General features: G+C 34.5%; 4 protein-coding genes and 1 long non-coding RNA gene across 15 annotated transcripts; 2 read left to right on the top strand and 3 right to left on the bottom strand.

Annotated features, from left to right (window-relative positions):
- Positions 1-3,566: 3,566 nt before the first annotated feature.
- LOC138309481 (uncharacterized) lies at positions 3,567-37,697 on the bottom strand. Its single transcript, XR_011206286.1, has 2 exons — positions 37,548-37,697; positions 3,567-5,214 (listed from the first exon to the last, which is right to left on the bottom strand). It is a non-coding gene; the product is annotated as an uncharacterized lncRNA (long non-coding RNA).
- Positions 37,698-45,007: 7,310 nt separating this feature from the next.
- LOC138308836 (uncharacterized) lies at positions 45,008-74,066 on the bottom strand. Of its 4 annotated transcripts, none has more exons than XM_069249860.1 (5): positions 73,908-74,066; positions 56,762-56,930; positions 51,256-51,453; positions 49,940-50,176; positions 45,008-46,319 (listed from the first exon to the last, which is right to left on the bottom strand). In XM_069249860.1, exons 2-5 carry the CDS (start codon positions 56,811-56,813, stop codon positions 45,745-45,747), a joined length of 1,062 nt encoding a protein of 353 aa, XP_069105961.1. In that variant the 5' UTR covers positions 56,814-56,930; positions 73,908-74,066; the 3' UTR covers positions 45,008-45,744. The 4 variants fall into 4 exon arrangements, with proteins under 4 accessions (XP_069105961.1, XP_069105960.1, XP_069105962.1 ...); XM_069249859.1 differs by lacking the exon at positions 73,908-74,066 and adding an exon at positions 66,758-66,851; XM_069249861.1 differs by lacking the exon at positions 73,908-74,066 and adding an exon at positions 57,486-57,608.
- Positions 74,067-81,007: 6,941 nt separating this feature from the next.
- LOC138309262 (serine/threonine-protein kinase 3-like) lies at positions 81,008-103,965 on the bottom strand. Of its 5 annotated transcripts, none has more exons than XM_069250421.1 (14): positions 103,820-103,965; positions 102,157-102,237; positions 95,435-95,615; positions 91,465-91,527; positions 90,918-91,082; positions 90,426-90,531; positions 89,723-89,784; positions 88,312-88,449; positions 87,579-87,689; positions 86,432-86,510; positions 84,919-85,044; positions 84,506-84,553; positions 83,239-83,438; positions 81,008-82,014 (listed from the first exon to the last, which is right to left on the bottom strand). In XM_069250421.1, exons 1-14 carry the CDS (start codon positions 103,831-103,833, stop codon positions 81,856-81,858), a joined length of 1,533 nt encoding a protein of 510 aa, XP_069106522.1. In that variant the 5' UTR covers positions 103,834-103,965; the 3' UTR covers positions 81,008-81,855. The 5 variants fall into 5 exon arrangements, with proteins under 5 accessions (XP_069106522.1, XP_069106521.1, XP_069106525.1 ...); XM_069250420.1 differs by lacking the exon at positions 102,157-102,237 and adding an exon at positions 99,147-99,230; XM_069250424.1 differs by lacking the exon at positions 84,506-84,553.
- Positions 103,966-104,047: 82 nt separating this feature from the next.
- On the top strand, positions 104,048-115,142 carry LOC138308520 (endoribonuclease LACTB2-like). 3 transcript variants are annotated; one of them, XR_011206142.1, is made up of 8 exons: positions 104,048-104,211; positions 106,899-107,062; positions 108,526-108,646; positions 109,229-109,331; positions 111,382-111,606; positions 112,494-112,575; positions 112,924-113,051; positions 113,424-115,142. XR_011206142.1 is itself a non-coding variant. In XM_069249534.1 (7 exons), the coding sequence occupies exons 1-7, from the start codon at positions 104,072-104,074 to the stop codon at positions 112,980-112,982; spliced, it is 894 nt and encodes a 297-aa protein (XP_069105635.1). In that variant the 5' UTR covers positions 104,048-104,071; the 3' UTR covers positions 112,983-115,142. The 3 variants fall into 3 exon arrangements, 1 of the variants encoding a protein (XP_069105635.1); XR_011206141.1 differs by having other exon boundaries at positions 113,310-115,142; XM_069249534.1 differs by having other exon boundaries at positions 112,924-115,142.
- A 3,389-nt stretch (positions 115,143-118,531) lies between these two features.
- Positions 118,532-134,537, top strand: LOC138309218 (protocadherin-11 X-linked-like). 2 transcript variants are annotated; one of them, XM_069250374.1, is made up of 12 exons: positions 118,532-118,807; positions 119,999-120,055; positions 120,901-121,037; positions 121,783-121,839; positions 122,208-122,294; positions 123,481-123,591; positions 124,385-124,525; positions 128,724-128,891; positions 130,387-130,462; positions 131,004-131,137; positions 131,503-132,029; positions 132,498-132,632. In XM_069250374.1, exons 1-11 carry the CDS (start codon positions 118,714-118,716, stop codon positions 131,995-131,997), a joined length of 1,557 nt encoding a protein of 518 aa, XP_069106475.1. In that variant the 5' UTR covers positions 118,532-118,713; the 3' UTR covers positions 131,998-132,029; positions 132,498-132,632. The 2 variants fall into 2 exon arrangements, with proteins under 2 accessions (XP_069106475.1, XP_069106474.1); XM_069250373.1 differs by lacking the exon at positions 131,503-132,029 and having other exon boundaries at positions 118,537-118,807; positions 132,494-134,537.
- The last annotated feature ends 9,642 nt before the right edge of the window (positions 134,538-144,179 follow it).

Raw genomic sequence — 144,179 nt, 5'->3', positions numbered from 1 at the left:
TGTGGATCTGAACAACTGGTAAACATTTGGAACAACGACCATGTAGTAGGTACAATTTTAAGTGTGTTTTGTGTCTACGGTCATGGTGCTATTCATGTGGTCTATATCTTGTGATAGATTAATAACAATGTGTATCACCTGGGCATTCTTTTGATATCAACTTCCAAGGGTAGTATATAATTTACTATATACTGAGTAGTTGGAAATATTCGCGGGGTTTTAATTTCGCTAAATTTGCGGATCCACCAAAAATCGCGAAATTCAATACCTCGCGAAATTAATCAAATTTACAGTTTTACATAAAGCCTGTCGAATGGTACAAAGGTAATTCATTAAAATAAGCACCCACGAAAACATTAAAAACAATAAATCGCGAAATATTATACCCGCGAAACTCTACAGTAGTTTGTCTGATTTGGATACCGCATAGATGGGCATTTGAGCGGATGTGATATTTTTGGGATGTCATTGCACTTTGCTATGATCGCAAAAATTGACCTGCGAAATGAATGAATTGTACATACCCTTATAACAACATTGATATGGACAATATTGTATATTGTGTCTGCGAAATAATGTTTGTGTGAACGTTGTTGTATTTTGTGTTAGCAAAAAATGTTTGTGAATTAACGTTGTTGTATTTTGTGTGAACGAAATAATGTTTGTGTGAACGTTGTTGTATTTTGTGTGAGCCAAATAATGTTTGTGAATTAACGTTGTTGTATTTTGTGTGAACGAAATAATGTTTGTGTGAACGTTGTTGTATTTTGTGTGAACGAAATAATGTTTGTGTGAACGTTGTTGCATTTTGTGTCAGCCAAATAATGTTTGTGAATTAACATTGTTGTATTTTGTGTAAGCGAAATAATGTTGTAAAATCACGTGAATGTATTTTGTGTGAGCGAAATAATGTTTATGTGAACGTTGTTGGATTTTATGTGAGTGAAATAATGTTTGTGTGAACGTCGTTGTATTTTGGGTGAGCGAAATAATGTTTATGTGAACGTTGTTGGATTTTATGTGAGTGAAATAATGTTTGTGTGAACGTTGTTGTATTTTGGGTGAGCTAAATGATGTTTATGTGAACGTTGTTGTATTTTGTGTGAGCTAAATAATGTTTATGTGAACGTTGTTGTATTTTGGGTGAGCTAAATAATGTTGGTGTGAACATTGTGATATTTTATGTGAGCGATATGGTATTGTGTGCGAACGCAATGCATTCGCACGAAATAAATATTGCGTTTGCGCAAAAACATTGCGTTCCATCTCCATTCTTAGCCACCGTCTGTTTTACACAACTGCTCATTTCCTTCACCTATACCATCAGCTTTGAACAATGTCCATTTGTCTGATCGCAACGATCTAGTGTTTCTCGATCCATTTTATACCGCTTTTATGTATGTTTACCTTCAATGTGATTCTGTCTTTGGTGCAGAAGATTGGCTATTAACCCCGATGCATTACCAATGATTCCGTTACTAATCCCACCAACAATGTCCAGTTTCATGTAGATCGACTATAGAGTTTTTAACCTTATCCATATTTTTCTAGATTATTTTTTACTTTGTTTCATGACCGACAATTAAGTAATTACTAATCCATCCCCCATTGTATAGGTAGTATTTTTCTCGCGTAATTTATAATCCATCTAACGATAGATTAGTACGTTATTGTATTGTCTATGTTAAGCCCCTTCTAAATAAGGTCATTGTTTCTTACAATATTATGTTTGGTGCGCTGCTGATATGCGTCAGGCTAATCAATATGGCGGTCCAGCGCAGAACACTATCCTAATCCATAATCAATTTGCATATTTCTGATTTCGGATAATTCAGCTCCGTCCGCTAATATCCAAATCCTAATGGTATGAAGGTTGCCTTCCGCCAACAATCTGATCGGAGCCATCTTACACGTGCAGGACATTTACAAATGGAGAGACAGACATCAAACATTGACATTTCCAAATCATCAGTTGGCGATAAACATTGTGATTTTAGGTTAGTTTACATCAAGATTTGAAAGATGCTCTTACGCCGCGAGAGCGTCAACAGTATTTATTATTTGGATTTCATGTTTAATACAGTATAAATGTATGTCTGATTAGTACGAAAATACATAGTACTTATTTGTTTTGCTTTTATTGTCTGTTGATTTTGTTTCGGAATGCAATTAATTATTTTATTCTGAAATATGAAATATATGATAAGCTAAATCTTTTCAATAGTCTAAAGTAAATAACTAGTCTGCTACTGTTTTGATGTAATGGCCATTCGTCTGCGGTGTAGCACCTTTAATCAATCAGTTTGATAGACATAACTAAACGAATGTTTCCAGGCAAGACTAATGTATTCAGGAGTCAAAAAACAAAAAAGTTCACGACTTTCGTAAAAAAAAAATCCAATGCGTTTAGTTCAAAGGTTCGCCCCTTTTGTCCTTTCCCTGGCGAAGACACAGGCTATATTTAACACTGATCATATATTCTCAAAACACTACACAAACAAAAGAAATTAAAGTAATTGCTGATACAGATGTCAGTGGTCCACTGATCGAAACATACATTAAACTGATACCGTTTGAACACCTGATGAGATTATTGTTTGTATGGGCTCTTAGTTCTGAATACATACTGCTCTCTTTGATATTACCGGCGCTGAGATTTATCCTCTATCACGAGTCAAAATACTATCAGATTACGTGTACCCTGTACGTGTAAAAGCTGGCTGGTGATTTGCCGAAATATGTACTATTTGCTTCGGCCATATAGTATGGCTTCAGCAAAAAATAAATTTCACCAACAACATTTGTCACATTGTCTACACGAATGTATTTTCAGTTTGCACTGACATTATCTCAGGACCATACGTTTTGAAAAATATCGTGACCATTATGTAAAATTATGAATACATACGGAAATATTGTGTGGCGTGATACCAATAATGGCGGGTGATGAAATGACCTGACCGCAATAATGGCGACAATGAATCGCGACTCAACTGTATCGGAACACACCAGCCTCGTTAACAGACGAGGAGTTCCGATTGAACTAGCTGTTGAATCCAAGATATTGACAATGACAATATACCAGAAAAACCCACGTTCTAGTGTTTGGTAGATATAAAGAATTTCTGACAAAAGGAAAAAACTGTAAATATGAAATACTTTTAGATTTTGTTACAAGGTAAGATTACTTTGCCTTAATTTTCACTTGTTCATTAACATTACCCTCTCATCATTTTAACAAAATCCAGAAGATTTTTACAATATAGGTATATATCACATCCATTCTTTTCAATATCAGAAAATCAGTCCTTTCATCACACTTTGATCTCAAATTCAAAGCAATAAAGAAGTTACTTACTACTAAGAGTGTATATGTAGTAAAGCTTTGCTGCATAAGGTGATGAATTATTAAGATTTAAAATTATTGTTTCACTAGAGAACGACATTATCAGATTATATAGAAATCGATAACTTGATATCGATTCATCCTAAAATATTATTTGTATAATCCTTACGGGGAAGTAAAGATTTGATGATCTTTGAAAATAAATGAAATAAAAATGAAAGCCGATGTGCTGGGATTTTTATTTGGTAAAAAAAACATGCTGCGACAAATTCATCAAGATATGTCACATACACACATTTCAAACATTTGTGTTTTTTTGTCTTGTAAATTATTCAAAAAAATTTCATTTGTGAAATCTTTCCATAGATTTAGCCAGATATGGTTAAGTTGTTCAAGGCCATACATGTTACCATCCAGCTGAGAGGCTCCTATCCCTACATGAGTAAACATGATGGTGATTCAATGCTTTGACCTTCTAAAATTGTACAATATTAGTAACTGTATTCCTCTATAGAATTAAACCCTTTCTATAACATCCATGTTTTATACTTGTCAACGACATTTGCTCCTTGAAACACGAAATCGTAAGGCTTGCCATTTTTCTAGACTAATTCATTGGTTTAGATATCGAAAGATCTAAGATAGAAAATCAAAAGTTTTCCATACATTTATTGATGCCTAAACATCTTTAGAAATAGAATACATACGTCAACCCGTGTCTAACCTATGGCCATTATTTAGACACTGTGTGCTGTGTGAAATTTAATACAAATCAACTGTGATACTGAATATATACAGATATCGTTTTCCAAATAAATAAAAAGATAAATAAATAAACACAATAATTGGTCAATTCATTGAAACTTTCTTTTAAACTGTAAACTCTAGATTTTTTTCGACTCTGAAGCGTGGTGAAAAAATAGTGTATAGGACACATTTTTGTACGATTTCACATATAACATAGCACTCGTAAAAGTCTTATTCGTTTATAAAGGTGGTAAATCATACATGCCCTGAAGTATGATTAAATTCAAGGTCATTTTACATTTTTAGCTAATTTCGCAAAGTCTTGAACAAAGCAATTTGCCAGTATTATATTAGAGTTTAGAATAGAATAAGTATCAAATTCTATAAATGTTGTCCGAATTTAGAAATAAATTCCGTTGTTTGTTCGGGTGGAATGGAGGGAAATGTTTGTGAATAAGAACGTAAACCAGCACAAAAATCCCATCACTACGTTTGCATTTTCCCATTCAGAGACAATGGTTCACGAATAGACCATTAGCCTATTGATAATATTTTCTTCAATAGAAGGTCTGTATCACCTCCACCTCCGTGTCTTCTCGCATTCGATTGGAGCATCCCAGCCAGTGACGTCATCGCACCATTTATAGAAAGCCGTGAACGTTTCCGATTGGATGAATTTGATTTCAATTCATTTAATTTCGTTTCAGATGAAAATGGCGATGTTTCAATACCCCGTCGATTGCGCATGTGTGAAACTTCCGGCACTGTCAAACATATAAAGAACTTTCCATTTAATCCGTTGACAGATACTAAGATTGGCTGTTCCTCTGGACAACTGCTGTCATCTTCATTAAAAGACATCCGCCAAAGTAGTGTGTTCATTAGTTGTGGGGGAAACCTGAGTGGTGCAGGCACACCACCCTCGGCCACGTTGTAATGGGGCGCCACCTCGGAGTGGCGGCCGTAACCTGCATCTCCTAGAAACTCGTCACCATAGTTACCTAAGTTATTTCTGTTCAAAACTTCAGCCTCGTTTACTGGAAGTCCGTTTACAGAAGCCAACAATATCAGCGCTAGGAGGAATGTCAGTAAATGTTCCGCTGTTATCATCGTGTAGAATCCTAAAAACAGAAGATCATAATTAATTAAAGGAGAATCTCTTAATAATGTAGGAAAATTAATTAGACTAGCCCAAAGCTAAAAAATCGAATTGTAATAAATACCGGTCTTCTGTTTACCAAAGGAATAATTCATATCCAGAAATTGGGGAAACTAAGGAAAATGTCAATACGTGAAAGCTAGGGTGGGATGGGATAAGAAGCTTGTAAAACAGGAAATACGGATAAATACTAGATAAAGCAGCGGAGAATGAGAAATTTAGAAGAGAAGAGAGAGAGAGAGAGAGAGAGAGAGAGAGAGAGAGAGAGAGAGAGAGAGAGAGAGAGAGAGAGAGAGAGGGAGGAAAACTAATAAATTATTAAAAAACATCCCAAAGTGGTCTATTATTAAATTTTAGTAATTATGTCATAAAATTAGCCTGGCGTAATATTGCCAGATACAGTTTGTGTCATTAACACAGACTCGTGTAAAACACCACGAACTGCATTCCTATAATATAATATGGTTTCCACGTTGATTATCTAAAGCCAAACGCTCATTTCTTCAATCTAATAACGACATTATAACCATATTTATAGCGCCATTTATGATGGTTTAAAATTTCTCATCTATTGCTAGAAAAAAGTTTTAATGACAAGGGCAGGGGGGCATTAATTATGTGGTTGTTAAATATGTACAAGGATGAAGGAAGTGTATCAAGTTCAATGCAATATAAAATATTATCTCCATAGAAACTAAAAATTTCAATCATAAATATCAAAAAAGAAATCTCAGTTTGATGGGTTATTAATGCATAGGCGAAGGACAACTCCATAATGTTATATGGACGATAAAAAAGATTACAATCTAATTAGTAAATATGTTCCCGAATTTAGTCCTACGTTCTAACGAGTTTTTACAGGTAAGATTAAGACATTGTGGTAGCTATGACAATGATCGGACAAAAGTTTTAAAAAATATCTTCATAATAATGAATATCCGTGTAAGCTTTAATAATGTAAACAGCAATGACAATTTCTCGATGAGGAAAGGTTTTTAAAAATATATTTACAATGAAATTCCGTGTTGACTCCGTCAAGTAATACTGAGGACACCTCCTAAGTAAATTGTATTTAATGCGTTCCTATTTTGATCTCGTATATTACATTAGTTATGAAATAAACAGAGCTAGCACATCCCATAAACATCTAAATGGAAGGCTCCACACGACGTCGAGTTATTGTTGCGAAATCCCGCGGTGAATCCATGTCTTAAAAAACCCATTTCCTTCAATGGAACAGCGCTGCGGATTTTATTTGCAGTTTTTGTCCTTCATGGGCTTAACTTCACGCGTAAATATTGACAAGTGATACAATAACGTGCTTGTAGATGATCGAAAATGATTTTCACAGCGTGCATCAACATGTCTTCCTTGAAATTTTCAATAATTGAAAATATTTCAGTCTGAAGATACAAAAATGGAATTCTCAAAAAATATTAAAATAATGATTTAAATCTTTCTTATCTATTTTTTTAATGTTTCTATCACATTTTTTTCAAATAATATACAATTTTGGTGACATATTCAATCAAACAACTCTCAACACAATATTACAGTATGGTTTGGTGACAAACTCATTTATATAAGTGAATATAAAACACACGTAAAAGCATGTCCACAACTCCTCATGGTCCTTTCCAAACCTTGTTATTGTACATAGTCTCGTGGCGCTGACCTAGATCTGAGTCAATACCTGTCGCCCGCTGGAACCATGCGTATAAAAATATCATTACAAAATAGGGGCTTTACAAAAAACGTAATCGTCATGCTTTCACAATTATATTGAATTATATTTTCGGTCAAGACCTCACAAACTAGGAGGGACATGTAGTACTAACTGACCTTCTAACTGATCAGCATGTGTCTCAAGGTTAGCGCTATGCATGGATATTTTTATGGGTTTTTAAGTTTGCCCTAGGTGATTGTTTAATGGCGTTTAATGTTTCGGGTTGTTTTTTCATTGGCATTTTACACTTTTTCATAGCAATATGTGACAGATGTAAACATAATGTAACACTTGCTATATTTCATATTTCAAAATTTCCCCGCAGTGTAGCTATACCTGTTCAGACTTTTCCTGCTTGGTTCCTTTATTTCATACAATACTAAACACTTCTAATCACGAATTTTAATTAAATCATACACAATATTATTCACAGCGTTTGAGAAGTAATGCCAGTGGTCTTTTTGCAAACTATTCACGTGGCGTAATTTCCGGTCTGACCTAAATGTATTAAATGACCATTTAGTCTTGGCGTGTTCTCATCAACCGGGGTATTGAAATTAAGGACCACACCTTACGAAATGTACAATATAAAGGAGGTCACTTTACCGTTATACAAATGAGCAAATTAGGGTAAATATCGTAATTATTAGTCACAACCTACATTGTATATTACAATTGCAATCAGTCGGGTCATAGGACGCTTTAGATGCGATTTTCAAGAGTGATATAAAAGAGTCAGAACAATGACCAAGCGTACGTCACAGGAACTGGTAACTTGGATGACTATGGACACTCCTCCACACGGTAGTGTATGGGAAAGGAAAGCATTAGCACATGTTATAGGTATCACGGAATAATACTTCCGGTAAAATTCAAGGTGAAGGACGATCATCGCGCATGCGCAACATGAGGAATGTTTAGTATCAGCTAACAGCATTAAACTACGGAGAAACACATTAAGACTCAATTACATCTATAAACTAGAAATCCGTTTATATTTGTATTTACTCAACGCAAATAAACATAGAAATAAATGAAAACAAAAATGAACAGAAACATTAATCATATCCTTCAAACAATGTGCCTATTAAACATCTCTCTCTATAATTACTTCACAAATGCATTGTTATTCAAAAGTATAAGTTCAATATACTATGGAAGATTTATTTTCATTCAGATTATGAACGATATGTTTGACTTACAAATATCAATTGATAAATCAGATTGACTGTAGTTTATCACGCTATCACCTACGCTCAAAACAATGCTGAGATAAGTCATGAAGCTTCTCTTCTGTTGGAGAGACGAAAATGTCAGCCCAAATCGGAACCAAGGTGGGGTAATTCACTTGTAATTAAAACTAAATTAAAGTAGATTCAGGGAAGAGTGAATGGATGTTACAATTAGATATTTCCAAAACGAGACACTATCCCCGTGGTGGACTATTGATTGTTTGTGAGGAATGACATTATCACACATTAGAGCATCAGTCACTGTGATTCATTCACATTTATGGGATTCACCTTCGAAACATCCTTAGATAACATCATATAATTCAAAGTGAAAGAAATATGTCATATTCGGAATAGCTTCTGATATTTGTACGTTTTGTCTATATTGTCATATAATCTATCACCTCAGAATCTAATGAAAATTTACTGAAGATAGTATTTTTGGGATATTCACGGATATGTCCTGTTAACATTAACACGTAAAAAACGACTGGCATATCGTTACTCTAGAATTACTTTTAATATAAGTAATAACTATATACTCGGATACAGGTATGAATGCAATGTCAATCAAAATATGCCTTCCCAATTAGTCCGAATACTGGACTGAATAGTGATTAAGCATTTAGAAAACATATTGGTAAGATGTTCGTATAGCGTTATACGCGAACTAGCACAGTCGTCCCAGGAAAACCTAAGTACAGTATATAAATAATATGGATTTGGCTGTTACACGTCGAATGAGTCGTTACTGAACATAACATCAGAGGAGTTCCGAGTGGTTGTTACTGAGTACGACACGTGATTGACCTTTACAACGCCTGTTTATCAAAGATCCTTGAAACGTTTGATTCGTTTAGCTTTTAACAATACTGACCGATACATTCTTTTGGTTGTGACGCAGATTCGCGAACTTTTCGACATATAATGATTATAAGGTGTATCGCCTTGCCTTTGTAATATTGAATTTCAATTTGTTTTGTTAATATCCAGTAGAATTTTATTGACAATACTGAAATTAATTGTCGCAATTTCTTGTAATTAAATCGGAATCTGGTCATCAATCAGTGTTTGATGATAGGGTGCTAGCTCTCTGATTGCAGGTCTGTCGCTGATCAGATTTGTTCACCTTAAGCAGCCCACGCTTAACAAATTCTCTTGGTATTGTCTCTCAGTCAAACGTTTGTTAATTTTGTGTAACGTCCCATTAACAGAAAGGTTAATGTAAGGACGTGATAAGTTAAGGTAAGGTTAAGTAAAGCCACATTACTAAAAGACACTGCAGCTGACAACTGATCTGTATATGTTTTATGACTCGCAATCGAGACCGATAGTAGTACATGTAGATTGGATGGTTGGTTGGTTACGTACTATTAACAGTCAGGGTCATTGAAGGACGGCCTCCAATATATGTAGTGAGCAGTGTGTATTGATGTGTATGTTTTGAGAGGCTGTGGTATATTTGAAATGTATTTTTCCTTGTAAAAGAGGAACTATAACAATTCTATGACGCAATCTCATTTCCACATGTTTCCAAACACACTATGGTAACAATTTAAACACTCACATACGTGTACATTTCTGTTCCAACCATCAACACATTTTCTAGATTGATTGTTTAACTCTGTTTGTATGAAATGAGGACCTTGCAATACGAAACATGTCTAGCTATGAAAATTAAAGGAGTCTTGTTTTTACAATCTTACACAAGATATCATATAATAATAGAAAACGAACCAGGAACAGTGGAAGAGTGAGCGTTCTCAGTGTATCTAGAGGAGGTCAATAATATGGCTGATTGTGGTTACAATGGAATTTAACTGTGGCTAGGTGATGACGGCTGTGGGTTCTTTCAGTGTTTTGGAAGAATGTCATGTTTGTGTACGGATCTTTAGTCATTCTAGACCAAGAACTACTTTTGTTATTTTCATTAATATATGTGGTTTTTTATTCGAAATCTCTTACTTGTCATAAAGAATCGTGTCAAAATTCCTAATTAATGGTTTGTTTATTCCTGTATTCATCTGTCTGTATGTATAAAAAATGGACTATGTATTAGTCTCCTCAGCATTAGAAAAGACAGTTTTCTATGTTGTTTAACTCGAAGCCTATTTCAAAATATTGACAAAACTACAATGTGTCAAGTTAAATGAACAACACGCACCAAAGCACATTGGAAGATATTGTGGAATCATTTTTATATGTTTTATTTAACACTGAATCCAGTTTTTTGTTGGTCAAACAATTGCTTTTAAGATCTGACAAAATAAAATGAAAGAAGAATTAAAATCAATATAATATCAAATGCATTTTCTATTAATTGGAAATCTAATACTTTGCTGGTCAGATTTTACAGATTGTCGACACATTAATACGTCAATAGGAGAGTTGTATTAGATTTGTTTGTAGAGGGTGTTATCGGATTTAAGATGCATGTCCCTATCTGTTAAGTTAACAATGGCACAAGTAATTGTCTATTTGTCACGCCATGCTGCGCAAATCCGCTAACTACACAGCGAAAATTCAATATTGAAAACATCAGTACATTTAGTGCACGGTCGATGTAAAACTTTGAAATCTCATATTTTCTTGATTCCGAACGTTAATATTTAGTTTGTTTTTGTGTATTTAATATTTACACTTTCTACTTGAATCAGGACGCCAAATGATTGCGAGAACATTTCATGGCATGATTGGTTCATGCCTCAGAGGTTTATTATGCTGGTTTAGCGTTTGGCACCCAAAATCACTGATTGATTATTTTCAATCCAAAATGACACGAACAAACCAGGCAGTTGTCTGTTAAAGCTATGAAAGAAATTAATTTTTAGATAAAATCTACATGTATTACATAATATTTGACAAATAAACGTCGACCAAATTAGCAAAACAATATCAATTTGAATAACTTAGCATTGCAGTTAGTACAGTGCGTCTTTCAGTTGCATCGTCAACTGAAGGTAAAGGCTGCTAACCGAATTTAAACTGGAATTTGTTACAGTAAAATAGTTTCATTTCAATTAATTTCGTTTTTTTTTATCTAATTAATGAATTTACGCCCCTAGGTAATTTGATTTTTCTTATAACTATATTCATGTATGCATTGTTTTACAAAAATGGCATATTCAATCCAAATGAGTTGATGTCAATCAGCATAAAACCTTAGGCTAAACAACCCTTCCCTTGTCAACATGCATTCATAATGTGTACATTTCAACACAAACAAACAATAATTATAGCCGTTAGCATAACACAAACTCCATTTCTCAAAAGTATCCATCAATCTTGGTTGTCTCTGCTCATTTGGTGAATTCTAATTTAATTGCTGCCAATAAAATTAAAGTAACCAATTCGTTTCTATTGCTTTAGATATAGATAGAGAGGCACTAGTTTGTTGTCTGCCTCCACTTCTTTACTTATCACTATTTACTAATGAAATATCATATATAAGGTCTTTTCCACGAGTGTAAGTGTTAACGTAATAATAACAATATATCTTCACGGAAATTGAGCTCAACGAAAATTAATTATTTATCTATATATGGAAATATTTACAATAGTAGCAATAGAGAGCGCTCAATATCATTAACTAATTGATTCTACAGAATGTTTGTATCTTACTTTTATGAATGTCTATGCATATATTATTATATTTGAAGTCACCTACATGTGATCAACGTCGGTGATCTGGAGGTTAAAAGTACGACTGAAGTATTTGCTTTTTTTAAGAACATGTTTACTATTATAGAAGGTAAGGACAATGGTCTCGGTTAATTTTACGAGGAAAATCACAGTAGCACTGACGCATACTGCCCACCGACATCAGACAAATAGCACTTCCCAGCCGGTCGTTCAAAAAAACCTATTTCCCTCCCTTGGATTCGACAATGCCATTTCTGCTGTCAATTAAGACACGTTATTTACTGAAAGTGACCTTGATAGTCAAACGATCAAAGTATCTCAGTATCTAACCAGTGAACGGTGAGATCGAAACCCATGGAAATTCCATTTGAATCCGTTTGGAAATTCCCAATGAAAAGGGAAACGTCACTGACTGCTTCATAGATAAAGGAAGTCAGCATATGTTCAACTTGTGGTAGTCTCTATTCCATAGAAATCCGTCCTGCAACGACATTTGATTATGACAGAAATAAACCCATATATAATCAAACATGGCGATAGGTTGTCTACTGCCTTCATTGTGTACATACTGTGTGTGTTGGGGCTAGAGACGAACGTCCCACGCCGGGTCTGTGAAATTAGCATTTCATTTATATACCTCCTTTATATTACATAATGTCTACATTCAATCGCTCCTTTAGCAGAAAATCAAATGTTTTTAATTGTCTGGACTACACATCAATTCTTTATGTATATGCTATAAATAATAATCTAATCGGAAAGAAGTCTGTCAAGTTCTATTAGGCGACTCATAGAAAAGGTCATACTTCTTTTATTAAACGCAACATGCTATTCCAAGGCTAACAGTATAACGGCTGTGAAGTTGTGATTATTAAACCGTATGTTCCGGTCAGTGGTCGTGTAATAGGTTGCAGGGGTAATTCGTCGACAAATGTCAAGGAGACAGATTCGACAAATGTCAAGGAGACAGATTTTGTTTGCGCCTAGTTCACTCATCATCAATTGTTGTCATATATACCATTGTAATCCTGATTATATATGTAAACCAACTAAATTTCGCGTTTCCATGCCTCACTTCTTTTTCTCAGCGATGCGTGATATTGAAAATACTACAACGCTGACAAATGATATTTTTTTCTCAAAAACAAGAGCAGACGAAGAAGTATTTATTTACTTTACACCATTACCACCGTTGAAAGTTTGAGCTTCTTATTTTACTTCAATATAGGAATATTAAAAATAATTAATTGCATCCCGAAAAAATTCCGTGGCACTATGTCCTATATGGAATGAAGTAATGATTGTGCATGCACTAAAATCAAAATAAATTATTTTATGATATTTTTGTGTTAATTAGACTATATACACTACACACGATTAAATCATTGTTAAACTGATGAGTATCGTTTATGCACTGTCGGCGACTTTAATCGCACTCAAAAATAAGTTAGTGTACATTACTAGCTACATCTCGGCTACAGAACACTTTTTTAGCCCGATAGTTCGAGTTTCTGACTAATAAGCCAGAGGATCCGCGTTCGACCCCTAGCTAAGAAAGTGATCATGTTTATGTAAAATCATGTTGTCTGTTGTTACTCTATTGCATCACCTCAAGTGGGCATACCTATGTGATTTCGTAGGCGTTTTACAGTGATATTTGCGACACCATCTTTACGATACAATGCTTCGTATCAAAAAATCAAATCCATGTACTTCTGCATATTCAGAGCTAATTGCAGACTTTCTTCTATATCAAATAACTTATAGCTATGATGATGCGCCCATGCGTACTTGCTTTAATGAGAGCAGAACCCCACAGACGGCTTATTACCAGTACCCATAGAATGCCGGAAACCCTTCAACGAGGACGTTACATCGCCTCTATCCATCAGGACAGAGATTTAGGAAGCACTCCTTGGAAGAGCTCAAACCACCATACATTGACAGCATCCTAATGATTTGTCAGGTATCAAAACGTCATTTGGGCTGACGACACTTTTTGGTGATTCTGTATCTAGATAGGAAATCATTGTGCATTTTAATTGTTGATGTGAATTCATGGTGATAAGATGTCATAGTTCAGACTGGCACAGTCAGAAGGTTGAACTTATCAACAAAACTTTCATGGTGATAAGATGTCATAGTTCAGACTGGCACAGTCAGAAGGTTGAACTTATCATCAAAACTATGACAACTAGGGACTGATGTACCAGAAGTAACAAATATGGGAAAAACAATCGTCTAGTTCACAAACAAAATAACCCTTTCACCATAAGTGAAGGTTATATGGCCAATTCGTTATTGATTACAATGGTGGAAGAGAAATGAATTTGGTCGTTGTCACCCAAATAGATTGGTAATTCGTAAATGTCTTTGTTGATACTAACAGCTATACCTTAGTATTGTAGAGTTAATTGATGTTGAGTACCTTACACATCCTGCGTATAGTGTGAGTGGATTTTGGTTGGCTTAATGTAATAACGGCATTTCCTATATGGAATATGTGATATTGTTTCTTCCTGGGAGTCTGCAGTATCAACGTGTTGTGTTTTCTTTTAGAAGTGTAACCTCATCAAAGCATGCCGCCAACGATACCGCACAGCATACACCTCCCGGTCATTTTTACAACAGGCAAACCAGTCGTCTTACCATTTGTTTGTTTGATTATTTTAACGTGTTTTTAACAGCCAGGGTCATGTAAAGACAGCCTCCCATTGATGCAGTGTGTAGCGTGTGTGAAGTGCGAGGTGCGTGTTTTAGGAGACTGTGGTATGTTCATGTTGTGCTTCTTCTATAGTGGAACTGTTGCCCTTTTTATTGTGCCATGCCGCCGAAGACACAATGCAACGCACCCCACACGGTCACATTATACTGACAACGGGCGAACCAGTCATCCCAATCCCTGTATGCTGAGCGCTAAACAGGAGCAGAAACTACCACTTTTAAAGACTTTGGTGTGTCTCGGTCAGGGAACAGAGCCCAGAGCCTTCCTCACAGGGGCGAACACTCAACTCAAGGCCAAAAGTGAGGCGGTGCAAAGGGAGGTATTAGGAAAGATAAAGTCAGAAAGGAATAAGAGAAAAAATAAGATCCTAAATTTAGTCGCCTTTTACGATTATGCAATAGGGGCAGCAGGTACCATTCTAACGCCCTACCTGCAGGGCCATCGTCTTACCCGGAGCATAAACTACATCCTGTATTGTCTATGGTGTTTCGGGTATCATTTGCATTTGTTTTGTTTGTTGGTTGTTTGTTTGTTGACTAGGTGTGAGGTCATCTAAGGACGGTTTCCCTTTATGTAATGTATTTTGATATCAGTATATTGGGAGGATTTTTTGTCGTTTTTTGTGTTCTAAATCATTTTTGCAGTACTATCTCACTGACGCATACCCCTAAAGTCACCGATCAACATATTACATCCGGTCACATAGCTGCAATATTGTAGCCCAAAAAAACTTTTAAACAGATAATAATGTTGTCTTTAGAAAGGCCAAAACGGCCGAAAGGTACAGTATAGTAGGCCGGGTACGTATATTCGTTCTACCGGTCACAATGTACTGGCAACAGGCAAATCAGTCGTCCCACTCCCTTTATATTCTGAGCGCTAAGCCTTTATACTACCACCTTTATAGACAATAGTATGCCTCGAATCATTTGGATTATAAATTGTAGATGTGGCCCAAAGGGGTACTGCACAAGATGTATGCGGCAGTTGGTTGTCGCTGTACATCATTCTCTCGTTCCTTGCGGAACACTAAAACCTGGTGACAACTCCTTAAATAACCGAAACACAGTCCTAAGGTCATGGAAACGTCATATCAGTAAAACATTCATTCTTTGATACATTTGAACATTGAATCTGTGAATAGAGGAACAAACAACGAAGTAATCATCCTTAAGGGTATTTTTGGGAAAGGTCGTATATTTTAGGCGAAGATTGATCAAACTCAGATTGATTTCGTGTGTTAACCTTGAAGATCCTGAGACAAATCTAAATTTGTATGTTTTACATAATTACACTAAAGATAGCATTTGGCTTGATAGATTCAGCTTAAAATAGTCGGTAAAATACCTCAGTAACAATCAAATTATTGATATATTGTTTACTTTAGCTGAATTACTTAGATTACAGTAACGTTAAAATAGAATATTTGAAAAACACAAACAATTTAAAGCGAATGAAAAATACTTGAAATTTTTCAAAATGACGTCAACACAACTCGTTTTGGGCTTTTATCGCGACCGAGAGCCTTTTCACGGTTACAAATGATCGTTCTGTCTGGATGCTAACATTTTAAGGAAATAAAGTAATAATTCAATTTTTAAAAAGGAATATCTGTTGTTATCCAATATTTGCATTGCTATTGTCGAGTAAATTAACACCCTAATGGGCAGCCGGCTACAATATTTGGTTAGGTTTTTTAATTGGAAAGAAAAAACATACTATGCATTTTTTTTAAAAGATGCCCATTTTTGTAATTTAGAGTTTATTAATGTTTCAACTTGAATAAAATAAAAATTATTACAAAAAGAATACTTCTACTGTTTTTGTATATCAAGTTTACAAATAGTCTATTTTAACTACCACGTCTTTTGGGAAATCAATGGTGTCATTTTTTACTTATTTTTTCATATATTTTTTTTTCATTTCATTATTTATAAACTGAGGAAATACCATTTTTCAAACTTGATGGCATGATGACAAAGACCTATCGCTGTCTATTGGCTAAACCAACAAATTAGCTAATTAAGTAAATATCCTTGTATTCCTGAATAATCAGCGTCTCCAGGGAAACCCTTGTTACATTAGACCCAGAGGGATATGGTGGTGATAAAAACCAGAGAACATGTACTATTTCTGAGCACATTGATATGTGCTACATAATATATAAAAAGCACATTATACCGTACGTCTGCTTATTTACGCGAATGAACATTACATATCAGCGGGTGTAAAATATCACGCGACACCAAGAAAATGTCTTCGTTGTACAAATAACCAAAATTTAGTTACAATGATAATATTGTCATTTTGTCCGTTTTTATTTTTGTTTCATTTTATTTCCAGTAATATCCGCCTTAAGGGAATTAGGAATAATCGCCTCAGGGTGTACGAGGAGATGGAATTAGAGAAAAAGTTTTTAAAGAAGGAAAACCAACACTCAACGCATTTAATCTCAAACTGGAGGTTCGGGATAAAGTAAATGTGGTACAAACATCAAACTGGATGTTCGGGATAAAGTATTTCTGATACAAACATCAAACTGGAGTTTCGGTATAAAGTATTTCTGGTACAAACATCAAACTGGAATTTCGGGTTAAAGTATATCTGGTACAAACATCAAACTTGAACATCAAACTGGAAGTTCGGGATAAAGTATATCTGGTACAAACATCAAAATTGGAGGTTCGAGTTATAGTATATCTGATACAAACATCAACCTGGAGGTTCGAGATCAAGTATATCTTGTACAAACATCAAACTTGAACATATAAACTGGAAGTTCGGGATAAAGTATATCTGGTACAAACATCAATATTGGAGGTTCGAGTTATAGTATATCTGATACAAACATCAACCTGGAGGTTCGAGATAAAGTATACCTTGTACAAACATCAAACTTGAACATATAAACTGGAAGTTCGGGATAAAGTTTATCTGGTACAAACATCGCTCTGGAGGTTCGGGTTATAGTATATCTGATCCAAACATCAAACTGGAGGTTCGAGATAAAGTATATTTGGTACAAACATTAAACTAGAGGTTCGAGATAAAGTATAATAGGTACAAAAATCAAAATGGAGGTTCGAGATAAAGTGTATCTAGTACAAACATCATACTGGAGGTTCGGGATGAAGTCATTTTGGTACAAACATTAAACTAGAGGTTCGAGATAAAGTATAATAGGTACAAACATTAAACTAGAGGTTCGAGATAAAGTATAATAGGTACAAACATCAAACTTGAGATGCGAGATAAAATGTATCTGGTACAAACAGCAAACTTGAACATCAAACTGGAATTTCGGGATAAAGTTTATCTGGTGCAAAACATCAAACTGGAGTTTCGGGTTAAAGTATATCTCGTACAAACATCAAACTGGAGGTTCGGGATAAAGTATATATGGTACAAACATCAAACTAGAAGTTCGGGATAAAGTATATCTGATACAAATATCAACTGGATGTTCGGGATAAAGTATATCTAGCACAAACATCAAACTGGAGGTTCGGGATAAAATATATCTGGTACAAACATCAAACTGGAGGTTCCTGATAAAGTATATCTGGTACAAACATCAAATTGAAGTTTCAGGATAAAGTATATCTGGTACAAACATCAAATTGAAGTTTCGGGAAAAAGTATATCTGGTACAAACATCAAATTGAAGTTTCGGCTATATAAGTATATCTGGTACAAACATTAAACTAGAGGTTCGAGATAGAGTATAACAGGTACAAACATCAAACTTGAGATGCGGGATAAAATATATCTGGTACAAACATCAAACTGGAGGTTCCGGATAAAGTATATCTGGTACAAACATCAAATTGAAGTTTCAGGATAAAGTATATCTGGTACAAACATCAAATTGAAGTTTCGGGAAAAAGTATATCTGGTACAAACATCAAATTGAAGTTTCGGCTATATAAGTATATCTGGTACAAACATTAAACTAGAGGTTCGAGATAGAGTATAACAGGTACAAACATCAAACTTGAGATGCGGGATAAAATGTATCTGGTACAAACATCAAACTGGAGGTTCCGGATAAAGTATATCTGGTACAAACATAAAACTTGAGATGCGGGATAAAGTATATCTGGTACAAACATCAAATTGAAGTTTCGGCTATATAAGTATATCTGGTACAAACATTAAACTAGAGGTTCGAGATAGAGTATAACAGGTACAAACATCAAACTTGAGATGCGGGATAAAATGTATCTGGTACAAACATCAAACTTGAGATGCGGGATAAAATGTATCTGGTACAAACATTAAACTTGAGATGCGGGATAAAATGTATCTGGTACAAACAGCAAACTTGAGATGCGGGATAAAATGTATCTGGTACAAACATCAAACTTGAGATGCGGGATAAAGTATATCTGGTACAAACATCAAACTTGAGATGCGGGATAAAATATATCTGGTACAAACATCAAAAACTCCAAGGAAATACTGCCATAACTGATCCAAACTTGCCCTACCCTGTCTACTCATTAAAAATTGTATTAACGTTCTTAATTAATAGTAACTATAAGACCTTATAATTTTGACACCAGGATATACAGTCAAATCTTTTGGTCCAGGTAGCATTCTGTTTAGACAGGTTACACTCTAATTTTTAGCTATATATAATTGTATTGGACAAAAACGTTGATTAATAAAATAGTTTAATTCGATGTCATCCATTCTAGTAAGGAATACATTTTACCGTGTATTGTTTGTCATTAATGCGAACAATAAAATAGACTACTAGTGGCAACTTATTTTGGACATCGATGATACATAATACGTCACGAGACATTTTATCTGAAGTATATTTTAGCTCAAGCAAGAGCGGTGCGTGGCTTAGGTTTTGGCAAGCTTACCTCTTTAAAGTCGACTGTTAGACACTATATGAAATCGCTCGAAATAGATATCACGGGTGAAATTTGAGGGATATGAATGGTACTGGATTGATGAAAGGATTGCTCACAATAGAACATTGATTATGGGGAGTGTTGGTGCTGAAATGGTTCATAATTTGAATACATTTAGCATGTCGTGCAAAAGAATGGTAGTGTTGATATTATGAAAATAGGAATAGTATAATAAATACATTAGGTGACTTTATAGTTGGGTTATGGTGTGATATGACGCTTACATATAAATCATGCACAATACGACTAATTGACACGAACATAATCATTGAGTGCATGTAGCGATCTGGCGTCAATATACCATAGATATGTTTCAAAAGGTGTTTGCTTGTACCAACGTTTATATAGCTACGATGATTCAATAGAATGCGATAAAAAGAAATTTTGACACATCTTTAATGCCGAACTTCTCTGTCTCGCTATCATAATGTTACATATACAAAAAGTGAGACCGGGGTCGACCTCTTTACGTGTCCAGAACACCATTACCAATGGCTTCCACCACTGGGTAGCAGATCGAAATCCACAAAGGCGTGCCTGGAAATCAGCTTTATCAATGTTGTTATTTATTTATTTTTATTTATCTATCTATTTATTTATTTCAAATTCAACTGAGTCAACTTACAAAACTGATAATAAATATACATTTTATATTTTAACACGAACAGAAATATCGCATATTAGTAGATAAAAACGTTAACATTTACCTATTTTCTCTTGGTTCTCCATCTTTCATCCTCCCCCGTAAAATGATTCGTCCTTGAACTATACTGGCTGTTTTAACATTTAACCTGAGAGTTGGTATTTCTCTTTACGGATATGAGTTATTGATTTGGCCTTGAATCAGCATGATTTACTTCTAGGCCGGTAATTAATAAAACAACACATAAAGTAGCCAGAAAGCTGATAAAGTTATTTGTGTTGTTAATCATCGTGTATTTTTGCTGTCTTGGTAAAATATTTATGGGTTTAAGTTCAGTTATACCAAATTCAAAACCGACCGAACGAGGGGGAAGTTATTTCATAATTAAAATAAAGGTCATTTTTAGTTCTTTAACGAGTGGGAAAATAACTCGGTCATTAAAAACAGACCGAGTTCACTTCAAACTTCGATCTGAGTTGAGTGACGTACAATTCTATTTATAGACCCTACTTCGAGAGTCGTGAACAAAACGCGTTACTCTCAAGAGAAAAACTCCGTTCCCTGAATTTGAGCTAGACACGGGTAGAGTTCAAAGTTCAAATTACGTAACTCGAGTTAAAACGCCGCTCATTTTAACTCTAGTGTCTCACGTGAACGCGCCCATAGTGTCGTCTAAATATCAGATAAAAGATGTTTGATAAATTAATATAATTAAAATATTATAATGTAAGCTAATTCCCAATCGGTGATATACATGTAGATCCAAACTGTTTTGCGACCATCGAAAAAAAAAAGATTTATCAGTCAATATAAGTTTCTTAGTTATTTAAAATTTCACACCGACGAATTGGGGGAAATGTAATTTTGATTCTATAGTCAAAATCTAAGTAATTTTTTCAATGTTTTAAAAGAGTGGGAAAATAATTCGGTCATTAGATGCAAGTATCGTCCTAAAGTAAGGTAAAAGATAGTTCAAAGAATAAAATGTTATAATGTCGACTTAATTCCCAAACTTTCATATGGTTTCAAAAACCTTTGCGACCATTGAGGAAAAATCAAGCGATTTATCATGCAATATTAAATTCCTAGTTGTCAAAAATTGCACGATGGGGAATATATAATTCCTAATGAAAATTGAGTGAACAACTATAGATCAAACTTAATATAATGTATAACACGTGTTGTTGACAGCGGGGCACCTGTATCATATTGTTATGTTGTAGAATTTAATGCCACAGATCCATCATTCTATACAAAGGATAACGAGTGAAACAGACTACTATTTTCTTCCTATTGTGTTAAAACATTCCCTTAATGGAAGTCAACACAACGATGGATTTTAAAGTGCTTTAATCCCGTATTATTCTCTAATTATATATGATAGATTATCTACAATGTATTTAGATGCAGGTAGGATATTTACACAACCTCGCAGGACATTTGGTACATTATGTCAATTTTATCCGTGAAATTATAAGTAATGGATAATTTATATATAATGTACATGTAATCGATTCGTTGGTAATCTTGTATTTACATATTGTTTCGTTTTTATTTTGAAGTTCGAAATATTAGATCTACAAAAAACATCTGTACGATAATGACCATTTTAGTTGCATTGGTATAAACGAAAAATATTGAAATCAATATGGCATTTGTGAAAATTAATTTTCACATTAAGTTTAACACTAATTTCGTTCAGTGCATACTTTCTTTTTAATTTCACAGATCTAGCGGTCCTTGAATTGGCATATGCAAGTCAACAATGTAATTTTTATTACCATTTACGATGCTAATATCAAAATGATATTTGTCATATCAGCTCTATATCTTTTGGCTTGGCGGAGATAAGAAAGTCCTGCCACATCGGAACAATACAATGCCACAGTCTAAGTTTCCCAGTTTCCCCGTTTCCCCTTGTTCTCGACGGAACATAAATACTCTACATTTGATGGTCGTTTCTAGATCATAATGTTCTACATCTTTTGTTTGGTACAGTTGAACCCCGTTCACATATATTACTCAAACGCCCGGATTGATATAAATTGAAGTATTTTGTGTGTCCCAACTTCAGTGAAAATCGAATGTAAAGATCTCAGTTTGTAGTCATGGTTACCGCCGGCCTCCAATCAACGACGTTTAACAATGTATTTTCTATAAATATGTTTTTAATTGGTGGAATATTGCTAACGGTTTTTTAAGGTTTTAACTTGCTTGAACTTGATTTCGGTTGGTTAAGAATTCACGATATCTTATAATGTTACTCGAGTATAAAATCTTTTGTTTTATTGGAACATTTTCTCGCTGTACCCAACATTTTGCTGATTTTATACTCTTTTGACAATTTGGAGCGTTAAATGCCTACGAGTTTCGTTACGAGAAGTAGAGCAATGATCTAAAGAACCCGTATAGGAGTGTCAGTAGCTAAGTAATTATATATATCTTATGTGTGTTGGTAATCAAAATCCCGTCAAGTGCGAATATCACATTGTACAGATGGATAGGAATGGTTATCTAGTGTCTGGGTTAAGTGGATTGGTGTCCTAGTTTATAGCATCAAGAGTCTTCAAGAATGATCCCACGCATGATTGAGTCATTGTCTGAACACGAAGACATTTATACTGAAATATCTACTATTGTGGTTTAGTGATAAAGATGATTGTAAGTCAATCAATGGTATTGACATTTCACAAACATAACATTCGTTGACAATTGTTTTAACAATAACACGAATCCTTATGCTATTGGTATTGAGGCCAATATCATACTACAGTCGATATGATATGTTTTAGGATGTGATGCCTACAGATGCCTTCGCCTTTGATACTTGGATAAGACAAAAGAAGGTCATCCAAACGATTTTTGATATCAATTTTGTTGTTTTTCGTTGAAATACAAATTGCATGCATTTAACATTCATTACCAGCTTTAAATAAGTATGGTGACCTGGAAATGGGACATTGGAATAGACATCGGGTCCAGTTAGCCACTACATATTGCATTGCATAGAACATATGAAACAAGAACCGTCTGCCTTCGTTTCAGTTCTGTTCCAATACGTCAATAAGACGCAGTGAGATGCTGCCATCACCACGTTCATATTGTCGCCTACTTACTTATGCTGTCCTGTCATAGTTGTCTAGAAAAAGGACAAATCCGGTAATTAACTGGAAGCTCGGTCAAAAGGATGGACCACACCAGGCGGTCTCTTGTAACAGGTAAAAACTCGGCTCTAGTGACAGCCTGTCCCGGACTGTGGTCGTCACATGCTCACTATGGCGACAAATTAAACATATAAAACAATGCGGCGTTACCATGGTTACGTGGTCTGCTGTCGGCCTTTTGTCATTAAAACATAATATATATCTTAGATTTTGCAGAGGAGAATACATCGGTAGACTGATATATTCTATGTTATTAAATATTATATTTCAGTAGAAATGATACAGTTTTTTAGGAAGAGTTGTTTTATGACATATTTAATTCGGTTTTATTGAATGATTACGACCTTATTAGTCGACGAGGTGATGTTATCCAGTTTTATTATACTAACCTGGACGTATATATGACTAAACATGATAAAGGCGACGTAACTGCGTTTGCGTGACGAATTAAGGAAATTACAAAAGGGAGATAATCAATGATATATGGATGATTTCCGGTATTTTATGCTCATTATTATACCACTTTGTCCGGACCAATGATTACGTGAAGAGCTCTAAGGTAGGAGTGTCACTGCGATCTGTCATGTCATTAGTGCGTAATGATATGACATTGTAAACAATTCCTCTCAAATAATTTGATTTAAATAAATGCCCTCATACACTGAGCGATCGAATCGTAAGCAGCTGGCTATAATGATAATGATACCATGATTTCATAAAATTTGAATGGTCCTGAACTCATATACAAAATGAATGTCAGCCTAAGGACTGTCCTTATACATTTTGTTTGAATGGTCTTGAACTCACAACTACGAGATATATGGTTTTACCCTATAGTGACAGATAAGCCCACTATGGTAAAATGTGTGTGAATTTCACATTGTCGTCTTGTATGCCAAACTGACCCTTGCTAGTGGAGCAAAACAGTTTTTGTCTAAAACTACTCAAATCGCTTTTGCAGTGGTGTGATTACCGTATTATAAGCATGTCCCTATCTAAAAACAATTCCATCAACTCTTCGGTGGTTATGTATTGCACCTGTTTAACTAATGTGGCATTTGCTCGGGTATGAGAACAGCATACATATTGTACCTGCTGTATTGTATCGTAATACGACCTGGAATTTGAATGGTTTCAATTTAAATGCGTCATGATGTTGGTCATGTTTTCAATATCTGTTGTTTATATGTTTCATAGGAAAGGTCAAGCAATACATTCATGCCATATGTTACAATTATGTAACAGCCTCACTTAATTATCCCTCTAACGAACAGAGCTAATGCGTCATATAATTGTGAGATGCATAAATGATTTTCATCATTTGAAAAATAATTTGTGTTTCAACGTGTACATACATATATGTCTAATCATCACAAAAATAATATCAAATCATTTATTTTTTGCCTTACGAACATGCGCAGTCAGTACATTCATCCCATATAGAATATAGTGCCACGGAATTGTGGTAATGGTGGTAATAGTGTAAAGTAAGTAGCTTTCGTAACTGAAGAAAAATACCAAATCGTCTGCTCCTGTTTTTTGATAGTAAAAAAATACAATTTGTCAGTAGAAGAGCTTTGTTAATAAGCTTGTTTAGATCAACAATAGACACGGTTGTTGATGGCTATATCAAGTATATATATGAGTGATGGATATAAGATGAGGGCATTGAGTACAATCCGTATGACGTCACTATGTCTGTTCCTCTACGTGGACTTTCTCACGTTCCTGGAAACCTTAGGAGGTTCAAGTGAAGCCAGACAGCACCATATAGGAACATAAAGGACGCTTAATACCTTGTAAGCTCCGACTATCAATTCTGAGAAGTATTGAAATCAGTCAATGTCACTTTTGTACAGTTATCATGCTTAAGCATTTAAAACATTTTGTTGTTGTTTGAAGGCCAACAAAAGCGTAAGAAATAAATGAAGAATATCGAAATGAAATACCACAAGCCCCCAACTCCGGGTTTCGGTACGTCTTTCAATGACCCTGGAGGTTAATAGGACGGAATCAAAACCAAGATATACTATTTAACATAATAAGATTTAAATTTAAATAATTGATAGTACACGTAAAATGAAAAAAAAGATTAACGTTAGAAATTTATTGTTAAATGATAAAAATGTATTTTATCATAAAAGCGCGTGTTTGACCAATCAAAGTAATTTTCTAAACGAAAGCAGATATATGTTATCAAAATAAAAGTTCGTATGGATTAAGAATTCACATGTTAATGAGGAAGCCATAATTGAAATTACAAATGTATTTTATAAAGTTAATGCTTAGCAACATACATTCTAGTATGATTTATTTCTATAAACGGTAATGGATCAAACGAAATGGGTTTCAACATTGACGTGGATAAAAAGCACGTGTCGTAGGATATCAAATATTTCTGGCTTCATACATCACACACGAGGGTAAGTAATTCTCTATGGGAGAATGGCTTAATCTGAGATTTGCTGTTTTTCTGAGACATTGAGTTGAATTTGTCATCAGTTATAAAGATGTATCACGTTGTCAAATTTAATGGGAACAAAATATTTAGAAGGAGCAAGTCATATAAGTGCAGAAATAGTACTACATGCATCAAGAAACGGTAAAGATATCTATCGATATAAGAAAGCAATTATTCCCATACCGTTATAACGATTTACGTAGATGCTTCACAAGCATACCTCGAAGGCTTAATTTCTAAAGCTAAGCTGGTATATCGATTACAACAATTGTTATAATTTACTTAATTTATAATTTTCACTGATAATTTGTAACAACATTCGAAACGATATAGCAAATCAACCCATTTAAAAAAAATCCGTGTCAAAGACTTGTTATTACTACTATAAACTACTATTTTGTCATCCTTAGCTTTCCAAAATCATATTCATTTAGAGACAAATCCTATATATGTGCTATTTTGGCTCATTATGTTGTTATTCAGAAAGGAGACACTGCGGTAGGCTTTGAATTCCGCCTACCAACCATATTTTTAAGAATGTTTATCGACGCGGGGGATTCTCATCATTTACATCTAGACAATTAGGATAAGGTGTTCACAACAATAAAATATCAGGATAATTTTATTTAAATGTTTAACCGCTGACCATTGGTATTAATGGCGTTATTGAAAAGTCAAAACATCAAACATAAGAACATTCAATTTCATTATACATATTTTTGGCGAGGAAATCTTGGTCAGAAGCATGGTAAAAAGTGGTATTTGTAGATCTGAATAATGAATCACGTTTACATATGCATGATGCCTGATTACTCTCTCTATAATTTAATCATGAACGATGCCGTTTTATATGATGTTTTGTCTGGAACTTCGATCCATAACAACTCGGTTTTGATTTTGATATTTATTATTATTTAGCATTCCTCGATTTATACAATAAATTCGATAAATAGCGTTTAGACAACGAGTGGTTTTTGCAAATAATCAGCTTGTTGAATTGAGTAAAATCAAAAACCTTCGGCACTTCCCGTAACCGAGACGTTCATGGCTCAATACAAATGTTTGTACAAAACTGATTTTAAACAGGTTTGCGCATTGAAAAATTCTCGCTTCCGCACTTCCTGCAATAAAACGATATTGACCAAATGCAATTAGCACAATGATAGTTTATCGCCATGGTTTAATACCGCGATCAGATCTACAAAGGACACTTCGAATTCCCTATTAATATTTAGGTCGTTTTCGTACAGTGCATTCCTACATGTGGTGTGGTAAGTGAGGCAACACTTGTATTTCCGTAATTGCCATAATATAGCTTTATATTAGAATTTTAGAAAAAAAAGGAATGAAATTTCATCATTTTATTTGTAGGTTCCTTTTCGTAAGCATACATTATATGTATTGCCTTTTTAGAAATTATTCACTTGTTATTCGCTCAAGTGACGTTGTTGATAAGCTCAGACTAGCTGACTATCATAGCTTGGTTTTGTACTATAGAAATCGTGTTACCTTACAGTTATTTTCTTCTTGCTTATTTGTTATAAAGACTTATGCTCCATTGGCATCATATGAACCTTATTTAGCTTACATATTAAAACCTTACAAATAGGACAGTAAAGGTCAATCCCAATGACTTAGATCATCAGATATGGTGACAAACAATGCAATAGATTTGATAACCGAAAATGTTGATTTATCACTGCGTGCCTGTGACCCCGATTTCCTCAACTAACAACAGTATCCAATGTCATTTATTGGTATTAACACTGCATCTCTGTGACCTTGACTATCAACTACAGAAGGTTACCATCACTACTTCCTCCCTGTGACATCGACTATAAAACGTTACCATTTCTACTCCCTCCCTAGGGATTGCTAGGTTCTGTTAAGCGAGTTCCGCGCGGGAGTACATTCGAGGTCGAATCAAATAAAATCTTTTACGATCTTAAAACCAAACTAAAAATTCAGCGATGTAGAAGCATTTGACACATCGTTACATGTCGTTTCCATGCTGCGATTAATTACATCGTTACTTAATTGGTGAGAACAGAAAGAGAACAAGTTGTTTTATTTTGATCATCGACGTGTCATGTGTTTTAATTTGTCTTATTAACCATGCCATGTTAAACATTAAAACATGCTGTTTAGATTCAACAGAAGAACACATGACGTTAAGGACATTGGTGGAAATGACAGACGTGGCTATCATGTGTTTTAAACTACAGTCATGCGAGAACGTATTTAAATTAAAAATCAGTGATGCTTTCAAGTCATTTTCGCTGATGAACAACAATTTTCTGGTTTTGTCTCATCTCTTTAACATTTTGTTTTTGTGACAACAGCACTTTTAAAGACGCTACGCCGTGGTGAAGTTATCCACTAAGGAACAACCATAGCGGCAATCAGTCAAGGTAATCATGAGGCATTACCACAAGTTACTACTAGCTTCCTTTGATGGGAATTTAGCCAACGTTCAGCCAAATTTAACAAATGGTATATTTCCATATAAAACAGTTGCAATGTAGTATTTTAATACGAATAAGTACTGTACTTCAGTTGCAAAAGATTTTTACACTATAACCAATATCAAAAAGTTTGAGGTTCTTACTTTTCTTCAAGATAAATATATTAAAAAAGTTTATTACGTCTCAAAATAATACATGGCACTTTGCCCTATACGGAATAAAATACTGATTGTGCAGCCATCGAAGGCGATTTATCAAAAGTTATTTTTATATTATTTTTTGTATTAATCAGACATTCATTTACATGAATACATACCAATTATCGTTCAAACATTTTAAATTCCACTGCGTAAAATTATGTTATAAGGAATAACTTGACAATATCGTCATGCTATAGAGTTATTATTTTCAAACATCAGACTGGGTTCATTGGGGATTATTTTACTACACTCATATTTTATTTAATATGCCTATTAAAACCTATTCAAACTTATTCTTTAGTGTAAATAAATTGACACAAAACTGCAGGATAATTTAGAAAGTCTTTAATGTAACAATTAAAATTTCACAAGAGAAATGTTATCATTAATGCATTGTTTACCCAATTTAAAATATCAAAATATGTTATGGATATAAAATTCTCATCTATGGGAACATATGAGAGCGCAAAGCATTCAGAACTAAGCACTTAATAGTTAGCATCATCTGACTTTGTCTAGAAATTATAAAGATGGAAATGAACATAAAAAAGTCATTTTTTAAACTATTTTTATTTGTTGTAGATTTAGCGTAATGATGATTTAAACTGTCTGTTAAATATAAAATTGTCGACAAGTTGTCTTCCTATAGAAACTTAACTACTAGTACGACCGTGTGTGTATTAACGTTTCATAGTGTATTGATTCTGGGTTTTCCCTTTGATATAATCTAAAGGTTCTATCGATTTTGATTTACATTACCGAGATCCTTCATGGACATTTCGATGCTTATCAAATCTATAGCACTGTTGTCATCATATCGAATTACAGTGTAACAAACAGCGTTACCACCGGCAATGAAACTAAAACTTTGTACTGTACAGCAACATGTGCGATCAAAGTTTGGGAATGATGATAAGAGATCGCTGAAACATTTCATTCAAAAGTACGGTAATATTTCTAACATTAAATCGCGAGATAAATTTGCCATGAAAAACTCACTATGGAATTAAAACGGGAATGTATGTCGAAAACAAATTCACAACTTTACAGTATTTCATTTTCATATGAATATTTTCATATTTGATGAGTAAACTTAATTTATAATACAGATATTTTGCATCTACTTTTAAGAATACATAGCAATACACAACGGGGTATTTCTTCACATCAAACCCTATACACATATTCAATTTTATATAAATTCGGACATTGGCGAAAATATTGCCAGATATCATGGTTGATACAATCTGTAGCCTGTCTTAGGCAGAGTTCTGCATGGTTCCGACAATTCTAGTAACGTATGGATGACCGAGATGTGCGTCAACAAAGAGCTTTCAGAAAGTCTGGTTGGAATGGTAAGAGTTAAGTAAAGAAAGTATTTTGATATAAGGTTTCCTGTGATAATTAATATTTTATTCCTCTTTGACAACACACAAACAAAAGAACGCGGAAATAATTAGGTTTTTAATTTTACCTTGTGCTATTTATAATATAGGATCCTTGACACTGGTCGTAAAATACACTTGATGTGTCTCCGGATAGTAAAACAATCTTTTCTTTGTGTCATCCTTAGGTTATGTTTGTTGCTCTTTATCTAGCCCTTATGACCTTTATTTAGCTACTTACGCCGTAACAATATCAGGTTTACAGTGTAATGCCGTACAAAGTCATCAACCAACTGTGAAGGATAGAGATATCAGTGAGGCTGAAGTCACAGTAGGGAATACACTAATTCACATTCTGAAGACTTGACACTATTTTGTAATTGACTGTTAAGTCAAATTAAGAACTAGAGCAACTAGACGTAACCTATTTTGAGGAAATTTTTTTTAAAAAAGGGGGAAAAAAGAAGAAAAAAACAACTAGATCTGACTTCAGTTCCAAGTAAAGGACTGACGCTTTGATAACAAGACCTTAGTTTCCAATGAAAATTGAATCTAGATTTAAACTCCTTAACACACGTTTGTTGTGTCATTGTTATAAGGGGCCGCACATGCCCGAGTGGTTGAGACATATTACCACAAGCCCTCCACCCCTGGGTCGCGAATTCGAATCCCATGTTGGACAGTTGCCACTGGTCGATAGTTTGTCTCCGGGTACTCAGGCTTTTCTTCGCCAACAAACCTGGCACTTCCTTACATGACCCTGGCTGTTAATAAGACGTTAAACTTACTAATCGAACCGCAAAATATGGAGATCATTGGCTGGGAACCGTTCACAACACCAAATGAATAATTCTGCTAGAATGTGTTATTGTTAACGTTAAATGTCAGAGCTGATTAAATTATTCGTATGGAAAAGCTATGGTGATAATAAACTCGCTAGATCAGTGGGTTATATAATCCAACAGAAGACATTTAATCTATTACTTTACCATGTAGTTTTTTTTTAATTAGATTTGAAAGAGATCTGGGTGTAATGATAAAGTATTTCCATATGGCTGAGGGTTAAAGCATTTTAATTAATCTTTTAATTAACAATGTGTTTATTTCATGTTTTTTTATGTAATGTTTTAACAAAAAATTATGAAATTAACTGAAGCATTTTAATTAATGTTTTATTAACTATGTTTTTATTTCATATATATTTTGAGAAATATTACAGAAAATTTTGATACAATTAACTGAATCTAATTGTTTTGTAATTGACGTAATAAGATAACTGGAATTTAAGTTTCGTCATTAATTATGCCAACACATAATGAATCAGCGGTCAGTTTCAAATATGTCAATCAGATACTATCAAAGCGTCATTTTATTTCTGAATATTTCATTTGTTTCTTTACATATGTCAGCCTTTTGTGGCCGCAAATCTCTCACAACTTATGAGTATATGTGACAGGTGACAAACAATTAGAACTGGAAAATGAAAGGAAATGTTTCCAGCTTCATGTCCATTCCACAATTTTTTCCCTAGTTTTGGAATCTTGTTTCCATTTAATACTCCGGCTAAAGATTCATTAAATACCTTATTACTGGGGTTGCAAACGACGTTTGCAAAGTACAAATTGCCGTCTTCTTGTCTCATCTTACGGTTAGAGTAACGTCACAAAACATAAAAATCGAAATAAACATGACGTCATAATCACCGAAAGATTGGACTGCACGGTAGTAAATTACTTTACAGACATCAGTTTGATATCTCGAAAATGGCATATTGGAAAATAACTTTGACTCCTCAGATAAAGCAAACAGTGAGTTTTTTTGGGTTTTTTGTTGTTGTTTTTTGTTGTTGTTGTTTTTTGTTTGTTTTTTGTTTATCAAATGACAGAGTAACATCGAAGATACAGTGTAACTACAATGATATGAACATTGTATTACAAACACGTAGATTCTGTGTTTCGACAGAATAAATGATCAATAGGTGCGTCACGGAGTAACATCAAAGCTACACTTAGTCCCGTGAGTACACACTAACAAGTCACTAGCAGATATTTACCGTATACCATCACTCACCTCTTTCAAAACCTACAACTGTTAAAGGGTTAAATTTCCTTTTAGTTAAGTTCCACATTGTGCAATATGATGGTTCATGATTAATTCATTCGCTTTCTGTTTCTCTTTCATATATATTTGAACACTTTTCGTTACAATGCACAGTGAAAACTGACTATAAGATCACACAAGAGACAGAGGAAAAGTGGCCTTTATAGTCTGGGGTCACTACACAGGTTCAATTGTGTTGAAATTTGTAATTTGGGATTTTCAAAGAGTGGTCTTATTAAACGAGTAGTCATGTATGTAGAGGTGGCCATGTAAATTATTTGCCACATTCAAATTGTTATATATCTTTGTTGTTTTTTTTATTTTCGTCATGTCGATAACGCACCTATTGGTAAATAAGTTCAATATTGTTTTGATTGATGCCAACTATAGTCATATGCTTTCAAAAATGGTCCGGCTACTTTGATAGGGTCAAGTTCGTGTCACGCGCATTAGGAGACATGTTCGTTATTCTACTTTGATTCAGTGCATTCCATTGCCACGTGCGTATGAGGGCGTGACCTCCATTCGTTTGATTTGATGTGTCTAGTGTGACATCATCTAATGGACACACTTCATTGATTGTCTTACACTCTCACACTAGGATAGTCATTGGCAAGCATCTGTAAAGTATTACACGGAACAATATTAACCTAGTTAATCGTTATAAAAAAATTATCGCTTTGGCTATCACTAATTATTCTGTATAGCAACTGTCTTTCGTGTGCTATTCACTTTCGCAAATTTCACCATCCAGGGGAATTCACGAAATTTTATCTCCGCGAGTTAACATCTGCATCATCTATATTGATAGAAAATTATATTTAATTTTCAACTTCACAAATATTGATTTTTGCGAACTTTTGAAATGGAAATCGTGAAATTTAATAGCGGCTAAGGAACGTTGGTTTACAATACTATTGTCGTGTTACAGTATCGAGACTCTTTAACATAATTCTGTGTTTGCATATAACAGAGTTGTCTGTCCTTGCTTGTAGGTTTTGATTGTGACGTCATGTGTTTGCGAGCGTAAAGTCACAATTTTCCGAGAAAACGACGTGATATGCGAACACAAAATAATGACGTCACAATGGATAGCTACCCGCAAGGGAGTTAACTCTATAATATGACGGAGTGAGCCTACGCTGATCAAGTGACATGCGAGTATTTTTGTCGCTCATTGATTCAATGAGTATTTTGGTAAGCTGATTGCTCTAGTAACGGTGTCATGTTTATGAGATTGGAAATAGGTGAACCCTGTGAAAGATCATCGACCTGCGGCAAGTCCGTGGCACCTGTAAAACGCGGTTTTGAACACCCAAAGGTTATTTGTAATATATCGGATACCTTAACTATTTTCACATCGTCTACTACTTATTGAAAACAGCAATGACATTTCGAAACAGAGTAAGCATAATGTGCATTAGCGTTAAAACATTCCAAACTGCTGCGATGCACACGTGCCTGATCCGCTGTTATTATCAAAGTGAAAGTGTAAAAGTTTAACATTATACCTGTTATCAAAATATTGTTATAATGGTAAGTGAATGATAAAAAATAAGACGAAGATAATAAAGGTCGAGATTATAAATCTGTGGTAAAACATGGGAAATGCTACAAAATAAAGAATTGTACAGAAATGTCTGAAAACTTAAAAGCTGAAGAGGAGGAACGTTCGAATTAATCAACAGAAACGGTATACAAACAATAGGGAAGATTAATGTAACACAATAAACAATCTATACGTCATATTGAAATGAGAAATATTATACATGTGTCTAAATACAATCTTAAAATCAACCGTGAAATTGCTCCAAGTCTCTATTAGCTTTATAGACATTAAATATCAGATTCCCTGATAACTGATGATATGGATGAAGGTTTCGAAACATGAAAATATCTGCGTTTCATTAAATTAAACAAAAACAGATATGAGATATAAAACAACTGCACCAAATGTATTTTAAGTACATCTTGTTAGATATTCTAAAGGCTAAAACAATAATAACAACTGACATAATCATACCTTACAAAAATGGTTTCTAAAGTTCAGTAATACACCGGATACGTGTGTTATATTGTTATTGTTTTGTTGGTGTTTTCCCTTTTTATTGCTGTTGTTATTTTTTCCTAATATTTGCTTAAGTATGTATATATCTGAGAAGTCAAAATGTTCTTGCATTAGACTGTTCCTCTTAGACGTTATACCATAACCAAACGTCAGAGGCCAACCAGTCCGTATAAGTTCTCTTTTTAAATATTTCTGAGAGAATTTCTTAGGAAGTCCTATTTCCATTTGATAAATTTAAGTTATCCAAAATTGTGTAATTGTAAATCCTATATGATCAGGAACACAAACATGATATTTTGAATAAATGTGTAAAACATTTTTATGTTATGGGGAAAATGACTCTCAAACGAACAAACCCTTTTTAAAATGATATTGAGTATGAAACATCACGGAACCAATGTATTGTTTAAATAAGGGAGCCGGTATATGATGCAGGTAATCATGACGTAGTAACACCAAGACACTGTTCAATCTGAATTATCGATTGTCAACGTCGACGAATTCCCAAATAATAATTTAAACATAAAACCAAAATCAATTAAACCAGAACCGCAGATTTACAAAGGTACTCAATGAGAGCACAAGTAGAAATCAAACCAGATGCTCTGATAGATTTAATACAATCTGACAAGGGTCTGTTAATTCAATCCGAGAGAAAGATTTCGGCTGAGTATTATAAGGCTTGCCGAGTTCTAAACATTTTTTTCACCAGACACATATTTCATTTTATTTTCGCGAATTTCGCGATCAAGACAAAGTCGTGAAAGTATTCCTCCGCGAATTGATTTCTTAGAGAATTATTGCACAATTAAAGTCAGTGATATCTTCATTCAATTTTAAATCCGCGAAACCTAATCTCCGCGAATATATTTTGAAATGAAAATCGCGAAATTGAGTAGCCACAAAATAAAGTTGGCCTACAGTATTACACTTCAGAATTGCCCCCTTCATCGTTGAAATCGCCATGATAAATCAATTAAATCTAATTTACGTAACACTAATGAAAATCAAGTGATGACAAAGGTGTCCAAATACCTTGATATCACGACACTTCAATGTTTACTAATCCCTCCCATGATACCAAAATCCACACGCTTGAAACGAGCATGAAGCGCCCAAATGATAAAGATTCAATAGCGTTAATAATGCTGTTGTTCGATTAATATAATTCTGTCCTGGTATAACTGAATTGGTTATGTGTTAATAGTGACAAAAGCATACTGATAACAATTGAATTATCACCTTATTGTTAATCGTATTGACAACGGATTCACCCAAATGGGCATTTCAAATCACTGTCAAATCAGTGGTATTACTGCTTAAGTGACACAATGACAGTTCTTAGTGAATCATCTGCGCATTACAGTAATAAGTCATGTTAATAAAATCCCACTTCCTTTCCTCAAAGTGGAAGGGACTTTAGTATCCGAGTGATCTTAGAATTCAAGTTTTTAACAAAATCAATTCTAACAATACATCGTGCATAGCATGGCATACGTGTTTAGGTTACATACATTAGATTGACAATCTTTTAAAAAATATTCCCATTCTCACAGACTTTATTTGTTAATTTCTTCGAATTAACGGTTCATTTTCCCATGACTAGGCTATGGTTTGAAAAATCGATCGAGACAAACAAAATACCTCGAAACCAACATAGTTTTCGAATTATTCGTGTTCGACTTAACAGAGTTGCTATGACATTTCATACCAATTAAAGAGTACTAGCGCCGATTTCTCGAAACAAAAGTGCAGACTTAAGTCAAAACTTAAGTTGTTCTCCTTATGTAACTAATATGATTTATGACTTAAGTCAGTTTTTGGGAAATCGGGGCCCGATTTCAATGATACTTCCGCTTTCGCTTACATATAGCAAAACGGAATGAGACAAAGTTGAGTGGGATGGACATGGGATAATACGGGTAATACCACATGCGCCCATTTAAAGGCAGGACAAGCAACGTTTTGGGTCCAATTTTAACATCAGAAGGTACATTGTATGGACGGACACGTTTTTTGGGACCCGCAAATGATTCTTTCAAAAAATGACTCTGCCAATGAAGGTATTATGATAATGTTTTTATTCTCTCGTGTGGCTGATGTCTGCTATGATTACCTTCCAGAAGTGAACAACGTATGAGGGCGTCCAGTTTCTAGTTAGTTTTACAGGATACTGCCATTTACGCGGTATAAGACATTGTACCTTGACCAGTCGGCGTGAGAAACTGATATTTCTTTCGCTAGTAGAATTTTTTTTTTTTAAGTTACATATCAAAGGTATTGTCGTACGTACGGATAACGGATTACACGTTTTATTGTATTATAAATGTCTGATCCCGCATTGCATTGCAAGAACATCAATATGGTGTCCTCATTGTCATATTTCCAAAGTTACCATTTCAGTGATGTGAAATGTGCCTAATTCTCTTAGTATTCATGTGAATTTGATAGAAGTTACAACGCCAGTGACGTGTTATCGTTCGAGAGAATTATATCTAAATTAGGGATTTACGCCTGTGTTACTACATTCCATAAAATATTCTGGAGATATAATGTATTGGACACTAGTTTACCGTACGATACATTATATATATATTTTTATAGTTGGAAAAATGTACAGTGCAAAATGCATTTGCATTGTTGGAATGTTTTTAAATGGCGAAAAAATTAATAAGTTACAAAAAAGTATTTTGAAAAATTTACTTTGATAGTATCAAGGAAAACCTTTTTTACTTTGACATATACTTGAACTGTAATACTGAGGAAAGCCATGCTATAACAGCATTAAATAAATATCGACATATACATTAAATATACTAAATTAGGTTAGTTAATCGCAAAATAACCTATATATGTTTTTACAAAGTTTGTTGGGAAGCATTTTTGCAGGCAGAAGGAAATTGCGAAAAAACATGTTTTCAATGAGGTTGATTTGAAGTTGTAAATGTAATCCTTCTAGAGATTAAATTTGGCTATATTCGTGGTCAAGGAAATGTCCGCCAACTTCAACATAAGCCAATGATAGAGACAGAATGATAAAAATGTAACCTGTATTAACAGTATTAATGTCATGTGGAATGGCAGGATGTTTCAAGGACTCATCAAAGATATCAAAGAAAAAAAATGTTTTCATGAAGTGGACGACTGAAATTACTGCATAACAAAATCGTTAACGTTTTAAGAATTGGAAGAAACGTTTAAAATGCAAAGGTATGATGAATGTATAAAATGTGTATACAAATTAACATTATATCTCAATGTAGTATAAACCAACTTTCTTTCACGTGCGATTTACTTTCGCGAATAAAGCGATCTAAACATAAGTTTATATCAGCGAATTAATAATGATACCAATTAAATTGGCATTAAATATTAAAGAACGTAAGGAAGTGGTTTGTCGCATAAGTCATAGTGTCCACCTCTGCGAGTAAAAATATTAATATAAATTTCTGTTCTTTTTTTTAAAACTGCGAATGTTATCTTCGCGAACTTGTTTTGAAATGGAAATTGCGAAAATTAGCAGCCGCGAAAGAATGTTGGTTTGCAGTAATAGACTTACTTTTAAATGGTAGGCACGTCGGTCGTCGGAGGTAGTTATAACACGTCGCTAGGTAACTCACAGAAGTAGAGCGTCATTCGTTGGCCTGCTCGGGTTTATGTGACAGTCACAAGGAATACTTGACTGTAATACTGAGCACGTGCGGCGGAGGGCTGAGAACTTCTTAACCGGACCGCGCATGCGCTATCAGGTGGATCAATAAGTTCCACCTACATGGAGTTTAGCGAAACAATGCATTATTAGGACCATAACAGAACAGACTTTTGTTCATAAAAAATAATCAGATTAGTACGTTATTGCTGTCGAATATTTTGGAGAAAAAACCCCACGTTATATACTTTGTTTTCTTTCCAGCATATGATTGAAAAACGTGTTCGCAAATTCATTCAAAAAATATCGTTGCGACTTAGTAAAAAATGCTGTAAATATGGTCAAATTTCAAATACAGGTAGCAAATCTTTATTCCTCTGGATCAATATCTACAATTGACAATACATACCTATGGAAAATTGCTGTATGTACGATTTAAAACAAAGCAATTTGTTCAGATTAAAGATTCTTTAAATGCAAAATATTAATTTTCTTGTGGTCAATACATTTTTCGGATTAACTTACATTAAATAGTTCTTGTATTAATTGTTAAACAATTGTCGTTATTATGAACCAGTTAAGATACCAGTAACAAACGTCTGATATCTTTAGAAAACAAGTCACGGACACATTTTTATTTCTAGCGCTTTGTGGATTAATTCAATTTCTCAACTTTCACATTTCACTATTTTACTTAAATCATTGTTGCTGGCATATTTTTAATGTTGTAGTTGTATATATAGTTATTGTTTGTTTTACTTCTTTTTTATCATGATTAAGAAAATAATACAAGCGGACCGTAGCCTATAATGCAATTACAATATGTCTTTCATCGTTATTCGGAGAGAAATACAGACAGAAATATCTACGAAAGATAACTTATAACATATACGTTTTTTTCTTTCATGTTCTATTACGATATGGTCTACATGAGAAAGAAAATGAAGAATAGGAAATATTTGAGTTCGTAGAAGTGCACATCCTTGATGGGTTCGAGCATGTGTTGGGTGATGATATGTATCAGTGGTAATTACCTCCTACGATGTGAAGTTAGATTGGTTTGGTGCCTGTTACTGTTCTTATGGTACAGAAGCCTAGCTTGAGTAGGTTAATGTCCTTTTAACAGTCGGGGTCAATTAAGGACGAGTCACGATTAGGAGGTGACGTACAGCTGGAGTACCCGGGGAAAACCACCTCCCTACAGAAGGTATATTGGCACCGCCTCGGGTACTGAATCACCAGTATCAAACAGGTTGATACTGCGACGGATAACATTCGTTAATCATTGATCATAATGAGGGAAATGGGGGGTAGATACGTACAGCTTGTATATTTAACATACAGAGGATCTTACATGAGTGACTATGTAAGATGAAATTTATTAAATATTCATATTAGATAGTCACGAGTGTAAGATTTTATTTATCACATAACTGTTATTAATGGAAATGTAAGTAAAATGTTTAATTTTGTCTCTATATAAAACAGTAGAAATACGGCTTGGATGTGATGTTTCCGTCTACTGAGACAAACATGCGACGTCATATATAGATTATGACGTCAAAACTTCCTGTGACGTCATAACAGTGTTAGTAAACTATTAAGCTTCCTATGGAATCTATGGTCTATATAGATGCATGAGCTTTGCAGACATCATGACATGATTGTCTGCAAATCTCGGGCATGTATATAGACCATAGATGCCATAGGAAAATAGTTTTATGCTTATATTTACATTATCGACTCATTTTAGGGTCTCTGCTTTAACATTGTTTAAGCTAGACCAGAAAAACCGTTTATCAACAAAGATTTAATCCACAAGATGGAACAGCCATTTTGATGGTGATCAGTTGACGTCATAATGGTCACTCACGTTTTGGGTGTCAGTTATACCGTCATATACTTCACTTTGCCTTGGTTAGTTTATATAGTAGAAGTGCAAGGAAATGTAAATATTAACATGTACATGTATGTCTTATGATATTTAAGACATGGCTGGATGGCCAGTTATGGGATAAATATGATTATCAGATACTACATAAAAGTACAAGACATGCATTTCCTATAACAAAAGCATTTAGAAAACTCACTAAACAGAATTAAAGATACTATAACGTTGACAAAAATGACAACAGATTTTCAAATGCGAACCTTGCTGTAAAAGTCATCTTCATTGTGAATGCATTAAAAGATGAAATTTTGTATCATGAACTGTTTTTCATTACAGCCCACCTGTAACACAGATGATGATACATAATATACATACAAATATTGCAATGACATTTAAGATATATTAAAGTAATTTGAAACATATACATGTACCTATGACCTTTGCGTTTATGCCTTATTGTGATATAAGTTTTAATAATAACTTGTTTTCAAGTTACCTGATAGGCTTACATGTGAAATTACACAACTCCTAACTTATACAACACAAAGAAATATCCAAAAACAAAATAAAATACGTTGGTTGAGAACGCTGTCTTGGGATTCCAGACATTTCACTAGCCAGATAGTGCTAATACCTTGAACATAACTAGTCCCTACAGACAACATTAAGTAAGCCACATAAAAACAGAGTCAGCTTTTACTAAAATTCCAGATATTAATTTTGTTATGAAGTCATGATTTCGGGTTAAGAATGGAACTTCTATTTTGATCCCGGCATTTCATCTGCAGTTCCGTATCAGATAAAACACTACAATTATCTGTAATACTTTATTTTTTGTTGTTGATGTTGTTTCTTTGTTGTTTTGGTGATAACGTCTGTTTTGTTATTGTTTTCTCTGTCATTAAGTTATCTAAATGTCGTTTAGGAAGAAGGGGAAGAAGACTAGAATTTATTTATCTAAACCACAAATGGTACATGGAACTACAATTGGACACAAGGTATCCTTGAATAAACAACTATATTTATAAGGGAGATGGACGACTGGTTTGTCCGGTGTCAGTATAATGCCACCGTGTGAGACTTACTTAGTCTGTGTCTCTGGCAGCATTACCCAATATTACAAAGAGAAAGACACAACAATGAAATGTTGCTGTCTGTCAATCATTCTATTCATTTTGTTTAGCTTCAAATGGAAGCGTATGACGAATTACAACAAATAGTTATATTCATTGTATACAAAATGTGCGAATTATGTTCGTTCAGATTTCATTACATATGTATGTGTTGTCATTAGGTTTATGAAGCATGGGTTGTAAGAACATCTTAAAACTTAATATATAAAAGCCCTGAAAATACAATAAATCACTAATTTGGCCATTATTAGTTATGGAACGCCTATTATTCAGTCCTTTATCAATTTATTATTGAAATGAAATGTTGTTGAGATTACCTGATATTTCTGCCTGTGCGGTTATTACGTATGATGAAACATGAGTTATATATGACACAAGGCTGTCTGGTGAAGGAGTGACCGTCGGTCAGTCGAGGTGTCGTGATACCGGTCAGTGACAGTGTGACATTACAATAGCAGTGAGAAGGGCCGGACTGCTGTTATAAATGTTACATTATGACATTTCAATAGCAGTGAGAAGGGCTGGATTCCTGCTTATAAATGTTACATTGTGTAATGATTAAACCCGATAACTAGATTAACTCGATGACGTCTGCATCAGGTGTTAGATCGTAGCTATACGCCAACACAGAACCTAGATATTCTTTCATGTATATATCATGTCATTATCAGATGTCCATTTAAAACATTCGATTTTTGTTGCGTATGTGACAAGATAGGGGATGTATTAATTCATATTTATATTTTTCTTCTTTGTCTTTGTAAAGTCGGATTGTGTATGTAGTATATGTTGTCAATTTAGACTTAGTCACCACGGCGACTGTAGTTTTCCTCTGTACATAACCTAAACTACTTGGATATCTTATTCAGACTAAGGCCAAATGATGCAACAACTTAGTTGTCATCTTCATCAAGCTAAGGCTAAAAAATATATTTGTTACCTCTTTCTCTACCGACCTTTTCAAACATTGCTAACTAAGACTCTTTTTCACGTGTTTTTAAGAAATTCTGGATCCGTGAAACAATCTTAAATTTGGACTAAACCAATTAGAAATTACGTAAGTTTTTGTAATGTCATCTTCGATTGGCTAAGTCTAAACTAAAGACAGTTCATGACTCTAAAGTCTGATATCTGTATAAATCCTTACCTGTGAGTAAATAAATACAAATGTATATAAAACCCCACATAATACAGATTTTATGAATTAAATTGTACTGTATTTAAATGGTTTTGCTTATATGTAATAGTCCATGTTTGGTTGAGTAATAAGATTTGTAGAAACTGCTGTTCGTTTAATTAACAGCTTTCTAACTACCCAACCCATTTGAAGAGGGCCGGGGAAACGGAAAAAAAACACTATGATAGTGTCTACCCTATTCCGAATTTGCCTATTACAGAGTTATCTGCACTTGCGGGTAGGTATTGATTGTGACGTCATATGTTTTCGAGCGTAACGTCATACGTTTAGGAGAAAACGGCGTGAATTGCGCTCACAAAATAATGACGTAACAATCGATACCTACCCGCAAGGGAACTAACTCTGTGAAATGCAAACACGGAAAAACCTGAGAACGGACCAAAATAGGGGTTAATGTGTAACATAATTCGACTGGTATCCAGAAACTTCGCTTATGTAATATTTTTTTGCATGTGTCACTAGTTAAGCATTACTCTGAATATCTTGGGGTTATGAAGTTATTGACAAACACGGAAGGATATTTTTCGGTTTTTTTTTTTTGTCTATGACTTCATAACCCCAAAAGATATTGAGAATAATGTTTATAATAATGCAGATAACTCAATCAGGTACTTATTGGGCATTAATTTTCATGATTTCACTTACTCTTACAATAAAACAAATGGAGTTTAGGCGCATTGATATCTTATCCAATTATTTAATTTGCCCAATGACTGTGCCGCTTTTAAATTTTCTCGCGAAACCGTTCTGTATATATGACGTCATAATACTTGACGTATCAGTCTTTCGGTCAATGGAAAAATAACATCAAAGATCTCACCAATAGACATGAGTGTAACATATGAAATTAAATTATTGAAATATAACCTGAAACGTTTTTCTTTGACCTGTAATCCATTATGACGTCATGACTCGACGTCAGTTAAGAATAACATGACGCCAAGATCCGAGGAAATAAAGTCATTACAAACTGACGGCCTCTATTGAACTTTTATAACACATTTTGACATGGAGATTCTTCGAAATGAAGGTTGCTGTTGTAATGTGATAAAAACACAGGCACGCAAAAACAAAAAATTGCAGACTCGTAATACCAAACACATACGAAAGGAACATTCATTGGATATCCAATATGTATATTGTTACACACCAATCTTACGTTACTTGTTTGTTTCAAGGAGACAAATGATACATTTTAGTTTTACTGCACAGTCATTATCATATTGTACATGGAATATTACCAGTACGTAGCTTATTAAAGTACTTTTCGTGCATTCATAGTGAATGATTGAGCGTGCTGAAGTGATGAAGCAAGAATCAAGGGTATACAAGTGTCACGTGATGTATACGTCACCGGTGCATGTCACGTTAATCAATTTGATTTGTAAACAAAGATAATCCGGAATTGTGTAAAATTTCATGAACATCAACACGGGTTTACGGGGGCGGCGTAGGCTGAGTATTTATTGAATCTGAAACAATACAACCTGTCCAACAACTTTATGTAATGGCATTAAGTTTTCAGATAACATGTAAAGTCATTGATTGATTTGTTTTATTTATATAATTTATTATTTATCATTTATGAATTCTATTTATTTTTTTTATTTCTTTTACATTTCAATGATATATTTTCCTTTGTTTTCATACTAAATCTGGCTTTCTGATTGGCCGATTTTTTTTATACTACGAATCTGAGAATGGCGCGATGTACGTTATCTCGTCGCCACAATGGAGACACTGACTGTGTTTATAGATATGAATAAAATCACCTGAAAATCAATTTAATCGTACCTAAATACGTGTTCTTTCTGACCAAAAATTAATTATAAGCATTAATATAACAAATATAACATTTGTTTTTAAATTTTCATCGAGTTATGAAAACCAATATTTGCACACTTTCTTTAACACAGTGTGCAAATACTTTTTCAACGAATTTTCAATGAATTCTGATATAATAGAATAATGGAACCCGAGTTGAATATGTATTTAAAAAACTGAAAGTGTTCCTGTGTTATCTAACAAAAAGAACAAACTATATTATATTCAAGGAAAGTAGTCTCATTAGTGGACGGAATTCTTATTACTTGATTACTATGTAATACGGAGTTTACGCAGTAGATAATGAATTTCGAATTTTTATTAGCTTGCTTTCGCGTGTAATCTTAATTTTTCGCAAAATTTCGCGAATATCAATGTTCGCGTTTTTTCCGAATCAGAAATCGCGAATTTTAGTATCCGCGAAAGAAAGTTATAAATAATTTGCATAATGCTGATTGGCTTGTGTTCGTTCATGTTGTTGAAACCAGACGAATATGCTTTGACAACTAAAGCAAAGAAAGGAGTTTCAGCAGATACCCTTCATATTGAGAAATATCTATCAAATATTGATATGGTTTATCGAAAAAAAAAACTGTTTGATTACAATAAATTAATGAACCAAACTTTACATCCCTATTTTAGATGGTATGTAATATGTGAGTAAAAATGGCTGTCATGCTTTTTTATTTATTGATCAGTAGGTTGGTTTGCGGACTGTACGTCCTCTCAGCAGCTAAGACCTCCCGTGTAACCTGTATGTGAATGTCTGTATATTTTGGAGGCTGCGGTATCTCCTTGGTATAGCGGAACTCCATTTTTATACTGCTATTTCACTGAAGCATGCCACCAAAGACACGAAACAGCACACACTGGTCACATTATACTGCCATAGTACATCGTTGATACCTTACCTATTCATGGAATGACATAAGATTAAAGGTGGTGATCTATTAGTAGTACGTTCTACTCTGTCACAAGCTCGGTATCAGTACAGCTGTGATACTGTTACATTATTACATTTGCCTTGATATGTTAACCAGATATAAAGCATTACACCTCGATGGTTTCGATGTTTTGTCACTGATAATATCGTTGACGTTACAGCATATTTACATAAGCACCGTTGCTGTGGTTCTCTCTTTTTGACGTAAAACAATAATATCTCTATTTGGAATCTTAATGCAAACTCCATTTGGATTTTTAGGCAATGCCATTTTAAATTTGCATTTTCTATTGTCCAGCAGGTTGTTGACAATATTGAGGTTGTTAACTATTCAGTTTTTTATAAAGCTACTAAAATGTTGTAAACAAACTCAAACTCATGTTTATTTATTGTTTGTTATGTTTAATTATTTAAAAACACGAAAGTATAAGTATTAATGATAATTACTCGATACACTATACCATAGACTAGAGGACAACATCAATATATACTAAATATAACTAATTACAAGGTCATTACATCTATAATAAAGTACAAAAAAATAAATTTATCTACCTAATCCATAGGTCAAAACATTAGTCTGTATTTGCATGTTACAAATTTATCGGCCCTTGCGGGTAGATAATGATTGCGATTGCTGAGTTTTCAGCCAAAAAGAGCTTCGCTCACAAAATAATGACGTCACATTTGAGACCTATTCGCAAGGGAGATAACTCAGTAATAGGGACGAAAGGAATAAAGAAGATACACACGGTAATGTATCCTTGACATATGTATGAATGATTCATTATGCAAAAACGACCCGCTTTAGGACAAAGTAAAAAGTAAAAATTGCTGAACAACGTCCCAGCGAAGGCAGAAAGTTAGAGCAAGAAATTCTAGACTAATAAAATTGCATAAAGTGTTTCTAGGTTAGTCCTGTTTACTCATTGACATTTGGAATGTCTTCTTTTGTATGAATGCTAAATAATATGATGCCCACATTCTGACATATATCAGAGTTGCATTCCTTCTGTTCACTCCATGACTAAGTAGAACGAAGGGAAATAACTCTGACAAAACAGTATAGGATATGCGCAACTGAATATTGCTTAGATACACGTATCAAGATAAACTGATTATTTGTAAACTTGACTTGGATAATCCAGTAGATACTCGTCCAGCATGAAGCTGCAGTCCATAACAGCTCCGCACGTGAGCGGAATAACACATATGAGTCCGCGATATAGGTCCTGTTCACGTTGTAATACTTTCTTCTGCCAATCTTTGTGTGATACCTGTGTAAGATCTACATCCGGTTTGAGTAGAGCTTGCGCCTCCCTGCACGTTTCACGTATCTTTAGTTTCAGTTCTTGTTGTTTCTGATTCTCGCATAGCTTATGTATCTGTAACATCGGGTTACACACGCTAGCCTCGATATCGTTAAAAGTCGTCCTCAGCTGTTTGAGGGTGTTTGAAAATAGATCTAACGACCCCGTTTTCTTGTTGGCTCCTTTTGCCACTTTGTGGTACGTCTCATACTCCTTCAGCGTTTTTATTGCTGTTACATTCTGTGGGAGTATTTGTTTCATAGTTAACAGGAACTCCCCGAGTTTGTGCTCTACGTCACTCTCAATGTCCCGGATGTCCTGTGCGTCTTGACTTAGTTTCTCCTGGTATTTCTTTATACACTTTAAAACAGCGATATCAGATGCTGAAAAAACATGAAAGGAAAAGATTTGTGAGATACTCAAAGCTAGAGATGGATATTTGTTTTATTTATACAACGTCTTTTTCCATAGACTTCATTTCAAGTTTTCAGACATAAAAACCATTGTGTAACAATATCAGTATTTGTACAAGCCATAGTCACATGTGGCTCCACTGCATCTGCATTTGAAACCTTGCCAGTGCAATAGGATTTGTTTGCATGCATAAAAAAATTGGTTTAACATTGATAAGACGTTTAATTATAAAAACTACAGCAACTGAAATTGATAAGTTTCCTACTGATCCATTGGTCGAAAAATATAAAAAAAAAAAAACCAAGAACAAAGTAAATCTGCTAACGGAAAGACGAGATGCTGACTCGTGCCATCTTCCTACAGAGTAGTTCGTTTTTACACTTTGTATACTTACGGAGAGACGAGATACTGACTCGTGCCATCTTCCTACAGAGCAGTTCGTTTTTTTTGTACATTTTTTACAATTTGTATACTTACGGAGAGACGAGATACTGACTCGTGCCATCTTCCTACAGAGGAGTTCGTTTTTACAATTTGTATACTTACGGAGAGACGAGATACTGACTCGTGCCATCTTCCTACAGAGGAGTTCGTTTTTACAATTTGTATACTTACGGAGAGACGAGATACTGACTCGTGCCATCTTCCTACAGAGGAGTTCGTTTTTACACTTTGTGTACTTACGGAGAGACGAGATACTGACTCGTGCCATCTTCCTACAGAGGAGTTCGTTTTTACACTTTGTATACTTACGGAGAGACGAGATACTGACTCGTGCCATCTTCCTACAGAGGAGTTCGTTTTTACACTTTGTGTACTTACGGAGAGACGAGATACTGGACTCGACTGCCATCTTCCTACAGAGGAGTTCGTTTTTACACTTTGTGTACTTACGGAGAGACGAGATACTGACTCGTGCCATCTTCCTACAGAGGAGTTCGTTTTTACACTTTGTATACTTACGGAGAGACGAGATACTGACTCGTGCCATCTTCCTACAGAGGAGTTCGTTTTTACACTTTGTGTACTTACGGAGAGACGAGATACTGACTCGTGCCATCTTCCTACAGAGGAGTTCGTTTTTACACTTTGTGTACTTACGGAGAGACGAGATGCTGACTCGTGCCATCTTCCTACAGAGGAGTTCGTTTTTACACTTTGTGTACTTACGGAGAGACGAGATACTGACTCGTGCCATCTTCCTACAGAGGAGTTCGTTTTTACAATTTGTATACTTACGGAGAGACGAGATACTGACTCGTGCCATCTTCCTACAGAGGAGTTCGTTTTTTACACTTTGTGTACTTACGGAGAGACGAGATACTGACTCGTGCCATCTTCCTACAGAGGAGTTCGTTTTTACACTTTGTGTACTTACGGAGAGACGAGATACTGACTCGTGCCATCTTCCTACAGAGGAGTTCGTTTTTACACTTTGTGTACTTACGGAGAGACGAGATACTGACTCGTGCCATCTTCCTACAGAGGAGTTCGTTTTTACACTTTGTGTACTTACGGAGAGACGAGATACTGACTCGTGCCATCTTCCTACAGAGAGTTCGTTTTTACACTTTGTGTACTTACGGAGAGACGAAATACTGACTCGTGCCATCTTCCTACAGAGGAGTTCGTTTTTACACTTTGTGTACTTACGGAGAGACGAGATACTGACTCGTGCCATCTTCCTACAGAGAGTTCTTTTTACATTTGTATACTTACGGAGAGACGAGATACTGACTCGTGCCATCTTCCTACAGAGGAGTTCGTTTTTACACTTTGTATACTTACGGAGAGACGAGATACTGACTCGTGCCATCTTCCTACAGAGGAGTTCGTTTTTACACTTTGTGTACTTACGGAGAGACGAGATACTGACTCGTGCCATCTTCCTACAGAGGAGTTCGTTTTTACAATTTGTATACTTACGGAGAGACGAGATACTGACTCGTGCCATCTTCCTACAGAGGAGTTCGTTTTTACACTTTGTATACTTACGGAGAGACGAGATACTGACTCGTGCCATCTTCCTACAGAGGAGTTCGTTTTTACACTTTGTGTACTTACGGAGAGACGAGATACTGACTCGTGCCATCTTCCTACAGAGGAGTTCGTTTTTACACTTTGTATACTTACGGAGAGACGAGATACTGACTCGTGCCATCTTCCTACAGAGGAGTTCGTTTTTACACTTTGTATACTTACGGAGAGACGAGATCTGAGTGCCATACTGTTTTACTCTTCGTGACCGTGCCATCTTCCTACAGAGGAGTTCGTTTTTACACTTTGTGTACTTACGGAGAGACGAGATGCTGACTCGTGCCATCTTCCTACAGACGGACTACGAAGCAGATTCTGACTCGTGCCATCTTCCTACAGGGAGTTCGTTTTTACACTTTTTACTTACGGAGAGACGAGATACTTCGAGATGACTCGTGCCATCTTCCTACAGAGGAGTTCGTTTTTACACTTTGTGTACTTACGGAGAGACGAGATACTGACTCGTGCCATCTTCCTACAGAGGAGTTCGTTTTTACACTTTGTGTACTTACGGAGAGACGAGATACTGACTCGTGCCATCTTCCTACAGAGGAGTTCGTTTTTACACTTTGTATACTTACGGAGAGACGAGATACTGACTCGTGCCATCTTCCTACAGAGGAGTTCGTTTTTACACTTTGTATACTTACGGAGAGACGAGATACTGACTCGTGCCATCTTCCTACAGAGGAGTTCGTTTTTTACACTTTGTGTACTTACGGAGAGACGAGATACTGACTCGTGCCATCTTCCTACAAGAGGTAGTTCGTTTTTACACTTTGTGTACTTACGGAGAGACGAGATACTGACTCGTGCCATCTTCCTACAGAGGAGTTCGTTTTTTACAATTTGTATACTTACGGAGAGACGAGATACTGACTCGTGCCATCTTCCTACAGAGGAGTTCGTTTTTACACTTTGTATACTTACGGAGAGACGAGATACTGACTCGTGCCATCTTCCTACAGAGGAGTTCGTTTTTACACTTTGTGTACTTACGGAGAGACGAGATGCTGACTCGTGCCATCTTCCTACAGAGGAGTTCGTTTTTACACTTTGTGTACTTACGGAGAGACGAGATGCTGACTCGTGCCATCTTCCTACAGAGGAGTTCGTTTTTACAATTTGTGTACTTACGGAGAGACGAGATACTGACTCGTGCCATCTTCCTACAGAGGAGTTCGTTTTTACACTTTGTATACTTACGGAGAGACGAGATGTTGACTCGTGCCATCTTCCTACAGAGGAGTTCGTTTTTACACTTTGTATACTTACGGAGAGACGAGATACTGACTCGTGCCATCTTCCTACAGAGGAGTTTCGTTTTTACACTTTGTATACTTACGGAGAGACGAGATGCTGACTCGTGCCATCTTCCTACAGAGGAGTTCGTTTTTACAATTTGTGTACTTACGGAGAGACGAGATACTGACTCGTGCCATCTTCCTACAGAGGAGTTCGTTTTTACACTTTGTATACTTACGGAGAGACGAGATGTTGACTCGTGCCATCTTCCTACAGAGGAGTTCGTTTTTACACTTTGTGTACTTACGGAGAGACGAGATACTGACTCGTGCCATCTTCCTACAGAGGAGTTCGTTTTTACAATTTGTATACTCGTCCTCCATCATTTTTATCCAGAGCGTAATGTTGCTGGCTCCTATTGAGTTGAGTATCGACGACGTCATCAAGATATCCTGGAGCGCCCTCTGGAGTTTATCCTCCTTGTGAAGTTTCCAAACATTCTCCAAGGCATCAACGTCATCAAAACCAACAGCAAGGATGATACCTGATATGTACGACGAATCATTCGTTAATGGTGCCGACATTTGAACGGTCTATAAAATATATTATAATTAGATATCAAGACATTCACAATGGGACGTTGGCACAGAGGTAACACGCAATTGTTTAATATAGGACGAATTTAAAAGGAAAAAGAGGATTGGCTGAGCTATGATGTATACTTGTAAATGAACGAAAATCAATCCTATCATAAATAGGTCTTGTCTCACAGAATATGTTTGATGTGAATGCATAATAAGTTATATGCGTGAAAACGGTAAAAACCACCATTCATAAAATAGCATATGTGTCGTCCTACATTAAAAAATACTTTTCGTGTCACCTCAGTGCCGCCGTATAATACCTTTGAAAAAATACTAAATTACAAATTTCATAAGGCATCACATTGATAGTTTAATTGCACGGTCCCACGTTATGACGTCAGTATCAAAATGTATCTGTTACGTCATTAACAGTTCAACTTCTTCATATGTTTGGTGTACATATATCAAAACATCAGACATGTGCATATGGCCATAGTTATACCGGGTCCAAATAATATTCATGCCAACAATTTGGAATTTATTCATATTGAATTATACATATGGAATCTAAAGCAATTTCAACTGCCTATATATTTATCAATAATATCCACATGCTCTGATATTAACGTTGAAAGTCGATGACAAAAGTCATACATGTTATAACGGATTTCTTTATCAACATTTGAAAAAAATAACAAATTTGTAATTCTGTTTACTTGTTTCAAGGTCTTTCTGGAAGGCCCACTCAAACAGGCCAACGCTTTCTAACCGGTAAGAGTTACTCCCCCTGAAACAATAGTCAACTACTTCTATTTAATACTAACCTTTCTCGAACCGTTCTAAGTATGCCCTTGAAATAATTTTTTGCGGTCGAGAGCAGCTTTCATTTTGACTGTATCTGCCGCTTGGTATAACAAATAACAAATTTGTTATTCGTGTTTACTTGTTTCAAGGTCTTTCTGGTACAAGCCAACACTTTCTAACCGGTACGAGTTACTCCCCCTGAAACATTAGTCAACTACTAGTATTCAATACTAACCTTTCTCGAACCGTTCTAAGTATGCCCCTTGAAACAGATTTTTGCGGTCGAGAGCAGCTTTCATTTTGACTGTATCTGCCGCTTGGTATATTTCAAACAGCTTGTCCATTAGATCCATGCGGAAGTACTGGTCAGAGCCTATAGCGTGGACATTCTCAGCTTTGGCGTCGTATATCTTCACATATATACCCACTTCCCCTGAAACAAAGGAGCATTTATAATCCTGACAGCCACATAAAGACCATCATAATATCAGAAAAAAAACCATACAGAAGACAAGTGTTTATCAGACAAAGTCGATTTGAACCCAGAACTAGTAGAACAAGATGTTTTGAAAAAGAAAACCAGGGCCCAGGATCATGTCTTAGGCCGAAGGTTGTGGTTACTATGTCAAAAATGACTTTTTGTAACGTCATCTATAATAATTTGATTTATAAGTCTAAACTCAAGACTCTTTTAGACTTACACGGTTTCATATTTTTGGGGTCTGAACATTCCACCATACAAACATATGTCTTATATGAATTGCTATTGTGTATCGGGTAGCAATGTGTCAACTGTTGATATTAAATAGCCTACGATTCCTAACATTTTTAGGGCGCTACTTAGTATTCTCTATATGAAATCGACAAAGGAAAAATAGAAATAGTGTTTCAAATATCAAATGTATTATTATGGATTTGGAACAGTACGGCTAACAAACATATGTAGCTCGCTGTTAAGCGGCCTCTCTCGTTTTTTCCCCATCATGTCCAAAAAAATATTTTCACTAACTTAGATTTTCTGGGTACATTTCTGTGACACATCGTTGATGATGGTTATACATGATATCTGTGACACATCGTTTATATTGTGATGAATTTGATTTGTAGTGTATATGAGTCATCAGACTTGCTTGTTGCTTTAAATAAAAGTTTCTGGATACATTTAGCGATCTAATATTGATGACAGTAATATATAATATTCCAAGTATATGGCAGACGGAATTTGTAGTCTAGGAGTCAACCAACCTACTTGCTGCTTTAAGAATAATACAAAATAATGATAATTAACGAAAATGTACTTAACAACCCATTGGAGTGACACGGCTTACATATAGCAGTTGAAATACCCCTGTAACAACTATTATATTCTGTATTGATTTATCTCACAATCCTCAATACACTTATCATTCATTTTCAAAATCAAACACAAAGGTAAATGTAATAGCTAAAGTCCCGCTGGTCCGTGAGGCGTGGTGGGATGGCTGTATGGAGAACGAATCGTTAGGTATGGGTACTGACAATAGATAAACCGAAGTCAAGCTGTTTAGGGAAGAATGTACTCAAAAAGTACAGCAAAATCGTGGTGAGTGTCATTTTTATGACTTTTTATAAACAACAATGGAGGTTTTATAAAAGTCACATTATATAAAACACTTTTAAATATCTAAAGTAAATATAGGTTTTAAAGTGCCATGTGAAATTATAAGCACTGTAATCGTAGATTTGTATGTATATATACATTTTAAAAGTCTTTTGTAACAAACATCATTTATTTTTTAAGTTTGTCTTCTTTCGATTTAAGTCATCATTCACAAAAATCTTTTTTAAATCCGATCTACAAATAAGAAGAATCGTGTTCATATCATAATGTTTTAATTTATCATTTTGATTCATGACAGTGAAAGTCAACTGAACACCCCATAACATATTGTTAAGCTGTACAATATGTATTGAGGTAAATCGGAGCTATGTACACACAACGTCAGATATATATATATATTGTTACAGGACCGATCCTAACAGATGGTAGGTACGTCTTACATGGGAAACTTGATATTTCCATGATTCCTAAAGATGGGTTGGGCTAGAAGGTTTCTATATGGACCAAAATTACCTTTTCAATAAGTTGCATTTACTAAAAGTGCAAACACAAAACATTTGTCTATTCTATTAGTAATCGTATTGTACAAATTCACCTTTCGTTCCGCAAACTTAAACACCATTCTTCATGAGAGTGATAACTAAACTTCCATTTAATGTAATAATAGTGTTTAGTTTTAATGTCTCTGAAAGGAAATATGAAGTAGTGTTACCGTCATCGTCTAAAAGGCTTTAATGTAATATTTCATATAAATACTCCAATATTTTACTGACATGTACCAATCTTGCACTGATAAAAACATAAAATGTCGTATTGTTTTAGCAACAGAATCCATCCATTAAAGAGATGCGAAGTATTATATAGGGTTATTATAACAATTACTTAAATGGACTTTGCAATAATTTTTGAAAAGTAAGAGAATGCGAATGTGTCTTAGTTTCGTTATACAACAAAGGTTTTGGTTATTCCACCTGTATAACATGTGTCTTAGTTCCGTTATACAACAAAGGTGTTGGTTATTCACCTGTATAACATGTGTCTTAGTTCCGTTATACAACAAAGGTGTTGGTTATTCCACCTGTATAACATGTGTCTTAGTTCCGTTATACAACAAAGGTGTTGGTTATTCCACCTGTATAACATGTGTCTTAGTTCCGTTATACAACAAAGGTGTTGGTTATTCCACCTGTATAACATGTGTCTTAGTTCCGTTATACAACAAAGGTGTTGGTTATTCCACCTGTATAACATGTGTCTTAGTTCCGTTATACAACAAAGGTGTTGGTTATTCCACCTGTATAACATGTGTCTTAGTTCCGTTATACAACAAAGGTTTTGGTTATTCCACCTGTATAACATGTGTCTTAGTTCCGTTATACAACAAAGGTTTTGGTTATTCCACCTGTATAACATGTGTCTTAGTTCTTAGTTCCGTTATACAACAAAGGTTTTGGTTATTCCACCTGTATAACATGTGTCTTAGTTTCGTTATACAACAAAGGTGTTGGTTATTCCACCTGTATAACATGTGTCTTAGTTTCGTTATACAACAAAGGTTTTGGTTATTCCACCTGTATAACATGTGTCTTAGTTTCCGTTTTACAACAAAGGTTTTGGTTATTCCACCTGTATAACATGTGTCTTAGTTTCGTTATACAACAAAGGTTTTGGTTATTCCACCTGTATAACATGTGTCTTAGTTCCGTATACAACAAAGGTGTTGTTATCCACCTGTATAACATGTGTCTTAGTTTCGTTATACAACAAAGGTTTTGGTTATTCCACCTGTATAACATGTGTCTTAGTTTCGTTATACAACAAAGGTTTTGGTTATTCCACCTGTATAACATGTGTCTTAGTTTCGTTATACAACAAAGGTTTTGGTTATTCCACCTGTATAACATGTGTCTTAGTTTCGTTATACAACAAAGGTTTTGGTTATTCCACCTGTATAACATGTGTCTTAGTTTCGTTATACAACAAAGGTTTTGGTTATTCCACCTGTATAACATGTGTCCACCTGTATAACATGTGTCTTAGTTCCGTTATACAACAAAGGTGTTGGTTATTCCACCTGTATAACATGTGTCTTAGTTCCGTTATACAACAAAGGTTTTGGTTATTCCACCTGTATAACATGTGTCTTAGTTCCGTTATACAACAAAGGTTTTGGTTATTCCACCTGTATAACATGTGTCTTAGTTCCGTTATACAACAAAGGTGTTGGTTAGTTCACCTGTATAACATGTGTCTTAGTTCCGTTATACAACAAAGGTGTTGGTTATTCCACCTGTATAACATGTGTCTTAGTTCCGTTAAACAACAAAGGTGTTGGTTAGTTCACCTGTATAACATGTGTCTTAGTTCTGTTATACAACAAAGGTGTTGGTTATTCCACCTGTATAACATGTGTCTTAGTTCCGTTAAACAAAGGTGTTGGTTAGTTCACCTGTATAACATGTGTCTTAGTTCCGTTATACAACAAAGGTGTTGGTTAGTTCACCTGTATAACATGTGTCTTAGTTCTGTTATACAACAAAGGTGTTGGTTATTCCACCTGTATAACATGTGTCTTAGTTCCGTTAAACAAAGGTGTTGGTTAGGTCACCTGTATAACATGTGTCTAAGTTCCGTTATACAACAAAGGTGTTGGTTAGTCCACCTGCATAACATGTGTCTTAGTTCCATTATACAACACACCTGCCCAATATACTAATTTAGTAAAGTGCCTTACAGTCTTCAGAACTGTTGTAACAAAATAATTCTAAACATTGTAACAAAAGCCAACATTCTGAGGAAAGATAGGCGATATTATGATAAATGTGATTGTCCCTTGTAATCGTTATAGAAATGTACAAAAGAAAACTTATTTCACAATGAAACTGTTTAAAGGTCATTACCAGACATCTGTGCGTTTGTGCTGACGTAAATATCCTTTTGAAATGTTGTTATAATCAGATGCTCGTGAATCATAAGTAGAGCAAATTTTGTTTTGTTAAGGCGCGTGTGTTTTATCTCAATGATCGAGCTGTCCTTCTGATAACATTATACTCCCAGTGTACGAATGTAAGGTCCACATGAGTTGGTAAACTCTGGTCCCTAAATGGCAGGAAGAGGCAAACCGTATTTTGGACATCGTCAATACATATATTTATCATTCACGAAAGTATGTACTGTACGCATGGTGCATCAAGTGGATATTCTTATGTAGTTTTCTTGTGCTTATATTTCAGCATGACCTTTGACATTATTCTATTTGATCTCACCAGTCCCAACATCAATAGAAAGCCTATTGGCGTGGTTAGATTTATAGTAATAATGTAGTTATATTGTCGTGGACTATAGTTGTATAAATGGTGTCGTAGTGACCTTGATTTGTATGGAGGGTGTCGCTGTGACCTTTGTATTTGTATGGAGGGTGTCGTATGAGTGACCTTGATTTGTATGGAGAGTGTCGCTGTGACCTTGATTTGTATGGAGGGTGTCGCTGTGACCTTGATTTGTATGGAGGGTGTCGCTGTGACCTTGATTTGTATGGAGGGTGTCGCTGTGACCTTGATTTGTATGGAGGGTGTCGCTGTGACCTTGATTTGTATGGAGGCTGACGAAGTGACCAAGATTGGTATGGAGGGTGTCGATGTGACCTAGATTTGTATGGAGGGTGTCGATGTGACTTAGATTTGTATAGAGAGTGTCGCTGTGACATAAATTTATATATTGAGGATTGGGTGTCCTGGATGAAACACATGACTCTTAATACGCCGAAACATCCTTTTTCTATCAGTGTATTTATGTATCTGTAAAGAAATCCATACTGTGATTATATATTTTTTTCTTTTATAACAGATTGAATGTTTGAATGATTTTTTTTGTAAGTTATAAAATCTGTTGATTCTAACACTAATTTTAAAGTACGTCGATCGGAAATATCAGATTCTACCAAATAGTTAAAATTTTACTGATATTAGCAAACATCTTCTTTAAAAATGTTATACCTTCATTAAAAATAAATTATGCACATTTCTTCACCAATGAATATGCAAAGTGTGTATTTTGTACATGCCAGCAAGGATTAATGTACAAAAGAAGATGTGGACAAACTGTGTTTATGATTTCTCTTTAACAGAACAAGGTTACATACCCTCCTGTCTATGGAAAAAGGGTCGAGACGCATCCACTGTTTTCTGAGACATAGTTGTAGACCTAGATAATTGTCCGCTAGTGTGTGTTATCTTGGATGTCGTAGTGATGGTGGCCGTGGTTCCGATCTTTATTTCTAGCCCGTCCCTTGGTACGCTCGTGTGGTCTTCCTATAATGAACAATCAAACGACTTGAAATAAAACATATTATCACATACTTTTGTAAATTCATCATAACTTTGAAACAGTCTTAATCATACATCGCTAAATCGAAATTGACATTTCCAGGTTAATACTTTGTATAATGCAAGTAACGTGAAATATAATATAGAGTGAAGAGCTTGAATAATTCTTTCAATACCAATCTACAATTTTGTTTACAAATTTTTTCCCTAGAAAAAACTCTAGAGGCTGAAAGAAAGTATCCATGAATATCCCACGCTATTTAGTAGCAAAATCTGTTCCAACCAGTTTAAGTAAAACTGTTATCATGCACCTCTCTTAAAGTTGTATTTAGTCTATCATACAAACATAGTAAAAGTCTGTTTAAATTGCACAGGTGCCTTTTACGTGCTGTGTTCTCTACACACTTATCTTTGAATCGGACATGGACGAAAATTGTTCATCATTGATATCCCAAAAATATTACTGAAATTTCAACACTTAATCACCGGTGTCTAAATGTATTGGTTTCACCACAATACCACTAGACAAATAAGGAATACCTGATCACGTGAAAGCCAGATATTCCCGTCGTCACTGTACCTCTGTACTGACAAATCAAATGCATACCTGTTTCCTACCTTTCCGCCTCCGTTATCCTACTGATACCTCACGTCTACCTGTCTTATTTAAAACAGGTAGCCTTTCATTGTATCATAACATTAATGCCGGTGTAATCGATATCCTATATCGACATGCCTTTAAAACATTGTCAACAAATTAACCGTACAATACGATGCCTTAAACTGTATTGACTATCGCGACAATTAACAACATGTGTAGACTAAATAGAAATCGGGCCCCGGTATCAACACAATAGAAAACTTAAATATAACTTTCATTATTTCCCATCCATCTGTTTGGTTACTTTATAACAACATCAAACACAGTAAGATCTGCTCTATCGTATCAGTTTGTGTTCCGCAAACAATTCATCTGTAGCAATAAATTGATCAGTATATTTATAAATGTAGCTTAATGGACTACCAAAGAATAACGAACGAAGTAATGCATTCACAGGAACGGAGTATTGTTGACTTTCATATACCGGAAATAAAAAGTAGGAATACAAGAATCGATCATTATATTATTGCTCTGTAATACTGTGAGGCTTTGGTGAGTCCGGCAAATGAATATAGTAGGGGTTATATGACCAATGCATTAATATACAGTTAATTAGAAAAGGTTAATAGAAGTAATATCAACGGTCCTATTCCGTGTGGCACTGGATCCGTACAAACGTATGTGTGTAGGAGAAAACTAATTGTTGTAGTAAATAGGGGACAAAGAAGTGCTTCCAACTGCGTGAACAAAAAGTATTGTCAAAAAGGCAGTCCTACCTCTTATCATAATTACAAAAGAGCTTAGTTTCAGCTAGCATTCAATATATTTTCCAAATATCAGATAAAACTATATAGTGAAGAACTCACAATGAAGCCATAAACGATGTATTGTCGATACTCCGGTGTTCGTCTGATAACAAGAAATTACCAAGCTTTAAACCTAATAACGTCGCTGAATTAACATTTTACTAATTATTAAACCTTTTTTAAGCATCTTAAATTACAGATTTGAAATATGAAACGTCATTTCCCTACCACACATTTAGAGCATGTGAAATTGAAAGATTTTACCCACCGCCTACTCACAATGCCGAAATCATTCCGCATTGTCTAACAATGATCAACGTTTATTATATCTTCGTGTTAACTTATTGTTTACTTTCTTTGTCAGTTGTTACATATATTTTACCACTCCAGGTAAACTATTTTTCAAAAATCCTCTATAACTGTTTATTTTACCTCCCCGAAACGACTATTGGTGTTGTCTTCCGCATACCTATGTATGATTGGTAGTCTGTATAGTTAGACACCGAATACGTCATAGACATACCTCTACAGTTACACTCCTTCTGTTTTTATATTATGTGTGATATGTACATCTGTTTAAGATATTAATATCTATGCGGCTTTTATCCCGAACACAGCAACCTTGTCAATCTATTTACTAATTCAATTTAACCGATAATATTTCACTTACAAAAATGTATTTTCAGTTTCTTAGACTGCCTTATATATAACAGTTCGGTTGTGTACGTGTAAATAGTCAATCTACCACATCAGCTATCCATCATCATTCCTTTATTCCCTCGAATTGGAAGAGTTACAAAGAATAGTAACATGTAAATACTCAAATAAAAAAATGTAAGAAAACTATTGTAATAAATTTGAATAGTAAGACATTCAGACAATTGAATGTAGCATGTACTTATTATGCATTTCAAGCAGTTACATATTGATAGTATATGGTAGTGATTTCGTTTGATTGCTTGCTTGTTTTCTTTTATTTATTTATTTTATTTTATTAATATATTTTTTTTTGCTTTTGATAATGGCACATGTGGATAGACAACCTACCAACTGCTCTCTACTAATAGACTTATCAATGGCCTAGTGAACGTAAGTACATTAATATCCAGTTAAGTACATGTTGTACCCGGTTAGACCTCCTCCTCCCTAGTGTGACAGCTTACACTACCCGTGACCCTTGACCTTTAGGCGTGGTGGCTTATTTTGGTTGAAATCAGATACATACATTCAAATATGTTGAGATTTAAATACACGGACACTTCCTTGTGTTTTTTCTTATATAGCACAGTCTGCAGATTTCTCGATAATATATTCTAATGGAAAAACTACTCGGGTCTGACGTGTTCTAGTTGACAAAGAGAAATGTGTCGATACAGTCTCTTACAGTCGATTGTTTAAACTATGAAGTCGGGGACAAATAAATTAAAATGTCCGAAATATGAATAGACACTTGAACGGTTGTATTTTATATATTAAGGTCAATAGTAAATAATTAGATTCGACTCGTGGGACGGTAACATATTGTAAAGCGATCCGGAACTTACTCCGGAATGCTAATTAACACCGGATTCCAAATAAGTAATTAACATGCAAATATTTCATTTATTTGATTTTAAACTTTGGATTACTTCTTAATTGGCAAACACAAGAAGAAGCAAGTGGAGTAGAAAGTATTGGTTAACCTCAATCATCTCTTTATTATCATTAGTATTCAATAATCGTTTTCTGAGGCAAATTCCTCAGTAGTTATGCTTCAGTGAGATAGCGCTTCATAAAGGACACAATTTCCACGATTACTAAGAGGCACACCAAAGTCTCCCGTAACATGTACGCATTTCAATCACACATGCAATACGCTGTATACACTGAAGGTCAGCCTTTAATGTAAAATGACCCTGACTGTTGATTTTATCATTAAAGAAATCAACAAACCGAACAAATTTATATTCAATGATGTATTTTCTTAGGAAAATTCTTCACTAGTTAACATTCTCCTCTCAAAGAAATTTTGTTTCCCTACTCTCTTCATTTGTAACTTTGGTATACTGCTGAAGCATAAAAAATACATTGAGTGGATTCACTTTTTAAAAGTTTGACTATTGTAATATCAGCTATTTTTTATATACGATGTGTAACATTACATTCCTGTAGGTGTCTAAGTGGACCTGGCTGACGACCAAATGTTTAATTAAGGTATTAATGACATATTATACATTATTTACCCTCGACACTTCTCAGACTTACTAAATTTACAGAGGCGATAAAACAGCTATATATACCTCTAATAAAGCTGTTGCTTTTTGGCAGCTAGTTGATATGATATGAAAATCCATACAGCAAAGTCATTAGAGCTAAAAGGTATATGTGAGATAAACTGAACTTTAATCTGAGGTGCAGACGTGTTAAAGACTAAAGGAAAACACGGCCATATGGATAGGTATACTACTACTGTATGTGGCTAGTCTCTGTGTAAGTAGTCCTTAAGCTTTAATCTTGAACGAAAAAGCATCATTAAAAGGTAAATATTTGAATATAATTCTTCATATGTCATAATTTCAAAACATAATAAAACTACTATTTATGTCTATTCGTTGTGCAAGTAGTCATTAGAATTTTTATTTCTGTTGAAACGAATTCATAAAGGGTAACAAATATTTGAATATATTTCTTTACTGGGGATAATTTTAGAAATCCAAATATTGGTAATGTCCCTTTCATGTCTATTGCTATATAAGTGACAACTTAAAAATCTTCTTGCAAGCTGTCCTTTAAATTCATTTCCTATTGAAACAAATTCATAAACGTTAACAAATATTTGAATATAAATCTTTAATGGTCATAATGTCATAAACCAAAATATTGGTATTGTCCATTTATGTTATTGATAATAATGTGTCAAGTGATACATAGCGATAAGTAGTCCTTTCACTGTATTTGTTCTTCGTGACGATATATATCCAGATAAGACTATATTTACAACGAGATATACGAGTTAAAATCGGGTCAAACATAACAATTGACCTAGATTACTACGATACCAAAATTCGAACTTAAACCAACATTATTTCGCGCGAATTTCCTCAAACGTTTACCTCCCATAATTGATATCAATACAACAATTATGATGAAAATTGTTTTGGTTCGGTTTTTTAAGTTTAACGTCCTATTAACAGCCAGGACCATTTAAGGACATACCAGGTTTGTTTGATGAAAGAGATATCGATTTAATAATTTAAAACATCTGCAAAAGGTTATCTTTGTGAACTATTATTTCGGAAAACTAAAATAAACCAACCGAATTGGCCTACAACCTGTTAGGGATATTCAGTTATAATGTTTATTTTTGCGTTTGCTTTGTTACGTTTTTGTCTTGTTATTTTAAGAAAATTCAACTTTTTGATTTTGTTCTGGTTATGAGGGGATAATGATAAATGAGCAGGTGTAAATTACGTAGTCTCGCGTCCCTGGGTTACATAAACTGTACGCGGAGTCAATTATTATTATCAATATGATAAATATGATATTGTTTACATAATAATTCTATCTTGTTTCATTTTCACACAGAGAGTTAGACAACAAGAAGACACAGTCTGACAAACAACCATAAAACAACATTTATCATACGAAATACCAAATGTCAAACCACTAGCTATCTTTGATGTATTTAAACTTCTTAAAACGTCGTTTTAAACACAGGTGGGAATTTAAACCAACTTTACTGTCAATACGAGATAAGATGAAGGTCGACGATCTACACATGTAATAAGAATGTTTTCAATAATTTTGGACACGAGGTCAACATTAAAGGTTCAATTGAAGGGTGGATACTTACCGTTTGTGAAATTATACTTCAACTTATAAGATACATATTTAAATGTTCGAAGGCTTCGTCAGTTTGTGATATTTATCATAAACACTATTTTCACATTACACACAAGGCCGTCTAGTAACTATTGATAGCCATGACCCTTTCACGTGAACAAAATATGAGCGCATTTACAACGATATCCTCACTTGTATCATAATGTAAACTGTATTTAAGAAGTATTTTAAGACCAATATCTAAAAATAATAGGTAAGAGATATGTGTATTTAACACTATAGCATTATTAGATATATTGTACCTCATAAGTTATAGTAATAAAGAAATTATCGATTGTCAGTAGAATGTGATCGGGCGGGGTGTGTTTCTCTGTGTCTTTGACGGTTGCTTCAGTAAGATAACACTATTAATTGGGCAATATAATTTAAGGAGACACAACACAAACATATCGCAGTCAACACAATAGACTTGCCAGAACTACACGCAATACAGTATAAATAAATTGACAATACAAGTTACAAATGTGCAATTGCCATCAGAAAAAATAATAAAGCATCGGATTTTTAGAATTGATCATTTAGAGTCGAGAAGTGCGTTGGAATGTGGAGAGAGAAAAATAAAATGGCTGCCTTACTGACACGACAAGGCAATGCCTCACAAAGAATTTTGGCACTTTTTTGTATTTTTATTCAATCTGAATTGCATGTTTTGAACTTCCATTGTCAGCTTTAAATGTTCAAATTTGTAAACAGGAAGTAAAGAAGAACCAATCGCCAGCCTCTACCTACCTCCCAGTCCAGTCCATTAATTACTGTTGTTTCACCGTTCACAAAGTGTATAACTATTGTTTATACCTAGACAATATAGGCACATCTAGTCTTTGTACATAAATGGGTCATGGGCTTCATCGAACTTCTAGAATCCCTCAAGTGATCGTTACAATAACAGTAGCCATGGAAATCTACCGCTAGTAAGGTTCAAGCCCAGTAACACTATCACTAATTTTCTCTTGTGTAAAAATTGATCGAAAGATTTAGAAGATTTTTATCACAGATTTATTGATCTAACGAAATAGTTATGGGGAAATTTCTTTTTGCAATGTAACTGACATAAGAAATTACAAAGTAAGGGACTTGTCACATGTATTGTTTTTCATGTTGACATGTCAATGAGGTGACCTCATCTGCCATAAGACTTGCCCTTGGACCTAAATATATTTTCCATTTCACACAAAGTGTTACCAGACTGAAAACGCTTCATTAATAGATTAATTACCAGATTATCGACTAATTACAGCAAAAAGTAATTAATTTAAGTCATTATGTTGAAGGAAATTAGTTCAGAGTCTATAATGACATTCTATAATAGCCATTATATATACCTAAAATACATCTAGATCGATCGTTGTACCATTCCTAATTCTGTAGTAAACATATTATCGAACCGCGATCCACGTCGCTACACTAGCATTATGTATACGGAGAAACGGATCCGTAAATAAAACTGTAGACAGTGCTAAAGTTGCCGTTTACCGCCACTTTGGCTCCACCTATTACAATATTTACGTCTAACCTTTCATCATTAGAACTCAGTTGGCGTAAACTTACGGAACTCATGGTATACAAAATGTATAAAGGACATGAACATCGACTCGGTCACCCAAATACCACTGTCGCCTGTCGGATAAAATGTCTTTAACCGTCTGCTTCGGATTAGTTTTAATCTGACAAAAACAACTCAATTAGTATTGGGGATTATTACATATCCGTGACGTATAGGGATGTTTAGGGTCGGAGTTAATCTGTTAGAGATTGTAATAGGTACATACATGTATAAATATTTTTGTACTTACCTAAATCTGATTGTTAAAGATTAAATGCGTATCATATAGAAGATGATTCTTAAGTTCACTTAATTAAACAAGTAGATATATATATAACAAGCTTTCACTCGTCCGTTAAAGTAAGCATGCCCTACCGGGGATTTGGACACTTAGTAAGGGTGTGGAGTCGGTTATTTAATGTCAGATATAATTAAAGAACACATTCTTGTTCCATGCTGTTCCTTGTCCAAAAATTCCATTTGCATTTGTATTTATTTTTACCAATGTGTACTTCGTACGGCACATACTACAATGCAACATTTGTTTTCACGATGAAACATACTACAATGCAACATTTGTTTTCACGATGAAACATTTCTCAATTTCAACGCACACCTCTAGGTATGGTAAGAGGAGAACCGACAGACTTTGTCAGCATAAGACAGATACATCTCGAAGTTCTGGTACCAAGCTCGATCTGACATCTTCCCACGCCGTATTTCGTGCCCATTTCATATCGTGTTGTACGATTAAACGTCGGGAGCGTCACTAATAGTACGTGTAGTTTAGTTTAGGTTTTATTTTACGTCATATTAACCGTGCTCAATTTTGGACCTTTATACAATACTAATTACCATGTTTTTCCCCAAACGATTGGTAATTAGCCTAACCATTGTAATACTAGAATCGCAATCCTCATAAACTATTGAAAATGATAATATTTATTAGCAGTTCAATTAATTTTATCTATACTCAAATTAGCCGTGACGAAATTTAAAGTGACGAAGCACGATACATGCTATTAATTATCAGTTCAACAAAAAAATTCGTGTTAAAATGGACATAAATTATGTTTTTATTATGTTTATCTTATGTAACTTACATATATAACGACAAATCTTTGGTGATAAATAACATTCGCAATCAGTTATCGCAGATTGAACATGTTTTCTAGAATGAAGAGATAATCTGGTCGATCTGACGGTATATTTAATTAATCGTATTTACCGATTTACAAATGTATCGTTAAATCTTGTAGTAACACACAAAGAGATCGCCGTAATAGACTAGTCGTTGCTCCAAACATCTCATCGATTCTGAAATTTAAATCACCCGAAATTAAATTGTCATTTGAGTCTCGCCACACCTATATGCTATAAGTCTGTGTAGGTGATGATCCGTCTAAGTTACACTAAAAATAACTTAAACCATCCGTATGTGTCAGTTGTTAATGAATATTTATTGTAGCGATTAAGTAAATGTCAACATACATATGTCACCCACTAATCCAATGCCGTAAATATGAAATCTAACGCGTGATACCAAAGATTCGAAAGACACTGAATATAGACCCCGACTTCTCGAAAACTCAGTTAGTTTGTTTCGAGAAATCGTGTCGAACTACAGGGTGTCCAGTGTCTTCTGTGGCATACATCAGTGATATAGGACTTGTTAGGAAATCCATTGTGACCGGATAGTTGTGTTTCTTGCTGACGGCATGCTTTAGTGAGATAACACTATGAAAAGAGTAACTGTTCCATACAAGAAGACACAACACTAATATAGCACAGTCTATCAAAATATACAGACATTCATACACGCAACGATTTGCACTCATAGGCCGTCCTTATCAAAGTGAAATAGTATGATAATAGAAGACGGTTTCCTAAGTTGTACTACCTCAATAATAAATGTTTTGAGTCAAAGCATTATAATACATGCACAAAGTATTTCTTGTAAAACCACAACACCAACAAAAACAATGTGACCAGATCGCATTTTCTTACGGTTTATTCATTGCCATGTTAAACAATAATAATACCACAACTGATAGACATTTTATCATGGTATTTGAAATCAACTTTCTAATAAATATTATTATAAGAATTTTAACACTTTTCTCATATCAAAACAAAGGATTGTAAAGTGCGATATGTATTGATGCGTTATAGGAAGGTCCACTTCCTTTAAGATTTCATCATGTTTTGGGTTTGGTAAAATGTGACAGTTAATAAACTATATGCATGTGGATGATCATTACAACATAGATAGTATTAGCTGGATGGTATATTGACATTCAACACCCATTAACATAAAATATGTTAATGCATGCATTAAAGTCCATGTATTCCATCCGGATATATTCTATATAACATTCGCACACCTCTTATCTATATTTGTCGTCTTGCGATCGAAAACTAACGCCCTAAAACTTACTTCTATCTACCATGACATCTTAATACCAAGTAAACAGTTTCCAAAGTGCATTCATCGGTTAAGTTTCGTTTAAATACCAATTTTCCATTACAGAAACGTGATATGTTTTAGTGATATCAATTGTAATTAATTCTTGTGTCGTTATTTGAAGTATTACATATGTCAATTTGGCTTGTTGAATTTGAAAGAAACCGTGGACGAATATTTTTCTTTCAATGGTTTATGTATATAAACGTAACCTTCGTCTAAAATAACATTCGTTAAAGCACAAAAAATAATAAAATTAAAACAAAATTAAAGTAATGTAAACTTCATCTGAAACAATATTACAGAAATGGAAATCAATTTTTTAGAACAGAAACTGAAACATAAAACCCGTGCTTTAGTAGATTTATGTTTTAGTATCATTCCGAAATCCGAGATTTCTGTATTATTTGTTCTGTAGTAGAATTGTCTAAGATGAAGGCAATCATAATCACCAAATGTACGCATTAACAAGAGACCTTTAACAATGTAAATTAGTAACAAATTGAGATTGCCTACCTGTACAGGTGTGAAGCGATAGATCCGGTCTAATACATGGGATGGTAGTCTCGGGTACATATACACCTGTTATAATGGTACGTAGGGTTTTTACCTGTGGTCACGTGAGCGATCTGAACAGGTATTGGCTCGTTATGATTTACATGTAAATAAAAACAACTGAAATCCTTGATTCCCGTTGGTGTTTCAGTACTGACGCACGTGTCTGGTAGTGACATGGGGAGTGTGAAAGTTCACTTCTCAACAAGTATGAATGTTTTACATTTTTGCTCAAAATTTAGTCCACTAAACCTGCTAATATTATTAAGCTTTATTGCTTAATATATCTAAGGAAAAACTAATAATATAGGCAGTTTTAGCGGACTACGCGAAAGTGTGTTGTCAAGTTTATATTTTATGGGAATACGTATGACAGAATATAAGAATGTCCATTTATTGCTCTGTACGAAATTTACTTGTTATTTTTTCCTACTTTTATTTTCGCAAGATATTCAATTGCGAACTGAAAAGAATATCAATTATGTTGAACAAATTCTCGTTTCTGGTTGTGAAGATTCTGTATAATTTGTTTGCCGCGATATTTCTTGTAAGTCAGTATAATTGTACATTATTGTTTACGAAATTTTGTTGTGAAACGGTTGCTATATAATTTATTTTTGGCAAGATTTTTTGACAAGAAACCTGTCCGGATTTACACTGTAACTGTTTGGTGCAAAAAAGATGAGATGCGAAATCCAATTGGGAGCAGGATTTAATGTACATTGATGTACGAGTACCATGTCATTATGCGAAAATGTGCCTGTGATAGATTTGCTTGCTAAGTATGATTTTTTTTGCAATTACCACTCTTTTTTTTAAATGATATGATGAGATATGAAAGCAAGACATTTTTTTTCAATGAAAAAATATTTTTGAAAAAATGAAATCCATTTTTATAACAACAAACTTGTTAACCGTGGTTTACAAAATAGCTAAATATTGCTGATTTTAGACTAATTCGTTTATACTTGCTTTGAGACCGTCTCAGCCAATGTCACAACTTGCTACTACCGGTTTTGGATGCTTGGGATATGGTTGGTTTAAAAGTGTTAAGAAGGCCATGGGACGAGGACATTCAACTGAAATTAATGTGTCGTCCCGTGTTTACGAATCCTGATAGAATCAATACAACCTGTTCTACAAAAAACCATTTATTAAAGTCTCAGCTGTAGCCTGGCAGTGTTTGTTTGTTACTGATAGATACAAATTATCCTTTATATCCAGTGTCTTCCCTGATTTAGTAAAAGTCACACCTTATAAAGCTTTTGTACCGTTAATGTCGACGTATAGTCCCATTTCTTACATGTTTTTATTGATTCCCTGGTCGTATCCGGTTTGTCCCGATGTATCTGCATATTTATAGATGTGAAAAATTGTATTCGCATTAGGGTAAGGGTATTAACATATATCGTTAACATGTCTGCAGGCCCTGACCTGGTACCAAGGATAACCACTTAAGGGTGTATGTCATGGTACATATATTATATATGCCTTCTTAAACAGAGAGTTCCGCTAATATTCCTATTTACATGTATAATATTAATGGTTATTGATAAGGATTTGTGGCAGTATAATATGATAATGTAGGCGGTAGGGTTTCTTGATCGATGTCTTCAGACAGTATGATTCATTGAGATAACACTATGTTGGAAGCAAAAGTTCCACTAGCGCAAGAAGACACAATACTAAAACAATACCGTCTTCGAGAACATATGCTCATTCATCAACAACATACGTAGTAGCAGTTGACGAGGTGTAAGGATTTCAAAAACAAAACATTAACATGCTCAAGGAGTGTTTCAAGAAAAAAAATCCCCTAGTTTCAAATCAAGTGTTAATTATTTTAACAGACATCACATAGGAAAATCCTCAATATGTTTGGCGTTAATCAACTATTGAAGAAAAATTTCCAGAGGAAATAAAGTACGGTTAGAACACTCCATCTACTCTTACTAGCAAGGATGTGTCTATCCATGATATAAAGTGTGAACAGTTTGGGGTAATAATTGAATGAAATCATATTTTTGATATACCATACCTTATTAAAAATAGAAGAAAGCGGCCTCTTTGCAATAACAAAAACTAGTCACGAGTTTTATTGCATTACAAAAATAACGCTATGACAATGACCCCGGGGTCGGTCATTAATTACATGTGCATTGTCCAGCACGTGACACGCGAAGGTGCGTGATACTCATTAACATTTCAGTAATTAATCATGCAATGTAAAACCTTGAAAATAACCACAACAAATTATCCGTCTGTGTCAGGGTATTCTATACTTACCTTCCCCGTCGATCTGTATCTCAGCTGATAAATGTATTCTGATTGTTACGCATTACTCCTAATATAATGTACAACGGCCCGATTTTACTATTGCGTAGAATAATGTTTAGGTATTACAAAAGAATATATTCTTTGGATATGTTAGCAGCAGTAAACGATTGTTTGAAACCATATTTTCATCTCCATACAACCACTTATACATATATATAAACAAGTTGGTTGATTTAACATCCTGTTAACAGCTCAGGTCATTTTTATCGGGAGGCTACGGTATCATACATGTTGTATCTCCTCCATAATAAATTTTCAGGAGTTAGACCATACCAATTTTATAGTGATGTATCACTGAAGCATGTCGTCAAAGACATCAAACAGCACACCCTGCACAGACGACGAGCAACCAGTCGTCCAACTCCCTTACTGAGAACTTAAGAGGAACAGACTCCTCTATCTGCCTCTATGTAATTGTATAGAAAATGTACGTCGCAGACAGATAAAATTTATTTCATATCAATTGCTATTATAGAAACAGTTCAAATAAACTCAATGTTATCTACGGCACTTTTGTCACTCTCGTTAGTTTTTAACAATTACTTCTTAAAGTCCATATGCCTAGTTAAGAGAAAGAAAATACCGAAGAATGCAAAGCGTGCAGTGATGTGGTTATATCAACATTTCAAAATGGCAAATTTAATCTATCAATTACGTAGATTTGTTTCTGATTGTTGGTTCCACCTTTCTGTAAATGACATTTAAAAGACCTTTACAATTACATATCTAATGACAGTCATTTACATGTGATTTTCGGTGCAATTTAGTTTGAACGTAATGGATCAACATTTCGTATTTTGTAAGTTGAACTACAAACCAAATCATCCCTGATGATGATAGATGAAAAAGAAATGGTGACAGCTGATCTATATATTAGAAGACGTGACGCCGAGCTCTGGATTCAACAAAGGGTCGATAACTGATGTTTTTCATGAAATGTATTTTTTATGTTATATTCTTAGTCTATAGCTTATAGCTTTGGATACATTGAATATTCTTTCTTTTACCTTTTATTGTAAACAAATACAGATACATAAATGACAAAAACAAATAACACAAATACTGTAGACAAATAAATAAACAGATAAATAAACATAAATACAATTCAGTAAACATTGTTTACTTGCATGAATATTATATATATTTCACATAGAATAGGAAATTCGCCAAAGACGTTAATTGCTTTCTGTCTTAATCACTGTTTGACAGCAGTCATTGAAATAGTTTGTATTTATCAAATTGATTGACAAATAAAAAGGACATTTTTAAACGGGTACAGTCAACCCTGTCTATAAAGATCACCTAAAGGAAAAGAAACCAAAAAGGTCATTATTTATATTATATCTGACTTTCTTTTTATTCTATACGGTTACTCTCCGTAACTAGCTATGTCTAAGTTGAGTTTTTATCGCGTAGATGAATATGGAAGAGAAAACATACACGTTTATTTAAGTTATTTAGGATTTATTGGATTTTAATATAATGGTTATTAAAATTTAACGATTCTATTAAATACCGGATAGCTGAATCCGGCTGGGATTGCGTTATTGTACCTCACGGGCCGCCTATCAATATATTGATTTCTCTTTTTAATCCACTAGAGAGAGAGACAGAATTATTGACAATGTTTACAGAAATTATTTTTTTTTAAATTATTTATCAGAAATTGTTTACCTAACGCGTAATGTTATTGTGTGGTGTCGGATTAACTTTATGCTTAAATTACTTTATGTAATCATAAACGTTAATTTTAGATGAAATCAATTGTGTTGGATGAGTGTTGTTTAAACACATATCAGGCGATTTATTGTTGAGTAGAACGTCACTAGGTGATAACGAAATTGGTCGAGGAACACAGTGTGCGCATCCTGGCCATATCCCTTCTTCCACTTACACAATGCGTGAGGATACACAAAGAATTTTGTATTATATTTCTATAACATATATGAATTTTCAAATCAATCCTTATAGCTCAATCTACTTTAGGTAATCTCTTCAAAATTCCAAATTCATTGATGGACTCTTTTTTCTGTTAAATCCTTACGCCATTGTGCCAGCCAATCAGAAGCGACGTTACAAACAGCGACGTCATTTTTTCCTTTATGGGCTGATGAAGAGAAATTATTAAGCTAATAAAACCGCTTGTTATAAGCAAGATTAATTTATAAATGACGTAAATTGTAACAGATACGATTTATAAATCATTCGTATCGTTTGATGTTATATGAAAACATCAAACATTCTTGATACCTATAAAATACCGAAAGCATTGTCGCATATAAATACTGGCCACACTTATTTTGAAAAGATCTCGAATTATCAAGGTTCGACAACTCTGGACAAAGAAAATCACCAGATTTGTCAATCATGCTGTGAATAATTAGCGAATCAAGTGTGTGTGGAGTTTTCTTCCAGTCCAAGTCATCTCGTGAATGGGATTATACGTGATCTAAAAACGTATAACTGAGTTACCTACCGGACTAGGCGTTGTGTGTATGTATCATAGAAGATCAAGTTAAAGGGACGATTTGTGTAAATCGACATCAAAACCGCCCTCACATAGCACGGAGAATTTAAAGGGGCGATTTTGAACGATCGATGTTGGTTTAATGCTTCCTATGACTTTTTATAATTAACATATTCAGCACTTTTGCAATTTGTAAAAGGAGAGTTTAGAATTAGCTGTCACAGCCTAAGAACTGGATTGTGTGGCCGTAAATTGAATTTAAACGGTATATCATACGTACGTATGCTACATCGACTGAAGTTAAACTAAATGGTAAAAGTTAACTAATCAAGCAGGAGTCGATGACGTGAGTAAAGAGGAGTCCCGTATAGGGAAGCACATACATTTGTAGCTATATATTAGTGACCAATACTTTTATTTATGAACAAAGAAACCCAAATGCATGTTCAAAATCATCACAATTATTTGGGAATAAATGATAAAAGTGTTTTGGTTTTCTTGTGTTGATATATATGAAAATAGTGATCACTGTTAATTTGTTCTACGTTAAGGTCCCATTGTTCCGTGTGTTCTGCAACTCGTCATTAACAGCCTCGAGATGGCAGGATAAACCACTAGTACATAGTACATAATAACCTAGTACATGAATTTGAAGTGGGGACATGGTGAAACAGATCATACTTATAGAATCACACTGCACAGTGTCAATGTAGATTATATGCTTACCATTTTACTTTAACTCTAGGCCCAAACAACATAATGATATTGCAATTCTGAGTAGCATTGAAAACATTCCGCATCCTATATTTGAAGTACATTTTAAGTACATTTTTGTATTTTGGATTAAGAGAGGGGTTTGGTACAGAATCAATTGCTCCATAAACCATGAAGTGATGTTGCTATTGAGGATGTTATATACAACCCCTTCGATCTATCCACCCCTAGACTATGTCATAGTGAAAATAGATGAGATAAAAATAACAATATCCGGGTTTTTCGTCATCGTAGTTCCTCAATATCAACAAAATATATTTCAGATTCAAGAACTCTTTTGGCTAAAATTAAATTGAATGGAGTGTTCGTATGACACCTGAACTTTACAAGTGGCACCACAGATCAAACAAATAGAGGGGCTGACAAATGGCGAGAGAGACCATCAAACATTCATAAACTACTTGTTATAAACTGTTCTTACTAAGTGCAGCAAATTACCGGGTTTCAGAGAGACCATTCAGGCTCTATAAGAGTTAAACCAAAGTCTAAAAAAAATACAGAGTTCTTAAAGAATAATGTATAAATGGTCATACGAATGTTCAATGTTTTGCATTGATATTTTCTTGGAGTGGATATAATAAAAGATAGTAACCGCTGGAATATTGCGGATGGTCAATCGACTGACTCAGAGTGTTAAGGAAGTTATCAAAAATATCGGAGTGCAAACTAATCAATGTTAAAAAGAGGGATTTTGTGGTAGTGCCAAAATAATGTTGTTTCAATGGGTGAAGGCCAATATTATTTTACTATTATACGAACTTTTCTTGATTACGTTACACATTGATGTTGTAGTGTCCCTTACCATTACACGATTCCTAGTTTTCTACTGGATCTGACTCCATACAGACATTCCTACAGATAACTATCTCAATAATAATGTCATACAAGTGGTTTTGTTTTAAATTAAATCTTAAATCTGATGTTAACTTAGGCTCTACTGTTAAACCAGTGACTGATTACATAACATACGTACTACGGACATATTGTTAACACAGGTGGCACGACTTCAGTGAAATACATTGGACTTGGCAGGGGTTATATATCGGTGACACAGTAAATGATTAACAGTTCACTATGATATATTATGTGATATATATAAGTAATGTATATAAGAAATAACATCAATGGTTGTACTCCAGATAACACTGGATTCTTATAAACGTATGTCTGTAGGATACGAATTACCTGAGGTAGTAAATATTGGGTAAAAGAGTTTTTTCTCCAGTTCTTCAGTTTTATTATGACGTGATCTAGGGGCGGATATAACGACAGTGACATTAGTCCCTTGAGTATCGATGATGTGTATAACGACAATATCGAGGATGTGGATACAATGGCAATGATAGAAATCCCTGGGATATCGCGGATGACTTGATCCCATATAACACATAAAGCTTTGAAAACGCGAAAGTTTAAATGTTATGAATCATTGGTAACATTGATGGCATTGACGTATGATGAAAACTTACAAAATAACATAAAAAAGAAAAGTGTTCAACATAGAAAAGAGGTATAAAAACTTAATTAACCTACCTTCCAATGTAGATAGCGATTGAGGTGGTGATCGTGTCTCCGCCGATTTGTAATTTTGAAAATATCGTCACAAGTTATAACCGATTGAGAAGTCTCAGACGGGTCCGATCACTGCCAAGTTCCAGATGGGCGCATTCGAGTGACTACAAACAGTTGATCTACGCCGATAAGATCAGAGTCGATAACAACAGTCGTATTCGCCAGTTAATGTATAACATTCATGCCTGTTACCAGTTCTATAATGTAAAAAATCACCACGAGGGTCCTCAAAAACTTCCTTTGTCAGAGGTTTAGATGTATGTGACGTCACACTAATGCCATTCTCACGACCCGATAACGGGACAGATGACAGGAGCGATGTCACGGGCGGTAACGATGAACAGACGATGGTGATATATTAAAACATTATCCATAGATATGAAAAAAACTACATGATGGAAATGTTCCTACTTTAAAAAAGAAACTCAGAGATACGACTGATGACATGGCATCACTGTGATTGACATTGATCGAATTCACAACAAGAGTAACTGTCCTTCAAAGCAAGCAATTCGTCAGGTAGATATTCAAAACCTAGTATAGAACTTGCGTCATCATGACTTCCAATTCCATCCTAAGGATCTCCAGATCTGAAATTAGTCTGTCATTTCTGTTAATAGTTACTGTATTATGTCTGTGCAGCAGAAGTCAGGTATTGCTGTTACTGTCGATATATTCACCTAGATACTTCAACATTTACTATCATTGTCATGTTATCCAAAACCGGACTGTCATAGTAAAATTGAAGGCATTTCAGGAAAAACAAATGGCCAATTACAGGCAACAGGGAGCGACGCAAACTTCAGAAACCATAGTGACTTTATTTGATTCTTTTGATGTACATCAAAGAACCAAATTACTTGTCTACTCCGTTGTCGGAAAGCCTTAAACTTTGCTACAACATAGTGCAGGGATGGATATAACGACAGTAAGATTAACCCCTGGAATAGCGAGGACGACATGCTACATTTCGGACAATCTAAAAATGATGTCCACTTTTGGATATAGAGAGAAGTTGCAAAGATGCAATGTGTTATGGGCTGCTATGACATAATTCAACTCATCATTGATACACATATTTTGGTCAGTCTCTTGTTATGTCAGATGGGTCGCCATTTTCTACCATGTCCTACCGGAGTTTCAAATCAGACGTAACCATGGGCGTCCGCTTCTTGATATGGCGGGAGATGAGTTGCCCTTTTCCCCGTAAAATTCCATCACATGTAACTTCACATCCTAAAGGATGCATAATCCTTAAGAATGCATATCTGTTTCTCGTCAAATTGTCCAGTACTTGGCAGAAAACCAGCTTTCCATTGTCGCTGTTACATCCCCCTTATACTTTGTAGATGATTTTGCCCCTTGGACCAAGTCTTCATTTCCAATCCTCCGTCTGCTCAGATACATGTAATCGCGACTTCAAAACTGTCGAAAAAAATAATGAAGAATTTTAAATTTAAATATTCCATATCATATTGAGATCTTACATTACGAAGTGGCACATTGCGCGTTTAGAACATATAGTATTCCCTTCCCTTGCTTGGTGCTTTCAAGATGTGGACAAGTTCATGTGTTTATGTAAATCTTTGGCCAGGCACTGTGGTTAAAACGGTTGTGGACGAATATGTCCCAAATACATGATCAAAGTGAGCTGAGCTGTTGTCTATCCCCCACGAGGACACATCAGTTTACCTCAGTAAAATCAGTGATTGCCTGAGATGGCTACTCAGTGGATTCCGATACCATGTGTATGTCGGCCAACTTGGCGATCGTTTTGCTTGTGTTACCGATTTCCGTGAAAGACATATTGCTTAAATATGTAATAAGTTTGCTACCGTCGTGGTCATTTGGTGTTTTCCAGACAAAGAAAAAAGTTTTCTCCCTCACCCACAAACTCTAGTTTTCCTCATTGATCGAAGCTTGACCCTACCTTTTCCCTCAGCAATCTCTGATTCTTTAATGTCCCATCTGGCAACGGCTCATGGCTCATTAACAAAAACAGCAAGCACTATATACAAATTGTGTACTTCCAACATCCGCGACTTCATCCAAAATACAGTTAAAGTGAAACTTAAACATGCCGCTATTTTCAGATTGCTCAGCATGATTAGCCCTCACACCATCGTTACCTTAAATTCTTTACTATATTGCAGTGTGTCTCTGGTTCTTGAACTTGAAAAGAAATTTCGCTTTCGCCAAGAGGGAAATGACAATCTCGACACCGCATTGTGAGTATGGTACATTTTATTTAGATGATCATATTTATGATATGCATATCTTGACAGAGGTCCTTCACACGTCTACAGTACTAGCACCCCATATTTACAAAATAACAAATTGCAAAAGTCCTCAGAAAAAGCAATTATCAAATTAGTGTACATTTCCCCGCCATTGAAAACGTAATCAAGCTAGCAGAGCGAAACTAATATAAAATTCGGAGATTGTGAGTTCTCTTAAGTGTAGTGTTTTCTATATGAAACATTGAAAACATAAACTATATTTAGTACCTAAATCTTAAGACCCCTTCGTCGTTAAAATCATAATGCATGAAGTAACCTAATCATCCCCTGTATCTTGTCTTTCGGAAAGTAAAGCATACACACATTCACCTCATATTAGATTATACATGAAAATTATTGATATTATTTTCTTTTTGGAGTTTCAGTGGTCTCCTGTTCTTATATATTTTTATATTTTATCGCATGATAACATTTAACAATATATAAAACATCTATTTTGGATTAGGAAAAAAATTGACTACTTAACTAAGATCGTCTCGCTCTACTTAATCATTACATTTTCCATGACGTATAAAACAATTGCATCACACGTGTCCTACTGTGTGGATATTCCTTGGTTAGTTGCTATGGTAACAGGTTAATCTGTGATCACGTACGTATATATATACACACATCAATAATTTACATTATCTTAATCAAACTTAAGGCAAGGTTAAAATTGATCAAAACTACCACTTTTGCATTAATTAACAAACGCCCAACGACTGTGTGATTGACTAGAAAATCGATAATCAAAATTAATTAATTAAAATAGGTGAATGTTAAATTAAATCTTGATTAAAAAGCAAGATTAATAGCTCAAACTTTTCTATGTCCGACATCTTTTTTAACATGCATTTAAAACACAATTACAAATCAGATTGTTTTTCTTTGTTTAAAACAAGTATTTTGATTCAACTGTACATTGCCGATAAAAGTTTCAAAGTAACAAAAATTCATAATCTATATGTGTATGCTGTATGTGACATTCTCTCTGTTCCTCACAATGGCAGATATCAAAAAAGTTCCGTTATTTATAAGTCATGCATATTAGTGAAAACGACATGGACCCAGTTTTAAAGATCATTAATTAATTAGCTTCATCAGTGTATGATGATTTTACTTATTTTTCATTTGCAGCGAAACCTCAGAGTATATCTTTATCAAAATAAGACGATATATGAAAAGAGCCTATAAAGTTGAATTAAGAAATTTATCATTACATATACTCTTCAACAGTTTTATCTCACGTTTTCGTTAAACTATGATTAGGTAATCGTTGTTTAAATCGGGTCTATGTCATCAAATGACGTAATCATGCATGCTTGCTCACAAAGGACGATAACTCTGCCTAACCGAGTAACCGATAGACGTAATGTGATAGTGGTAGTTGTGAACACGTATGGTCAACAGTTGTATCAGCTTTATAATTTCACCAAAGCTATAGTCAAATGCTTAACGACAAATAGTTATTTCTAATAAATAGTTTGTATTATAATAATCTCTCCATCTTTACACTATACAAATATTATATTGCGTTATACATACATGTATTTCTATACACACAATGGTCAACCATATAAACAGTGACAGTTTCACAATGTGAAACTAACAAAGCCCGCTGCTCATATAAAACGAATTACAATATTTGTGTTCATCTAGTTACAATCCTTACAGAGCCTTATTTATAGCTGATATTTTATTTTTAATCAATTTCATCGCTTTCCTGGGTTATCAAATGTCATGTATATTGTCCCTTTACCAGCTCTGAATGCAATCATCAGTTGCTAGGCATATGATACAGAAAATATTTCAAATGTAATGTAATTTTAGCATGAAAAAAGTTTATCAGCGTTTACAAATGTCACGTTATAATTGAACACACAGCCCAATCCCATTCTCTACAGCATGCTACTAATTGTTAAGTGACTATTTCCACCTGTCTATATACAAAAGAAAGGTGACCTGTATAACAACACGTACTTTAATAGGTCAGTATACCTTAATGGACCTTTTTATCACAAGGTACATTGACATCAGTCCAATCACTGATAAAAATTTACCTGAAGGGTCCAGAAAATGTCCATCCAATCAAACCTGAAGCTAAATGCCTTCGCATTAAAATCTTCAGCGAATCAGGTTTGAAGAAAATAACTGCTAGAGAAAAATCAGCCAACAAAATCATAACTTCAAGCCGAGGTAAACCAGTCAAGGCAACAATATTAGTCTCAGAAAAGAGATGATTATGGCCAAGGTAAAAATATCCGCCAATCAAAATAAGCGTAACAAAATAAGCGAAGAAAATGGATGCCTAAACAAAACATCTTTTAATCAAAACAAGTTGCCTGACTTGAAACAGTACTTATAATGATCACAGAATTTAAAGATTTCCAAGAAACCCACAGTTTATAGACAGTAAATTAACAAATATAATTATATCATTATTGATTGATTTATAAAATTAATCAAGTTAGTAGTTTTACAGCATTGTACCATGTGAATTATTTTTAAACTTTAGATATATCGAATAGGAAGCTCAACTAAGAAACAATATAATCAATGCTGTAACAAACGTCTGCGAAGTGTGAAATATTAATCAATGAATGCAAAAATAACACTGATATATGTTAATGATAGAACACGCCAGCTAACGTACATATACACACATATACAGGTCTATACTAGGATTACCTCTGTCCTGAACTTCTTTTTCAATAATTCTCCATCAAACTTAGGACAAAGGATTACAGACATATATGTAAATAAAAAATACGATCAACATATAATAAAAGAGAACTAAAATTGAAACTACTAGTAAGAACTTTCCAGCATATCATTAAACAAAACGAGTATTAATAATATTGAATCTAAAATTCCAATAAGAACATAATGACATAGGGATTTAACACATTTTACCAAACACCAGTCTATATTATTTTAGTGTTATAGAGTATAATAAGGGCTGCTAGTTGGGAATAGTGACAATTCCCTGTGACTAAGACCAGATTCTTATATAGCCATGTAACAGATCATTGGGGGTTATTAGGAGTTCTGAACGCCAACCAAAATTGTAAGAGATTCAAGCTTTAAGAGTACACCATGTTGGTTCTATTTACATTTTATATATTAGGTATCAATTAATAATTAATCAATTAACGCTGATTAGCATTAAGTTACAATGATGTATACTGTTATTGTGACTTAATTGAATTTATCAACCTTTCAGTGAAATTAAATGTTTGATGTATTACGTAGCTGTAATTTATTGTATGAAAAATGTGGGAAAGGAAAGCATTAAATCAGCAAAATAAAATTTGATCATTATAGACCACAGGGAACTAAAATACTGTAATAACTTGACAAAAATAGTGAAAAAAATGACAATCCATCAGATTCTATAAATTATATACGAGGCCTTAGCAGACACTGATCACTTACATTCAACACACGTTCCACTTATTTATGTAACATTTATTGCTTTACAACAGCAGATAAAAGGTCAAAAGGTCAATTTTGGAGTAAATATCTATCAATAGCAATGAAAAAAAATGGCAAACCACATTGTTATAATTCTCTCACTTCTTAACACTTTGGTAGTTTTTATCTGACCTATCCCCCCTCCAATTTTTTTTTCTTTATGAAATAATGCTACAGCAGTTAAGTTATCAGGTTTATTTTTAACAAAAACAGCTAAACTCTTAAGAGAATTTTATTAACAAGATACTGTCTTTCCACTATTGAATAGTTTCCTTATAAGCGTAAGACGGAATAAATACTAACAGAACTACTAGTTGTTAAAACTTAAAATCTTACATCAATGTACACAATCTACAGGAAGACGGATCATTTAGATCAAGCAGCCTGTGTAAATCTGGCCCATCAAGGGTAACACATTGTTTTAGATAAGAATGCTTCATAAGTTACTTTTTCATAACCATCTTGTTTACCGTATATTTACAATGGTTGAAATTCATTTGCATCAAATAAAACGAAAATCTAGACTAAAACAGATAAAACAATTTTGTGGTAAAAAATTCACATATGTCTCATTTTCAATGACCTCTTTTAAGGTTTTGAAAGTTTCATAACCTGGCATTATACCAACAGCTGATTATCGGTACATGCATTGTTGTTTTATGTTTGAATTTTAGAACAAAGAATTGGATAACATAACAATAGATAGAACTATCCATATCATATGTGCAATTTATTTCTCTTATTCGCATCTCATGTCAGGCCTTGATTCATACTCATTCATATGCAGTAAATTTGGACTCGTAAACTGAAGATAATAAAACAAAAAGTGACATTTTTTTCTAAACTGGACATACTAAAACAAAGACATTTTTTCGAAGCATGAAAAACCTGATATCGCTATGAAAATTTAATAAAGTAATTCCTACTCACTCTTCTTGCATGAAAATAACACATAAAATGTGACATAATGCATACGATGGGTACAGTCTGAGAAAACCCTAATTTTGTGCAGTATATTTTCTAAACTCTTAAACATTGAACAACATTTATATTTGAGTATCTGTAACATGCATGTTTACCAGTAACCTGTATGTAGTCTGGTGCTGACAATAAATCAGGTCTGTATGTGTTTACTATGGAAGTGAAAATGTCAATGTATTATTGTGTAAACATATTAAATAGATTATTGATTGTGTCTACATCATCATATCTTTTAGATTTACAATACATTGTAGATATGCAATCAACCAAAATCATATTTATAGCTAAAATTCTCCTGTGATTTTTTTTCTGTGGCGAGATTTTTTTTCTGTGGCGATAACTTCTAACACACATGTTTTACCTCTCATAAAATAATGTAAATTAATTCATTTACCCCTGAAATTTCACAATGAACTGGTCTAGTCTTTGATTTAGAAGAGTTCAAATGTAACTTCAGGGGTGATTAATTACAAGATCTAAATAACCAAGCAGCCTGCAGATAAAATCTAAGTAATCTGTTAAAACTTAACCAGTCCAGCCGACACACTTAACTTCTTCATTCTGCTAAAATCTGTCCTGCGCATTGATTACAAGCATGTAATATTATAGTTAAACAAACAGACGATCATGTTTAAACTGCAATTCCATTTTCACAATTTCTTTCAATATCAATCATTCATCCTGCAGCTTTCAATACTCACATACTCAATTTAAAACACTCTCAATAGAGACCTATAGAGACTCAATAACGCTTGTGACACCTTTATCGAGAGCTCGAGATCTTAATGGTGTCTACGACAGAATTGACAGTTTCTTCTGAAGTTTAGAGTATTTCTTAATACCTTGTTTCCATGCCACTCTTCATTGAAGACAAAGATATCGAGATATGTCCTCTCTGTTGAACATCAATATATTGTGTAATATCCTGAAAATTCTACTCTGAAGAATTTGGGATATCTCAAATATCTTTGCTGAAGGATGAACGAGGCGTATCCTCAATGAACTTTACTGATGCTGACTGACGCCTCTCTAACAGTTTCAACCGTCAATCTGACACAAGTCTCCATTTGAGGCCCCGACACACACATCAGATATCACTGTAAGCCACATGAACCAGAAACAATCACTCAAGGCCAGATTGCAGGAATTCATACATACATACAGATCAGTGATCAAAAGTTATTCTGTCGTTTTTTCTTCGCATCAATAGCCTCAAGGATAGGTTGTCGCTTTGCTTGGTATCGTGCTCGTAACTCGTCGATTTCACGTTCCATTTCAGGATCTAAATCAGACAACCTTTTCTCTAGATCCTCATAGGCTAGATTCCGTAGCTATAAAAAAATAAGTCAGAATCACAAAACCAAAACAGTAGTCGGGACATAATAATTCACTATAAGTAACATTTAAGCAATAAGCACTGTCTACCAAGAGATATGTTTGCTAAAAGATGAAACAAAATGATAAGAGAGCATTTCAAATAATGAAATGACTTAAATGCTTCAAACAATAAAGTTTGGCTCAATAACTTGATCCATCACACAATTTTTTAACTCTTTAATAACAAAATTGTTTTATAAATTGAAATAACGGTATTTTGGTATATTGTTTTCCGAAACGGCTTTTAATTTTAAATAGGAATGTGAAACAATAATTTTGTAGAGTTGCAGAAGTCCATACGTTTACTACACACAATTTTTTTAACTCTTTTAAAAAATGCAACTAATAAAACAGCGAAATGAAATTTCCACTGTTATCGTAGTAAATCTTGCAGATATATGAAATGTTTTAAAAACAAAATTTTGCTCCGGAAAGGTAGTGCCTTTAATGCAGATCAAATCTAAATCAAGACTATAAGTAATACAGAGTTGTCTGCCCTTGTGAGCCAGTATGAAAGTTGTATTGCAGATTGCATGGGTCCCTGACAACGACTTTATCTTATACCATAATACAGCATAAACAACCACTTCTAACAAGCTTGTTTTTGTATTGTTTTTTCCAGGGTGCCACTGAAGTGGTGAGCTAGTGGTAGACTATTTGATATCTGGATAATTTTAACAAGCGACTCCAGAAGTGTAGGTCAGTGCTGTCATGATACAACAGGATTAAACATGCCCAATCACCTACAGAGCATAAAAAATACCAATCTTTTGAACAATACCTGCTGTATAATCGTGTTTATATGTTTCTAACTAACACAAAAATGAACATAACATTTTGCTTTTGGTGCACGCGCAATAAGTACTGAATTCCATATAAGGCATAGTGTCATTTTTTCTGGAGTTTTTTTTTATTATTTCTAATCATTTTATCTTGGATTACAATAAGAAGTTCAAACTTTTCAATGGTGGTAATGGTGTAAAGTAGGTAACTTTTGTAACTGAATAAAAATATTAATTTGTTTGCTCCTGTTTCTGATAGAGAAAAAATACCATCTGTTGGTGTGTGGAGCATCTGCTATTATATCATAGCAGCACTGAAGAAGAATGTCTTACACGAACATAGCCCCTAGTGCTTATCCAAGAGGCAATAACACATTACCAGCTAGTGTGACTTACAAATTCAAAGTCTCCGTCGATGAAAGAGCGTTGGAAGTAGTGTGGGGGTGTGACCTGTTTAGGCTGTGGTGACTGTAGAGGAGGCGGGGCTTGTGTTGATGGGCGGGTCACTGGAGGACCTTTATCCTGCTCCTTCTTCTCAAAGTGGTCGAGGTACGCCGGCCGATACTTATCTTTACCTCCTTGGTCCGTGTCATGTCCTGTTAATTTAAATTATGTCTTATTAAACTTTTCTCTATATGCTTTATGTCTATATGTGATTTTCTAGATTCAAGTATTTCTTATTTATATATCATAGGATACAAAACAAAACTATCACTGAAATATAATAGGTCAAAAGTGTTCTAAGTTTTAATCAATTAATTCCAAGGAAACAAATCATGTCAAAGTTTACAGAGCATGTAGGCTAATTTTTCTTTGAAGAATTAATGAACATTACGTGAAAGAACTCAAAATATATTAATTACAATATACACTACGAAAATAAATGCCTCAGTAAAATTTGGCCATCAGGTTTAAGAAAGGTTTTTCCATTGACTTTTAAAAGTGTTCTGATTCGAAAAAAAATAAATTATGATCATATTCCTCATATTTTAAATAGGGAGATAATTGGGTTTTTGTCTGCTAAACAACATGTATTATTTCCAAATTCAATGAATTGTAAGTAACTCAAGCAGGAACAAGCTTCAAGGGAAAATAACCCAACAAGACGTAAAGTCCACATACACTGTATAAGCTGGACATATTGGAGTGAATTGTAATATCACATCATCATAGCTAAAATATGAATCAAGATTTCACAGGAACATGCTGAGGCACAAGAAAATGAATAGAGTAATTGTATTTGTTTGTTTATGATTCCAGAGAAGTACTGATGCTGATCAGGTCAGGGTATTACACTTGTTAGTGTAAGGATGTTAATTCAGATGAGAGAAAGTAGGAAGGTTAAATTGTACACATTCAATTTCAACCAATCTATGATAGGATATCATTATCCCAATGTTTGGTCTGGATCAAAGAACATATTGGTACATCTGTGTTCAGAACAATGACAAAGAGACAAGAAGAAATGTTAAATTGCAAGAATTCATTATCACAATCATGGTTAATTAACAACTCATCATGAGATTTGTTCATTCAACTCGCTGGTTTTGAGAAAATATATCTACATAGAACAGTCTCATGAGATAGATTGTACAAATAAGATAAATGAACAAATAAAGAAATCAAATTTAGAGAATCTGACATAGATAGAGAGAGGGTTAACCTGTGTCAAAATTTCTGACTAGTGAGCTAGCATAACCACTGTCCACTCCTGTAAACAAGTAATCACTTTGATTATATAAAACCATCCCTTGTATTCATTTAAAGGCAGGATGGTTTTAGTTTGTAAGTACAATTATATTCCCATCTCTGAAGTATGCAAGTCTTTAGAAAACAGAAATAATAAGCCTTAGAGTAAAAACACTGCTAGATACAAAATGTACTTACAAAAATTGGAAGTAAAATATGTATAACATGACAGTTAGACTTTATATTCAACAAAATAAAAGTAACATCAGTTTGAGATACGACTAATATGACCTATATAACGCTACAGATAAACCACTAACACACAATTTTCCAGTTTTCTATCACACATACAAACACCCAAGCCACTTGTTTTGTAAGAATCCTTACGTTTCATCGTAGAATCCTCGTCTGACGTATCTTCGTTGATCACCATGGTTCCCAGCTCTGACTCGACCATCGTCCCCGCCTCACTATTTACTATCACGGTACCGCTGTTACTAGGCACCAGTGTCCCTGTAAGTGTTTAATAGAATCTTAAACATGTCTGGTATAGTAGACAGAAATGTAGTTGGAGATATTTCTCTTATCCAAGGCAAGGATAACCACAATTTTACTGGTGCAAGATTTTTCTATCTAAAGACAAGCTACACAAAATCTTTGTACTTGTGACACAAAGTTGTCACAGGATAAAAAGAATCATTTACCCTCATAGAGGTGAAACAGGAGATCTCGATCCTATGGATAAGATTCTTAGGCTGTTTAACACTTTAAGAATCTTACCCCTCGGGTTGGGATTCTTCTGTCTCACCCCAGAGAGGGTGAAAGATTCTATTAATCGCAAACTGAGTAAAAAATATAGATGGTCAGCAAAAGGCTTGCTTAGTGCTGATTAGCAAACATATTTCCTCTGGTGGAGATATCCCTATATTTTTCTCTCTGGTGGAAATATCCCAATATTTTCTCTTATACTTGAAGAAGATCACTTGTTTTGAAGATATCTATGTCTATGCCACGATCACTGTGACTTTTACAATCTACCTGACAATTAACTGCCTTGAGCAACACAAGTCTACTTGTTGTGTGCTGAGCGATTGTTGAAACTCTTTCATCTTTTGTTATCTTGGTCAGCTAAAAACTATGAACTTCATTAATAAATTTTCAAAAATTGTCCTCCAGAGGGAAAAATATATATAATGTGAACAGAACAAAAGTCTCTTCTTATACAAATATCTGCCACTTGGCCATCCTCTCGTACTGGAAAGAAAAACCCATCTTGAAATTCTTGATCAAGAAGTTCAAGATAGATTGTACACAGCTGGGTTTTGTTTCTGTGTACCTGAGGATGTCCATGATGATCATTTGTAAAAGAAGAGACATTTGTATGTTTTTATTAATGATATCATTCCCTTTCTAATAACTAAGGAACTCGGTCAAATGATCTTAAACTCTGACAAGAGAAAATTCATGAACATGGTTACTCTCATGGAGAATACTTTGGAATACAAAGAACATGACCAATGTACCAGGCGAGCAAAGTGTTCATTACTTTACAATAATTATCATCTATTTTTTTTCCCTTTAAACAATAACTTCAGAAATGCTTCAGACATATGTTACCCTATAAAGATCTGTATAGTCAATGCCTACAATCTGGTCCCATTGAATTCTCATTTGTCGATAAAAGTTTGAATCAATGTAACCCTGGTGAACACTGGCCACAATATACTCCTCCGCTAGAGAGAAGTCCTCATTAGCTTGATCGGTAGAGTATCAGACGAGTTATCCAGAGGTCAGGAGTTCCATCCCTAGTGGAGGCAGTGATTTGATCTAGTCGGCTGTTCAACCAGTCAACTAGAGATCCTGAAATCTGTTACATGTATAGAACTAAAATATTACTTACCTGCAGATTCTGTATGAGATTTCATCGTATCGTCTCGTTTGTGTAACATAGTGCCAGAGTCAACATCATCGTCTTCTCCCTAAAACCAAACACAATGTTTAGAAACAAACAAAATTCAAAACACATGATGGTTTTCTTTCATGAATCGACAGAATGTATTAGTACAAAACGTAATACATTTCGGTATACAATATTGATGACGCTATCTTCATTTAAAATGTAAGCATCATTTCTAATATAACAATGAAATGTACATCACATTTACTTATTCAATATTCATCAAATCACACATTTCCTTAATTCAAAACAGAGTGGCCGACTAATATCCAGCACTGCACAAATTTAGTTATAACTCCATTAATAAGGGATATTGCAGACCCCTATTATAGTTTACTCAACTCCCCTTTATGTCAGGGTTTTGTGTACTAAAATCTGTCTTGTAGTTTTAGAGGAGTTCGCCTGACAAAGTTGTGTCTACAGACAGACAAACGGACGGACAACCCAATTACAGTATACTCCACAACCTTAACTTTGTTGTGGGGTATAAAAATATTGTTCTGACTGCATTATATACTTTGGGATGCCCAAGTGTGTTGCTGCTCATATCATTTCAAATACCCAGTGTATAAACGAAGTGAAGAGCGCATAAGCACTACATGGTAATGTAAACGTTCAGAGGAGTATGATTTTATTTGTGAAAACATAAGCGACCTGGGAACATGGCAACATGTGAGCCTGTAGAAGAAAGTTTGTACAATTTTCCTGGAAAACCTACGCAGTCAAATATAATTGATTTTAATCAATCATTGATTGGTTATACAAAACTGATTATCGGATGGTGTAGTGGTTAAGCCGCTCGTCTTTCACCTAGCCGGCCTGAGTTGAATCCCCCGCACGGACGTGAAAAGGTTAGATGTCACCTGCCCGATCACGTGGGTTTTCTCCAGGCACTCTGTTTGCCTCCCATACTAAGACCCCTCGAGCACTTACATCCGGGCCAATGAGAGTGATTTGCATAAGTTGTATAATTTGTTTCGTAATCGATGTAAAACAAATAAAGTTTATATAGAAAAACTGATGATCGATCATAAAATTTCAACCCATTCCCAACACTACTTACAGCTATGATAACAGATACAAGACTTACTGAGTCGTCGCCATTGGTGGTGACTGAAGTTTGTGCGGTGAGAATCTCTTTGGCTTCTTTGATCATATCTTGTAATATAGTACATGGTTGGGCATTCTTTATAAATTCATGCTGTAAGGAAAACATAGATGAAGTTAGACATGCAAACAGAAAGTTTGGATATTTTTCAAGATCAGTATTAGAAAATAAAAACAATTTTACAAACTACAGTCACTAAAACAACATTAAAATCAACATCTTTCAATGATACTGACCAAATAATTTTTAAAATTAAACCAATTTTAGCTTTTATCATGTCTATAATCTTAGATACAGTTAAGCACAGCTATAATGAACGTCTGAGAACCAAAAAGGTTTCTTTGTTATAAGCATAGCGCATTATACATAATATATTATACACATCTTATAGAAACCTTGATAGGGTATGGAAAGTTCTCTTATATCCATGAATCAAATCTGATGTAAGAATGTTCATTAAAAACATGTTTTACTGTATAGGATCTACTAAAAGGAATTTTTTTTTCGGATTTGGTATAATCTTTTAGGCAACAGACAATTACCTATACATCATAGAATCGAATAGGGTCAAAACAATATTTCGGTAAGGACAATCTGGCTCCTGATTACTTAAATTTAAATTCAAGGATCACAAGATCGTTTAATTCATTATACATTAAATCATCATTTGTGGAAGAATTTAATGACTCAATACAATGATCTTGTTCACACATACATTCATTAGTTCAGGCGCTGTTGCTCTCTGCTCTGGGTTTTTGATGAGGCATTTGGAGACAAAGTCAATAAATTCTGGTGACCACTTATCAGGATTCCGGAAGGAAGGTGGTGGCTTCGTGGGTATCATAAATATAGCCTGTCAAATTGAAAATGATATTCACTGTATTATACATAACATACAGGTAGTTTGTTGGGATCTTGATTTAGACCACACAATACAAAACAATACAATGTATTTATATCAGGTAAAATGTCCACCTCAGGAGTCAGGCAGTTGACTACATTACACAATCTATTTACTATAAGCCAACTGGTGTTCACATGTAATCAATATTCTCCATATTTTGTGGGTGATAAGAAATTACGAACATAAAATTGGTGTAAAAAATGCGTCAAACATATGTAAAATAGAACCTTATACATCTAGATCTGAACATGAAATTTCCATGAAAAATTTTTTTTTGGATTATTTTGTTTTAATTTGTTTTGGATATGTGAAATTTATTCAAAGACAAGATATCAATTCCATAATTATGAAGAAAACCAAGAGTTCACAAAATAATACAATGTTCACATATATCAGACAATTCACATATATCAGACAAACTTACTCTCATTGGGTGTATGTCACCATATATCAGACAAACTTACTCTCATTGGGTGTATGTCACCATATATTAGACAAACTTACTCTCATTGGGTGTATGTCACCATATTCAGACAAACTTACTCTCATGGGTGTATGTCACATATCTCAGACAAACTTACTCTCATTTGGTGTATGTCACCATATATCAGACAAACTTACTCTCATTGGGTGTATGTCACCATATATCAGACAAACTTACTCTCATTGGGTGTATGTCACCATATATCAGACAAACTTACTCTCATTGGGTGTATGTCACCATATATCAGACAAACTTACTCTCATTGGGTGTATGTCACCATACATCAGACAAACTTACTCTCATTGGGTGTATGTCACCATATATCAGACAAACTTACTCTCATTGGGTGTATGTCACCATATATCAGACAAACTTACTCTCATTGGGTGTATGTCACCATATATCAGACAAACTTACTCTCATTGGGTGTATGTCACCATATCTCAGACAAACTTACTCTCATTGGGTGTATGTCACCATATATCAGACAAACTTACTCTCATTGGGTGTATGTCACCATATATCAGACAAACTTACTCTCATTGGGTGTATGTCACCATATCTCAGACAAACTTACTCTCATTAGGGTGTACGTCACCATATCTCAGACAAACTTACTCTCATTGGGTGTATGTCACCATATATCAGACAAACTTACTCTCATTGGGTGTATGTCACCATATCTCAGACAAACTTACTCTCATTGGGTGTATGTCACCATATATCAGACAAACTTACTCTCATTGGGTGTATGTCACCATATGGTGGTTTGCCTTCAGCCATTTCTAAAGCTGTTATACCTGAAAACAGATAAATCAACATGTATTACAACACAAAGGTAGAGAAAATATAGAACATCTAAATAATGGCTGCATAACGTCAAGGGATTCTGATCCAAAGTTTGGTTTTATTTAATTCATTTAAAGTTCTATTAACACACTGGCTGCCAGGTTTAGGTGGAGAAAAGCTGAAGTACTCAGAGAAAAACCAATAGACTAGCTAGATCAGCACCTGGCATCTGCCCCACATTGGATTCAAACTTGCGACCCAGAGGTTGGGGGTTTTGTTTTAATGTGTGTGGACACCTTCACCACTTGGCTCTATCAAAGGTTAGAGGGATCTACAATTATCTCTATAAGAGTATAGTATACCTAATCTCAGGAATAGATCAGAGTCGTGTGATTCTCAGGAAACTGAGAAATGGATCAGTCTGTGCTGATGTTGATATATCCCTAGTGTATTGGATTATGTAACGAGTACATTGTTGTCTATATTATCCTATTTTGAAGCAAGGAAAATTTTGAAACTGGAAATGTCTCTAGGAAATAAATGTTTTAGCAATTTTGAGGGGAAATAATTGGACAAAAATGGATGTGGTTTACACTATCTATAAAATTCCCCATTCTCCATTATATAGCCAGGGTAATTAAGGTGTAGTTACCTAAACTCCATATATCTGCCACACAGTCGTATCCGATCTCCTGTATAACCTCCGGAGCCATCCAGTACGGTGTACCTATCACAGTGTTTCTTTTGGCCATTGTGTCCTAAAATAGAAAGATATGATAATAATGACAATAATATCACAATATGATAAGTAATATTGGAAAGATATTTTTTGTATTATTGGACGTGGGCAGACACACCATCACCAGGTGTTACATCTTGTGATTTTTCTCTTTACTCCAATTTTCTCCAAAATAAAACACAGTGCTCTTACAATTTTCTTGCCCAAGTCCACCAAGGCCATTGTCCGACCATACCAAAGTCTGCCAGTTTAATTATTTTTTCATGAGACAAAAGTCAACATGTTTCATTTTACAAGGAAATATTTTTACCGTTAATTGTCCTGCCACACCAAAGTCTGCCAGTTTAATTATTTTTTCATGAGACAAAAGTCAACATGTTTCATTTTACAAGGAAATATTTTTACCGTTAATTGTCCTGCCACACCAAAGTCCGCCAGTTTAGCGTGTCCTTCTGTGTTTAGGAGAATATTTCCTGCTTTTATATCCCTGTGAATTTTCCGCCGTGAGTGGAGGTATTCTAGACCTTTCAGAGTATCAAACAGAATGGTGGCTATCTCATCTTCAGACAGCTGTCCAACGCAAAATCAGAGTCATAATCGGTCAGTAGGTTATAAGTTATGTAATAAAGAAAATCTTTGAGAAAACTAGAAATGTTTGTCAGAGCATCAAGTTGACCCTAAACTTTTAGCATATTCAGAAGTCGATACATACTACAAATACAAGTATTTCAAACTCAAGGGTCAAATCTGATTTTTTTGAGTCAAAAACATATTCTCATGGGTCTACTGGGTGCCCTGCCTGTACAAATTAACTTACATGTATAAAATAGAACAGGAGAGGATAGGATCAATTCATTATAAAGATGACCTTTCTGGTAGACATTATTTGTTGAGGACGAAGAACAAATCACTCTATTTAATACAAATGAGTTTATAATGAAGCTGTCCTTACCGTTTTGTTGCGGAGCCTCATGATATCAGACACGGACCCAGCTCCACAATACTCCATTACAATCTGTCAGAACAAACAACAAATTATTACTACTGGTAATACAGGGGTTTCAGGATCCCAAAACCACATGTCTTAAATGGACAGTTCATGCTAATTCTGTTACACAACAACGAAGCAAAATATGGCATACATGTATTGTTCTACATTCCTTATATGAAACATATAACATACAATGTTGACAAATTCCATGTCATTGTTAAGTATTTTAATTGATACAGTTGCAATTCCAATTGAAGTACCTACCCATATATCTGTGTTTTTTAAGTACCTACCCAGTGATCTGCGCTTTTTAAGTACCTACCCATAGATCTGTGCTTTTGAAGTACATACCCATAGATCTGTGTTTTTGAAGTACCTACCCATAGATCTGTGTTTTTGAAGTACCTACCCATAGATCTGTGTTTTGAAGTTCCATTGAAGTACCTACCCATAATCCATGATGTTTTTGAAGTACCTACCCATAGATCTGTGTTTTTGAAGTACCCACCCATAGATCTGAGCTTTTGAAGTACCTACCCATAGATCTGTGTTTTTGAAGTACCTACCCATAGATCTGGTTTTTGAAGTACCTACCCATAGATCTGTGTTTTTGAAGTACCTACCATAGATCTGTGTTTTGAAGTACCTACCCATAGATCTGGTTTTGAAGTACCTACCATAGATCTGTGTTTTTGAAGTACTACCTGATTTGAAGTACCTACCCTAGATCTGTTTTTTGAAGTACATATCCATAGATCTGTGTTTTTGAAGTACCTATATCCATAGATCTGTGTTTTTGAAGTACCTACCCATAGATCTGTGTTTTTGAAGTACCTATATCCATAGATCTGTGTTTTTGAAGTACCTACCCATAGATCTGAGCTTTTGAAGTACCTACCCATAGATCTGTGTTTTTGAAGTACCTACCCATATATCTGTTTTTTGAAGTACCTACCCATAGATCTGTTTTTTGAAGTACCTACCCATAGATCTGTGTTTTTGAAGTACCTACCCATAGATCTGTGTTTTTGAAGTACCTATCCATAGATCTGTGTTTTTGAAGTACCTATATCCATAGATCTGTGTTTTGAAGTACCTACCCATAGATCTGTGTTTTTGAAGTACCTACCCATAGATCTGTTTTTTGAAGTACCTACCCATAGATCTGTGTTTTTGAAGTACCTACCCATAGATCTGTGTTTTTGAAGTACCTACCCATAGATCTGTGTTTTTGAAGTACCTACCCATAGATCTGTGTTTTTGAAGTACCTACCCATATATCTGTGTTTTTGAAGTACCTACCCATAGATCTGTGTTTTTGAAGTACCTACCCATAGATCTGTGTTTTTTGAAGTACCTACCCATAGATCTGTGTTTTTTGAAGTACCTACCCATAGATCTGTGTTTTTGAAGTACCTACCCATAGATCTGTGTTTTTAAGTACCTACCCATAGATCTGTGTTTTTGAAGTACCTACCCATAATCTGTGTTTTTGAAGTACCTACCCATAGATCTGTGTTTTTGAAGTACCTACCCATAGATCTGTGTTTTTTGAAGTACCTACCCATATATCTGTTTTTTGAAGTACCTACCCATAGATCTGTTTTTTGAAGTACATATCCATAGATCTGTGTTTTTGAAGTACCTATATCCATAGATCTGTGTTTTTGAAGTACCTACCCATAGATCTGTGTTTTTGAAGTACCTACCCATAGATCTGTGTTTTTGAAGTACCTACCCATAGATCTGTGTTTTTGAAGTACCTACCCATAGATCTGTGTTTTTGAAGTACCTACCCATAGATCTGTGTTTTTGAAGTACCTACCATAGATCTGTGTTTTTGAAGTACCTACCCATAGATCTGTGTTTTTGAAGTACCTACCCATGATCTGTGTTTTTGAAGTACCTACCCATAGATCTGTGTTTTTGAAGTACCTACCCATAGATCTGTGTTTTTGAAGTACCTACCCATAGATCTGTGTTTTTGAAGTACTACCCATAGATCTGTGTTTTTGAAGTACCTACCCATAGATCTGTGTTTTTGAAGTACCTACCCATAGATCTGTGTTTTTGAAGTACCTACCCATAGATCTGTGTTTTTGAAGTACCTACCATAGATCTGTGTTTTTGAAGTACCTACCATAGATCTGTGTTTTTGAAGTACCTACCCATAGATCTGTGTTTTTGAAGTACCTACCCATAGATCTGTGTTTTTGAAGTACCTACCCATAGATCTGTGTTTTTTAAGTACCTACCCATAGATCTGTGTTTTTGAAGTACCTACCCATAGATCTGTGTTTGAAGTACCTACCATAGATCTGTGTTTTTGAAGTACCTACCCATAGATCTGTGTTTTTGAAGTACCTACCCATAATCTGTGTTTTTGAAGTACCTACCCATAGATCTGTGTTTTTGAAGTACCTACCCATAGATCTGTGTTTTTGAAGTACCTACCCATAGATCTGTGTTTTTGAAGTACCTACCCATAGATCTGTGTTTTTGAAGTACCTACCCATAGATCTGTGTTTCTGAAGTACCTACCCATAGATCTGTGTTTCTGAAGTACCTACCCATAGATCTGTGTTTTTGAAGTACCTACCCATAGATCTGTGTTTCTGAAGTACCTACCCATAGATCTGTGTTTTTGAAGTACCTACCCATAGATCTGTGTTTTGAAGTACCTACCCATAGATCTGTGTTTTTTTTCTGAAGTACCTACCCATAGATCTGTGTTTTGAAGTACCTACCCATAGATCTGTGTTTTGAAGTACCTACCCATAGATCTGTGTTTCTGAAGTACCTACCCATAGATCTGTGTTTTTGAAGTACACCATAGACTTTTGAAGTACCTACCCATAGATCTGTGTTTTGAAGTACCTACCATAATCTGTTTTTAGTACTACCCATAGATCTGTGTTTTGAAGTACCTACCCATAGATATGTGTTTTGAAGTACCTACCCATAGATCTGTGTTTTGAAGTACCTACCCATAGATCTGTGTTTTATACTACCCATAGATCTTGTTTTTGAAGTACCTACCCATAGATCTGTGTTTTTGAAGTACCTACCCATAGATCTGTGTTTTGAAGTTACCCATAGATCTGTGTTTTTAAGTACCTACCCATAGATCTGTGTTTTGAAGTCCTACCATGTAGATCTGTATTTTGAAGTACCTACCCATAGATCTGTGTTTTTGAAGTACCTACCCATAGATCTGTGTTTTTGAAGTACCTACCCATAGATCTGTGTTTTTGAAGTACCTACCCATAGATCTGTGTTTTTGAAGTACCTACCCATATATCTGTGTTTTTGAAGTACCTACCCATAGATCTGTGTTTTTGAAGTACCTACCCATAGATCTGTGTTTTTGAAGTACCTACCCATAGATCTGTGTTTTTGAAGTACCTACCCATAGATCTGTGTTTTTGAAGTACCTACCCATAGATCTGTGTTTTTGAAGTACCTACCCATAGATCTGTGTTTCTGAAGTACCTACCAATAGATCTGTGTTTTTGAAGTACCTACCCATAGATCTGTGTTTCTGAAGTACCTACCCATAGATCTGTGTTTTTGAAGTACCTACCCATAGATCTGTGTTTTTGAAGTACCTACCCATAGATCTGTGTTTTTGAAGTACCTACCCATAGATCTGTGTTTCTGAAGTACCTACCCATAGATCTGTGTTTTTGAAGTACCTACCCATAGATCTGTGTTTCTGAAGTACCTACCCATAGATCTGTGTTTTTGAAGTACCTACCCATAGATCTGTGTTTTTGAAGTACCTACCCATAGATCTGTGTTTTTGAAGTACCTACCCATAGATCTGTGTTTTTGAAGTACCTACCCATAGATCTGTGTTTTTGAAGTACCTACCCATAGATCTGTGTTTCTGAAGTACCTACCCATAGATCTGTGTTTTTGAAGTACCTACCCATAGATCTGTGTTTTTGAAGTAGCTGCCGTAGTATTTGACGATGAATGTACTGTCACATTGCTGCATGATAGAGATCTCCTTGATGATCTCCTGTAGGTCTGTGTCCACAGGGACCTGTTTGATGGCCAGGACCTGCCCCGACTCCTTGTGGAGCGCCTTGTATACACTTCCATAGGACCTACACAGGAACAACAGGATCAGTAAGTCAAGATCTGAGGGCCTGGGATCATGAAACAAACTTAGACTTAAGTTTTAACTCAGCCAATCATAAATGATATAATATTTTGTAATGTCATCTATGATTGGCTAAGTCTAAACTTCAGACAGTTTTGGCGTTAAGTCTGTTTAATGATCCTAAGGCCAGGCCTTGGGATCATGAAACAATCTTTAGTCCAAAACTGTCTGAAGTTTACACTTAGCCAATCATAGATGACGTTACAAAAAGTTACGTCATGAATGATTGGCTATGCCAAAACTTAAGCCTAAGATTCGTTTGTGATCCTGTAACCTGGTATTCTGAATTCAAATACAGTCAAACCTTATCAACACCAACTCCATGGAATTTAGACAGTATCCAGTATTTTTGCTAGTAACCAGATAAAGTTATACCATCTAAATTGGGCTAAATTACATTAGAAAATATATTAATTGCAATTGTAGCTTGTACCCTTATCCTGAATGATAATAATAAATGACTTGTAACATTGTATCATTTTGAGTTATCCAAATTTTCAAGTAAAGGTTATTTGAATGAATAAAGAAATTTTTAGTTGAAACCATCAAAAGACAAGAACTTTAAATTAAAACAGGACATTTGTGTTTTATAGAGTTTTATAAGTTAACAAGGTTTGACTCACTATGTACTTTTCCTACTATATGTACATTTTTTGTAAAAGAAGATTTATATCCGATTTATACAACTTTTTTGTAGTTGTCAATTAAAGTAAAAAATAACTTTGGAAATAAGAATTTAAATTTCAAGTTAATGCATTATCTTATAATCATTCAATAAACTCATAATATATAAAATATAATATTCTTGCATATTAATACATGCTTAATATTTGAACAATAAAACATTAAATGTAATCAAAAATGCACATTGAATGGATATATTATAAATACATACATCACAATACTGTGGTGCTAATCAACTTAAAAAGAGGTCAACAAAATAATCAGTCACATCGATGCTAACAAAATAAATCAAAACAAGCACATGTTGGGTCTAGGAAAAACCATCCCCACAAAGCAGTCCACTAAAGTTGCTTCTACGAAAGACAGTGCACAGGGACTCCTCGTACTAATGCTACCTCCTGCCACAGGAGAGGGACTACAGGGGAAGTAACTCTCACAAAGGGGAAGAAACTCTCTTGAACATGAACAAAACTTCACCTTCTAGAAAGATAGTCTATCTACCAATTGGTCAGTGAATTTTGAAATAGGAGATTTTGTATCTAATGTACCACATATCATGGAAACTTATAAAACTATTATACTACTATAATAGTTATACTAAGAGGTTATTTTAGACAGAATCTATAATTGAAATGGGAAGATAATCCTAACTAATTATATATCTATTTCAGTCAAACTAATACAGGTCACAAGTAAATTTCAAAGGCAGAAATCCACTTACCATTCTTGATACAGTAATAAATCAAATCTTAACTTGAATATCTTAATCAAAAATGTAGGTTACACACAGAAATTCTGGAAATTTATTTCCGTTATGACAGTACTTTTCCATCAATCAATTTTGAATAGTAACTGGCTTTTTAATTCAGAATCATGAAATTACCAATAGAAATTGGTTTTAGTCAAGTTTTGAACAAATATGTCATCAACTAACATTACATAAACCCTGCCTCCTTCTAGTGACACACAATATAAATCCTGCCCCAATCGACCAACAAACAAAATAAAGCCCGCCTCCATCTACTGAAACATAAAATAAACCTCGCCTTCATCTACTGAAACACAAAATAAACCCACACACAAAATAAACAATCTACTAACACACAAAATAAACCCCCCTTCATCTACTGACACACAACCCCTTTCACACACAAACCCCCTTCATCTACTGACACACAAACCCCCCTTCATCTACTGACACACAAAAACCCCCTTCATCTACTGACACACAAACCCCCTACTACTGACACACAAACCCCCCTTCTTCATCTACTGACACACAAACCCCCCCCTCATCTACTGACACAAACCCCTATTAACACCATCAAATAAGCTACTGACAAGCAAAATAAACCCCATCTTCATTACTAGACACACAAAATAAACCCTGCCTTCATTTACAGACACACAAAATAAACCCCACCTTCATCTACAGACACACAAAATAAACCCTGCCTTCATCTACAGACACACAAAATAAACCCCACCTTCATCTACAGACACACAAAATAAACCCTGCCTTCATTTACAGACACACAAAATAAACCCTGCCTTCAACTACAGACACACAAAATAAACCCCTGCCATCATCTACACACACACACAAAATAAACCCTGCCTTCATCTACAGACACACAAAAATAAACCCTGCCTTCAACTACAGACACACAAAATAAACCCTGCCTTCATTTACAGACACACAAAATAAACCCTGCCTTCATCTACAGACACACACAAAATAAACCCTGCCTTCATCTACAGACACACAAAATAAACCCCCCTTCATCTACAGACCACACAAATAAACCCTGCCTTCATCTACAGACACACAAAATAAACCCTGCCTTCATCTACAGACACACAAAATAAACCCTGCCTTCATCTACAGACACACAAAATAAACCCTGCCTTCATCTACAGACACACAAAATAAACCCTGCCTTCATCTACAGACACACAAAATAAACCCTGCCTTCATCTACAGACACACAAAATAAACCCTGCCTTCATCTACTGACACACAAAATAAACCTCGACTTCATCTACTGAAACACAAAATAAATCTTGCCTCCGTCTACTGCCACACAAAATAAACTCTGCCCCAATCTACAGACACACAATATAAACATACCACAAAGATTTTTCAAACGTAATATCCTTATTATATTTTTTAACAAGATCCCATTGATTCAGAATTTTTCACAAAATATTGCTTTCTGTACTTATTTTGAAACCTTTTTTCAAGCATGTGCAAAGTCACCCTTACAGTGATACTGTCTAATACTATTTAGTCTAGAGCTTCAGAACAATATACAGAACACACACAACAGGTAAACCTCTATATCTAAGTATGTCACCTACTCAATACTGCAATCTAAAAGCCTTTCTGATGACGGTTAGATCATAGGATCATGTCACCTACTATTCGATCAACACCTATATATACAATATCCCTTTCTAACACCCTGAACAGCACAGAATCATGCATAGCCTCTACAATACAAACATCCTAAATACAACAGTCCCAAGTCCTCTAGGCTCTAAACATACTAAATTGTACAGACCTGACATGGCTTAAATCTTACAGCAAAGACCCGAGACCTACAGGCTATAAAACATCCTGGACAGAGTCCTTTACGCTAAAAACACCCAAAGTCACACAGCACAGACCATAGTCCTCTAGACTAAAAACATCCTAAATCGTACAGACCTGAGGCCTCTAAGCTATTAACACCCTAGGTCATACAGCACAGACCCGAGACCTCTAGGCTATAATCACCCTAAGTCTTACCCCTCTCCCAACTTGCCCAACACGTCGAACACCTCCTCTGGGGGTCGGGTGAGGTCATCCTCTTGTAATCGCTTTAAGGGGTCACTAAGGAACACAAAAGGACAAGCAAACTAAAAAGGGAAGCAAACCAAGCACAAGGCAAGCACAGCCAGGCTCTCTGGACCAGGACGGGAAACAAACATATAATGTACACCGTCATGATTATTTCTTAAATAAGGCAATGAAATTGTTTACAATAAACTAAGTCTTGAGAAGTTCAAGAAAAGCTGTCATTAAGCCAAAATTGACAAGCTTTAGGTCATGGTAATCATAGAATTTCAAATGCAGATAATTGTCAAATTTGGTCATAATTTTAAATTCTGAATGCAAGAGAACAGCAATGATTGGATATAAGGACCAATATCTATTGCCAATCATGAGGGTATAACATTATTTAACGTCTCTGACGTCCCGGACCATGTCTCATCTGCCGTCTGGCCTAAATAAACTACAACAGCACAGCCCATCTTCAGTGTAGTTTCTCACCATACACATAAAGCCATGATGTAACAAAGGAGGTAGCCATGATATGTCAATATCATTCTCCGGACTAATACTAAATTAAAGTGTTTCATTCGTTCACTTTATTCATAATATTGCAATATAAACACATTTAAAGGTAACATTCTCTTCTTTCATCCTTTTGTTGTTTTAAAACTTTGTAACCAATTATCATGTATTCTGCATATCTTATCAGAAAAAAATATATTTTGGTTCTAAAAGTCAATGCACTTGAATTGAAAAATTCTGCTTTTGTCGAGATATTGCATTTTATATTAAAAGTAGTTTTTCATTGAATTTGTATGGTTTTGACTGAAAACTTATTATTAATCGGTCACCTATGTATAGCTAGCAAGAGTTTTAAATCAACTGAAGAAATTCCTCTGATATTGTTACATCATAGCTGTATTTATAGCAAGTCTGAAAAGTTCTGGAAGGAAAATGCACAAATGCTGTTTTGGGGGACAAGACCACATATACATGTCACCATCAAAATTCAGCTTGCATTTTTCTGTAGTTATGGATATAGCTAGGCCTCCAGATGGAACAACCATGTCTTTACTTTGACTGCGGAGGTGCTGTCATTTTTAATAGGATAGTCTTGATCTTAACACAAAATGTAACTATTCCACAGGCAATGTGACATATTAACAAATAAATGTTAAACATGTTTGATATTTTTCAATATGATATCTGGGCGTGCTAACGATAATGCAATGACATGATTGCAATTGTTCCGAAATAATCTTACAAACGATGCTTCAATTTACATCTTTATACACAAATGTACTATAAACCAGATATTGCTATTACAGATTCCTTAAAACAATGGACAATATATATCGATTTAAACATGTCTTTCATTTTTATCAGGACATATATATCTGTATCATGATAGATTTTGATTCTAATTCTGGAGTCATTGTTGTTTGACATGGTATATATACCAATCAGTAGCATGCCATAAACACAACTACAGACCAATGTACTATTTTTTTAAACAATATACACATGCTACTTACAACATCAAAGGTTATCAATAGTGTGTCAAGGTCACAGATCAAGCAAAGGTTAAAGGTCAAATGCTTAGTCCTGATATCAATATATATAATGGCTCTATATATGTTTGACTTGTATCAGAACCTCTATTGTCTAACATGTAAGTCAACTTTTACTTCCATTCAAATGATATCAAATGTGAAGAATACAAAACAGCATTTTAAGAAGAAGAAACCAAGATGGTTAAGAATCAGAGACAAAGATGACAGAGATCATAGAAACCCTGAACCAAGCTTAACAAAAGAATTATGTCAAACATTCATTAACTTAAATTTAAGGAATTCTGTAACTTAAAATTCTCCATAAGAAAACATTACAGAAATTAAGGAAAAATCTTTAGTTAAGCAGTCTTACTTCCTTAAATCTGTAATGATTTGCTATGAAGAATTTAAAGTTAGGAATTCCTTACAGTTATATATCACTATATTAATAAATAATTAAGGAATGTTCATGAAACTTAGCCCTAGCTGTGATCTGTGTAAAATTGTAAATGCCACATAGGAATCAAAGTCTGAAGATCAGGTAAACCAGGAGTACTACATTAATGTCAGTATTAATGAAGATGATCAATCTACATTGAATCATTCTACAACATAGCGTAAAGTGAGACATTTCCAAAAATACAGGAAGAGGGATCACCCGGATAGCACATAGAGAGAACATGTCACTCAGAGTGATAATAAGTTTTACCGTAACTTGTACATGTGGATATGCAACTAAAAATGCTTACAATTTGACTTTTTGAAATAAGGCTGTAATCACCAAAATTCAGCTGTCAATACAATAGAAAAGAAGACATATTGAAAGCACACCAGATGAAATGAAAAGAATACCAATTCAAGCCTGCTGAAGGAATAAAAAAAGAATACAGAAAAGTGCAAAAAGTAATATGATTGCAGTTCATGAAAACGAACCTTGAACTTAAGAAAATTAAATACTGTATTCAATAATTGTTTCTATTCCTAGAGAAAATTTCAAGATGAAACAACTGAACTCTTGAGGTTACATAAAAAATTTGCATTTAACATTATTCATGCTTGTTATATATATTAAAGGAGATGCAAGATAAAAGAAGATGTCAACATGTGTATATATAGCACAGTTCTCAACAGGCCAAACTAACAATTAATTAACGTAATCATGAATACATTTAGCGTATTTTTCATTTTAGTTTATAATTAATTGCTGATAAATTAATTTCGTAAATTATATTGGTGCCAAATTCTCATGATCATTTCTAATACAATCACATCATGCAGTCATTGTTTGTTTGGCATATTGTAAGAACTGAACAACAACAATAACAAATGCAAGCTGAAATGTGACTGCACAAATTATATGGGGAGGGCAGAGCTATCAGCAGGCACAAAACTGCAAGTAACCATAGCAACAGGTGCCTGTCATGTCTTACCCTCTTCCAATCTTACAAATAATATCAAACACTTCGTCGGGTGGCCGCGCCAAACTTTCATCACTTAATTTTGTTAATTCACTGCGCAATAAAAAACAGAAATTAATTATCAACATACATATAACAATGGTAAATAAATACAATGCATGCATTTATTATATATAAAATTCACCTAATTTGAGGTGATTAATTTTACTGAATCTTACAATCTGTAATTTTAAAATAAGACTTGAGTTCTGCTCTGGTTCACTACAGTCTACAGTGCTTCAATACAATGTGGTCTATATGATATTATACCAGTATTGGAACATATTATATATCAGCATTGTAGAGCAGTGTAGCTCAAGCAAACTTACAAGTCTAATTTTAATTACTTTAATTATTAGATTGCTAAATTATAAAACGCACACTAGGTATAAAGTATGCAATATAAAAATTTTAAATCTAATATAGATCATGATTGCATATGATACCTACCTTTCATGTAGATGAAGCAGTCTAAAATTTATTTATGGGTGTATAAAGTACAGTAATTATTGGTAAAACCCAATAAACATTTATCATTTGGAATTAGAAATAAAAAAAAATCTCAAACTTGAAAGTGAATATATATAAACAGTTGTAATTAAGAAAATATTGTGTAGTTAAGCTTAATTGACTCAAGCTAAGTGTTTGGAAGTTCTAGGTTTGATTTCTGATCTGGTCACTACATTTTCCCTTCTCCTAGCTGTTACAAAATTGCATGCATGCCAACCCCTGTTTCCAGCATGGGGATCAGTTTGGGAATTTAACACTAGTTTGGCAGGAAATATGCAAACTTGTGATTAGCCTCATTAGGTATGTCTTCAGACCAAATATAATAGGACTTAAAACTTGTAATTGCATGGACTGATTTGATCATTGGTGCAGCTAAATAGGTAGCCTATCTCTAGCTAGTGTTTGGAGGTTTTATGTTTCAGGGGTTCAGCCTATATCTAGCTAGTGTTTGGAGGTTTTATGTTTCAGGGGTTCAGCCTATATCTAGCTAGTGTTTGGAGGTTTTATGTTTGATCCTCGGTCTGACTACTAGAGACGACTACATATTCTCTTCCGTTGTTATTCCTTCATCACTTCCAGCTAGATGATCATGATGATAAATAAATACATGATACCAAAACTGTCAATGTTCATGCGTTTTAGATTGGAGTAAATTCACTGATCCCACACAAGGATAAGCTAATTATTAAACTATATCAATTTAATACAGTAATCGGGATATTATGTTAAAATATTTCTGCATCATTTTGAAAGTGAATAGTATGTTCTTCTCTTTGTCCCAGTTAGAAGGCTAGGCCTTCATGTAAAACACAAACTGGGCCATATTTTCCAATGCATCAATTGTTTGGAATTGTGGGATTAGAACAGAGGCAGAGCACAATGAGCAGAGAATCATAACGTTGGAAATATATTTTCAATTTAAAAGAATGCACTATGGAGTAATAATTCGCTTGGTTTTGTATCAAAAAGATGTTTCAAGTTCCGAAACTTGGTCAAGTCTATATTTAGGAGCCGAAAATTAGAGGTGAATGTCTTAAAATAGACACCGTTCAATGTGAAGTACTCGGATAATGGTATATATTAAGGGAAACGATTCCAGAATTAGGTGAATTGATACAAATCTTACCTTTGGCTAGTCATTTTCAGTGTTATATACCGAATCCTGTAAGTACTTCTTCATGGAAAAATCAACAAATGAACAAATAAAAATCTGAAACGTTGTTTTTCTTCTTCCGGAAACGGGAGAACCTTCAAGATCGAGATCACCGAAAAGCTTGTTCGTCTCGATAATCAACCAATCAAATCAAGCGTTTTACGTAACTGGTATAGAAGGTCACATTTAAGTCATGTGACTTTCAGTGAGAAAAAATTGTTCAAAATGGCAGCAGCCGCACAGAAACTAACACCAATTCCAAACTTAGAGCGACTTTCACAGCGTGTCATAAGAATTTTAGGATGCAATGCAAGAGCGATGACGTTACAAGGAACAAATACGTATCTTGTCGGAACAGGACCTAAGTAAGTTTCTGACTGACGTTCGTAACATTTCTTGACACCACGCTTGAAGGTCCAAAATCATATATTTCCGCAGTGAAATTGAAGGCACTCAGATCATGGAATCATACATAAACTTTCTTTCATACTGACCTTGATAGTCTGTCATGCGTCCTAATTGAGTCTAAATTATTTGTCAACGATCATCTGGACAAAGCCGTGGATCTTTAGTATTGTTTTGTTTGTTTATTTTTTTTATAAATATATTCTATGTAGTTGTTAATTTGACTGAAGGCAAGGCCTTAAAGGGCGCAGCCAGATGTTTAAATATGAATCATGCACGGCACAGGAAGAGCGAAGCTCTATTTGTTTATTTTATTTTCTATTTCATGCAGAAGACATGATATAGAAATAAAAGGACGCACTTTAAACTATAGCAATTATGATGTAATAATTGTCTAGCATAAACTCCAGGAAATGAACTCAAAGGTTCAGATTTCTCTGTGTCCATTCAAGGCTTATAGAGTGCCGCGTATGCGAATCCTATGATTTCGCGCAATTTGTTGACATTATGTGACGTCATGATTCCTTGTGCTCATCTTCACTTTGTGGATATTTACTGCTTTCAATAGCTTTAATTTTTAAAGTGTTAGTATTATTATCTAAAAATAATTAAAAAAATGTTTGATTACTCCTGTTATGCATTTGCATTAGTTAAATATATATTTACTGGGGAGAGCAGTACCGGAGCAACGCACAACCTCCCCACATGTATGTATGACAAAATGGCGGCCGCAAACTGAAGCTGTCAGTGTGTAGGATTGAATTTTGAAGATTGTGTTTTTTCTTATATTTTCGTGTATCTGTTACCTTAGAAGTGCTTCGCACTTCGTGCCCGTGCGCCCTTATAAATGCAGTGGAGATGACAGATATATGTGAAAGGAGTATCCAAGGGTTTAAAAGTGAGAAGAATTTGTCACTGTCTCTACATTATTAACACCACATGATGAGACCTGGAGAAGGCTATGAACTGGGAATAAAAACCATATTTCTCAAAAAATACTTTTCTAATCTTATCTAGTCAAATAATGAAACACCAATGTAAAGCTTTATAAATTTAACAACATCTAATCCTTGCTTTAAAGATGGAAGATTTAGAAGAAATGTCGGAAATTTTCATTAAAAAGATATGTGACTTCATGTGGCTACTACATCTGTATCTCAATATCATTCGATCTCTGTAAAATTCCGAAATGGTAGAGTCCCATAAACAGAATTGAAGTTTAGATCAATCATTTTAAAATAATTTCAGTGCAAGATTATGTTTACAATCCCATTTATTGTTTTACCTTCGATGAATGTTTTTATGATATGAGGCCAAATGAAAAAATATTCTTGTTCTGGTTACAAATTTAACCTTTAAAAATGAAGGGTCGGTAGGTAGAATTTTTTTTATTGTATTTTTTCCTCATCATCCCAGTTTCTTGCAGTGAAAAACTCAAATAAACTTTATTCAACCTTCTATAAACTATGAATTTGAGTCCCAGGGTACGGTATTATTGATGTTTTAAATACAGAATCATCAGAACGTACAAAAAAAAAATGATTTTGTCCCAAACTGCCAAAATTAAGGTTGCTATTTGTTTGCTGGAAGGCAAAACTGATAAAAAGTTTTTGAGTAGGCACTGATTTTATAGGGTCAGTCGGGTTACTGGAAACACAAATATTTTGTACTTTGAATACGATCTTGCTCTACAACGCAGATCTGAATTAATTGGTGCGACTTCTGGTTTCAAGTTTACTGAAAAAGTTTTCCAACTTCCCACATATGGATGATTTACAATGATTTTTTTTTTCTATAATTTTTTTATTTTTCTGTCAAACAATATATCAATTTTACATTAATTACATAATCATGAAAATTAATATAGTTATCTTCCATGCACATCTTTCACTCTGCCATTCTTTCATTCATCAGTATAATTACTTTGTTTGAGTTTTTTGATAGAGAGGGAGGGGGAGAGAAAAAAATGAAGTAAAGAACAAAGAATTGGGAAAGAAAAAAAGGGTAATGGAATGAACTAGAAAGGAGAGATTGTGAAGAATAAGAATTAAATGTAGATATATTCTTAGGTATATGAAAAAAGAAAGAAAGAAAGAAGGGACAGCTTTACAATGATTTAATTATGTTACTGAACAAACCATCTCTATCTGTTAATTTGCCGAAGCTCTTTAATAATTAAGATTTACCATTTTTCATTTTTTTAAAGAATGAAAAGGCCTTGTGTTAGATTAAGATCTTAGTTGAGACTTGTTATATGTACTGGAGTAAAAGCTAGATAAAGATTTTAATTGAGACTTGTTATATGTGCTGGAGTATAAAAGGCTATCAACTTTGTTCAAACATAATTTAAGAACTTTTGATATTTTAAAAGATTAAAAATGGTAAGTCTCGGTAAAGAGCTATATTGAATAATGTCATAAATTTTCAGCTTCACACTGTACATGTACAGTACATATACATCATAAATCACCAGATCATAAATGCAACTGATGAGCGTGGCCATGCAATATAATAATTATAAGGTATATTAACTAATATGTATATTTATATAGATGTATTACATATAATAATAATGTAGTACTTTTAAATTTTTTGAATTATGGTAAACCTATAAAAACAATTCAAGTTAGTTTTATTTTTCACACAGGAAAATATTAATTGATGCCGGTGATCCTGGGGTACCAGATTATATAAACAATCTGAAGACAGCGCTAAAGGATTTCCAGAGCTCCATACAGGAAATCGTTATAACACATTGGCACATCGACCATGTTGGTGGCGTCGGCGACGTTTGTCGGGATGTCTTACAGTGTAATGTATAATTCTCATCATTAAAACAGTTTAACACATGTATTAAATAAATCACACGTGGCACGCTTTCCAGTCATCACTCATATATTTTAGCGTTCTGCCGAACAGCACGGATACAATTTTGTAGATCCAGCCTTCGGCTGCCACTTGCCGAAGGGTAAATTGCGCTACATTGTGCTGTATAGTTTAATATTTGTCTATTTTATCCCGCATTACTGTTCGTATCCTATAATGTAATTGTGTTTGTTTTGTATGTCTTGATAAAGGGACAGATCGCCTCGAAAATTTGACAATTTAGTTTTGTCCACATGGATGGAATTACTTCCTTGTCCCATATAATATGGAAAGTAAAACATATCTTAAAATCAGATTAAGTCTATTTTCCAATATAAGCTCCTCAAAAATCTTAACAATTTTATGGCCCATCAATGTAACATGAATTTTCTATTTTCTATTAAAATGCTTGATAAAGGTTCCCATAGGTCTGCAAATATGTATTTGAAAACCAAAGTGATATGTACTAAGCTTTACATGGGTGCATGATCTGATGAGCCAGAAACACATGGCAATGTTTTATTGTACTACATATAGAATAAAATTTTGTATATGCAATGTATCTTAGAGTATTTGTACTTAGGCCGAAGTCTTTTTCATTCTATAGAAAGGTTATATAATTATCAATTCCAGTAAATCATTAAATAAAGGATCTTACATGAGTGGCTATGTGATATGAAATTCATCAAACAAGTTCAATAATTTTATATGCCATGATGCAAGTGGCATATCAGATTATTTAAGAAGTTTGATAGATTTCATATCACATAGTCTCAAGTGTAAGATTTAATTTATCAAAGAACTTTTAAATAATAGACATATAGTTAAAACTTAAGATTCCGTCTCTATATAAAGCAGTAGAAATCCGGTTTGGATGTGACATTTCCATTCACTGAGACCATCATACCACGTCATATATAGATTATGACGTCAAGACTACTGGTGATGTCATAATAGTGTTATGACACATGTGTCTTGCGATATTTATGACATGGCCGTATGACATTGCTGAACAGGCTAGTTATATATATATAATTATGTGATAAACCTATTTCAAATTAAATATTTGGTATACGTTGCTCTTAATTTTGGTGGATATGTATGTACCGTATATGTACATATAAGTCAAGGAAGCAATATCTACGGTTGTTTTCCATGTCACAATGGATCATTATATATGTCTGTAGGATACAAATTACTTAAAGTAGTAAATAAAGGGCAAAGAAATAATTCTAACGGTGTGGACAAAAGATTGTTGAATTTTCGTGGCGATTTGCCTCTTTGTCAAGACACAAAAAGAACCAATTCAACTGACTACACTGTTAGAATTACTTCTTTGCTCTATACATGTACAGACATATATACAAACATGTACATGTTATATGTCAAGCTTGAAATTTCTTTTTCAGCGACAGATGTTAAGGTGTCAAAGTTTAGTCGTCCTGATGGAATTGAAGAATACAATACTGGAATTCCCTATAATTTTGTGAAGGATAATGCTGTGTTTAAAACTGAAGGTGCTACACTAAGGTCAGTAAATATTCATTCTGGTTTTACACTAAGGTCAGTAAATAAAACTGAAGGTGCTACACTAAGGTCAGTAAATAAAACTGAAGGTGCTACACTAAGGTCAGTAAATAAAACTGAAGGTGCTACACTACGGTCTGTAAATATTATATTCAGTATGGTTTTATATTTCCTTTCCTCATGATCAAGTCCAGAATTCTTTATCTTATTGTTTAACTGTGTGTCTGTTAGGGCAGTTTTTACCTCAGATGATTACATTAAATTTATTCACCCCTGGTCTGGAGACAAATTCTAACTCTTCAATTTCAAAAGCCAGTGCTAGCTCTTCATTATGGATGTAACATCAGAGGTGAATAAATTGTTATTTGTATAATTAATTTATTTTAGAACCAAATTCAATCCAATCAGGACTCCATCCATTGCCCAGTCCCCTTCTTTGAGGTCGTAAGTTCATTTTCCTGAATTTAAATCTTTATATTTTTGCCCATGTTCCCTTTAATTAGGACTTTCATTTGAAAAAATCCTGTGACATATAAACAATTCCCATGGACCTGTTACATAGCTGTACAATTGTATGTATTTTAGGGCGGTTTTTACTCCGGGACATTCAGACGATCACATGGTACTATTATTGGAGGAGGATCAGGCTGTTTTCTCTGGCGACTCCATCCTAGGGGAGACAACTGCTGTAAGTTTTTAAAATCTTATCTTGCAAGTATAAATACTTCTGGTTTGTTTTATGCATACAGTTCTTATACCAAAATTTTTGGGTAATTGAAAGTAACATGACTTGATACTTATGAATTAATGTAAACATGCAATTCTATAGTATCCTAGGTTAAGTAGATGCAGTGATTAATTATTGAATAAGTTTCCACATATTTATATTCAATTCTCATTTTCCACAAACTTATCATACTTGTTTTAGCGCAGTTCAATTTTAGTGGAAATGAAAACAAAAAGATAGTTCACAGATTACTAAAGCTGATTATGAACAGATTGTTTACATGAAAATTTGCCATTTCTTTATAAAAAAAAATTAATGCTGTACATGAATTAGCGCTTCAAAGACAGCATGAAAAGCGCTAAAATTAAACTACCACTAAAATAAGTACTTCTACAGTATGTCTCTTTTTAGGTCATCTGACCGAAGGTCAGGATGACCTATTGTCATCGTGTTTCGTCTGTCGTCGTGCGCCATGCGCCATGCGTCGTGTGTAAAACTATACAAAAACCTACTCCTCCTAAACCCTTGAGTGAATTACATCCATATTTGGTGTGAAACATCCTTGGGGAAGGACAATCATATTTTATATAAATGAGATAGGTCCGACCCCTAGGGGCAGAGGGTCGGGGCCCAAAAGGGCAAATTTTATTAATTTAAGCTTTTAAATCCTACTCCTCCTTCATCCTTGGATGGATTTCATCCATATTTGGTGTGAAACATCATTGGGGAAGGACAATCATATTTGATATAAATGAGCCTGGTCCGACCCCTAGGGGCTGAGGGTGTGTGTGGCCCCAAAGGGCAAATTTTCTTAATTTTAGCTTTAAAATCCTACTCCTCCTTTATCCTTGGATGGATTTCATCCATATTTGTTGGTGTGAATCATCATTGGGGAAGGACAATCATATTTTATACAATTGAGTCTGGACTGACCCCTAGGGGCTGAGGGGTGGGGCCCCAAAAGGGCAAATTTTCTTAATTTTAGCTGGCCCACTTCTTGTTTTCAGGTTTCGGTCTCCGATTTCAGTGAAAAGAAAAATTTGTCTATAGGGGTTTTAATTGATGCCGAACAACATGCAAACATTTTCGTATAGATTTTTGGTATTCCAAGATGGCCGCTGGCCCACTTCCTGTTTTAAGGTTTCAGTCTCCGATCTCAATGAAAATTGGTCTATAGGGGTTTTAATTGATGCCGAACAACATGAAAACATTTTCGTAAAGATTTTGGTATTCCAAGATGGCCACTGGCCCACTTCCTGTTTTCAGGTTTCAGTCTCCAATCTCAATGAAAATTGGTCTATAGGGGTTTTAATTGATTCAGAAGGGGGAACTTTAGGTGAGAACAATCATATTTTATAAAGGACCAAGCTAAGACCCATGGGGATAGTATGGTGGAGGTCCAAAATGGGAGCTTTGCTGAAATTTGGCTTTAAAATCTGACTGACCTCCTCATATTAATCATTGAATGGGTTACAACCATATATGGATGCAGGGCTACCAAGTTTGTTCAACAAATGACAATCGTTAACCAATACTCTATACTGTGACTTTGTTGTTTTGTGCCATGAGTCAGATGACCGTTAAGGCCCATGGGCCTCGTATTCAAATAAAACACAATGTATAAGAGTCATGGCTCTTCTCATCCACATCTTCTATTTCTTCTTTCTCTAATAAAAACAGCTATCTCCCAATTAACAAGTGACTGAAGTTGCTGTTCTTACATACCTTGAGTTATTCCAACTCGGGTATGAGCACAGCATGCACATTTAACTGCTTGATCATATAGATATATATGATTATGAATTCCATTGATGTCAATTGAAATACTATTAGAGTTTTGTCAATATATTTAGTTTTATTTTTCATCGAATAATCACAGTTTTATGTCATGGTTGTATATGGAGTAGGATAAACTGAATTTTCCCATTAATAATTTCTAGTTCTAGTCATTTGTTCTAAACCAATAGAGAACTTTTATACACACATTTGATATAATTGCTCTCTGTTCCAGATGTTTCAAGATCTGCACACATACATGGCTTCGCTTGAACGAATCCTACAGCTGCGTCCATCACTCATTTATCCCAGTCATGGTCCAGTGATCCTTGACCCCATGGACAGGGTTAAGAATTACATCAAGCACCGTCTAATGCGGGAAAAACAGATAGTGGAAACACTTCAAAAAGACCCAAATGTATGGCTCACATCCATGGAATTAGTAGACCAAATATATGTGGTGAGTTATGTAATACAAGTAGATAGAGGATCATACACGATGGTTATATACTGGCTAATATGAAATTTTATATGATTTCAATAACTTGAATAACAAAATATTAGCCTAGAGGCTTGTGGGGCATGTAGGAGCCTAAAGGCTTGTCACATAATTATTTAATGAGTTTTATCACTTTTTTAAGTTATATGTAGCCACAAGTGACAGGTTCTATTTAGCACATAGGTAGTATTCATGGAAATATAGACAAAACTTTCAATTTTGAATCTATATAAGTGTGATGAAACTAGGCATGGATTTGACATTTCAATCTAGTCAGACAATCGTGCGACGTCATATTATGATGACAACGTTGTTATGACCTGTTATATCACCATAGTGTTATTACACGTGTGCCTTTCGATATTTATGAAATGACCATGATATGACAATGAGAGATGATGATGACGTACTATAATAAGACTCTTCCATACATTGTACGTGGATATGAAGAGAAATTCTACCAAAGAGTCACAAAATGTCGTAAAACCCACCTATAAAAGGATATTTTCCACTCATACCTCAAAATGATATTACAATTTAAGAGTTATATCTTGATTGCCCACCATTTTTTAGAAATGATAAGAAACAAGTTTGAAAAAAAACCTGCAATTCAATTATCCATGCTTGAAAATTGTTTGATAGTTGTTTACATTCTTTATGATAAAATCAGCATAGTTTCTGAAAATGATGTTAAAATTCACTAAAAAAAAATAGTAATTTTGTTTACACTGTGATGTCATGAAGCTATATTGCATGGGTCGTGTAATGCAGGAGACATGCATGTATTGCATGGTATGAATCAGTATTGCACCCGTACTGTGTAAGTATGAAATTGTTTTATGTTTCAGGATTTAGCTGCTGGGCTAAAGAACGCTGCCAATACTAATGTCTGCCAACACCTTTTAAAGTTAGTAAAAGATGGAAAAGTGGGTAAGTGTCATATAGACAAATCAGTTATTGGTATATTTGCATGTTTGATAAAAACACTATGAATTAAATATTTTGAAATTGCATTTGTCCCAATTTCAAAGAAAGATGTGTGAAATACTGTAAAAACTTTTTGGGGATGACAAGGCTGAACAATTTCTGCTTTAGGTATAATTTAAAATTTCAGGTCAGATTTTGTTTCAGAATCTTGGGATTTTTACAAACACAGCTAAAGGAAAAATATGAAACATAAAAATAATACAATTCATGTAGTACAGTAAAGATAAATCAACTTGTTTTGAAAGAATATTTCATATGATTATTATACACATTGCTTTGTTGCTTTTTCAGAATGTTCAGAAAAAGATGGAACAAAACTATGGAAGATAAAAGGCCAAAGCAATATGTGATAATGATATGAATAAGACTATATGATAACACTCAACATGTGTTGTGGATAAAGATCTCAGCTATTTTAGGTAATTTTACATACTAGTTTAATCAACTAATTACGAAAACAGAAGGATCATCAGAGATTGATGATGACTCATCACCAATATCTTTATAGTCACTTTTGGAAATCAAGACTTGATGTTGTAAATAATAAATCTGAAAAAAACCTACTAATTTTTGTGTACAAATCAATTCATGTATTGTGCAATTAGTGTTAATAGATTACCACAAAATGTTTCAACTACAAGTCAACGAAAAGTTTATTTTATGTTTTAAATTTCCAGGTACTATGTTGCTATGCATGGAAAATGTCAAAAATAAGGCACTCCAAAAATTGATTTACAGATTGATAAAAGCCAGTTCCCCATGCTTCTAACAATATTTTCCTTCTATGCCAGTGTGGTCAAATTGCTGTGAATATTTACTCGGGAGTATCAATCAACGTCATCAATAGGTTGTGTTTTGTGTGGAAAGCCGACCATTTTGTATTGCCTGACCAGTAAGTTTATCATGTTCATTATCTTCAGTGACCGTTGGTGTAAAAAAGACCGAAATCATGGAACTTGGAAAAGTATTCCTATAGAAGCTATGTATCGTATTAGATTTATTTCACACAATTCAACATTTATAATAATGTACATGTATTTGTTTCATTGCCTTGTTCATATTGCACGGGTGAACATGGCTATATATAGCTGTGACGAGTGTGAGGTGTGGATGAGCAAAAATAACAAATTAGGCACGTTGTGTTATGAATAAGATCATATGTAGCTTAATTATGTCTGTTTGAATTCATGAATTATGTCGTTTCGTACCAATTTCTGATAACGATGTTTGATATGGCATACTTACCATTGAAAACACACACAAAATGGCTTCCTTCCACCAAATATACAGCCGACTGATGATGTATACTGGATAGTTACAGCCGTAATGTTATCATTTCTAAAACGATCTTTAGATGGTATAATCAAAAGAATTCAGATTTATTGGTTCACATGTCGCTAAGGACATCAGTTAATCAGAAACTAATTGTAACTTTATAATTGATTATGGATTTGATATGGTTGATTATCCCTTTATTTAATGTAGATAATTTGTCCTTAAGATGAAATCCATGAATTGTTTATATCCATATGTGATTGTTTACTTCTACACTTTTATCGTAAGTTCACTGCAGTATACACGATTGATAGATGCACCAGCTTATATATCTGGAAATAGATGTATAAATAAAATAATTTTCTGTGTGTGTGAAGATGTATAGTACAAAATTATTCAAAGCTTCATTAATCAACAAATGTTGATTTGGAAAGTGCTCTTCGACTTAAACCTGGAGTTCTTGATTGCCTGTGCATCAACATATGTCATTTTGTATGTGCATTCGGGTGAATTGATTCCTAAAAGTGCCATCAATTTGTCCATTATGTTGGCATCAATCCTTTCTGTGATATAAATGATGGAAAGGAAGTTTTCACTGCAATTATTCATTTAGTGAGGTGACTGATACAGGCCCTTTGTACCTCTTCTTCTTATATATATCAGTCATTTTTCTAGTCACAATGAACGGGGTAGACTTTCTCTTTGGAAACAAAGTTGTAATTAATTTCAATATTGTCAGTGAATACATGAAAATATAAGTTTATTTATAAATATATCTCCATTATCGATTCTGATATAACAGTAAAATTGAAATCAGGATTAGATTCATATCTATACAGTATTTGATAATGTTGAAAGCATTACATTATTTTGAGAATATAATCAAATATTTTAAGTATGTAATTAATGATGATAAATATGATAACTGTATCATTAAAAGCATTATTAATTATCTTATCATGGGTCAAAACTAGTTTATAGTTTTCTTATTATATTTACGAGTTGTATAGAGTTGTTACAATGGGTAGAATTCCAAAACTACCCAATTTAGATGCAAAAAATATGTTCATAATATTTTAGCATAGGGTTGGTTTCTTTTTAAAAGTTAAATATATTATAAAAATATGTGAAATTGTTAAGTTTGCTGCTTTTTAATTTATTGTAATTAAAAGAATTGGTGATACAATATGATATTTAGAATGTATTTTTTCAATAATAAAAGGTTTTTTATTGATTGTGATGGTAGTTTCCTTTTTTGTTTTGTTTGGGGGTCTTAGATTCACGAACGTGTGTGAAATACATCCACAAGAAAGTTAAAATCTAAAGAAAAAATGGAGGGATTTAACAAAAGGAACATTACTATACAAGTAACATTAATAAAGGCCGTCATCTTTGTAATTAACATACCATCATACCAGACTGCCTATTTATTACTATATATGATATTGCGAAAGGCGTTATTAATCACGTGCGAAATCATAGGTAAAAAAATCTACGTGACTTTATTTGATGCCGTCATAGTAAGGAAAAAGTACAACCGTCATTTGAATAAATGGTAAATTACCAAACGGCGGGAGTATCTACAATAGACATGATATGTTTATTTGATGAAAGATAAATTATCTACAAACTTTTTCAATGTTTAATATGAAACGTACATTTTCGTGTATTTTGTCTGTCAGAATATACAAGTAACCCAACAAATTACGTGTCAACTGCAAGACCTTGAAGGTAATGTAAGTCAAGACGCATACAAACTTTTCATCACGTTTGTTGTGTACCAGAGGAATGATTTACAGGCATACGGAACATTACTAAATTTACGTGTATAAAAAACCTGAAGATATTTGTTATATTTTAAGGAAATATCAAACATTAGTATCTTACTTTAACATATTGGTGCCGACATATTTGATTCGGTTAGTACGAAAACTGAGCGCAAATACATCTGTCCATGTCTGTAATGATTTAACACATTCCGGCGAATATTATTCTTATTAGGAGTATACGTAAACATGACACGGCCTGGATACTTTTAAATTAGCGAATATTTCATTATCAATCGAATAATATGAGATGTTCGACGTTGATAAACTCATGCTAGCGTTCGACAGTTTCTCGCCGTTCGACATAAACAATTATTTGATGAATGTTTACAACAATTTATTTACTTACGTTTGATTATGGATATCCTGATTTGCCATCCTTTTTCTTAGTCTATAAAAGTGATAGTTTCTGCTCCTGCTTAGAGCTCAGCAAAAAGGGAGCGGGACGACTGGTTGGCCTGTTGTCATTATAATGTGACCGGGTGGAATGTTCTTCGATCTGTGTCTCTGACGATATGCTTCATGATCAGTGAGATAATGCTATGGAAAGGACATTACTATTAAAAAAATTCACAACAAGACCATGCTGCTGTTTCCCGATAAACACACGAAACCAATCACATACACGTGAGATTGTTCTTAAATTGAACCCTGGCTTTTAAATGGTGTTAATTTAATCACTATACAATGATAACTTATATAGGATATAAGGCATGGACACCTACATCTGCCCAGTACAAAGTAATCAAGCAACTCCATCCTGAGCATTATGTAAATAATAGAAAGGCGTGGATATATATATACAGGGAACGGGAAGTAGAAACATATACAAGATAGGACACAAGAACGGAAATCTCGTGTAAATGATACCAACAGTAAAGATAAAGAAAGCTAAAATATATATTATATAAAATCGTCAGGTTAAGTATTTTTAGGTAATTTCATAATTTCCGATTTGCTTTATTCGATATTGATGTGCATTTTTATTGTATAGTGCAGGTGTGTATATATTGGTAATGTTGACAAACACCGGTTGATATATCGACCTAAAGGGACATTAAATTTTATGTTTTATATAAAGTCTTCTCTAATTGAAAGTAAAAGTACTTGAAATACAATTTGGTATTGTGAGTGAGGTGGTAGATTGCACATAACACAGATGTTATAATATAATAGTGTAAATTCATGCTACAATGTAGTTGGCCCTCGAATCGCCGATAACTATTTTGGAGACTCATGATCCGTCAAAGGTAGAAACCATTCCTAAACAAACATTCCTGAGATTTTTACAATCCGGTATGTGTAATAGGCGTGCGTCACACACTGAAAGAAATATGGCGCATATATAAAAAGATTTTCGTCCAAAATCAATATGTCAAAATAATATATAAGATTTCTGGCATACGGAAAATGTCCACACCTATGTTCTGCGGTACTGGGTATATTTTTGCGTGTGGATGTAGATTGTTTTCCGTTAATCTTTTTTTCATCCTTTATACTTTAAATTGTTCGCAATGGACCAATTACTGCGCTTTGCATAAGGTATATTATTAAAATAAATGTTCTATCATTAATTTGTTCATAGGTGAACAGTTTTTGCAAATAAAAAAAGAAAGCGAAATAAACGTAAACTATTCACGCCGCGAATAAGTCCACTTATACAACAATTATAAAGTCCTATTGCGATTCTTGTATATTATTATGTTGTCTATAAGTCAGAGAGCACTTATTCTTCAGGAACACATGGTCTTGTTCTCACTGTACTAATAAGGGGTATAAGTGCAAATATCATTTTTCCGTATTTAGATATATATATAGTGTTTTCATTTTATATTTTCTTATGATTGTTCATGTATTTCTGGTTCACATAATGAAATAAACGCCTTTACTGAAATACTGGTTATCCTGCGGAAACCGGACTCCTTAATATATTTACCTACTTATTTGTGCACAATTTGTGTTCTCCATTAATGTATTATATATTTTCTTTTCTGGATGGTGAGTTTTGAGCTTATAACGTTAATATAGTTGTAAAGTAGCTTGAAATCAATACTTGTATTGTATATGTATTCATTATGGGAGTGCATTTGTTTAGGTTTTAGGGAGAGAAATATATATTTTCGAGTCAAACGAAAAACTCATAACTTAAGCAATTGAGGTAAATACAAAATACAAAATGTGTTTTACAAACAATGTTAATTGAGTGCAAAATCGAGAAAATCCATCTTTAAGAGCCGTCTCACTTATAAACATAATACGTAAATAAGCTTTTCATACATCTAGAAGTAACCTTTTGCACTCTGATAATTACCCTGACTTATTTAAGAGCATTTTGACGACCCTGAGTTTGCCTCACATGTTATATACATTAATAAATTATTTTTCCATCGTGGGGTAAGTACAATGCTCTCGCACTCCTAGATAAGGTGAGTAAATGACGGACGGTTGGTAGTAGTAAGTATCCTATAGGGGTAAGGGTGTGTGTCGACTGGTAATCTAGACAGAGGTAGGTCTACTGTAGCAGTTCAATATTAATCAATACTCGTATTTACAGGACTTATCAGAAAACGTCGATATCAAATGCAATTTGTAATCCCTCCCTTTCACTCGTATCAGTCGCGGAGTTCATAAAACTACCGTCAGCTTTAAAAATAAAATTTAAAAAAATGAACTCTTTCTTACATTTTGAGATCTCCTAGATGTCATATCACTATATTACATAAATTATTACTCTATAGTTTATATTATAGTGTATCAATGTGTGCATGTATATAAAAAACTATCTTATCACTCAAGACTTCGTATAGTTTACCATTAAGCTAACCATACTTAATAAAAACCTTGAAAGGTTCTAGTGTAAATGTATGGTATCTTTGATACGGTGCACGGCGGGAATTGTCTTTATGGTTATAATTTTGTTTGGTAACTTTGTCACTGAATGTTCTAAGTATACCGGGTGTGCCCTTCATGTAGTTATTTTATGATAATACTAATTCTAACAGATATGGATAGTAGCTTGTACGCGTTCATCATGCTATATTTGTGCTTGGTATTACGTCCTGTAACAGGACACCGTAAGTATATACTTATTATATATTGTATTGTGAACTATCTTCGAGACTTAATATCACGTTTTTCTGTCTAACGATTTATTCACGACGATCTATGTTCGTGATAGAGACGCTTATGATTCTACTTTACCTGTGTTTAAAACTGATCAAAACAATTACGTGAAGTTTCATTTTCGCGAAATCCTCGAAAATAAATCGCACGCGAAAGTAGGCTGGTTTACAATACTGGATTCTTACTATTTAATATCAAACGAGAGTTTTGCAGAAAAACAATAACATTTTGTCATAAACATTCTTAAAAATCAATTTTACTTGTAATTGAAACAAAATTCGATTATCGTTTCATTATTATTTTTTCTATTATTGTTTTTTACAGTTACAATATATCCGAAACGCAATCATTTTGTTAACAAAACGTTGACACCATTATTAAGTAAAATTAGCTTTGCTAGTATGCATAAAAGCGACAGTTTATCACGTGCTTCTATAATTCCTTTCATCTCTAAATGCTTTTATTTAGCATTATGTAGCAACATACCATTTGGACATCACGACTGTACTATAGTTACTAAACCCTGTATTATATAACATTGTAATTACTGTACCAATTTGGTTTGATAATTATTAATGTTCTTATATTTAGTACTCATGTGTTAACAAATACTGTATCTAAGATCAAAGTTCTCGGTTGTGTTTGTTTCTTCTTTGACTTTCTGAAACTTACTAGCCAGCATGGTGAAACACACATACAAAAAGTAAACACCCCCTTAAGAAACCAGCTTGAAATACATGTAGATACAGGCTAAGTTCATTGTCCTCCAAAGATAAATGTTGCAGCTGTAATTGATCATTTACAGATAATAAATTTTATATTTCCATTCAAAATGTTTTATTGTCAACAACAAAATTGTTGCATTTATTCGTACAATGAAGGAATATTTAATAATATTGGATTGGACAACATACTAAGGCTACACTAGTGTTTTCAATAGTATATCAACCATATATATATATAAACATACTCTATACAGATTTTAAAATCTTTGAAGGTAATGGGAAACATTACTTTCCTTTTTGTACATGTCTATTTCCTCAGCTCCAAAAATGCACACTGACTCAAAAAAGAAAAGCAAACAACCATGGCATAATTATTGACATAGCGTCATAACAGTTTTATTACATTGTATATTGTAGAGTGCGGTAACCTAAGTCTCCCGGCTACTATAACAATACCAGAGACCACCACTCCAGGTAAGGTCGTTGTGTATACATGTACACGTATCTATCGCATTTGTCTAAATAAAATGCCAAAATACTTCAGATACTCGTACATTGTAATAATGTACATTTTTGAACTCGGACAGTATTGTTACTGTGTACGGAGATTATCGGTCCTTTTTTACTAACATCTTTATTTAATACTACACCTAAGTGGTATTGATTTGGCATTGTGTGACGGAAAGTTCGATATCTTCGTGAATTTGAAACAAAAATCAAAACATGTTTTAATCTTATATGCTTTATAAACTAATTGAAATTCGGAAATACTATAATAATATCCTGCTTTTCGTAATTAAAATTAGAACTTGCTACGCTAATTTCTAAATCGCAATATATTGCAGCTAAGTTTCATATTTACATATACACGAATTGTGTTTCATTAATAAACTTTAGACATTTTTTTATATTTATAACAACTTCTGATGTCGTCTTAGTATTGGCGCACATTTGTTTGGTGCTCGTTGAATGGCCACCAGACCTTTGATAAGATTTTCTTAGTGGCATTCTAAAACATGTACTCGATTTCTCTCTAGGTTAAAACTAGAATCAGACATTTCGTAGATCAAGCCAATGTTTAGTTGTTTTTGATATTATAGAGACTGGTGGCCAGTCTAGCCAAGTCGATAAGGACCATATCAATGTCCATATTGCATGATCGTGTATAGTGCGCTGTATAACGATAATATGATAACTTATATAACTTATAGCGTTATCAAAGCAAACATCCAAAGAAAGAAGTGTGTTTAGGGATCATAAAATTATACCTGTGGAAATTATTTTACAAAGAGTACATGTCTGTTTTTGTTTCATTTCAGGGACGCCGATTTATGAGCTCAATAGCACTGGCACTGAGACGGGAACGAAACCCTGGACATTACAAAATACGGAATATTTTCAGTTTTCATACCAATCAAGCATTTATCAGCTGACATTAACGAAGAAAATAGACGTGGTAAACATTTATCAAATTGGTTGAGGTTCCTGTTCAAAATAGAAGTATATTTACACAACATATTATTTGTACGTAAATTTAACTTAATATAATCATTTATTATATAATTTCGTTTTTAAATATTTGACGAGTTAAATGGGATATGCTATAGAGATGTCTATGTAAGTTTCAAGACAGAATTAGAAGGTATGTTATTGTCAGTCTTAAATTATCATGTTTGGCTTCGATGAAATATTATGCATTATTGTAATTTGAAAATACATCTACAACAATAATAGATCAGTGCTAACTATTACCACCTAAACAATCTGTTGAGTCAATATTGTGATAAATACTTCTTCTGTTGAAGGAATATTGATCAACAAAAATAGATCTCTCAATACATTTTCATAGTTATGAGTCTATCAACGGAATATGAAGGGTAGCACAGGTTTCTTACAAATATATATCCGTATCATACGAATTACTTCAAATAGTAAATAAGGGGTAAGGAAAAGTAATGGCGAATTTGCAAGACAGTCTGCCACATAAAACAAACATGATCACATGATAATGAATTGACAACACGTTGTTACAATGTATAAATTAAAAAAAAACCAATGAGAGTCAAACTTATTTATTACCTTTAATGTCGTATTTTCATAAAAATGTCCAAATTTGCTATCGGCTATAAAACTACAGTATCACATCCTCGAATATTGACCTAAATATGCGTGTATATCAAATTTATTATTTTTTGTTCCAGAATTGTCAAAAGGAAAGGTTGTTTACATTGGATTTCACATGTGGTAATCAAAGCAAGGTATCAATTGAAAAAACCCAGTAAATATAAGTATTTCTGCCTTATTACATATAAAGTACATTTGGAATCCAGGAAACTTGATTTAAAATAAACAAAATACATATTTGCAAATATGTATTAAAACGATATGACAACAAAACTTTTCTTTGAAACGGTTGATATCATACTGCAATTTTACAAAACATATTTCCATACATGAAATTGACCGATCACCAGGTGGTACACAGCCACGCTTTGTGTCTGCAAACGCACGTGTACCTATTCAAAGTCATAGCATGCACAATGCAAAATACAAAGTCACGTGCGGTGTCCCAACGGTTTGATTGACAGCTAGCGATCCGTCAATTCGGTTTTGATTTGATTTGCAGGTGATGGTGGTTACTGTACCATTTACCGATAAGAACGTTCCCACATGGATTACTTCTAATATAAACAAGAACTTGGAATTAAACGAGGTATGTACATATCTTTATGATAAACATCTTGTTTCTGCGTCACTGTTAGTATAACACGTCGCACGAAGTATACTTTGACCGGCTGGGCGTGATTTTCGATGTCATATTCACTCAGTCAGCATTGTATAGACAACTGTTACCGCTCTGTCAATGAGACAGCTCGGATAACTAGTCTCCAAAGGCATAGACATTTACTATACAAACCCATGGAACCATTAGGATCGCCAGTCATTGAATGCTCTCCATGAAAGCATTTCGGTCTCAAAGCACAAAGAAATAAAACTAAAATTGACAAAATGAACCTGTTCATATGTATATGAAGTTCATTTAACAACAATTGGTGTTTAATTGTGTATATATATGTCTTATTAACCCAAAAATAACACAAAATATTTTTTTTCTTTTGGATCATGCGCAGTCAGAACTTCATTCTATTTAAGAATTAACTTGAATAGATTTTTTATGTTAGAGAGATGTAACACAAAAATCTGAGTGTACTCTAAATAAACCGCGAAGCGGTTTATGATGAGAGTACACTCAGAGTTTTGTGTTATAACATACTATACTGCACTATACTACAAACGCTATTTTTTCCTTTATGGGCTGTTAAAGTAAATTTGTAAGCCAATAAAAATTTTCGTAACAAGCGAAATTGAATTACATAGAACATAGTGCCATGGATTTTTTTAGGGATGCAATTAATTATTTCCAATATTTTTATCTTGAAGTATAATTAAAAGCTCAAACTTTCCAATGGGGACCAGTAAGGGTGTAAAGTAAGTAACTTTTGTAACTGAAGAAAAATACCAAATCGTCTGATCCTGTTATTGATAGTGAAAAATACCATTTGTCAGCGGTGGAGCATCTTTAAGAATATTTACATATCTTAAATAAAGGTCAGTCAATTCCTAGACTATATCGTCCTCGTGATACTACAGCCTACTTTCTTTTCGCGTATAAAATATTTCTTTTCTTCGTTACTTTCAACATAATATTCGCGATTACATAAATTAGCGATCAACGTCACTAACGGATAATATATACGATTATACAAGTATTACGTAATATTTTATTCGCGTTCGAACCCCCGCGAAATGACATGATTACTCTCGCAAAAATAGAATGATTTACAGTAAGTAAAGAATACATCAGTGATTTTTACGTTTGGTCTCTTTGTAAATATCAGAGTCTACTATTGGGAACTCCGGTGTTAGATCTGGACGGCGCTGTAGACGATCGTGATTGCTATAAAGACGGGAACATCATAGAGGTGGCTAGATACACTGCTGTGAACCAGGTAAGAACAGCAATACAGCAATCGCCAGCCACTATGTAACTACGCCCCATGCTCACACACACACGTGTACATATTCACTGTCGGAGCAAATGTCGTAATATACGTGCACAATACAACATGCAAAGTCACATGCGGTCACCGGTAGTTTAAACGTTATTAGATTTATCTCTAAACATCCCAAATAAATGATTTATAATACTCTTTCCTCACAATCAAATACTGATCCTTATAATCTCTTCGTTTGATAGATCTGACAACATCAAATAAGTTGTCACGTTCTTGGCACAGTTTCATGAACATTCCTTGAAGTTAAGGAATCCCTTAACTTAAAATTATCCGTAGACAAGCATTACAAATTGTAATGTAAAGTTATAATCTTAACTTATGATGTTTTCCTTAACTTTTGTTATGCATTTCTATCAGAAAACTTAAGTAAAGGAATTCCTTAAACTTAAGGAACATTAATGAAACTTGACCCTGGTATACTTCAAATTTTCTACACCTAGCTTGCATCAATCGGAAATGGCATTTCGACCCAACAAACATTTATATTCAATTAGTGTACTCTTTGGATGAAACGACTACATACACGGAAAAATAATTGTGACAGCTCTTTCAAACTATTTTGTCCCAGAAAATTCGCTTCCAAGATTCTAGAAGCGCAGATCCTGTATCAAACGGACTTATGCCAAGGATCTGTATTTTCATCACACTGAAATTCACATTCAAATCAGTAAGTGTTGACCAATAGGTGTTCTGCAGAATTGTTTTTTCATGACTTTTTTCGTTCCAGCATGATGCCAGCAGCTTCTTCTCCTATAATGCTACCAGTAAACAGGTGTACCTGTCCCGTGTATTTGACTACGACGAAATGTACTGCGATTTCAATTTCAAACTAGTCCATGGAGTACTTTACTTCAACCTTAAACTTTATGTAAGTATACTCGTTATTATCGGAATCGATTATCTATAACCGCAAGGGGGATAACTGTAACATGCAAATTATTGTACTTCAGAATAAATCATTTAGATTTGAATTTCTTCACATTATGCTCTGTATTGAATGAGGTACAATTGTATGCACAGCGGATATTTCATATATGTGACGGCGACTGACAAAATGGGTCCAGATGAGGAAAAATCACATTATCATTTTTTCACATTTTTATTTACCTTATGGTGAGTAGATCACGTTTATAAAATATTAAAGTCATAGAATAAAGCATTTACGAGATATGCTACTTTGAATTAGGCAACAGGTACATTCTTTAAATTTAGCGATGTCATGTCATAAGCTAAGGCTGCTAATGAAGTTGCACAAAAAAACATACACGTGCATATGTCTATGCTTTGGACTGGTCTTTAACACTTGTAATTTATTTACAAAGTTTACCTTTAGCTCGATAAGTGTTATATGAAACTACATCATTGTCCGTTCTGTCAAAATACAAGATAATCTGTGACACGTACAATTCACAATCTAATTCTACGATTTGACGGGTTGAAAGACTGCGTGCTGTATGTAACAAAAATATTCACGTGTAATTTAGTTTCGTTGTTTGGAATTTTTAAAATGTTTCAAGAGTAGAAATATTTATAGTTCGCAAATGATACCATTAATACATCAAATATGATAAGTCTTTTTTATGTATATATATATGGTTCCACAGCAACCGCCAAAAGAACAACTTCAACAGGAAATTTTCTTGCAATGATATGAATATGTATGTTCGTATTCAAAATTTCACGAAAACCGAAGATCTGTGCATTGGATTAAAGTGTATATGCTTTCTGATTCTTTTAGCTAGAATGTTGGTTTGCGAATAACATTAATGGGGCAAGCAGCGAGATATATAACGAAGAAAAAACCGTCAAAACTTAATTGAATGTCGATCAAATGATCAAATAAAAGAGACAAATTCATGGAATATCGTATACTTTTTAATGTGATATAATGTGGTCAGTTTATTAAAAAGATTAAATCCTATAAATCGCTACTTGTCCTAGAGTTCTACATAGATTGTAACCAAATTTGGCCACAAACATTCTTGGGGGGAGGTGAACAGAACTTGTATAAATTTTGGCTCTGACCCACTGGGGCCAGGAGGGGCGGGGCCCAATTGGGGAAATAGAGGTAAATCCTATAAATCGCTAATTGTCCTAGAGTTCTACATGGATTGTAACCAAATTTGGCCACAAACATCCTTGGGGGAAGGGGAACAGAACTTGTATCAATTTTGGCTCTGACCCCCCGGGGGCAGGAGGGGGCGGAGCCCAATAGGGTTAATAGAGGTAAATCCTATAAATCGCTACTTGTCCTAGAGTTCTGCATGGATTGTAACCAAATTTGGCCACAAATATCCTTGGGGAAAGGCGAACAGAACTTGCATAAATTTTGGCTCTGACCCCCAGGGGCAGGAGGGGCGTGGCCCAATAGGGAAATAAGAGGTAAATATTCAAATTTCTTCAGAAAAGAATAATGAACCTGTATTCAGAACATGACTTGACATTACAAACCAGGTGAGCGATACTGGCCCTCTGGGCCTCTTGTTATCAATTTAAACCCACCACAGTACCAGTTGATCACTATAGAGGTCCTAATGCTTTAGATCAAAAGTTCCACCGGTTTTTTTATCACAATCATACGACCCCTAAAACTAATATATGTACACTCTGGTACACAGTTACAAATTCATATAAATTATAACTAATTCCCAGACCCCTGTCGGTTTTTTTTTGTGCCTGAAGCTCCTAAGATTAATTTAAAATTTAAATTTCTAAATGGTGTAGATGAACTGAAAGAATATATTTCACCGTAAGATTTCAGCATTGATGATTGATTTAACTAGACCAGGTGGGGTTGATGTGCGGGATCCTCACAAAACTGTACAAATGTATATAGATCATCTTCGTCCCTTGACAACTCCCTGCACCCTGTACGGTATAATGTCATCAAAATTAATGCTTTGGTCACAATGATCAATCGGTATCCGGGGATATGGGATAATCGGTTTTGGGCCATTTTCTGACATCTGGCAACATAGGTCAAAAAATTGTCAGACATAATTTATATAAAAGAGGCCGTGCGGTAATCGTACGGTGTCTGTTTCCAAGACTTTTTTTTAGGAGGGTGCTGGGTGGGAGGCGGGGAGGCAGTGAATAACAACCGAACATCTACTGCTAATCGATTATCATATGATATCCTGGGCGATAACCGGTCTAGTCAACGGACATCGTACGAATATCGCCTTAATATCTTACGGACAACGAAGGACAATTGTACCAGACCCGGCCGAATGTCGGGCGATGTGTTTGCCGTTCGATCGATTCCCTGCCGGATATCGAACGATGCTTAAACGATGTGTGAAGGATATGTGACCGGTTTATGAAATTCTACGGGACACCGGAGATATTTTAACTTGCAATTAAAACTCTTCGGGCACGTCGACGTCCTCGATGCTGCTTGAGAGCCCCGGCCACCGGTCGGCCATGTTTGGTGTCCGGCCGGAGACCGGGCAAAAATGGTTAAAATTCATGCCGAGAGTATACGTACATCTTAACCATAATCGGAAGGGGTTGTGACCAAAGCATATGTACTGTACTATACGGACGTCCACTATAATTACCGCATTCCTTGTTATCAACGTCGCATAGTTTAGACATATTTTTATTATATTGTTGTGATAATTAGACCTATATATATATATATTTATTAGATATGCTCTAATTTACCTCTATTCTCATTGGCTATCATATGGGGAGGTTGTGGCCGATGTATAGCAAGTTGACTTATTGTTTGCATTTTTAGAAACATCAAGCCGATATTCCGTCTGTGACGTAATTACCCAAAGTTCTTCAGGGTGGCGTTCTATGGGGAATCTAAAATATGATATCGGGCTACCCCTCGGTCATTATTTATTCTAATAATTTTTCAAATCCCATATTTTCTGAGAAAAAAAAATCACACGACTGTCATATATACTCATCAGTCCATCCACCAAATACAAAAAATGTATGACAATATCCATTTTCATTGAGTTGGCCCCCTGTGGTGTAAGCGTGCGTCAGCTTTGCCTCGCTGCACAATAACGGTCACCGAGTTCACACATGTGGCCGAGTACAAACACTTTATGTTATTACGCTATATATTAATTTTTAGCAAAATTGAATATATATTTAAAGTTCTGATCTAATTAATTAAAATTATCTCTGAAATTTACTTTGTCATGTTTATTTTACACTAAAATATTGAACTTTTTTGTCGTCGCGGATGAATAATTCTATCTTACGTGAAGAGTTATCATTCGCTGTTCAATTGAGTAAGCTCCTCCCACTTTTGACCGACTTTTATTGAATAATTACGTCACTTGCAAATGACGATTTTATTGCATAAAATATAGATAAAAAGTCGTGTGAGTGTAAATATAGGGATTGGATTTCGCTTTTATGTTAACCATGCTTGTATGGAGCAATTCATCTAAGAATATATTCAATATGGAGCGCTAACGCGCCCCATAGAATATATTCTTAGAGGAATTGCTCCATACAAGCATGGTTAACATAAAAGCGAAATCCAATCCCTTTAATATACAAGAATAATTATTTTTTATTTGTTTTGATAGTAAATCAACTTTCTGATTGGCAGATACTTTTTCTCCATACATTATAAAGCATAAAGTCCGAGAATGGCGCGAAAACTCGACGTTATCATATGACGTCACAATAGAGACGTCGATGTTGCGTATCTATTTTGAAAAAAATAATCGATTGGAAAATCAACGGAATCGTACATTGAAATGTGTTTTATGTTATCAAGTAGTCTGAAAAATTGATAATAAGCAGTGATGTAACTATTTTTTAACTCCATCGGGTTATGTAATAAATTTTTTTTTGCAAGCCTTTATGAGAATCCGCTACGCGGATTTACACAGTTTGCAAACAAATTTTTTTTCATACCCCGATGAAGTTAAAAAAAATAGTGACATCAATGCTTAATCATATATAAGATATTGTCCAAATGATAAATGTTGTTTATGCTCTTGAAGTTTGATTTACGTTATCGTGATATACACCTTTTCTGAGTGACTTATATTGATAACTACTAATGCTATTTTATTATCATATAATTGTAGCCAGATAATGACCCCAAATCAATTTCACAAGAGAAGATAACAGTGAACTTCACGGATGTTGATGATGAACCGCCTGTATTCCTGAAGTATAAGGGTTGTAAGGAGTGTTTATCTAAATGTAAATCTACATCACAATCTCACACCATTCGCCTGGAACGTGACATTCAGGTAATAATATCCCCATACACTTTACCACACGACACGCATGTTCACATATTTGTATGGCAAATGCCACTAATATTATAATAATAATTTTTTCTTTGTTTTTATACTAAATTTCGCTTAATGACTGGTCTATTCCTATTTTCCATACAACTATGAAAAATTCCGAGAATGGTGCGGAAACCCCACGTTATCGTGACATCACAATAGAAACCTTGACGGTTGCGTATGTTTAAAAGTAATCCTTTGGAAAAACAATAGAAGCGTTCGTGTAAACGTATTTTATTTTATCAAGTAGTCTGCAAAATTAATTAAAAGCATTGATGTCACTATTTTTAATTTCATCGGGTTATGAAATAAATTTTGTTTACAAAGTTTTGCAAGAACCCGCTTAACGAATACATACAGTTTGCAAACAAAATATCTTTCATACCCCGAAGAAATTAAAAACTAGTATCATCAATGCTAAAATGAATTCTTCCTATTACGAAACACCTTTTATAGCATTCGTCAGGCATTTCTATACCTAATCATCATTTTAACGACAATTTTGTACTTTGTCTGATGCTCTCAGATACTACTTGTTTTTGCAGAATCATGTAAGTTTCCGAACCCTTTATCAAAATAAAATCATTCTTTTAAGGAGCAAAATAGGAATGAGTTTATCATTATAGTGCGTATGTAGATCAATCCGTATAGCATCTGGCTCATGTTCGGAGGCCTAGGGTTCGAGCTCGGTCTGGCGACAATCTGATTAAAATACAGATCCTTATTATCACTGCGTTTCATAAAAGGATCCGAGACAATCCCATTATGAGTCATGTCCAGGAGACCTTTTGAAATGGCCAATCAAATCGCTGTCTGCAGAATCTTGACAGTGAATTTCAGAGGACGAAATAGATTGAAATAATGTCAGTTATTTTCGTGTACGTAGTCAACTCGCCCAAAAGACAATCAAGCAAACAACAAAGTTAATTATATATGTGTAATGGAACAAAAAAGCGTTTTCAATTGTTGTAGCAAAGTGTAAAATGTGCATTTGATCTAAAGTATGTGTGGTATAAAGGTCACCCGAACATGACCCCTTATGGGTTGGTGTCGGATCTGATATTTTACTGAGTTTTTGTAAGGATTTGTATGTTAATCAGATTGGGTCTGGCGGCTACATTTTCCCCTCTGCTGTTAAATTTTATTGGCCCCTTCCTACTTTTGCCGAGACTATCGTAATGATTTATGACTTTTCTATCATCTTATCGATATCAAATTTTTTATCTTGTTTTGTTGCGCCTCAACGTATCGATCTTACAACTAGAAATATTTTATAACGGTACGGTAAAACATGGTTATAACGAACAATTGGGGATCAATGAAATCACTTCGTTATAGGTTTAGTTCGTTTTACACTTATAACAAACCTCTTTTAAGAACATGAACGGGGAATAAAAATCACTGCATTATAACCATGAATTCGTTATAAACGCGTTTTAATGTATATTTGCAGTCGAATCTTACATTTGAAACAATGGCGAAAGATTTTGACACAGAAGAAGAGGATTTGGAATACACTATCATTGAAGGTAAGAGATATCTGTAAAACACAAATATGATTTTAAAATAGTAAGCATAAGAAGCAAATGATTATTTCTCCCTTAGGGTGCCACATCTCAATTGCGAATAACAATTCCTTTGTGGAGAGGATACCAGAACAACATGTTTGTTGTTAATACAGATTTACAAGAAAATATTTAAAATGCGACAGCCACTAAATTACATGTTAAATACTCGACGTGCCCAATTCATATCAAACATGTATCAAACAGACATGAGGAAGTCTTCAAAGTTGAATATTGTATTTTATGTTACAGAGAAAATCAGTTTTTACCGTATAGCCGATTATCTACGCAAGTCACATTTGCGCGATTTTGAAAATTTTTCGCGATTTTGAAGTGGGTGACGTTAATTTTCTAACGTTAAAGTTTTAAATTATCATATGATTCAATCATTCCTCGCCATTTCCCGACAATAGTAATTTACCGTATAATCGCAAAAATATCATCTCTGCGAAAATAACCTGTTTCTTCGTATTCGGTATGAAGCTTTGACTGTTATTCTTTTCAGTGATTCCTGACTACCTGCTGAACTACGTTGATATTGATTCACAGAATGGCACCGTAAATCTACAAATCTCGGAAGGAATTATAGGCAGTGGGAATGATACCGTTAAACTGGACCAAATTAACATTGTCCTACAGGTGATAAAATTACCACGTATCTCATGCTGTTGTTTGAATTCGATGTTTTATTCATAATATAAGCAGTTTTTTGCCGTTTCATAAGTCATTTTTATATTGGCTACTTTTACTGATTTTTTTGCACTGTAGTATTCAGATGTTGTAGGCTAGTTTATCTTATATTTTGCAATGTGATACGCCAAAATAGTTCAGCCATCTTACCATCACTAACAGATAAAGTGAATCATTGTAAGAACGTTATCACATTCACTTCTCTTTTGTCTGATTACGCTTATTTATGGCTTCACTATGTTTTTATGTGTATATTGTATGGTGAATTTTATTGCAAGGTTCAAGTTCAATACATTTTAGAAATTATTTTGTAGGTCCGAGAACGCTACCTTAACCAATCATCGGACAACCTGACTTTAACACTAACTGTTTTATACCCTACAACTACCACCACGACATCTACTACTACAACAACCCAAGAACCAACTACGACCTTTGACCTTACAACGGAAAAAAACTATGACCTTCAAACAAATATGACTGAAACACCAGTTACAAATATTGTAACCACAACTGAAGATTCTGCCACTAAAGTGCTTTCAACAACGACACCACAAATATATTCTACGTCATCTGCAGTTATAACACAATCAAAAGCAATAATGACAACTTCATCTACCATGAACACTTCAGAGACAAACTCATGGTATGATAAGACAGTTGAAACTGCTCTCATGATCGTTGTTATAGTATTAGGGGGTCTTATTGCGCTAGTGATCGTAGTTTTCATAACCTACAAATGTATGCGCCCAAAGGGTAGCAGAAATTCATACGTCATGCAGCTGACGTCTGTCGAGTCGAAACTGTGATGTCATTATTAATGCCAGTCATTAATAGGTAGGTAAGAAATTAACCTCATTTCTAATTTAAGTAACATGATTTGGTAAAAAAAAATCATTTTAACTTTGTAAATCAACCTTTGTGTGTTCGTTACATTAAATCTACTAAAGATATATACTACTGTCTTCATTGTCAACAAAAAATGTAACTGCTATGTTATCGTATACCTGTACAATCATTCATTTCGGTTGACATACACATGACATTTAGTTGGGCGCATGTCACAACAGAACTGTTTTTATTAAAATGCTAGTAATTTGTAATATGTTGATACTTGCATAGTGTTTTACTAGAGCCTAGTAAATAGATTTTTTTCACAAAAAATTCCATGTTGGATTGTGCGTTATCTTATCAATGTCACATTGATTTTATCGTCTTCTATATCGTGAATATTCGCCATTTATATTTGTTTGGTTTCATATCAATTATAAAATTTAATTCTATTTGATTTAATCTATTTTGCAGGTAGCAGATATTTTGACCAATCAGACGTCTGAAAACTACACACTTCAACTGATCGTGAAATTCCCCAGCATCTCAGACCCTAACTCCTCCGACAGTGATCTCCCTTTGACGGTCCTTATCATCATATTCGTTGTTGTTGGCGTCGCCTTAATACTGTTTGCAGTCATTACTATCATCCGGGTCAGACGGGTACCAAACAAAACTGTTTACAAGGTCAAGACCGCGAACGCAAACACCGAGGTAATGGACTATGGGAACATGTTTGATATTAATTTCGTTCTTAAAGAAGCAGATTCCCCTGATATACATGGTGAAACTAACAATGGTCTGATCGGAGAAGAAAGACACGCAACCGATAATTCGTCGGGAAATGAATCGGGTAACCCGGATGTGGCCACGTGCGAAGGAAATGTTGATGTACCGGAAGTAGACGAACAGAACGAAGTCTCTGGTCCGGATGAATATCCGGCATTTGCTATTGATGACGTAATTGGTGACGAAAACGACAACGATGAGGTGGTGGAGGAGGTAAATAGACATCTGGACGAAGAAATGTCATATTGACCATATCTACAGATACTTATATCCTCTTGGTGTGATAATCCTGGATGTATTAGATATAAAACTCCTCTGGTAATATAATAAAGACTGTTTTTGTTATTGTAAGGTAACAATTTTATGATACAATATCAAGAATCCTATCTTACCTCCGTTTTGTTTACATTCTATACCACGTTCTGATGGATTTTTCAGTGATACTAATCCCATGTTGTATTCATTTGTACGAGAAATGGATTTCAGATAACCTGGTATTTCGTATGTATCCAGTATAATTTATACGCTTAACGATGATATGTCATATAGACAACACAGTGAAAGTTGTTTACAATCAGAGTAAAGGTTACAAGAGCATGATTTTTAATGGATGTTGCTAGATTTTATAGCAGAATTGAACTGGATCGATCATCTGTGACCAGGCCCCAAGATCATGAAACGGTCTTTAGTCTAAAATACTTTTAAGTTTTGAATTAGCCGCCAATTACAGATGACAAAAATTACAAAAATTTACGTTATTTTTGATTGGCTAAGCAAAAAGTCTAAGACTGTTTCAGGATCCTGGGTAGCTCAATCGGTAGATATTTTGGGAAACAAAGTCTTTGTTTTAACCATATTGAAGCAATTGCTGCTGGGATTAGAAGCTAAAGCAATATCTGTACCATCTATTATATATTTGATCTAGATTTGGAAATATTAGATATTTTCCAAATGAAATCTTAAAAGTGTAGGTGGTATCAAGCTCAAATACAAAATCTATTTTGTTTTGCATAAAATTGTTTTACAACTAAGTACTATACTTAAAAACGTTATATCCGACTGCTTTGATATTTTTATTTAGTTAAATCCATATGTGTGTGATTTTCATATATCTAGTGTAAAGCATTTTATATCTAGCAATGAGTATGGCATCTTTTTCATGAATAGTACTAGAACTGCAAACTATATGTTTTGCAGTGGATTGTATAATGTTGGATAACAGGTTTATTGATTGACTGTAATTTTATAAGTATGGAAGAGGGATAAATAAAGTGGTAGAATATTTTGTTTTTAAATTGTATTACTTAGTATATGGGTGTAAATGAGAGTTTTGAACTGGATGAATGTAAGCCGCTGGAGTGGATTACGACATGTGTGTAATTGGTACGGTGACTGTTTATTAAAACTATACGGCTGACGTTCCTTTTTATCGAGAACACTGGCGTCAAGTAAATGTAAATTGTTTATCGATCATTCTTACCTGATTTTTAGTGTGATGGTACATGTAATATAATTGAATAGTGAACAAAGGCAACGTGCGTAAAAATGTAGAGAGGAAAACGATAATTGTAAGTACGGGTGTTGAATAAGAGCCCTCCCTACGCGATGATGAAATATGCAAATGATCAACTAATTCAATTGTTTTTTGTTCAAAAAGAAAAAAAATGTTGTATGATGTTATAAACTGGTATAAAACTGATAATTTCCATTAAATTTTTTACCTATTGTAGTACTGTTTTGCATCCAATTTAGTTTTAACTCGTGTGACCGATCATCTTTATGGTGTATGTATGTTTCGGCCAAATGACCACAAATTTATTCATCCTAATCATAATTTTAACCATGATTTGAACAACATTTCCAATGATGCTTTGTCTGACCTAAACCTCACTTTTGATTTAGCAAATCATAAACCACGTTTTTAAAAGTGACGTATTTTGAATTACGATGCAAAACACAACATCACAAGGCATATATACTGTATATACTAATTTTATCTTTTAAATATTATTTATAAATTAGTTAGAAATTTTCGCCATTGGCCATTGTTAACAGTAATACGCTTTAAAGGTTATTATTCATGTCAACATTCTCAATTGCCATACACAATCTTTTAAACGCCAATAGAAACACAAAGTTTTTTTGTGCTTTGTTTTGCTCATGATTACACTTTACCTTTGTATGTATTAAAACTTTTACCAATATGTTTTTTAAGTTAAGGTTAAATCACCCTTTAGCTGGCTGTCAACGGACCATTCAACTTCAACAAACAAATCAATTACATGTATAATCGTTGGTATTTAAGTCAATTTAACTTGACCGCGGACATTAAGAAATGTAATCCCCATAAATCTACAGTAAACAGTAAGTCACCCGTTTTCAACATTTGAAATTTCATAAATATCGTCCCTGAGACAATTAGTTAAAAGATGTATCATTTATCTAAATAAAGTCTATATTGCAATGAACAAAAAAAGGATTCAAATCAATTATAATTTTGTCCGTAGTTTGTGTACATTTCCATAGTGATATATGTTTATAACGTAATATCCATTATACGTTATGGCGGAATGAATGTTTTCTTTATTTTATATATTTAGTGTCTTACCCAATGACGGTTCACGTTCTCGGTCAAATTGTATATTACAGAGTTAGCTCTCTCGGGTTGGTCTCCATTGTGACGTCATTACTTTGTGGGAACAATCACGGCTTTTTTCTAAAAGTATGACATTACGCTCGCAAACATTTGACGTTAGAATCGATACCTAAAGGGCAGATAACTCGGTAATATATACAGAGTAATCAAGTGCGTTGTTTTTGTGTTGCAATAGTAACTAGGAAAAAACCGAAAGTTTCTACACTACGTTTAGGTTTTATTTGTTTTGCGGCCTGTGTCTCCTGTTTATCTGGGGGGAAAAACTGGTGAACCAGGAGAAAAAACACCACCATACTTAATTTGTTTTTATTTTTGCATCTAAAATATAAATACATGGGAAATAAATAAATAAGAGAAATATATGAATTGCATTATGATCACATACAAAACACATAACAAGGCCTGCTGAATATGTATGAAACAATGCAATACTTTGGTAGTGCTTTCATGTAGTTGATGAATTTATTTTGAAAACTTTTACTTTCATTCTTTTTTTTTTCTTTTTTTTTTCATTGTTTGAAAAATGTAGTTATGCCTGATTGTAAATTTTATAAAATTATGCATTATGGATATTTAATGTTTCCTGAAAAAATAGAACTGGTGAGGGGAGACAACTCTAATTGCTTTTCATCAGCAGCTATCTAGACAGCAATATGTTACTAGCACAATATATATAAATATATACTCACTACACAGAGCAGGAGAGAACAGGTTTTTAATAGAAACCTATCAACAAAATTAAAAATAATATTTATCGGTGAAGCTTAAGATTAATAGAATATTACATGGGCCTGTCAAGGGATTCATCCCATAACTATGCATGTTTTACAATGGAAAAAAACATGTGATAAATTCCATAGCAGCTGGTTATCATTTATATTTACACTCTTCAGTGTGTAAACACCTACGGCGCCTCTGATTGGTCAATTCCAAGATCTCTTGATTCTGATTTGATCCCAAGTTCGGACTACTATTCATAGCGTATTTTCTTTTAAATAGCATTGTATTTACTGTTTAACAGGTAGTTGATTATTCAAAGTATCAAACAATAGAATATTGGCTCTCTACTTACGTACCATTTTTTATGGCGGGAAGTTATCACTACACATTGTATGGTGGTAAGTTTTCCTGAATGATGACAAGAAAATTGTCACCACGGTATAAATATAGAGTTAAGTTATGGGATAAATAAGTTCCCCAACGCGTGAGTGATTTTTATCATGTTTATCTAAACTCTCATTAGTTAATTTTCAATTTTTTAAAAGACACTCGCTAAATCTGGTGCCTTTTCAAAATTTGAAAATTAACTAACTCGAGTTTGATAAACATGATAAACAACAGTCACTTGTTGGGGAACCTCTATATCTCAACCCGAATGAAAGATTTTGGCTGGTCAACCCGAGGCTTGCAGATGGTTGGCGGCCAATATCCTTCACGAGGGTTGAAATTAATAGAATCTTTCACTCCCTTTGGGATGAGACTGGAGAATCTCAACCCGAGAGGTAAGATTCTTAAGTTGTCAAACACGAGGCTCTGAAAAAAAATCTAGGTCATGAAATGTACAATTACTAATTAAATGATAATTGCAGACAAACAAACTTGAGTTTATAAAGTATAAATCAATAATAGAGAACCATGTAAATAACCACTGTGGTATTTGTATTTTCACGGTAAAAGGTATACAAGTGTTGGCATAGTGTCCACGGATGGGACATCTGTAATCTTTCTGTAAAGATCTTTACTAGCATTGACCACGTGTCCGCATATAGTCTTCATGTAAACAAATCGACAATAGGAGACAAACACTGGTTCCTCCTCCAACCTAAATTAAACATCATTTCAATCGAATTGTAAAAAAAAGCTGTTGTCAGAGTATTTTATTCTGCAATCTAATACCTAATTAATAATCTTATATAACGGTACTAAACATAAGTTTAGTGTAGATAGAAGGAGTATTGCAATATGATAGAAACGATTTATAGAATTAAGTCTGGCCGTAACGTAAATTAAACATAATTAAACTCAAGGGGGTTGTCCTCCGGATACCTGAGGTAACATTAATTGTCTTCCCAATAATTATACCTACTGTAAGGCTGATAAACATTACTACCATATAGACGGAAGGAGTATTGCAATATGATAGAAACAATAATCGTACACAATGTGATGTCCCAAACACGATTTAGAATTAAGTTTGGCCGTAGGGTGAAGTAAACATAATTTACTGTAATTAGAAATCGGGTTCGTCAAAGTATCTGAGGAAAAATTGATTGTCTTTCTCAGTATCATACCTAATTAATATTCTTCTAAAAGGTTGTAAAACATTTAATTGCGCAGTCTTGAGATATTAGAAATCGATACGATGGAAGGACTATTTAGACAAATATGAGGTGATGTTCCACACACAATGTGTAATTAATTCTTGCCGTAATCAGGTATGGTAATTTCCTTCGTTACACATGAACAAAACGTATTTCATTCTTCCTATATTCAATGTTTCATGTAGTTAAATCATGCAATATTTTCAAAATCCATACTAAAACCTATCATTACAAAACTCACTTTAGTAGCGTTCGTCAAAGTCTAAGGATGTATCAATTGTAACGCATCCTCGATACTCCAGGGGTTCCGATCACTTACGATCTCTACACCCCTGGACTATCTAGTTAAACTGAAGGCAGCCCAGGTGAACAAATCTGAACCAATCACGGGCCTGCAAAAATGGTCTTTGAAGATTACAGAGAGAACGATGCCCATCTTCAAATACCTGTTCTGTTCTGCTGTCTTCAATTTTACTATGAGACAGTCCAGGAGTGTAAATGTCGTAAGTAATCGGAACCCCTGGAGTATCGAGAATGATAGTAACGATGTTCCTATTCCTATATATAGTTCACACCACACTTAGATATAAAACATTTGGACATTGTTTTATGGGATTCCACAAAAGATATCCAGTTTTCTGATTCGAACACGCCGGTCCGTCTGCTGTGATGAAAACACACTATTTAATGTGCCCTGATTGGACAGTATCACTTCGCTGTATCCGAATGTTTATATTAGAATTACGTATCTGAAGCAATCGTTTGCTTGTGTGATTAAACCAAGATCATATTAACAGTCAGTAAATCAAGTACGGGCTCCCATGTATGCGATGCGCTGTGTGAAGTGCGTGATGCGGTATATCCGTGTTGTGTCATCTTCCAACAGAGGAAATCTAGTACAGTGTATCTGTAACAAAAGCATTGTTATGTTCATGACATCATCGTCAAAATGCCTACATGTAATAGTATATTTCATTATCTCGGTACGTGGTCAAATGTATGTGGCTTTGGCCCAAAATCTCAACATCAATGATCACTATTTGCAAGACATTTCAATCGAAAATCAATTCAAATATGTCGCGAAATCAACTGGTGCTGTTACAATTGTTTTTTATGAAAAAAAGTTGAATATGTATTATTTTAATTCTATCTACATTCAATTGAATTTAGGGGAATCCAAAAACCTAATAATAACATTACCTCTGTTGCCGCTGACGTTTCTATAGATACAGAGAGATTTCTGCTGTGGGATCTTCCACCCACGCATTGGCAATAAAGTTGAAAGTTCCGATTCCGTCCATTATTATCGTGATCTATTTTTAGAAATACAGACTAAATACCCATTCATCATTTACATATATAAAGCTATTTTTCATCTTTACATCATATAGAGTTATTTGCCCGTGTGAGGAGGTTCTGATTCTGACGTAATTGGTTAATAAGCAAACGTCATATCATTTTCTCTAAGTATCAGGCTTCAGGATTATGACACAATCTGAGACATAAGTTTAGACTTAGCCAATCTAATACGACGTAACCTTTTGTAACGTCATTTTTAATTGGCCATGTCTAAGAATGTATTGAACTTCAGACTGTTTCATGATCTTGAGGCCAGGTCCGAGTTGTTCAAGTGGTGATTAGGCAAATCACAGTTTAACGAAAATTAAAATAGAATTGAATAATTCTGGTAATACATATTTGACAATATTTTATAAGATTATTAAAAGTCAATTCTTTACTTATTGGTTGATTTAAGTAAATATATGAAGATATAATCACAGATTCTTCAGCTAATGAGAACTCAAAATTTCGCTAATGATGTGATTAAGCTAATCATCCTTCGAACGGCCGGGCCCTGGATGTTAGACTAAGAACCACATTCCACACACAACACTATGACCATCATTTGGAATAACAATGACATAACACGACATTATGGTATATATACATAAAATTGTGGTATGAATTAATGTCAATAGCAATGTTTTTTTCATCATTATTTATTTATAGTTTTGGTTTTCATTTTTAAATTATTCTTCTTTAACACATTTCACGAGAATGATTATTCAGACAGAGAGATGACTTACTGACTGTAGTTTCCATCCAGGGTTACCTCCCGTGCCATCATGCCCTACATCGATCCTATAGGGAGGCCCAACGTCGGCTTGGATTATCTTTAAAATAAGATTGGCTCGTTGGTATTGAAATATTGTACTTCATTGCTAGCCACCATATTGCTGTGTGTATATTTATTGGCATAGAATAAATTCACGGATCCACACCATCCAATTATTTTACTACCTAACAAAAATCTCTTTGGAATCTCCTATTTTTCCTATGCTTCCTCACTAACTGCCCTCACATTTCTGACACTACCTTACTTCGGATTTTGACTATGCAAGGAAAGTTTGGATTCTATCACATGATCGACCAACCATAGTCTTAAGAAGTGACGGTTTCTGCTGTGGTAGTTTTCTGACATCTCTATGGTAACCTACCTGGTAGTTATCTGACATCTCAATGGTAACCTACCTGGTAGTTATCTGACATCTCCATGGTAACCTACCTGGTAGTTATCTGACATCTCTATGGTAACCTACCAGTAGTTATCTACCATTTCTATGGAAAGCTACCGGGTAGTTACCTGACATCTCTATGGTAACCTACCTGGTAGTTATCTGATATCTCTATGGTAACCTACCTGGTAGTTATCTGACATATCTATGGTAACCTACCTGGTAGTTACCTGACATATCTATGGTAACCTACCTGGTAGTTACCTGACATATCTATGGTAACCTACCTGGTAGTTATCTGACATATCTATGGTAACCTACCTGGTAGTTATCTGACATATCTATGGTAACCTACCTGGTAGTTATCTGACATATCTATGGTAACCTACCTGGTATTACCTGACATCTCTATGGTAACCTACCTGGTAGTTATCTGACATATCTATGGTAACCTACCTGTAGTTATCTGACATCTTTATGGTAAGCTACCTGGTAGTTACCTGACATCTCTATGGTAACCTACCTGGTAGTTATCTGACATATCTATGGTAACCTACCTGGTAGTTATCTGCCAGTTCTATGGTAACCTACCTGGTAGTTATCTGACATATCTATGGTAACCTACCTGTAGTTATCTGACATATATATGGTAACCTACCTGGTAGTTATCTGCCAGTTCTATGGTAACCTACCTGGTAGTTATCTGACATCTCTATGGTAACCTACCTGTAGTTATCTGCCAGTTCTATGGTAACCTACCTGGTAGTTATCTGACATATCTATGGTAACCTACCTGGTAGTTATCTGCCATCTCTATGGTAAACTACCTGGTAGTTACCTGACATCTCTATGTTAACCTACCTGTAGTTATCTGACATATCTATGGTAACCTACCTGGTAGTTATCTGCCAGTTCTATGGTAACCTACCTGGTAGTTACCTGACATCTCTATGTTAACCTACCTGTAGTTATCTGACATATCTATGGTAACCTACCTGTAGTTATCTGACATATCTATGGTAACCTACCTGGTAGTTATCTGCCAGTTCTATGGTAACCTACCTGGTAGTTACCTGACATCTCTATGTTAACCTACCTGGTAGTTACCTGACATCTCTATGTTAACCTACCTGTAGTTATCTGACACATCTATGGTAACCTACCTGTAGTTATCTGCCAGTTCTATGGTAACCTACCTGGTAGTTATCTGACATATCTATGGTAACCTACCTGGTAGTTATCTGCCAGTTCTATGGTAACCTACCTGGTAGTTATCTGACATCTCTATGGTAACCTACCTGGTAGTTATCTGACATATCTATGGTAACCTACCTGGTAGTTATCTGCCAGTTCTATGGTAACCTACCTGGTAGTTATCTGACATCTCTTTGGTAATCTACCTGGTAATTATCTGACATATCTATGGTAACCTACCTGGTAGTTATCTGACATCACTATGGTAACCTACCTGTAGTTATCTGACATATCTATGGTAACCTTCCTGGTAGTTATCTGACATCACTATGGTGACCTACCTGTAGTTATCTGACATATCTATGGTAACCTTCCTGGTAGTTATCTGACATCACTATGGTGACCTACCTGTAGTTATCTGACATATCTATGGTAACCTACCTGGTAATTATCTGACATATCTATGGTAACCTACCTGTAGTAATCTGACATCTTTATGGTAAGCTACCTGGTAGTTATCTGACACATCTATGGTAACCTACCTGGTAGTTATCTGACACATCTATGGTAACCTACCTGGTAGTTATCTGACATATCTATGGTAACCTACCTGGTAGTTATCTGACATATCTATGGTAACCTACCTGTAGTTATCTGACATCTCTATGATAACCTACCTGGTAGTTATCTGACATATCTATGGTAACCTACCTGGTAGTTATCTGACATATCTATGGTAACCTACCTGGTAGTTATCTGACATATCTATGGTAACCTACCTGGTAGTTATCTGACATATCTATGGTAACCTACCTGGTAGTTATCTGACATCTCTATGATAACCTACCTGGGAGTTATCTGACATATCTATGGTAACCTACCTGATAGTTATCTGACATATCTATGGTATTCTACCTGTAGTTATCTGACATCTCTATGATAACCTACCTGTAGTTATCTGACATATCTATGGTAACCTACCTGTAGTTATCTGACATCTCTATGGTAACCTACCTGGTAGTTATCTGACATCTCTGAGATAACCTACCTGGTAGTTATCTGACATATCTATGGTAACCTACCTGGTAGTTATCTGACATATCTATGGTAACCTACCTGGTAGTTATCTGACATATCTATGGTAACCTACCTGGTAGTTATCTGACATATCTATGGTAACCTACCTGGTAGTTATCTGACATATCTATGGTAACCTACCTGGTAGTTATCTGACATATCTATGGTAACCTACCTGGTAGTTATCTGACATATCTATGGTAACCTACCTGGTAGTTATCTGCCAGTTCTATGGTAACCTACCTGGTAGTTATCTGCCAGTTCTATGGTAACCTACCTGGTAGTTATCTGACATATCTATGGTAACCTACCTGTAGTTATCTGCCAGTTCTATGGTAACCTACCTGGTAGTTATCTGCCAGTTCTATGGTAACCTACCTGGTAGTTATCTGACATATCTATGGTAACCTACCTGTAGTTATCTGACATCTTTATGGTAAGCTACCTGGTAGTTATCTGACACATCTATGGTAACCTACCTGATAGTTATCTGACATATCTATGGTAACCTACCTGTAGTTATCTGACATATCTATGGTAACCTACCTGTAGTTATCTGACATCTTTATGGTAAGCTACCTGGTAGTTATCTGACACATCTATGGTAACCTACCTGATAGTTATCTGACATATCTATGGTATTCTACCTGTAGTTATCTGACATCTCTATGGTAACCTACCTGGTAGTTATCTGACATATCTATGGTAACCTACCTGTAGTTATCTGACATCTTTATGGTAAGCTACCTGGTAGTTACCTGACATCTCTATGGTAACCTACCTGTAGTTATCTGACATCTTTATGGTAAGCTACCTGGTAGTTACCTGACATCACTATGGTAACCTACCTGGTAGTTATCTGACATATCTATGGTAACCTACCTGGTAGTTATCTGACATATCTATGGTAACCTACCTGGTAGTTATCTGACATATCTATGGTAACCTACCTGGTAATTATCTGACATATCTATGGTAACCTACCTGTAGTAATCTGACATCTTTATGGTAAGCTACCTGGTAGTTATCTGACACATCTATGGTAACCTACCTGATAGTTATCTGACATATCTATGGTAACCTACCTGTAGTTATCTGACATCTTTATGGTAAGCTACCTGGTAGTTATCTGACACATCTATGGTAACCTACCTGATAGTTATCTGACATATCTATGGTAACCTACCTGGTAGTTATCTGCCAGTTCTATGGTAAACTACCTGGTAGTTACCTGACATCTCTATGTTAACCTACCTGATAATTATCTGAAATCCCTATGGTACCCTACCTGGTAGTTATCTGACATATATATGGTAACCTACCTGATAGTTATCTGACATCTCTATGGTAACCTACCTGGTAGTTATCTGACATCTCTATGGTAACCTACCTGGGAGTTATCTGACATATCTATGGTAACCTACCTGATAGTTATCTGACATCACTATGGTGACCTACCTGGTAGTTATCTGCCAGTTCTATGGTAACCTACCTGGTAGTTATCTGACATATCTATGGTAACCTACCTGGTAGTTATCTGACATATCTATGGTAACCTACCTGGTAGTTATCTGACATATCTATGGTAACCTACCTGGTAGTTATCT

This window comes from Argopecten irradians, chromosome 15, assembly GCF_041381155.1.
Source record: "Argopecten irradians isolate NY chromosome 15, Ai_NY, whole genome shotgun sequence".
Classification (NCBI taxonomy): Eukaryota; Metazoa; Mollusca; class Bivalvia; order Pectinida; family Pectinidae; genus Argopecten; species Argopecten irradians.
The sequence above is the reverse complement of the archived record's forward strand: the minus strand, read 5'-3'. Positions and strand labels throughout refer to the sequence as shown.

What these genes read in the sequence shown, in the direction of transcription:
- LOC138308836 (XM_069249859.1), bottom strand. Translation starts at nt 66,817, where the DNA reads ATGTACCCGAGACTACCATCCCATGTATTAGACCGGATCTATCGCTTC. An exon ending in CTTTTTCCATAGACAGGAGG is followed by an intron (nt 51,454 to 56,761) that starts GTATGTAACCTT and finishes CCTTTGTTTCAG; the next exon opens with GGGAAGTGGGTATATATGTG. An exon ending in CTTAGAACGGTTCGAGAAAG is followed by an intron (nt 50,177 to 51,255) that starts GTTAGTATTGAA and finishes CGTACATATCAG; the next exon opens with GTATCATCCTTGCTGTTGGT.
- LOC138309262 (XM_069250420.1), bottom strand. An exon ending in GTGTGGCAGGACAATTAACG is followed by an intron (nt 90,532 to 90,917) that starts GTAAAAATATTT and finishes TTTCTATTTTAG; the next exon opens with GACACAATGGCCAAAAGAAA. An exon ending in CCACCAATGGCGACGACTCA is followed by an intron (nt 86,511 to 87,578) that starts GTAAGTCTTGTA and finishes GTTTGGTTTTAG; the next exon opens with GGAGAAGACGATGATGTTGA.
- LOC138308520 (XM_069249534.1), top strand. Translation starts at nt 104,072, where the DNA reads ATGGCAGCAGCCGCACAGAAACTAACACCAATTCCAAACTTAGAGCGA. An exon ending in ACTGAAGGTGCTACACTAAG is followed by an intron (nt 108,647 to 109,228) that starts GTCAGTAAATAT and finishes TATGTATTTTAG; the next exon opens with GGCGGTTTTTACTCCGGGAC. An exon ending in AGTAAAAGATGGAAAAGTGG is followed by an intron (nt 112,576 to 112,923) that starts GTAAGTGTCATA and finishes TTGCTTTTTCAG; the next exon opens with AATGTTCAGAAAAAGATGGA.
- LOC138309218 (XM_069250373.1), top strand. Translation starts at nt 118,714, where the DNA reads ATGATAATACTAATTCTAACAGATATGGATAGTAGCTTGTACGCGTTC. An exon ending in ACGTCCTGTAACAGGACACC is followed by an intron (nt 118,808 to 119,998) that starts GTAAGTATATAC and finishes TGTATATTGTAG; the next exon opens with AGTGCGGTAACCTAAGTCTC. An exon ending in GCCTGGAACGTGACATTCAG is followed by an intron (nt 128,892 to 130,386) that starts GTAATAATATCC and finishes GTATATTTGCAG; the next exon opens with TCGAATCTTACATTTGAAAC.